Here is a 144,179-nt window from a genome sequence, read left to right as displayed (position 1 = left end):
TCTGAGTGGTTTTCTTATAAGCAGCTGCAAGGACCCAGTGGGTGGGGAGAGAAACTGGTCCAGTGGGACCAGACTACATGAAGAGTCTCCTTCTACACTCCATGATTTCATTTTAATTGTATTTGCACAAAGAAATCTCCCTGTGAAGGAAAACAGAGTAAATAAACCATGGATTACACTTTTCAAAGTGTCTATATATGTTACAGATCAGGGAGTAGCAATGGGAACAGTTTCAACAATCTGAAAAGAAAGCTAAGCTAAATATAAAAAATGAATAGTAATTCTAGCTATAATTTTCCACCATGCATATGCTTTTTTGTTCCCATGCACTAACAAAGAAACATGTGCAACTAATTCTCTATTTATTTGCTGCAATACAGAGTCCTCCCACCTACCATATTCATGGGCTGGCTTCTTCCTGTTACCCAGCTGAAACTGAAACCTGCCAATATGGGGACCAAGCTGGACTCAATTTGTAGCCAAGAACAGAAAGGGAATCATTGTGAGATTTTTCTGGGCTCAGTGGTTCTCGTCAGACTAAATGTATGTGTTTTATTCTGCATTACTACCAAATGCTTCCCAAAGCATTTTCCATTATTCTGCAAGTCACAATTTCTATTATAATAAAGTATCAGAACTGTGGGCAGAAAACCTGGATCTGAATCAGAACATCTGGATTTCAACCCTGGTGTGACCTTCTCTCAGTTTAGAGACCTCGGGGAGACATTGTGCACACATGGGACTGTAATGCACACTTGCAGAGGTATGTTAGCTGGCTAGGATGGCCATAGCAAAATACTGCAGAGTAGATGGTGTACATAGGAGAACTGTGCTTCCCCATAACTCTGGAAGCTAGATGTTATGGGGTTAGTATCTTCTGGCCTCTCTTGGTTGGCTGTCTTCACTGTCTTCACAGATGTCACTTCCACTTGTCTTTAAACTAGATTAGACTTGTCTTAACTTGTTTCTTTAAAGACCAAATAAGCCTCATGCTGATGTAGCAGGGATTGGAATTTTGACAGATAAACATGAATTTGGAAAGACACAGTTCAACCCACAAGAACAGAAGAACAGATTTACTGTTGTTTGTCTTGTCTTGTCTGTCTGTCTATCTGTCTGTCTGTCTGTCTGTCTGTCTGTCTGTCTGTGACTGAGTCACATACATCCCTGGGTGAACTTCCTATGTAACTGAGACTGGCCTTGAACTCCTAATCCTCCCAACCCTACCTCCCAAATGTAGGGATTATAGGCATGCAGACCACATCCGGCTGTTTAGCTGTCTTGAAAATCATATTAATTAAGACTACTTAGCTCTGAGTAGATGGTCAATAAATGCTATTTAAATCTAAACAAGTACATTTGTAGGATTATTATTATTTCAAATGTGATCTATATATCTCCACTTATTGGATAAATTGATGGTGGAGATGAATTTTAAATTTAAAAAAAAATCCTTACAGGAATACACAACTCCTATCTTGTTTTTAGAAGTAATTTCATGCTTGAAATAATTCCTTTACTTCTTTTGAGATTTAGCATAATCAAGGAGAAGTTATTTTGCTTCGATATTCATAAGCTCATATGCTCATTGGAGTCATAAGAATTTTTATCATCGTGGGAGTTCTGGGTATTTTCAAAATTTTAGTAATTAGAGCCTACATTCTACTCTAAATTACAAATTTTTAGTTTTTTGTTTATTAGCTAGTGTGTGTATGTGTGTGTGTAAGAGAGAGAGAGAAAGAGAGAGAGAGACAGAGAGACACAGAGACAGAGACAGAGACAGAGACAGAGACAGAGACAGAGACAGGGGTATTGGCTTATATGTGGTGGTCAGAGGACAACTTTCAGTATCAGTTCTCCTGGAGACTTGATGCAGATCCTCAGGCCCAGCAATCAGCACTCTTACCTATTAGGCCACATTGCTGGCCCCAAACTATAAACATCTAAGTTGAATGCTCGACTCCTAAGTTCAGATATATAAATGTATATGTATGTGTTCCTACTGCATATAGTAAAACTGTAAAAGAAGAGAAGTTGTATTAATAAGTACATTAAAACATATTAGTGAATGAATTCGTTTTTAATAATGATAAGGATAAAGAAACCTTCCAATGCTTTTGGGGAGCAAATTAAATTACTTTCCTTAAATTAGCACAGTCAGTGGAGACCTTACCCAGCATGCATGAAGGCCTGGGTTTGACCTGCAGCACTGCATATACCAGGAGTGCACATGCCTGTAATCCCAGCACCCCAGAGGTGTAGGCAGGAGGACTCTGAGTTTAAGGTCATCATCAGCTGCTATAGCAAGTCCAAAGCCTACATGATACTCTATCTAAACACAAAACAAAACTGTCAGCCTGTTTTTATAATGACATTCAGTAGCTATGAAGTTTCAGACATTTCCAAAGATAGAAATGCAAGTATTATGTGACCCTATAAATTTGACCTACTATTTTGTGTAAAGACAAAAATTAAGCCATGAATAGAGCCTTCAATCAAAAGCAAGCAAATCACTTTTTGTTTCTTAGTTGGAATATGCTGTTTTAGGTTAAAGAATCTACATACAAAGTAGCTCATTACAGACAATTTGGTAAAGGTCTATAAACACTCACAGTCTAGAAAAGGGTGTTAAGATTATGGTAAATGGGGAAACAGAAAAGTTCCAGGTTCTTGAGGGTAAGGGTTTTTGTTGTTATTGTTTTAAAAATTAATTTTATAAACTTTATTATATTAAAAAACAACTTTCAAATATAAGATCTCACACCAAAACTGACCAGATCCAAAGCCTACACAATTCAATGAACTTCTTTACCATTCTCTTTACCCTTTCAGTAAGGAAAGAAAGTAAAAAAAATTCAAATTGACAGGGTAAGTATGAGTTTGTTGAACTACTTATCTTTAAGTACCATGAAACAGATATTAAAAATACCTTTCACATAAAGTGAACCACCGGCAAGGAGGGATGCCAATAAAGCGTCCGATAAGATAAGTCTTATAAAATATATAGATTTATGATAATTAAGACTGAGCTAGCAGATGAGAATCCTAGTCATTGGCCAAGCAGCTTTGTACCTAATACAAGTTTCTGTGTATTCATTTGGGCCCTAACTCGGGCAGGCAGCTGGCGTAAAGCGCACATGTGGCGGTGGGGTTCGGCGGCTTTTGGCGGAAAGATTTATCGTAACAATTGGTTGCAGAAAGGAAGCCACTGGAGATGTGATTACAGGTCAACGATGGGGAGGTAAATATGACCAAAACACATAATATACATGTGTAAAAATAGGTGGCACATGCCTATAATCCCAGTACCTAAGATATAGTTTCAGGTGGGTCAGGAGTTCAAGGTCATCCTTAAATACTTAATGATTAAAGGCCAGACTGGGGTACAAGAGAACCTACCTTTTCAAACTCCTCATACCAATATCATACCATAGCACATACCAATATCTGGTACAATGAATAAATGCCCATAAAAAGAATTCTAATGATGAATATTAAATTAACAAGGTGGCATCATCTATCTTTTAAAGAACTTTTACAGAGTTGAGTACACAACCCAGACCAAGCTAAAGGTAAACAACAGCAAAGATGCAAATAGATTTACATACCTCAGGTGCAGGACAGACCATGGCTTTGGCTTAGGGGAAACAGGAATATATCATTTGTCTAAGGCTATATGTCAAAGTTAGGGTTTCTATTGCAAAGTCACCATGACCACCACAGCTCATATAAAGGAAAGCATTTAATTGGGGTTGGTTTACAGTTTCAGAGGTTTCTTGCCTTTATTGTCACATCAGGAAACATGGCGACATGCAGGCAGACAGAGTGTTGGAGGGGTAGCTGAGAGTCCTGCATCTGGATTAGCAGATAGCAGGAAAGTGACACTGGGCCTGGCTTGGGAGTGTGCCCACTCCCAGTGACACACTTCCTCCAACAAAGCCACACCTACTCCAGAAAGGCCACACCTCCTAATAGTGCCACTCCCTGTTGAGAGTCTATGGGTGGCATTCTTATTCAAACCACCACATTAGGCAAATGAGGTTTTAGAGACCTCTATGATTTTTGCTCCTCTTCACCTAGCATGGTGAAGTGGACGCCTGCAGCTGTCTGTTGTGGGCATTAGATAGGTGCTTTCTCATAAAGAAGCAAGAGCCAAAGGGTGATGAACATTTCATAGGTAATGGGAAACTTCGGGGATCAGAAACTCTACCAGCTGAGGGTGGGAATGCCTATTCAGAGAGGAAATTGGGTGGGGAGGATTCTAAAATTGAAATTGGGGTGAATGCTAAAAATCAAAGGAAAACTGCATTCCACACCTGAGCTTATGCCCTGGCATCTGTACACACATGAAAATAATCTAGAAATAAAGATTCATATCACAGAAACTGTTCTTTAGGGGCAACCTCTAGGATGCTGCTGTGCTGTGGATCAAGGTGTACTTCAAAAAGATACTGTGATGTAACAGTCACTTGCTTTCATGACATACTCTCAATGGGACCAGAAATCATGAGCGTTTTCAGCTAAGTAAGGCTATAGGGTGTGTAATTTAAAAGTTTATTAAGATCCCAGCACTTGGTAGGCACAGTCAGGTAGATCTCTATGAGTTCAAGGCTAGCTTCATCTACAGCCAAGGCTACTTAGTGAGACCTTGTCTCAAAATATATAAATAAAAATTTAAAAGTGTATTAAGTCTCTAAAACAACACAAAGAAACCCTGCCAAAAAAGTGTATTAAGCCAAACTATAAAAGCATAATCAAGGAAATATTTCTCCGTTTTCATTTTTTCTTAAGATGAGTTCTTGCTACATTGCTCAAAGTTACCTTGAACTCATGATTCTACCACCTCAACCCCCTGAGAGATGGAAATATAGGTATGCACAATCATGTGCAGTTTGGCATATAGTCTTAAACTCAGAGTTTCCCTTAATCCAATAAGTGGTACTAATTTTATCAGTCACCATGGGCTAGCTACAATAACAAAATACAGTTCTTAAACAATAAAAATGCATGTTCTCACAGTTCTAAAGACTGGAAGCCCCAGGGCTCAGTGCCAACAATCCATGACTAATAAGAACCCCACAGGGCTACCTTCTCCTGTCCTCACATGGCTGTCCCTCGCTGTTTGTTCTATTTCTCTTTCAAAATAAGGCAACCTCTCCTGTGTCTTTTCTTATAAGGACACTGACTCAGTCAGATTGGGGGCCCTTCCTAGGACTTCAGTTCATCTTATTTACCTCCATAAACCTTAAGTATTAGGTACAGTCATGTGGGCACTCATATCCTTTGAGCTCTAACTATGAGGTCTGTGTAGCCCAAGCTGGCTTTGAACTCCCGATCCTGCTGGTCAAAGCCTCCTGAGTGCTGGGATTGATTACTTTTGTGTTCCCATCTCTGGGTTCAGTCTTCAACATGAATTTTAAGAGGAACACAATTCCATTCATAGCATTTACATTTTAAAGGCCTTTGAGAAGTACCAATATTATAAGACCAAAGACACTCACTGCACTTTCCCTAATTCATTTAGCTTGCTTTTCGTTTTAATCCAAGAGGCAAAAATGACTTCATCCAAGACAAGAATCACAGTACTAATAAATGGAATGCTAAGGGTACACTTACCTAACAAAAAGGAAAAAAAAAAAAGAACAATTCCATTTAGTTTGGAAAGAAAAATGTATTTTTACATCTATCCCTGAAATTTATTTAAAATTGTAAATGACTGCTACATTTCTTGTTAAATGATTACAATTGGAGTACTATCATTCTGTAGAACAATTTGTGAAGTGCATCATTGATTGCTGGCAGTGCACCACTTTCTTTGTTAACTAAAATACCATTGTTTTGGACTTCTGATAAAGTCATAGGATTAGAGTTGATCCAGAATCAAAAATGAACATTTTCTTCTTTAATGATAGATGACAATGATGATAGTAGTGGTGAGGATGAAGAAAACATAATGGTCCAGTGTAGGTTATTGATTTAGACGTCATTATCTCTTGTGTACATTTCATTTTGGCAAATGATATCCTATGTTACTGACAGTGACTTGATTATAACTTTAATGTGCAGGAATTCTAGTCTCAAAATCAACTATGAGCTTATTTTTTGGTTATTTCCACATTCATAAATTTCTTACAGCCATATGAGCTTACAAAAAGATTAAACATCGAACTAGGTGGGTGACCCCCTGCTCTTACCCAACTCCTGTCCAAAGTGCCATTCACCCAGATCTCTCAGGCTTGTGCCTGCTTGGAGTAGACACTCCCAGGCAGGAAGGAGCTCCCTGAATCTGGGTACAGGCCACCCTTCCTTCCCTTTCCGACAACTGATCACAACAAAGTGGGTGACCCCCTGCTCTTACCCAATTCCTGTCCAAAACGCCATTCACTCAGATCTCCCCAGGCTTGTGCCTGCTTGAAGTAGACACGCCCAGGCAGGGAGAAGCTCCCTGAATCTGGGTACAGGCTACATTTCCTTCCCTTTCCACCGACCCATCCGCAATGAGGTGAGTGATCCACTGCTCTTACCCAACTCCCTTCCAAAGCCCCATGCACCCCAATCTCCCCCGGCCTGCTCCTGATTGGGGTAGACCTGCCCAGAGCCTGTAAACACCCCACTCTTACTTCCTGTCCCGCCCACACACACCTGACCCCTATGGAGGCCTAACTCCTTCAGAGTGAGGAGACTACCAGGAGAGGCAAGACCATCCAGAGCTGTGCACATTGAATTCCTGGCCCACACACACTACTGGGTAACAAGAGGAGATAGAGAGACCCCAACTGCACTCACTGGAAAAAGACATGGGAAGAAGACAGAATAAGAACTTGCTCAACAACAGAAAGACCAATATGACACCACCAGAATCTAGGGACTCCACAACAGCAAGATCTGAAAAGACCAACACAGTGCATGAAGAAGAGATGGACCTCAAAAATTATCTCAGCAAGATTATAGAGACCTTTAAAGAGGAAACAACAAAATCCCTTAAAGAAATGAAGAAAAAGCAAGTACCAAATTACACGAAATGGAGGAAAAGACAAACCAAAAAATTCAAGAAATAAACAAATCTCTTAAAGAATCTAAAGAAACCCAAGAAAAACAACCAAACAAGTGAAGGAAGCTCTTGAAACAGTTCAAAGCATGAAAGCTGAATTAGACACAATAAAGAAAACACAGAATGAGGCGATGCTGGAAATGGAAAGACTGGATAAATGATCAGGAACTAAAGAAGTGAGTATAACTAATAGAATCCAAGAGACGGAAGAGAGAATCTCAGCTATTGAAGACTCGCTAGAGGATATACATTCATCAACCAAAGAAAACCTCAAGTCCAACAAATCCCTAACACAAAATATCCAGGAAATATGGGACACCGTGAAAAGACCAAACCTAAGAATAATAGGTATAGAAGAAGGTGAAGAAACACTGCTCAAAGGTACAGAAAACATATTCAACAAAATCATAGAAGAAAACTTCCCCAACCTACAGAAGGATATGCCTATGAAAGTACAAGAAGCTTACAGGACACCAAACAGACTGGACCACAAAAAGAAGTCCCCCCGACACATAATAATAATCAAATCTACAGAATAAAGAGAAAATATTAAGAGCAGCAAAGGAAAAAGGCCAAGTAACATATAAAAGCAAACCAATCAGAATCACACCCGACTTCTCAATGGAAACTCTGAAAGCCAGAAGGTCTTGGATAGATATCATACAAGCACTAAGGGAGCATGGATGTCAACCCAGACTACTGTACCCAGCAAAACTTTCAATCACTATAGATGGAGAAAACAAGATATTCCATGACAAAAACAGATTTAAACAATACATATCCACAAATCCAGCACTACAGAAGGTTCTGGAAGGAAAACTCCAACCCAACAAACATAACTACACTCACAAAAACACAGGCAAAAGATAATCTAATTTTACCAAACACAAAAAGAAGTAGAGAGCGAAATCCACACACAATGACACCACCAACAATAAATCCAAAACAAAGAAGAGCCAATGAACAATGGACATTAATATCCCTAAATGTCAATGGTCTTAACTTACCCATAAAACCCTATAGGCTAACAGAATGGATATGAAGACAGAATCCATCCTTCTGCTGTTTACAAGAAACACACTTCAACTTCAAAGACAGGCGATACCTCAGAGTAAAAGGATAGGAAAAGATTTTCCAATCAAATGGGCTCAAGAAACAAGCTGGTGTAGCAATCCTAATATCTAACAAATTGGACTTTAAACTAAAATCAATCAAAAGAGAAGAAGAAGGGCATGTCATACTCATCACAGGAAAAGTCCATCAAGATGAAGTCTCAATCCTGAACATCTATGCCCCAAATACGAAGGCACCCACATTTGTGAAAGAAACATTACTAAAGCTCAAACAACACATAAAACCACACACATTTATAGTAGGAGACTTCAACACCCCCCTTATGCCACTAGACAGGACCACCAGACAGAAACTTAACAAAGAAACAAAGGATCTGAAAGAAGTTATGACCCAATTGGGGTTAACGGATATCTATAGAGCATTACATCCAAACTCAAAAGAATATACCTTCTTCTCAGTGCCACATGGCACCTTCTCTAAAATTGACCACATAGTGGGCAACAAAGCAAACCTCCATAGTTACAAAAGAATTGAAATAACCCCCTGTATCTTATCAGATCACCATGCATTAAAGCTAGAATTCAGCAACAATACGAATGGCAGAAAACCTGCATAGTTTTAGAAAATGAATAACACCCAATTGCAACATTCCTGGGTTGAGGAAGAAATAAAAAAAAAATTAAAGACTTCCTAGAATTTAATGACATTGCAGACACAATATACCCAAACTTATGGGACATTCTGAAAGCAGTGCTAAGAGAGAAGTTCATAGCTCACATGAAGAAACTGGAGAAAAGTCACATTAGAGAATTGACAGAACAGCTGAAAGCATTAGAGCAAAAAGAAGCAAACTCACCAAGGAGGAGTAGACGCCAGGAAATAATCAACCTGAGAGCTGAAATCAATGAAGTAGAAACTAGGAAAACATTACATAGAATCAATGAAACAAAGAGTTGGTTCTTTGAGAAGATCAACAAGATAGACAAACCTCTAGCCAAACTAACCAAAAGGCAGAGAGAGAGCATGCTAATTAACAAAATCAGAAATGAAAAGGGGGATATAACAACGGACACTGAGGAAATCCAGAGAATCTTCAGGTCATACTTTGAAAACCTGTACTCCACAAAATTCGAAAATCTAATGGAAATGGACAGTTTTCTGGATAAATATCACTTACCAAAATTAAACCAAGATCAGATAAACAGTTTAAATCGACCCATAACCCCTAATGAAATAGAAGCAGTCATCAAAAGCCTCCCAACCAAAAAAAGCCCAGGGCCAGATGGCTTCACTGCAGAATTCTACCAGAAATTCAAACAAGAGCTAATACCAGTACTCCTCAAACTGTTCCGCACAATAGAAGCAGATGGAATATTGCCAAACTCTTTCTACGATGCTACAATCACTTTGATACCCAAGCCACACAAAGATAAGACTAAGAAAGAAAACTACAGACCGATATCCCTCATGAACATCGATGCTAAAATACTCAATAAAATATTGGCAAACCGAATCCAAGAACATATCAGAAAAATCATCCACCAAGATCAAGTAGGCTTCATCCCAGGGATGCAAGGATGGTTCAACATACAAGAATCCATCAATGTAATCCACCATATAAACAAACTGAAAAAGAAAAACCACATGATCATCTCACTAGATGCTGAAAAAGACTTTGACAAAATCCACCATCCCTTCATGATAAAGATCTTGGAGAGAACAGGAATAACAGGAACATATCTAAACATGATAAACGCGATATACACCAAAACAATAGCCAACATCAAACTAAATGGAGAGAAACTCAATGCAATTCCTCTAAAATCAGGAACAAGACAAAGATGTCCACTGTCTCCATACCTCTTCAATATTGTACTTGAAGTTCTAGCTAGAGCAATAAGACAAGAAAAGGGGATCAAAGGGATACAAATTGGAAAGGAAGAAGTCAAACTTTCACTATTTGCAGATGACATGATAGTCTACATTAAGTGACCCGAAAAACTCTACCAGGAAACTCCTACAGCTGATAAACACCTTCAGCAAGGTAGCAGGATACAAAATTAACTCAAAAAAATCTGTAGCCCTACTGTATACAGATGATAAAACCAATGAGAAAGAAATCATGGAAACATCACCTTTCACAATATCCACAAGCAACATAAAATATCTGGGGGTAACACTAACCAAAAAAGTGAAAGACCTGTACAATAAGAACTTTGAGACTTTAAAGAAAGAAATTAAAGAAGATACCAGAAAATGGAAAGATCTCCCATGCTCTTGGATAGGTAGAATTAACATAGTAAAAATGGCAATCCTACCAAAAGCAATCTACAGATTCAATGCAATTCCGAGCAAAATCCCAACACACTTTTTCACAGACATTGAAAGAACAATACTCAACTTTATATGGAAAAATAAAAAACCCAAGATAGCCAAAACAACTCTTTACAATAAAAGATCTGGAGGCATCACCATCCCTGACTTCAAGCTCTACTATAGAGCCATAGTTCTGAAAACAGCTTGGTATTGGCACAAGAATAGACAGATAGACCAATGGAATCGCATTGAAGACCCAGATATTAACCCACCCACCTACGAACACCTTATTTTTGACAAAGGTGCTAAATCTATACAATGGAAAAAAGCATCTTCAACAAATGGTGCTGGCACAATTGGATCGGACATGCAGAAAATTGCAGAATGATCATACCTGTCACCATGCACAAAACTTAAGTGCAAATGGATCAAAGATCTCTCCATAAATCCAGCCACACTGAATCTTCTAGAAGAGAAAGTGGGAATTACCCTTGAACAAATTGGCACAGGAGACCGATTCCTGAACATCACTCCAGGAGCACAGACACTGAGGTCTGCAATTAATAAATGGGACCTCCTGAAACTGAGAAGCTTCTGTAAGGCAAAGGACACAGTCAGTAAGACAAAACGACCACCCACAGAATGGGAAAAGATCTTCACCAACCCCACATCTGACAGAGGGCTGATTTCCAAAATATACAAGGAGCTCAAGAAGCTAGCCACCAAAACACCAAACAATGAAATTAAAAAGTGGGGTGCAGAACTAAACAGAGAATTTTCAACAGAGAATCTGAAATGGCTGAAAGACACTTAAGAAAGTGCTCAAAATCTTGGCCATCAGAGAAATGCAACTCAAAACAACTCTGAGATACCACCTCACACCTGTCAGAATGGCTAAAATCAAAAATACCAATGACAACCTATGCTGGAGAGGAAGCGGAGAAGAAGGAACACTCCTCCATTGCTGGTGGGAGTGGGAACTTGTAAGACCGTTCTGGAAATCAGTAGGGCAGTTGCTCAGAAAAATGGGAATCAATCTACCTCAAGATCCAGCTATTCCAGTTCTTGGGTATATACCAAAATAGTGCATGTTCATATAACAAGGACATATGTTCAACCATATTCATAGCAGCATTGTTTGTAATAGCCAGAACCTGGAAGCAACCTAGATGCCCCTCAACTGAAGAATGAATAGAGAAAATGTGGTACATTTATACAATGGAGTACTACCCAGCAGAAAAAAGCAATGGAATCTTGAAATTCACAGGCAAATGGATGTAACTAGAAGAAACCATCCTGAGTGAGGTAACCCAGTCACAAAAAGACAAACATGGTATGTACTCACTCATATATATAGACATAGAGCTCACTCATATATGAATTTTAGACATAGAGCAAAGGTTTACCAGCCTATAATCCTCTTCACCAAAGAAACTAGGAATCATGAAGGACTCTAAGGGATAAATCAACCCCAGGAATGGAAGTGGCATGAACTCCTGAGCTAATTGGGAGCATGAGGGTAGGGGAGAGGGTGCTGCCACAATAAGAGCACAAGAGGAGGAGTAGAGGAGAGGAAATGGAGGAGCAGAGATATTGAGTAGGGGGAAGAATAGAGGAAAGAGAGCAGGATGAGAGAGATACCATACTAGGGGGAGCCACTATAGGTCCGAGAAGAGATCTGGAACTAGGGAGATCTCCAGAGACCTACAAGGATGACACGATCTGACAATCCAGGCAATGGAAGAGAGGATAACCTAAAAGCCCTTCCCCTAAAATGAGATTGATGACTACTCTTTATGCCATCCTAGAGCCCTCATCCAGTGGCTGATGGAAGCAGAGACAGACATCCACAGAAATACACTGAGCTGAAATCTGGAACCTAGTTGAAGAGAGGGAGGAATAAAGATCGAAGGGGTCTGTACCAGGTTGGAGAAACCCACAGAAACAGGTGGCCTGAATAAGGGAAAGCATATCCATCCCAGACGCTATCTGGGAGGCCAGTACAAGACTGATCCAACCCCCTGAAGATGAATGCCAATAAGGAGGCCCCTGCACTCCAGGGAGCCTCTGGAAATGGATTAGCACTTTTCCCTGGTGTAAGAAGGGACTTTGAGAGCCCATCCCATGTGAAGGGATACACTCTGGCTCTGGACACATGGGGAAGGGCCTAGACCCAGCACAGGAAGATTTGGTGGACTTTGCAGAGCCCCTGTTTAGGGCCCTACCCTGCCTGGGGAGTGGTGGGTGGATGGGGTGGGGGTAGTTTGGAGGTGGGGGAGGAGGGATGGGGTGAGGGGAGGGAGAGGGAGAAGGGACTTACATGTGAAACAAGCCTGTTCCCTAACTTGAATTAATATATATATATATATATATATATATATATATATAATATATATATATAAAGATTAAACATCAAATAATGGAATTTTGCTGGAAACATTGTTATATTAATAATCCTACAATTCAATCTATACTGCTCACAAAATAGCTATTAAAATATGATTGTGTGTTTTTAATATTATGTCTATTCAGGAAAAGGGCAGTTCTGTTTCACAGAAAATGATTTTTTTAGGCATTTTAAATTTATGCTTATCAACTAAATTTTATTTTGTGACTAGCAATCTTTTAAAGAAAACATGTTGGAATAATCCAATTAAAATGGGGTACAGATCTAAACAGGATTCTCAACAGAACAATCTCAAATGGCAGACAGACACTTAAGGAAATGCTCAGCAAACATCCTTAGTCATCAGGGAAATGCAAATCAAAACCACTCTGAGATTCTATCTTACACGGAACAGAATGGCTAAAATCAAAAACACCCAAGACAGCTTATCATGGAGAGGATGTGGAGAAAGGGGAACACTCCTCCATTGCTGGTGGGAGTGCAAACTTACACAGTCACTGTGGAAATCAGTATGGCAATTTCTCAGAATATTAGGGATCAACCTACCTCAAGACCCTGCATTACCACTTTTGGGCATATACCCAAAGGAGACACATTCACACCACAAGGACATTTGCTCAACTATGTTCATAGCAATATTATTCATAATACCCTGATCTTGGAAACAACTTAGATGCCCCTAGACTGAAGAATGGATAAAAACAGAAATGTGATACACTTACACAATGGAGTACTACTCAGCAGTAAGAAACAACTATATCCTAAAATTTACAGGCAAATGGACAGAACTAGAGAGAACCATCCTCAATGAGGTAACCCAGACACAGGAAGACAAATATAGTATGTATTCATTCATAAGTATACACCAGGTGTAAAGCAAAAGATACCCAGCCTACAAGCCACAACCCTCTTCCAGAGAAGAGAAGTTAGAACCCTCTTCCAGAAACAGATGGAAACAAATGCAGAATTCGACAACTATTAGGCCAAGCTCCAAAGTAAGGGAGGAGCGATAATATGAACAAAGGAGTCAAGACTATGATGAGGAAACCCACAGAATCAGCTTACCCGAGCTAGTGAGAGATCACTGACTCAGATCTGACAAATGGGGAACCTGCATAAGATCAAACTAGACTCCCTTAATATAGGTGACAATGGTGTAGCTTGGACAATATATGAGGCCACTGGCAGTGGGTCCAAGATCTAACACTAATGCACAATCTGAGTTAGTGGAGCCCATTCATTCTATATGGAGAGATACCTTGCTCAGCCTAGACACAGGGGTGTGAGAGGTGGGGAGGTGCCTTGGTCCTGCCTCAATGAGATGATGGGACAGATTTAGTAGACTTCCTAGGGGAGGCCTTATCCTCTCCCAGGAACGGATAGGAGATGGGGCAGGAGAGTGGGGGGAGCAGGAGGAGAGGAGGGAGGGGGAACTGGGATTGGAATGTAAAAAATAAATTAACTTTTAAAATGTTAAAAAAAATTCCAAAATTTTTTTTAAAAAAGAGAAAACATGTTGGGATTTTATATATAGTCCCTCAAAAGATTATTATAATATATATATATATATATATATATATATCATAGTTTATCTGTTTTAAGTGTAAAGCTGTATAATGTATAGAACTGTACAAATACCAAGAAGATTCAAGATTCAAGTTTTAGATAATCAGCCTTGTGCCCCTCTCGTGCCCCCTTCAGTCAAGCCATCTCTTACCTGTCACCTATAGCTGCAGGGCCAGCTGCTCCTGTCGTCCATACTTTCATATTCAGATTTCATCTCTATGACTGACTTCCTTGTCAATGAGCGAAGTGTGTTCTTGCTATGCTACAGTTAACTCCTAATATTATTTATCTTTCTTTTAAAATTTTGTTTGATTTTTGAGACAAGGTTTCTCTGTGTAGCCCTGGCTGTCCTGGAACTTGCTCTGTAGACCAGGCTGGCCTTGAACTCACAGAGATCCACCTGCCTCTGCTTCCTGAGTGCTGGGATTAAAGTCGTGCGCCACCATTGCCCAGCTAAATTTTTAAAATTTATTAATTTTCTGTGTGTGATTGTTCTGCCTACATGTATGTCTGTGCACCACATGCATGCCCCTGGGGACCAGAAGAGGACATTAGATGCCCTGGAATGGGAGTTGCAGATGGCTGTGAGCCACTACGTGGATGTTGGAAATCAAAACTACAAGTGCCCTTAACTGCTAAGTCCCTTCCTCATTTACCTTTCTTAAATGTGAAATGGGAACACTAAGATACAACAAATCAAACCAAACAATAATAAACCCAATCAGGACATTTGTACAGATGCTCAGCAGAAAGAAACTTAACTTCATTGGCCAGAGTTTAGATTAAATCCGAATGGCACTACCACACTCCTATTTGAATATCTTTGAACAACTGAACTTGCAAGTATTGATGAAGATGTGGTTCAATAGGAATGTCATGCATTGCTAGTGGCAATATAAAGTGCTACAAATACTATGAAATAGTTTGAGTGTGTCTTCAAAATGGAAACTATACTTAGCACATGACTGAGAAAGTCTACTCCTAGATCTCTGCCTAAGAAAAGTGAAAATACATCTCGACATAAAAACTTTGTGTAAATGCTCCTATGGCAGCCTAGTAGTAACTGTGTAGTCCAATAATGGCTATCTTCACCTGGTATCTGCCCTGTCCACAAAGCTGGAAGCTGGAGGCCTCAAGTCCTCAGTATGTGATGGAAGAAGCAGGAGGCTAGCAGCAGCAAAGGATGTTAGTAGCAGGCTCTACTCAGGAAGGAAACAAACAGACAGCCACTCTGCTTCCTCTCTCCATGTCTTTTGCATGTCTACTGTTGTCCTTGTCCAGTTCGTGTTTAGTCTGGTCATGCTGGTAAGCCCCTATGGGTATAACTTCTAACATTCAAAATAAACCCAACCTCACAGCAAATTCCCTGATTCTCTGGCTCTCACATCCTTTGACCCCCTCTTCCTCAGTGAACCTAAGCCTTGGGTGCAGGAGCTGTGTTATAGATGTGTACATTGGGACTGGACTCCACAACCCTAAGCCTTGGCTATGGGAGCTGTGTTGTAGATGTGTACATTGGGACTGGACTCCACATCTCTGCATTTTGCTTATTTTCTATAATGCTCTCTGTCTGCTGCAAAGAGAAGTTTCTTTAATGTGTGTGTGTGTTGGGGGGTGTTAAGGATTCCACTTATCTGTGGGTATAAGGACAAATATTTAGAATGTAGTTAGGGATTATTCTGGTTTACTAAAGTGGCAGTTGTAGTTTCTCTTCCAAGTTCTGTGAATTTGCCATCCCTGGGTAGTTGGCTAGGTTTCCAGTACTAGAATTACACTCCTCAAGTCAAGGGAAATCTGGGACTGCCAGAAGCTAGAAAAGGTGATGGGAAACTACCGTCAGAGAGCATGAGCCTGCTGACCATGCTATGTTGGTGAGGAAAGGATTTATTTCAATTTACAGTTGTAGTCCATCGTGAAAAGAAGTCAGAGAAGGAACTCAAGACAGAGTGGCCTGGAGGTAGGAACTGAAGCAGAGGCCATGGAGAAACGCTGTTTTTTTTTCTCCTGATTGCTTACTCAGTTGCCCTTCTTTTGCAACCCAGGACCACCTGTCAATGGGTGGCACTGCCCATAGTGGGCTAGGCCCTCCTCATCATTCACTAATCAAGAAAATGCCCTACAGACCTGCTCACAGGCCAATGAATGTGATGGAGGTCTTTTCTCAGTTGAGGTTTCCTCGTCCCAGATGACTAGGCTTGTGTCAAGTTTAAAAAAAAAAAAAGAAAAGAAAAAAAGAAAAAAAAAGGTCACTAGCCAACACACACACTCACTCCAATTTGATTTCTAGCTTCTAGACTTGTGAAGCAATAAATGTCTATCACCATCAGCCAGTTTGTGGAACTTTGCCATGACTATCCTTGGAAATTAATATATGAAATTAAATCTCTACATGATCAAATCATGATAGAAATTATTAAAAGTTCAAGTAAAACCATTCCCTGGCATAGACTGAATTCTCATGTTTTTCTGTTGCATTTGCATACAATAAAGCATCATTAAATCTGATTTTAAACTCCTCCTGTGTCGACACCTGCATAGTAACCCAGCTCTTTCCATGATGACACCTGCACAGTAACCCACCCTAGATGAAACAAATGCTTATACTGATTGGTTTCATTTAAAACACATGAGAAATTGCAGGCGGGAGTCTAATGCTATTTGGCAATCATATTGTATTTCTCCATTATTCTTCCATAAAAGCATTTCTTCTCTTTCTCAAAATTTCAGTACCTACTCCCTAATCCCTGTAACAACCTATCTCAAGAAGGACACAAACGTCATTCAAATTCTTCTACAAGCTCCTGTAACCACATCAGCCCACCAACAGTCATTAGTTCTCATGGTCTACCTTCTGCCTGTGCTCCTAGATAAAAGCAACCCTCTCAATTGTGCACTATATACTGTGTGACCTTCTCATGCCAACTTAAAGAAATTGTTCTCAAATTCCCCTTTGCTCCTCTAGCACAAAATGTCTCCTATTGAGTCGTTCCCATTATCCAATATTTGACATTTTAAAAGCCAGTCCATAAGAAAATAGTTAAGAATTTTTTAACCTACTTCCTTCCAGTCACACATACCCCTTTCTTCCATGGGGTGACATTTACTCCAGTTTATACTTAGTTAACTCATGGCTTAATTATTAATGGTGCCCTTTTCAAATGGGGTTTCAGTTGGGGTTGCAACCATGTGGTCCTTTTTAATGTAAAACATCTTGAAAGAGTTCGCTGATCACTCTCTCCCAATTTCTCTACTTTTATCCTCTAAGAACCCACTGCAGCCAGGAATTCCCCCACTGCTGCTCCACCACGACTGCTCTTTTCATGTCATCAACTGTGAAATGGAACTGGTACTTTTGGCTTTGGGCAGCATTCAACACAGTCTCTCATTCTCTCCCCCTCAATCCCAGCCGTTGGCTTTCATGGCTATCCCACTTTATCTGCTGTCCCTTGGGAAGGAACACGTGTGCCAGCGGGTAGAAAGGAAGAGGGAATGGGGAGTACAGGCCCCTCCCTTTAGGGGAAGTTCCCACAAGAAACATGTAACTCTTCTCCTTCCTAAACATGGCCACCACAACTGCACAAGAAGCCTGGAATTATAGTATTCAAATACACACACCCACACATATTTGCATGTATATACATGCAATATATATAATATATATATATATATATATATATATATATATATATGCTCCAGAAAACCACCTAAGTATTGGGGATTCTCTGTTATTATGGAAGAAGGGGAGAATATTAGAGACCAACTAGCATAATAATTTTCAAGCTTATTATAGGAATTTGATTTTAGTAATATGAAAAACAACCATACTTTAAAAATATGATGATGAGCTCCCCAGACTGATAGCTGGAATACCAGCATGGGACTGATCCAGACCCCAGGAAATGGGTTTCTGTAAGGAAACCTAAGAAATCTATGGGATATCCAGTAGAAGTTCAGTACTTATCCCTAGCATAGGTGTGGACTTGGGGAGCCCATTCCACATAGAGGGATACTCCCTGAGCCAAGACACACAGGGGTGGGCCTAGGCCCTATCCCAAAGGATATGATAGACTCTGATGACCCCCTATAGAAGGCCTCACCATCAAGGGGGAGCAGAAAGGATATGTGATAGGTAGGGTTTTAGTTGGAGGAGGCAGTAGGGGAGGACAGGTGGGAGAAGGGAACTGGGATTGTCATGTAAAACAATCCTGTTTCTAATTCAAATAAAAAAAAGTTGGAAAAAAATATGATGATGAGAAGAGGTGAGAAAGTTAATAACAAGAATACTTCTGTTCCAGCTAGTAAACAAGGAGGAACCTAAGAGAGACATACATGCTCCCCTGGAGAAGGGGAGAGGGTCAAGATCCCCTGAGCAAATTGAGAGCATGGGAAGAGGGGGGAGGGAGCTATATGAGAATGAGAAGGGAAGAAGAGGAAGGATGCAGAGGTTATGAGGGAGCAGAAAGGTTGAGTCAGAGGAAGAATAGAAGAAAGAATATGTGATAGGTAGGGTTTTAGTTGGGGTGGTGGTAGGGGAGGACAGGTGGGAGAATGGAACTGGGATTGTTATGTAAAACAATCATGTTTCTAATTCAAATAAAAAATCTGAAAAGGAAAAAAAAAAAGAATACTTCTGTTCCACATAGATCAATGAGATAGATTTGAAGACATAGATATAAGTTCATGTAACAGTAGCTACCTTCCTTTTTACAAAGATGCCTAAAATATACACTGGAGAAAAGACAGCATCTTCAACAAATGGTGCTGGGGAAACTGAATTTCAATGTGCAGAAAAATGAAACCAGATCCTTATCTATCACTGTGCACAAAACTCAATTCCAAATGGAACAAAGATGTTTAAATAAGACCCGGAACTTTGGAGGAAAAAGTAGTAAGTGTGCATCAGCTTTCAGGCACAGGTAGGAACGTTCCAAATAAAGTTTTTCATGGCAGTGAGATGTCTGCTCCTGGCAGTACCAATCTACTTCAGAAAAGGATGACAGGCTTTGAAGATGATCTGTATGGAGTTTGCTTTCTTTGTGACAAAAGTTAGCCATTTGGGCAAGAAACTGCCCTTTCCCAGACTGCTGACCGTACACTGTACAAACAGGACAAGCAGGACACAAAAGAAGGCAACTGCAGAACTTTGTCAAGACAAGTTCAAACTTCAAAACTCCTACTTCACAGAAAAATCCTGTAGGCAAAGATAGATACCCTAGCATAATAGAAGAACCATGGGTGACTGTCCAAGCAGCCGATGTCTATGTCATTTCTTATAGTTTGGAAGTTACTTGCTTTGCATTTCCTCTTTAGTAAGTTAATATTATATCCTTCTTGGGTCTTTTATGGGATTGAAGACTAGGTAGTTATAGTTACAGTTTTCATTAGTCATGATAGAAAATAAATTAGGTACAAAACTTTGGATTCATCATGAGAGGATAGTATTTTCTCTGAATTTGCCAAATACAAATGAACTGAATATTGTGAATGTAATTCTTACCTGAAAATTTTTCTTATTGTATATAGTTTTAGTGTTAGAGTTAAAACCTTTCTTTTTTACTAGATGAAAAGAGGGAAATGTGGCCCCCTCCTTTTGCTCTCTCCTTTTGCCCCCTCCTCTCTTGCCCTTCATCTTTCTCTCTCTCTTCACCCCCCTCATTCTCCCCCCTGTAATAAACTCTATGGTTAATGTATCTCCTGGTTTGTGTTTCATAGCGCATGTCTTTAACTTAAATAAAAGAACATTTGGTGCTGTGAAACCCGACAGGCTCTCTCCATAATTTCTCCTGTTGCCTGCTGGCAGCCACCAGAGACACGGAGACCCTGCTCTGGAACCGACAATCCCTTTTCATCTACCCGTTCGCTGAGACCCACTTTTTATAACAGAGAGACAGGCCTGCTGCTGGCCCCATCCCATTTCTTCCAAGAAGACTGGTGGGCACTGAAGAAACTCCACCCACAAAAGTGGCAATGATAGCCACTGAGAAAACCTGCCTTTCACCTGGTTGCTTGGGCCAATGGCAGGCAAGTCTTCCTACTACTCCTAATCCACAGGTCCCATACTATCAGCAGAAGGCAGATCTCCTTAAAGCCGCTGCCCTCAACAACTATGGAGGACCTTGAGGGTAGCTGTACATGCAACCAGCTAGTAAGTCTCTGTTATTCGTTAATCATTGACTCAGATAAAATTTTATCCTTCTCAAGAACTCTGATGCTTTTGACAACTGGTAGCTTTTCCAGCTTAAAGCAACAGCCAAAGCTCCAACTTGTCACAAAACAGATTTGGGAAACAGGTATTTTAGGGCTTATCTATGTGAAGATAGAAAAGTGTAAAGTGTATGAATTGAAGTTATGAAAGTCTGAGGATAAAAAGGCTTAAGTGACAACAAATAAAGTGAGATGAGACATTGAAAAGAATGAAACATATTCCAGGTTTCTCTCTTTCATTACGCTGCTGTTCATAGTCTTAGCATTCATCAATAAAGTTCTTATAAGCTACTAATCCAGCTCTAAGAAGAGTACAAAACACCATATTATACCACTATATGATAACTGCAAGGTCAAAATTAAGGTGCTTTTCATTGTCCGAAAAATATCTGCCAGTTTTAAAAATGTTAATGTTTTCAGCCAAGTCACTTCTAACATAAATATGCTGCTAATGTGTCTAATACTTATGTTTTCACCAATTCAAAGGATTCTTGTATGTTCCAGGGAGCTGAATTGGACCCACCCAAGCAGGTCTACAGAGGTGCCAGAGTTCCATACAGCCTGCACTTCGATGGAGCAACCAGCTACCCCAGGACTTGGCAGCACCCCAGTTTTCTCAGCCCCCCCAAAGATGGTCAACATCCCCCAGTTCAGCAGGAAGCAGTCTTGAGAACTCTACGCCCTTATTCCCTAACTTGCCATGCCCAACACCCCACCATTTTAATAATAAGAGATGAGATTGTTAGAACTCAGCACCATGCTGACCCTGCCCCCTGACAATGGGTGAGGCCACATCATCACTAAGTCACTCCTTACGGGGCTGCCTAAGGACTCAGTATGCATGTGCAAGTTTCCCCTTTTAAGCAAGCACCTCCACGTGCTCACCCCTTCCTTTTGCTCTCTCCTTTTGCCCCCCCTTTCGCCCTTTACTCTCCCTCTCTCTCTCTCTCCCTTCGTTTCTCCTTCTTCACTCCTCCTTTCTCTCCCCCTTTTAATAAACGTCATGGTTAATGTAAAAAAAATATTTTAATTAAAAAAAAGAAGAGGGAAATGTGGAATATTCCTTTCCAGTGTGAAGACAGCAGGAGGTATAGCAGGGATTTCTGGACAGAAAAAGTACTGGGAGGAGGAAAGGCAGAGACACCGGGAGATGCAGAACAAGCAGGATGGACACTACAGGGATGAGGTAATAAACCCATGAGGCAGAAACTAAATGAATAGAAATGGGTTAATTTAAGTTATAAGAGCTCATTAGAAACGAGCCTAAGCTAAGGCCCAAATAAAAATCCATCTACCGGAACAGGTGGGAAAGAAAGCAGAGGATGGAAGGAAGGGCTAACTCAAAGGAAGAATTATGAAACCAGCTATCTCAAAACCAAATTAAAAAATAACTGGACAGGCCATAAGAGACATATGAGAAGAAACAGAGGGTGTGGGGTGAGTGCTGGGACTCAAAAGATTCAATGGTAATTGTGGCAGGAGTATGTGGGAAACAAAAGGGAATTTAGTGTGATAACCAAAACTAAGGACATATGAAAAAGCTTTACAGAAACCCACTAGCTTGGGTAAGCTAATTTCAAAATACAATTTTTAAATGTAGAATTGGAATTACTCTACATGAGTAGACAATATACTTTTAGAAGATATGGGTTTAGAAGATATAGATTGTTAATAAAAAATCACAATGCAAGACATGGGATACTCCCTATGAGTTATTGGCGGGGGATCCCAGAGTTCTCCAAAAAAGGACACACACACTATTGTCATTGCCTTTAGTTACCCTCCATAAGTATATGGTAAGGCCCTGCTGCTGAATAAACCACACATTTTGGCTGCAGGTCATAGAAAAATCATTATCAAACCCATCAGGGACTTCCTCCCTGCTTGCTAGCATTCATAGTGCTGGAGGGTGTTACTCAAGCTGCTTGGAGAGAAAATATAGGACCTATTCCAACACCCTCTGCCCACTCCAGCTCAGGGAACACTGCAGGAGCAAGGATCATAAAAACTGGAGGATGGGGAGGAGTGCTGAAAAACGACGTTCTCTGGGAGTGGCCTGGGTATAGCACTCAAGAGCATATGGCAGTGTGGTTACCTGCATGAGATCAAGCCAGCCACAATCCTTTCATAAGCGGGATCCGTGATCTCCAAGTTCCATCCCTGACTGAGGAGCAACTAGTAGTTAAGTTGCTGGTTACTTGGGGGAGGGAAAGTCACTCTGTGTCACTGGTAGGTTTACCATGTTCCCATGGATGGTCCCACAGCCATGCACATATGGGAAGCACTAACTGGATTTACTGGGTTATAAAAAATATACTTCACCCTCATTATTTATTATTATTATTATCATTATCATTATTATTATTTTGCTAGATAGGGTTTGTGTAGCGTTGGCTGTCTTGAATCTTGCTTTGAAGACCAGGCTGGCCTTGAACTCAGATTGCCTTCCTCTGCTTTCCAAATCCTGAGATCAAAGGTGTGCAGCATGACTGCCTGGCTCTTTAATCTCATTATTTCACAGATTTCTTTTGCTTTTCCTTCAATGAAATTTAAAAGCATCAAGTGTGTATGGAATAAAATGTGCTGGGTAGTATTATATCTAGTACAAGTAATGGTATGTATACTGCATATGTAAAGAATTCATACAACTGAGAGGCAAAATACATAGGTCCCCAAAACAAGTCATTCACAAAATAGGTCTCAATCTTATTCTCAGTAGCAATGGTGGGAAATAAATGTAAAGAGCAACTTGAAGAGTTACCTAGTATTTTACAAACTCTATTTGCTTTTAATGCCACTTTCAGCCATCCTTCTCATTTCTGAAAACAACCTTCGTAAACCTTCTGGAAAGTCCTTTCTTAGGATAATAATATTGCTTGATGCAGTTATTATGCATTTGAGAATTGATCCGAAAAAAAATGAATGCAACATACACTCTTCTGATACAAATATGTTCATTAGAATTGTGGACAACAGTGTGCACAGAAGCACCAGGAACACCCACACAATTAATAGTAGTGATTGATAAATTTTATTCTACCCCATGAAGTATTATAATTGTAAAGAAATCAGTCATATAGAAAAATGTTCATAAGAAAAATATTTCATGGTTGAATAAATGCATGGTTGAATAAATGTTAAGTAATTAGTGTACTTAGTAAATAAGAAAATGAGAAGAAACATTAAAAAAATCCTTAATATGCTCAAAAATATATTAAAGTGCTACTTCTAATACAAGTGAAGAAACCACCACTCAGGACATTCTTAAGGGAGCACATGAGGCCAGAAGAGTCAAAGGTAACAGAATGTGTCTTGCTACTTACTGCCTCGAAGATGGAGGGACTGAGAGCTAAGGCATGCCTGGTCTCTAGAAGCCAGAAAGGAAACAGCCTCTGTCCTGAAGCTAAAAAGAACTGATTTGTAGCCAACAGCCTGAATGAGCTTGAAAGCAAGTTCACCTTGGGACCCCGGAAATAATGCAGCCTGCTGTCACCTTGATTTCAGCCTTTATAACTAGGAGATGGATCCAGCTGAGCCACACTGCACCAGAAAATTGTACCATGAAATAAATTTCCGGTAATTTATTATGGCAACAGCCGGGCGTTGGTGGCGCACGCCTTTAATCCCAGCACTCGGGAGGCAGAGGCAGGTGGATCTCTGTGAGTTGGACCGCCTGGTCTACAAGAGCTAGTTCCAGGACAGCCTCCAAAGCCACAGAGAAACCCTGTCTCGAAAAACAAAAAAAAAAAAAAAAAAAAAAAAAAAAAAAAAAAAAAAAAAAATTATTATGGCAACAATAGGAATTAATAGAATTAATAGAATGAAGTGTAGTCTATTTAATGGATGTCTGCAATGGGTATAAGGAATACTTTAGTATTGGGCTTATACATGGGCAGGACTGGAAAGGATGTGTCTAGAGCTCGGAATCACTGTTTTGTTATATAATGCAAAAGCTTCACCTGTTAAAATGTTTTACAAGATTGATTAACTGATCAGAACATACGTGATTGTAGACAGTTAAAATGTTGCAGGTCCAGAGCTGAATCATCTTGCACTGTTGTTTTAAAACTTAATCGTGTGTGCATGTACATGCATGTGTGCCTGCAATTGCCCATGAAAGCCAGAAAAGGGTGTCAGATCCCCTAGAGCTGGAGTTACAGGCAATTGTGAGCCACCATATGGGTGCTGGGAACCAAACTGACATTTCTACAAGAGCAGCAAGCACTCTTAATCTGAGCCATTTCTCCAACCTTGAGTTATTTCAGTCTCTTTAATAGGCGTGCATTGCCCATCTCCATTTGACCTGATGTAATTTTGACTATTATGTAAATCCTTTCGTACTAAGAAACCAGCAGTTTCCATCAACCCAAAGGCCAGCTAGTGACGCCATCAGATAGTGCCGGCTACTCAGCTGAGATCCAGCCACCTTCCTGTAACCTGCTTACCTCATGTCCCCACCAATGTATTTGGAGAGTGCCCTGATTTATGACATCTTGTTCTGTTACTATAAAAACTTCAATTCCCATGTTGGAACACAGGATTTGGGGCAACCCAAATTAGTGTTCCCAAGCCATAGTTGCTCATATTTGGCTCCAGAACAAACTCTTATTCCCTTTGAGGTGAGAGCTTTGTTTTCTGTTTACAATTATAACATCAAGGGAAGAAATTGTATGGTCGTCCAAGGTGCATCTGGGTAGATTTAAAAGATGAAACAAAAGAATAGGTCAAAAGTATCTGGAGACATAGGTCTGACCAACTAGATTAGTGGTTCCCAACCTATAGGTTGCAACCCCTTTGGAGTGGCATAGCAGATATTTATGATTCATATCAGTAGCAAAATTAGTTATGAAGTAGCAATGAAATAATTTTGTGGCTGGGCTCATCACGACATGAGGAACTGTATTAAAGGGTTGCAGCATTAGGAAGGTTGAGAACCATGGTTTTAGACCATATAGTTCCCTATTATACTTGACAATGCCAAGTATTTGATTTTTCCTAAGGCTTATCTTCTTCTGTCTTCCAGTTGAGGATCATGCTCAAGCTAAAGGAGATAAACAGATCACAAGAGACATTGGGCTGCTTTTTAAATGAGCAAATGTGGACCATTGACACAGTTGAGAACCCCTGGGCTAGGTCAATAAGGTTAACAAAACCATCTATTTACAGATCACTGCATCACCACCTTCTCTGGTGGATTGGTAGGGATGATGAGGAAAAATGACTTTCCTAGTTCTGGGTATAAGTCACCTTGGGACTAGAAAAACACAGTGGTCTTGATTTGTTTCTGGTGGTAGGTGACGCCTGCTACCTTTTTATAGATAGCTTGTTTCATGGAACACAATGCAACCACTGATTTACGTGTTGCTTATAGCTGACTTCACTATGTGGCAGAAAGACCACAAAATGCATACCTTTGTCCTTTGCAGGAAAAAACAATGTGCTGACTTCTGTCCTGATTGTTGCAATTACTAAGCACCCCTCCCCAAACTTAAAGTAAAAAAAGAAAAAAAAAAAACCAATCACAATTACAAATGTACACAAACACACACACACACACACACACACACACACACACACACGTGTGTGTGTGTTTAGGAAATGAGCAGAAATGAGCTTGAATGATTATAAATCATACAGATTATACACAGAGGACAAACAGTTAAAACCCAAGAAAACATAATCTTTGAAGACCCTTAAAGAAGTATCTGGTCCAGCAGCTGCAGCTCCTGGATCCAGACACATATCCACTGTCTCCACCTTGCTCTGCCTCACACCTTCTGGCCTACAGGTGGCGCTTTTCAGATTTCAGCTCCAGTGTCGTTTTCTGAGATGTCTTTAATCCCCCAAAACTGTGTTACAAGAATTTACCTTATCAAAGCATATTGAAATTGTCCATTTAGCCCCTCCTCTAGATGAATCCACATGGGAATGGAGGGCTGGTGCTCCTCAGACCACTGCCTGTCACATAGATGTTAGAAACATGTCTGTGGGGTCATGTGTCAAATGTCACATCCCACTATAACCCTCATCAGTAAGGCTGGTTTGAACACTGGGTGGTTAGCAGGCTGCATTTTCCTTCCATGTCTTTGTGGTAGACAGTCTACGGTTTTTGTTTATTTCTTTTGTTTGACACTTATTTGGAGGGAGTATGGGAAGAGCAGCCATGATGCCGCAGGCTTCTCAAGGGAAGCATTGTGGCAACTCCAGGCCTTTGTTCCCATCTGTTGTGCAGCAGCTTCCTTTGAGATTGAAACAGTCCATCCTGCAGATAAACAGGTCAAAATAGCTCCAGGAAGTCCCTGAAACAGACAAGATTCAGAAGGCCCCTCCCTCCCAACAGTAAGCAATGAAGACTGTTTAGTCACTCTTGAACAAACCAAGCACAAAGAAGACTGGGAGGCCAGACCAGCTTCCTGGAAGAAGCAGAAACCAGCCATGCTGCCTGGAAGATGATAGACCAACTGAGTTACTTGGAAAGGACACTCTCAACTGAGGTGGACGGATGCAGACCAGATAGACTCCCCTAGCAGCCCTAACAGACACCAGGCCCGAGTTTCAACTAGAATAGGACAATTGAGCAGGCAGTTGTCAGGAAACCACAACTTGGGGGCAACCAATCAGCAGGCACCCCACAGCCTCTTTGCTGGCTCAGCAGGCACCCCTCCCCAGCCTTCTGCTAGCTAAAGATAGCTTTCCCTATCTTGCCACTAGAAAGCCTCTAACCTACTAGTACCTCCCACCAATCAGCCCCCAAACAAATCTTTCCTCTACCAATCAGTCCCAGATTAACTCCTCCTCTCTAGAATTTTCCTATTGCTTAAAAGGAGCTGGTGACCTTCCTTGGAGGGGGGGAGCACCATTTGCCACTCCCCATGTTGGATTAAAAACACTCTTGTTTATTACATGCATGGCTGTTGGTCTTTTATTGGGGGCTCTTCTCGGACCCTAACATCAGCTTGTTGAGCTGCCTGCAGGCTGTGCAGTGTGCTCTAGGTTCCCAACTTTTGTGAGCTGTCATCCTTGCTGGGGTGGGCCTTGGTGATGCAGCTGTCTTTGAGTCATTTCTGCTCCTGTAAATAACCCCTCACCCACATTCCTGTAAGTAACCCTAATAAAACTCATGACTCACCAAGTTGGACTCTGATGGTTGAAAAAGCCAGGGAGCCAAACCAATACCATGACAGGTTCCTAATAGCACTCCAGGGACCAGGCCTCAGTTTTGGTTTGCTGAAGCTGAATGAGCAGTTCTTAGAAAGACCACAACTCAGGGGCAATCAGTAAGTGTCAGGCAGCCTTATGTAAGCTCCAGATAGCTAAAGGTAGCTTCTCCCACCCTGCTGCTGGAAAGTCTCTAACCACTAAGCAACCAATCAATCCAATAGCAGTCTACACACTTTGTGTTTAAAGCCACCAATCAGCCTCTAGCCCAACCTCCCCGCCCTGGAATCTGCCTAACCTTGCTTAAAATATCCTGTGAGCTTCTCTCAGGTTTGCCATTTTGCCACCCCTGCATGTAGGTATTTTCATTCTCAAATGCTCTTGTTGATTGCATACATGACTGGTAGTCTTTTTGTGGGACACCCCATGGACCCTAACAATGGTATCTATACTTTGGCCTGTTGTGGGCTCCCTATCTGGGGTGAAAAGATTTGCGTATTGTGTCTTCCCAGGAAAAGCCTTGTCACGCACCTTCCCCATGTGGGTTCTTAGGATATGACTCAGGTCATCAAGCTTGACAGAGACATCTTTACCTATGGAGACATCCCAGCAGCCCCAGTCTTAGTCTCTCCTGGTACATATGGCTATGTCATTGAAGGACAACCAGCACTCTAGACCTAGGCAATACATTTGAACCACTGATGGCTTGGGCAGATGTGTGACCCATTTACATTCATCAAGGTGTAATTAGTCTCAGGACAAATCCCTGGGAAAGAGTTTAAAAGGTACATGTTCACTTGACATCAACATTCACACACACACACACACACACACACACACACACACACACACACACACACAGAGAGAGAGAGAGAGAGAGAGAGAGAGAGAGAGAGAGAGAGAGAGAAACTAACTTTTTTTTAAATAAAAGATTTCAGAATTTAAAAAAATTAGCCCTAGTGATTTTTCCTAGGACTAAAAATGTATTTCATTCATTTCATGAGTTGTAAAAGACACGAATTTGTTTTCATATTTCTCAGAAATCATTAAATGTTTCAAAAATCTCAAATGTGCTGGCCAAGTATATGCTAATTCTAATATTTCAGCATTCACATGGATTGTCCAACATGCCATAGTAATGTAATTCATTAGATTATGTCTAATGGTTCATAAAAACCATGCTTATGTTTTGCATCATGTTAACTTTGAACTTCTCAAGAACCAAACAAAAATGTACCAAATATAAATAAATAAACTGATTGTATAAAACCATGATAGTATTTTTAAAACTTAAAATATTAAAAGAAACTAGCAAGATGGCTCAGCAGTTAAGAGCATGTATTGGTCTTCTAGAAGACCCCAGCTTGATTCCCAGCACTCACGATGGGTGGCTCACAAGCATCCTTAAGTTCGGCACATACAATAACATGCGACACCCATACATACACACAAACTACAAATGGTAAAAATGTATAAATTAATATTAACTTGCAGAGCTAAGGAGATGGCTCACTTGATAATGCACTCACCATGAAGGCATGAGAAACTGAGCTGGGATCCCTGGGATCCATGTCAAAAAAGCAAGGCATGATGACACATGTGTGCAATCCTAGCTCTAGGAAGACAGGTGCATCTCTGAAGTTCACTGGTCAGCCGGTCCAGCCAAATCAGTGAGCTCCAGATTTGGTGAGAGACCTTCTCTCAAAAAATAAGATGGCAAGTAATCTGAGAGAACAGCCAATATCAATCTACAGCCTCCACACACAGGAGCACATGTTACTCACTCTCTCTCTCTCTCTCTCTCTCTCTCTCTCTCTCTCTCTCTCTCTCTCTCTCTCTCCATAGTGCCTCTAGGTATGAACTACAATAGGATTATATGTGTGCTTTAAGGAACTAGGCACAACTGAAATTCAGAGGACCCATCGCTTTCCCAAGGAGAGAAGAGCATTTCAGCTGCAGCTCACTTGGCCTATTTCCACTCTGAGATCCACTACGGCAGATCTCAACAGCCGTAACACCATATGTCACAACAAAAGCCAGATGATGCTGTGAGCTGCAGTACCACGGTGATGTGCTTATTTTCCACCTTGAGACAAATCAACTAGAAATTCAGATATTTCAAATTCTGAGAACAGGAGGACTCATATTCCCACATTGCTATTTTACATTTCCTACTGTGGACATGGAGCCCCCATCTCCACTTGTAGTAACTCTCTTTCTCTCTCTGTCCATGTTCCATCCCCCTTAAATCCAACTAAGGAAAAAATCTAATACCTGAAAAACCTCTTAAATATCTTATTTTATTCTTTCAATAAATTTACTAAGCACCTATTATCAGTACTGTATAAGGCCCAAGAAATACAAAGTTTAATAATGATAATGAAAAACCTCCTGCCCTCATGGAGTTTACAATCTAGTAGATCAGACACTAATCAAACAAACACATCTAAAATTACAAAGGCATAAAGCAGTAGAGATTTGTGGTCAAGTGAGAAGGTACAACAGCTGGTCTTAATAAAAGAAAATAGAAAATGTTTCCCTTAAGAAATAGGGATAGGTAAAGATCCAAGAGACAAATAGAATTAGCTTGGCAATGAGAAAAGACACGTATTTTAAACCTCTGAAATGTGTGCACAAAGCATGTAGTTTTCATTCCAAATGCTTAGATCAGGGCAACAAGGCCAGAGTACAAAGTAAAACATGGTTTCAAAAATTGAGGCAAAGTGGTAATGAAAATATCAGCTAACCTCTACTTCAGTGTGCTTTAAGTGTACAGTTTAACCTTTTGAATGCTCAGAACTAACTCATTGGACAGCAATACTTATGCATGAGATCAAAGACTTTTATCATTTTAACAGTGATAAGCTACTAATGGGTTTGACTTAAATTGCTTAAAAATCAGCACATGGTATTTAGTTGGGTATTATCCCCCCACTATAAGGTAACTCCACTTAAACTCTTCTTTACATGAGAATATGTATATATTTTAGGAAGCTCCTATACTAGTAGGTTTCCATATGGCTTTTTCAAAAGGTTTTTACTGTAAGTTATCCCTCCCAATGATACCCATATGACCTCACAGTCAGTGACTGTGAGAGCATGCACTAGCCAGACAGAATTTGACCCTGGGAGAGGGAAGACCCGTCTCAAGCTGACAAGCTAGTGTCAGTCGACTGCTTATGAGAAAGTCAGTTTTGTTTAATGATGTGACCCTACTATACTGACCACACTTCAGGACAGGTCCCACATCCAGGAGTAGTTGGTCAACACAAATTGCATTTGATGGGTGGAGGACATAAAGTTGTGTGGGTAGGAAGGTGGGAAGAGATCTGAGAGGGGTTGGGGAGGGCATGAGTATTATCAAAGTACATTGTATCAAATTAGCAGATTTAAATCAAATGACAGAGAGGGTTCTGTTTAGAATAAAGATCAGGAGTCCAAGGAAAATCAGAAGGACTATAGCAAGGGCAGTAAGGAGACAACTGCAGCAATGCAGAATAAAGTTGGTGATGGTAAGCTCGGGTAAGAGGGGGCTTGAGAAATGAAGCAGACAAATCAGGCAAAACATAAAGATTGGTGATGAAATGTGGAAAGGTGTCTTAGTTTGAGATCAGGGTGATGATGTCTGGGACAGGACTGAACATACCCTGAAACACATACCTTGGGTGCTGTGGCAGTTTGAATGAGAATGTCCACTGGCTCATATGTTTGGATATTTGGTCTCCAGTTGGTGGTGCTGTTTGGCCAAATTTAGAAAATGTGGCCTTACAGGAGGAAGTAAGTCACTAGGGGCAAGCTCTGAGGTTTCAGAGCAAAGCACCATTTGTAGTTTGCTCTCTCAGCTTCTTGCTTACATTTCAGACTATTCCAGCCATCATGCCTGCTGCCTCTGCTCTGCCATCATGCGTCTGAACCTTCTGGAACCCTGAGCCCAAATAAAGCCTTCTCTCTATAAGGTGCTTTGCCGATAGTGTTTCATTACATTAATAGAAAAGTAATAGAGGGGTAGATGTTTGGGGGGGGAGGTTCAGTAAGGGAGTGGGGAATGAATATGATTAAAATCCATTGTATGTATGCATGAAATTCTCAAAGAATAAAATTTTATATTAAAAAAGAAATAAATACCTTGATTAGACTAAGTTAATAGAGTATTGTTAGACAAAGTATAACTTTCATGCTAACAATACTATTCTCCTATAACTAATATCAAATGGTGGTATTTTGAATTTCTAAGATATGAGAAAAGAGTAAATATAATATACAATAAAATGTTCTTGACATGGTAAATTAAAAAGCAAAGCATGTGCGCACAGACACAAAGATAGTGAGGTACTGGCAAAAGAAAAGACACAAATTCAAATATGACTGAAACAAATAGGAAGCCCAGAAATAAGCCTATGAGTTTATAACCAACTAATCTTTGATCAAAATACCAATAGAATACAATAGAAAAAAGACAGCCTCTTTAATAAATTATGCTGGGAAAATGGATATAGAAGAATGAAATCAGACCACCATCTTATACTAGATTCTAACATCAACTCAAAGTACATAAAACACTTAAACAAACAAACAAAAAAAAATCAAAAGCTAAAAATAAACCCCTGGGCCAGGGGTGGTGGCACACACCTTTGATCCCAGCACTCAGGAGACAGCGGCGGGCAGATCTTTAAGTTTGAGGCCAGCCTGGTCTACAGATTGAGTTCCAGGACAGTCAGGGCTACACAGAGAAACTCTGCGTAGTAAAGAAAAACAGGTAAGACAGTGATTCATCCCTGTACCCCTGCTTGGCAAAGTCTGCAAATGAAATACTATGTGAAATAAAAATATATAATAACTCGCCTTAAATCAAAACCACAGTACCAACTGTGCTTTAGTCAACTTATTCTAAGCATCACAGGTTCTTTTGCTTTCATATTTCCAGCAGCTCATTTCCTACCGACCCTCCATGTCTGCAGTAGAAACTATGAGAAACACTGTGGAGACTTTCCTGAATCTTAACCCACTATAAAAACAGTACTTTTTATTTAAAAAAAAAAAAAAATCAGACAAAGCATTTGGAATGCTCAGAATATTATTACCTCTGTTGTTTATATGATTTCTTGGAAGGTCAAATACATTTTAAAGGGATAGGGAAAACAACCAGTGTCTAGTAACATTAAACAATATAACATTATACTGTAGAAAAGTTTTATATTTATATAGAATAGGTCAATCCTGAGAAACAGTGTCAGCTCAGAAGTTCATGTCCCATCCATCTCCTGTTGATCTGCTTGTACTGAGTACATACCTAGACATCAAAAGGTTAGCAGGCTCTACATTCCAAAGCTTTCAGTAGACCTTTGCACTTACTAAGGTGACATACAGGTTAGAGTAACAGAGTTTAATGTGATGGTGTGAATACTCTGAGGTAAGATAGTGACAATTTAATTTGTTCTTGGCTCCATGTTGGCCCCGAAACAGGGCCCGTATTTTTAAATGATGCCAACTGAAAAGGATGATATGGGAAAGGGGGAAGGTAAATACTGTTCACAATAAAATTTAAATCAGTCCAACACACAACGTAATGAAGTATGTAGTTTCTGCCAAGTCCTCAGGTACAGGGATGGCTATAAGTGCCAACAACAAAGCACCGTAAGTATCACAGCAAGGGCCAGGGTTCCAAGTACCTTTAAGAAAGAACAGCCCAGCTGTCTTGTGGCTTATCTTAGATATATTTATACTTAGGAATGTGCAGTTTAAAATAGACACCACTTAACTTTAATTCTATCAGAAATATATTGTCTTCAAAAACCTGTTTCTTAAAATACTCATGTACTTTTATTTCATAATGCATAATTAAGATTCTCTCATGTTGTTTTCAACCTTAACCTCTAGAAAATAGAATTCTACCAATGACTCTTATAGAAGATTGTGTGTGTATGTGTGTGTGCACACAGGTAAACACACATAGACACACATCACAGAAATTTAATCAAAACTAGCTTTATATTTTCATATGAGCAAACACATGTGTAATATGATACTACAGGAATGGTATGAAATTGTTTTATGTGTGTGAAAAACAAATTCTGTGAAAACATTCTCCTTAAAGAGGAAAGATAAAGAAATACTAAAATAGTATTAATTAAAATTTTTATAGTTACAAATACTGCCAAATATAGCAAGATAAATTGTTTTTTTTTTACTTCTAATAATAAACATTTAATGGAATGTACAAGTAATGCTTTTAAGTCACTTGCCCACATACTCTAATAGTTGTGCTTTTTTATTTTACATTTGTACCTTATTGAAACGTTACCCATCATTTAAGGTGCCCTTCTTTTCACATTTTCACGTTACTTTATAAGCTCAGTAGGGCCAAGAGTTTTCTTTCAGTTTGTAAACTCAGTAATTATATAATTTATTAATCTGATTGGACTTTTTACAGCAATTAAATAATTAAGATTTAAGTACATAATTTTAATAACATTTAAAGTGTAAGCCGTCTTTTACATTAGCCCTAAAAGCATCTGATTTTCTTTTGTAAATAATAGTAAATTATTAACAAAGAGAGAAATAAATTCAGCAATCTGCATGAGCACAACAGGTCTTCATTTTTCTTTTTTAAATGTTTATGAGACACTGAAATTAGGAACCGAATGTTTTACAACGTCTGCTTCCTTCACCGTACCACACCAGCTGATTGTACCGCTCGCATCCAACGTTTTCTAAACGGGGTTTGGAATAGTCATCACTTCACCACACTCCGTTTCGCTTTATTTTCATGTAAAGGCAAATCTCCCACTAACTGGTTACAGCCATGTTTTTACCACCACCTTCCTCCGCCAGAGCTGCAGTCCGAGTCTTGCGGCCGCTCTAGCTACTCAAGGGCCACCTCTTCATTTGATGGAGAAGAGCATCTCTGGCCGAGTGCGCCTCTGCAAGAGCCATTTTAGCTTGAGCCAGCTCCCGCTTAAGAGATTCGTTTTCCTCCATGAGCTGAAACGACACATTTGGAAAACAAGAGACTGTAATCACTTCCAGAAAATGTAACTATTTCATGTGTGTCACTTGGGATAGTAAACCACCCAGTTGCTGGTGAGGGTTCACTTGGGCTGAAATTGCTTCCAGGCGCTATTTGAAAGCACTTACTATGCAATTAAAAGTGTTCCTAAATTTTGACCCAGTAATTCAAAGTGCTAATTACCTTCTCAATTCCAAGTGTAACAGTGATATTGTTTTGCTGTAATATCCTTGGGCCTCTGTGTCTTCAGTCACAGCCGACCTCCTTCCTCCTTCATAAGCCTCTCTCCTCTGGCTTTTATGCCAGTCCCTTCAACCTTACAGCTTCTACTCTGTTCCTCTTTTCATCTCTTACAGGAATCCTGAGTTTTCACAGTGGCTTAGATTATTGCACAGTTGGTCACTTCCACTTTCATGTAAGTCACTCTCTTTTCTATCCATATGGTTCAACTGGATCATAGACAAGAGCTAGCCTGGCCCAGAGTAACTCTCTCCTCATCTCCAGATTTACATTCTCAGTATTCCAATAGGCATTTTCTTCCAGTGGTCAAAACTTTCTAAAACTTATTCAAGATTTTTCCTTCTCAGAGCCACAACATATAAAAACAAAGGACGGAGCCGGGCGGTGGTGGCACACGCCTTTAATCCCAGGAGAGGCAGGTGGATCACTGTGAGTTTGAGACTAGCATGGTCTACAAGAGCTAGTTCCAGGACAGCCTCCAAAGCACAGGGAAACCCTGTCTCAAAAAACCAAAAAAAAAAAAAAAAAAAAAACTAAGGACGGTCTGTATGTACTGAGATCAATTACAGTGTTCAGTCTCTACACGTTCTACTCTCTAACAGTGTTCAACTCTACAGAGTTGTCATCCAGTGAATCCTTGAATAGGTCAATCAACTCCTTCTAACATCCTACTATAGAGAGGTAAAACTCTGTAGAATATTTTGTTTATTTATAATTGCAAACAATCAGAAGCAATTTGAATGTTAAGAAACGTCAAACAGAAGGTTCAGAGTGATAATACATCTACATCCAGACACTGAAATAGGCTTGAAGCAAATGTAATAATATGAGAAACATGTTCTACAATGCCAAGTGAAATACAGTATTCACACTTGAAAACTAATTTTTTTTAAGAATGAGTGAGGTTCTGAAAGAACAAAATACTGACAGTACTTCAAGAAGGCAGAAGGAATTGAGATGTTTCTTACCTTGCTCAATATCAATAACTCTAGCATCTCATGCTTATGTACAACAGTTCATCAATATGCTTTATTTAAATACTTCCAAAGTGTTTCATTATTAGTATTTCAGTAATTATCAAGTGCTAGAATTTCCTATTACCTGTTCCCTTGTAAAGTCTAAGGAGCGTTCAGGACAGCTGACGGACTGAGAAGGCCAAGGGACCTCTGGACTTGTCTGAGTGGCCTGGGTGACACTGTGTTGCTTCCTCACGTCACACTTTCCACTGGTCAGCACCACTGAATCATGGTTGGCATTGGTATCGTCTTGGAAATCAGTTCCAGTGTTAAACATGTGAGAATCTGATCAAACAAACAAATACTTAGATAACAATTCTAAGTCATTTGACAAATCATTAAGTTTTATTATGGAAAACTGATTTTAAAATGAGAATATATCTATTAGTATGAGGATAGTAATATGTGATAGAAAAATACGGAAAGAAAAAACACGGCAAAATAAAAATCTCACTCTTTCAAAAGATCCCAAAATAATAACAACATGCCAAGAAACTAAAAATAAGATCAAGATGTTTGTGACAGAAACATAAACAACTTGTACAAAATATTAGTAAAGTGACTACACCACATATAAAATATGATTAGACCCTCCCAATTGCACCATTCCTGGATTGAGGAAGAAATAAAAAAAGAAATTAAAGACTTCCTAGAATTTAATGAGAATGTGGACACAACATACCCGAACTTATGGGACACCCTGAAAGCAGTGCTAAGAGGGAAGTTCATAGCACTAAGTGCTCACATGAAGAAACTGGAGGAAAGTCACATTAGAGAATTGACAGAACAACTGAAAGCTTTAGAGCAAAAAGAAGCAAATACACTAAGGAGGAGTAGACGCCAAGAAATAATCAACCTGAGAGCCGAAATCAACAAAGTAGAAACTAGGAAAACAGTACAAAGAATCAATGAAACAAAGAGTTGGTTCTTTGAGAAGATCAACAAGATAGACAAACCTCTAGCCAAACTAATCAAAAGGCAGAGAGAGAGCATGCTAATTAACAAAATCAGAAATGAAAAGGGGGATATAACAACGGACACTGAGGAAATCCAGAGAATCTTTAGGTCATACTTTGAAAACCTGTATTCCACAAAATTGGAAAATCTAAAGGAAATGGACAGCTTTCTGGATAAATATCACTTACCAAAATTAAATCAAGATCAGATAAACAGTTTAAATCGACCTATAATCCTAATGAGATAGAAGCAGTAATCAAAAGCCTCCCAACCAAAAAAAGCCCAGGGCCAGATGGCTTCACTGCAGAATTCTACCAGAAATTCAAAGAAGAGCTAATTCCAGTACTCCTCAAACTGTTCCGCACAATAGAAGCAGATGGGATATTGCCAAACTCTTTCTACGAGGCTACAATCACTTTGATACCCAAGCCACACAAAGATAAGACTAAGAAAGAGAACTACAGACCGATATCCCTCAGAACATTGATGCTAAAATACTCAATAAAATATTGGCGAATCGAATCCAAGAACATATCAGAAAAATCATCCACCAAGATCAAGTAGGCTTCATCCCAGGAATGCAAGGATGGTTCAACATACGAAAAACCATTAATGTAATCCACCATATAAACAAACTGAAAAAGAAAAACCACATGATCATCTCACTAGATGCTGAAAAAGCCTTTGACAAAATCCAACATCCCTTCATGATAAAGATCTTGGAGAGAACAGGAATAACAGGAACATATCTAAACATGATAAACGCGATATACACCAAACCAATAGCCAACATCAAACTAAATGGAGAGAAACTCGAAGCTTTTCCTCTAAAATCAGGAACAAGACAAGGATGTCCACTCTCTCCATACCTCTTCAATATTGTACTTGAAGTTCTAACTAGAGCAATAAGACAAGAACAGGATATCAAAGGGATACAAATTGGAAAGGACGAAGTTAAACTTTCACTATTTGCAGATGACATGATAGTCTACATAAGTGACCCGAAAAACTCTACCAGGAAACTCATACAGCTGATAAACACCTTCAGCAAGGTAGCAGGATACAAAATTAACTCAAAAAAATCTGTAGCCCTACTGTATACAGATGATAAACTCAATGAGAAAGAAATCATGGAAACATCACCTTTCACAATATCCACAAGCAACATAAAATATCTGGGGGTAACACTAACCAAAAAAGTGAAAGACCTGTACAATAAGAACTTTGAGACTTTAAAGAAAGAAATTAAAGAAGATACCAGAAAGTGGAAAGATCTCCCATGCTCTTGGATAGGCAGAATTAACATAGTAAAAATGGCAATCCTACCAAAAGCAATCTACAGATTCAACGCAATCCCTATCAAAATCCCAACACAGTTTTTCACAGACATTGAAAGAACAATACTCAACTTTATATGGAAAAATAAAAAACCCAGGATAGCCAAAACAACTCTTTACAATAAAAGATCTTCTGGAGGCATCACCATCCCTGACTTCAAGCTCTACTATAGAGCCATAGTTCTGAAAACAGCTTGGTATTGGCACAAGAATAGACAGATAGACCAATGGAATCGCATTGAAGACCCAGATATTAACCCACTCACCTACAAACACCTTATTTTTGACAAAGGTGCTAAATCCATACAATGGAAAAAAGATAGCATCTTCAACAAATGGTGCTGGCACAATTGGATTCGGACATGCAGAAAATTGCAGATTGATCCATACCTGTCACCATGCACGAAACTTAAGTGCAAATGGATCAAAGATCTCTCCATAAATCCAGCCACACTGAATCTTCTAGAAGAGAAAGTGGGAATAACCCTTGAACAAATTGGCACAGGAGAACGATTCCTGAACATCACGCCAGAAGCACAGACACTGAGGTCTGCAATCAATAAATGGGACCTCCTGAAACTGAGAAGCTTCTGTAAGGCAAAGGACACAGTCAGTAAGACAAAACGACCACCCACAGAATGGGAAAAGATCTTCACCAGCCCCACATCTGACAGAGGACTGATTTCCAAAATATACAAGGAGCTCAAGAAGCTAGCCACCAAAACACCATACAATGAAATTAAAAAGTGGGGTGCAGAACTAAACAGAGATTTTTCAACAGAGGAATCTGAAATGGCTGAAAGACACTTAAGAAAGTGCTCAAAATCCTTGGCCATCAGAGAAATGCAACTCAAAACAACTCTGAGATACCACCTCACACCTGTCAGAATGGCTAAAATCAAAAATACCAATGACAACCTATGCTGGAGAGGTTGCGGAGAAGAAGGAACACTCCTCCATTGCTGGTGGGAGTGTGAACTTGTAAGACCACTTTGGAAATCAGTATGGCGGTTGCTCAGAAAAATGGGAATCAATCTACCTCAAGATCCAGCCATTCCTCTCTTGGGTATATACCCAAATACTGCATGTCCATACAACAAGGACATATGTTCAACCATGTTCATAGCAGCATTGTTTGTAATAGCCAGAACCTGGAAGCAACCTAGATGCCCCTCAACTGAAGAATGGAAAGAGAAAATGTGGTACATTTATACAATGGAGTACTACTCAGCAGAAAAATGCAATGGAATCTTGAAATTCGCAGGCAAATGGATGGAACTAGAAGAAACCATCCTGAGTGAGGTAACCCAATCACAAAAAGACAAACATGGTATGTACTCACTCATATATGATTTTTAGACATAGAGCAAAGGTTTACCAGCCTATAATCCTCTTCCCCAAAGAAACTAGAAATCATGAATGACTCTAAGGGATAAATGGACCCCAGGAATGGGAAGTGGCATAAACTCCCGAGCTAATTGAGAGCATGAGGGTAGGGGAGTGGGTGCTGCCACAATAAGAGTACAAGAAGAAGAGGAGAGGAGAAGAAATGGAGGAGCAGATATATTGAGTTGGGGGAAGAATAGAGGAGAGAGAGCAGGATGAGAGATACCATATCAGAGGGAGCCACTATAGGTCCGAGAAGAGATCTGGAACTAGAAAGATCTCCAGAGAGCTATAAGGATGACACGATCTGACAGTCCGGGCAGTGGAGGAGAGGATGGCCTAGCAGCTCCTCCCCTAGAATGAGAGTGATAACTACTCTCTATGCTATCCTAGAGTCCTCATCCAGTGGCTGATGGAAGCAGAGACAGACATACACAGAAACACACTGAGCTGAATTCTGGAACCTAGTTGAAGAGAGGGAGGAATGAAGAACGAAGGGGTCTGTACCAGGTTGGAGAAACCACATAAACAGTTGGCCTGAAAAAGGGAAAGCATATCGACCCCAGAAGCTCTTTGGGAGGCCAGTACGGGACTAATCCAGCCCCCTGATCATGGATGCCATCGGGGAGGCCCCTGCACTCCTGGGAGCCTCCGGAGGTGGACTGGCTTTTTGCCCTGGTGTATGTGGGGGACTTTGAGAGCCCATCCCACTTGAAGGGATGCACTCTGTCTCTGAACACATGGGGAGGGACCCAGGCCCAGCACAGGAAGATTTGGTGGACTTGGTGGAGCCCCGGTTGGGGGCCCTACCCTGCCTGGGGAGTGGTGGGTGGATGGGGTGGGGGGTAGGTTGGAGGTGGGGGAGAAGGAATGGGGGTAAGGGGAGGGAGAGGGAGAGGGGAATTACATGTGAAACAAGCCTGTTCCCTAACTTGAATTAATAATAATAAAAAGAGAGAAAAAAAAATATGATTAGACCCTAGGCAAGTAGTAAGGAATGCAAAACTGCCTTACGTTTTTTTAAATTTTTCAAATAATTCTATATATGTACAGAGTAACAGAGTTATGCGATCACTTCAGAGCCTATGAAAAAGGCTCCTGAGGGCTGGCATTACGGCACATGTCCTTAATACTGCACTTGGGAGGCAGAAGCAAGCAAATGGTTGTAAATGCTAGGGCAGTCTGCTCCAGAAGTGAGTACAAGGACAGCCAGGATTATGTAGAGAAGAAAACCAAAAAAAAGAAAAATGGCACTTAAAAAATCCCACACCTTACCATAATAAAAGTAGAGGCAAATTGGGAACATAAGGGAACTTACTCAATGTGATGGAGGGTATCGATAGACACCCCGCATCTGTATTCTCATTGTGATTGGAGGGTATTGATAGGTACCTCACATCTGTATTCTCATTGTGATTGAGGAGTATTGATGTATTCTCATTGTGATTGAGGAGTATTGATGTATTCTTATTGTGATTGAAGGGTACGGATAGGCATCCCACAGCTGTATTCTCATTGTAATGGAGGATATTGATATGCGCCCCACAGTTGTATCTCCAATGAAATGCAGAGCATCAACAGGCACCCCACAGCTGTGCTATTTTCCTCTTTGTCCAAATCAGGAACAGAACAAGGATGAGTGTTCTTACAACCTCAATACTGTCCAGGAGGTTTAGCCATCGCAATTGGCAGGGTAGGAAATAGAGATATCCAGACTAAAAACAAGACACTTATAGGTGATATGATCTTGTGTACATAAACACACACACACACACACACACACACACACACACACACACACACACACACACACACACAAATAAAGAACTGGCTACAAAAAAAAAAAAAAATGGAGGGCTAGAGAGATGGCTCAGTGGTTAAGAGCACTGGCTGCTCTTCCAGAGGTTCTTAGTTCAATTCCCAGCATCTACATGGAGGCTCAAAACTGTCTTTGGATCTGATGTTCTCTTCTGGTGTGGAGATAGATGTACATGCAAACAAAAAATTGCTATACATAAAATATATAGGTAAATAAATAACTAAACAATTGGAACTAATAATTCTGTACAGCAAGGCTGTAGGATTTTTTTTTAATCAGCAGCACAAAAATGAACTATATTTATGTACTGCTATATGGAATAATATTAAAATGAAATTAAGAAAATAATTCCAAGATGGGCATGGTGGCACACGCCTTTAATCCCAGCACTGGAAGGAAGAGGCAGACATATCTCTGTGAGTTCCAGGCCAGCCTGGTCTACAAACTGAGTTCCAGGACAACTAGAACTGTTACACAGAGAAACCCTGCCTCAATAAAGGAAAACATAATTCCATTTAAAATGTCTTAGAAAGAGGCATGAGCCCTGTGTTCAACCCCCAGAACCATCCAAAACAAAATATTTTTAGAGAAAAGGATACTTAAATTTAGAAAAAGTTGTAACATATCCTGCGAGCCGGATGCAGCTGTGCATATCTGTAACCCTAATCCTAGAGAGGCAGATGGAAGACTCTAAGCTCCAGGCTAGCTTGGACTACAAAGGAAGATTCTCTCTCAACACAAAAACCCCTATACAAAAACAAAACAAAAACAAACAAACAAAAAACAAAAACAAAAACACACCTATACTCTGGAAATTTAAATCATTGTTGCAAGAAATTAAAGATGAACAAAACTGACAGAAAACATTCCCAGATCCATGTACTAGAAAATTTAATATAGTTAAGATGGCAATATTGTCCAATAGTCTATTAGAATCTGAGCTAATGTCTTTGTAGTGTCTTTATCACATTTCTAAAATTCATATGGAACTGCAAGAGAATCCAAAGAGTCAAACGATATTGAAAAAATACAATAATGGATGACTTCCATTTTCCAAAATCAACATTTACTCTAAGACCACCTAGTAACCAAGAAAAAGTAAAGCTGCCCTAAGTATAAAAGAGAATGGAATATGGCTGAGAACCCAGAAGTAAATCATGTCTGTGATCCCTAACACACCAAATACCAGCTCTACCATATCATGTTGAGTTAAGAGCTATATTTAAGAACTAAGTCTATAAAACTCTTAAAGGAAGGCATAAGGGTATGTCTTCAGGTTTGGTGATAGACTCCAAGGAAATTAATCCAACATAAAATAGTAACAAAAGAAAACAGGCAAACTCGACTTCATTTAAATTAAATGTGGCTGTGCTTCAAATCTATTTAAGTTTTCAAGATTTTTTTTTATTTTATATATTTTAGAGTTCTGCCTGCATGTGCATCTGTGCATGTGTGTAAAGGGCCTGCGGCAGCCAGAAGAGGACATGAAATCCTCTAGAACTGGAGGAGGTTTTCCCCTAGGGTCCATGCTATCTCATCTCAGGTTCTTGGCCTCATTAACAGTGCCAGGTATAGACTCTACCTCATGGACCTGGCATTAAATCATTGAAAAATTGGTTGGTTACTGCCATAATATTCATACAACCACTGCAACAATGGGCAGATCTCACAAGAAAGTCATTATTGTAGCTCACAGGGTTTGGAGCTGGGTGGTATGGATGGCTACTTTTCTCCTCTGGTAGTGTGTCCAGCATTGTCCAGCACTACGGACACTAGTAGGGGTGAAGCTTCCAGTTGAGAACCAGCTCCAATTTTCCATCTTCTATACCACCAAAATGCAGTGTGGGACTCCACTGGCCAATAACTCAAAATGTAACCCATTCTTAGGGTTTTACGTGGTAGCACATTATGTCTAATTGGAGTATTGTCTTCCACATTATATGGTGACTATATTTAAATTCTTTTTATATATGTATATATTTTAGAAAGCTTCTACAGTAGGTCATATTGCTTTCAAAAGGCTTTTAGTCTCAGTTATCACCACCCCCATATTGCCTGCTCTATCCTGCCCTCCCCTTCCTACTAATCCTCCCATTCCAGTTTTCCTTTTATCTCTTTATATCCTCAAAGAACTCCTCCTTCCCTGATCCCTTACTAGCTATTATAACCTCTGTGGGTATTCTCCATGAAGCACTCATATCTATAGCACAATACTAACATCCATATATAAAACAAAACACGTGATGTTTGTCTGTCTGGGTCCTGGTTACCTCACATAGGATCTATGTTTCACACACAGGGGTGGGGGGTTGTGTGTCACACAAAACTACAAATCCTTTTTTGTTTTCATTCAAGACTCATCTGCAGAACAGGTATCAAGCTAACTACTGATGAGTTATTTCCAGGGTTTATACATAGATATTGTAGACTAATGTGCCAAAAGCGTTCCTCAGTTACCACTGCTGCCAATCCGTACAAAGTCAACAATGGGTGGGTGACAAAAACAATCAGCATGTAGATGATTCAGTGTCAGTGCATCAGGTGCTCCTGACAGCACTCTAGTGTACCTCTGATGTGGAAAGAGCCATCATCATTCCTTTCCACCACAAGATGATCAATATGCACAGTCACAGGACTTGGCTGCAGAGACACTGTGCTACTCCGGGGACTGTCATCCTGGAGGGAAGGGACAAAATATTGGCATGTTCTTATTAAAGTACTAAAATAGTTGGCACACACCTTTAACCCCAGCACTCAGGAGGCAGAAGCAGGCTGATGTCTCTGAGTTCAAGGCCAGTCTGGTATACAGAGAAAATTCCACAACAGCCAGGGCTACACAGTGAAACACTGTCTCAAAGAGAAAAAAGTTAAAATAGTCGACTAGAATAAAACATGAGTTTAGTTAATTCTACTTTTAGTGAGTTATAAATTTATCTATACAATTTTAGTTAGTATGTCAAAAACATTGCCTGCACAAATTTTCCCTTTCTAAAAAGGATCTCTAACATTCACTGTAAAGAGCACCATTCACTTTCATAAATTCTAACAGAGGACATAATTTAGAGAAGGCATCACTTTAGACATGAATCGAAGTCCAGAAAAGACAATGCAAACATTTATGAAAATGAACTCCTAGAGCCCAGTTAGGGGTCAAGACCATTCTGGGGAAACCCACAGAAACCGCTGACCTGAGCAAGTGGGAGCTCACAGACCCCAGTGTGACAGCTGGGGAACCAGCATAGGACTGAACCAAGCCCCCTGAACATGAGTGTCAGTTGGGAGGCCTGGGCAGTCTATGAGGCCTCTGGCACTGTAACCAGTATTTATCCCTAGTGCAAGAATGGCTTTGGGAATCCATTCCCTATGGAGGGATATTCTCTCAGCCTAGATACATGGGAGAGGACCTAGGCCCTTCACCAAATGATATGACAGACTTTGACGATCCCTCTTCGGAGGCTTCGCTCTCGATGGGGAGTGGTTGGGGGGAGGAATGGGGGGTTGGTGGGGGTCATGGGAGGATTGAAGGGAAAGGGAAAACTGGGACTGATATATAAAATAAGGTTGTTTTAATTTAAATAAAAATCAATAAAAAAAAAACCAGCTCTTAACATACTTTTAAATTTATCTTTGTATTGGAAACTTGTATCTTCATTGGCATTACAGTTGCAACAGTTTCATCTTCCAAAAAATTTTGAATATTCAAAAGAGAAGATGTTAGAAACTCCGTACTAAAGTTCTCTATGTGGCATTGGAGAAATCCATTTTTTTCTGCAAGCAAAGAGTGTATTACAGCACCGGGCCCACTTTCAAACCTCAGAGAAATCTCAGGAGAGGATTTGGGATGAATTACAGCTTTCTGGTCAGAACCTAAGAAACAAGCATAAAAACTGTAACTTTGTAACACTACTAAAAAGAACATTATACACCATTAAGATTATAGTAAAAATAACAAAGACACTACATATTAAAGGAATACATGAAACAGCTTTAACATTGACTAGTTTAAATGAGTCTATAGTATAAATAAGATATATCATAAGCACCATTATTTCACTTTTTCTGGGTAATTTTCAAATATAATACTGGCGGTTTTCTACATTTTCTACTTTTTAATAATAGGAGAAACTTCATGATAAACTCTGAAAGGCTACTCTCTCCAGTTTCAACAATTTGAGTACCCAGCTAAGTCTTTGCATTTGCACCATCCTCATTAAATTAGAGCCTCAAACAATGTAAAAGTATACATGTAAGATGTTATTGAAACATTCCTGAAAAACACTTAAACCTGAAATTATAGTAAAGAATATATGTAATTCATATATAACTACATTTATTTATGGATTGACCTTGTTCCAAGAAAGAATTTGAGTTGGTTTACCAAGATAAACATCAATGTTTAAAAACAAATTTTAAAACTTCAATAGAAATCTATAGAACATCATATTTAAAAGCTACTAGTAATGGAAAGATTGAGGTCAATTAGCTGTGAACAGAAATAGTGGGATATTTTGTTTATTTATTTTATGACAACTAATATCAGAATAAACATATGGCAACAAGCAACACCCACACGGCACACAAGGACAGGATTAGAAGAAGAGAAAAGCTGAAGATACACCCCAGCTGTTGGTGGTTCTAGTCAGTCAAAGACCAAAAGAGGCCAGGAGCCTTTTTTTTTTTTCCTAAGAAATGGTATGTTTACCTCCACCTCCCAGGATAGGAAATGACAGCGTACTTGCTGATATTATGCAAGATTGTATTAATTCCTATACACTTTGTACCATATAGAATTCCATATATATAGCAAAGACATTGTATTAGTATGATCCACCTTGAGCTGAGACATTGTAAAGCAGGATTATTAGTGAGTCATGCATGCAACACACACACACACACACAAAAATTTAAAACATATTTAAGTACTTTATGTGAAAAGTGGTTTAAGAAAACCCTTACCAACTGGACGGTTTCCAAGGTAATTCCGCAGACTAATGTTGCCTAACTGACTCGGTGTCACCTGGTTCACCTGAAGACAGATTTCTGTGTCTTCTCCCCTGATGTCAATTTCCCCATTAATGCCAGTGATTTTAAACACCACGACTGACATCTATCAATGGTTGTATAAACACTGTTAGTACACCATGTAATTCCAAACAAAACTAAACAAATAATGAAAGAAACAAATCTTAACCTCTACAAATACCATTCTGACTTATCAATCAAATTGCCCTTATGGCCCACACAGCCTAGCCATTGTATTTTATAGCTTAAGCATTTCTAGTTCAAAATCAGAAATCAACTACTTTTCAATTAACAATACAATGTCATGAGTAAAAACTTCCCTATCATTGAGCTGTTTCTTAAGACTATCAAAAAACTGTACAAAATTGTCTATAGGCTATGTATATAAGGAATCTATGAAACATAACCAACTTTGGGTTTAGAATTGGGTTCTGTATACAAGATATCTCATACTTATATGTAAAAATTCACAAATTTCTAGAGTACTTCTGCACTCAAGTACCTCTGTGCCCAATAATTTTAGACAAAGGATGTTGAATCTTTGTAGAAAAACCCTAGCTGTTTTTGTTTTCAATCCATAAAGAGAAAGTATTTTGGTTACAAAGACTAATAATATGACATATCCACATATGAGTGGATGTTCAGTAAAACTAGCATATGTCTAAATTCCTCCATAATATTTCACTGTGTCAAAAAAGGTTTAAAAGAAACTAGCAACCTATTTCCTTTGTAGAAGGACCTTCATTGTAAGGACTGGCTACTGTCTATGCCATCAAACTTGTAAAAAGTATATTCAAAGGGAACTAAAATATCGGTCAAACTATAAATGGGACAGAAGATGGAAAAAATGAAGAACAGATCTATTCCCCTCCCTTCTTCAATACAAAATAAAAAAAAAACAAAACAAAAAAAAAAAACATAAGACAGGAAAGCACAGGAACAGCCGGTTGAATGATTAGCAGAAAGAATTTTCAAGAGTAGAAGCATCGAAGTAAATTACCCAGCATTTAAGCTATCATCTTATAAATGAAGGTCTTAAGATGTGCACGTATCAAACATGAAGTACAGCTGGTATTTCTTCCCACAGAACTTTGAGATGATAAACATACCAGGTCATCACGGCTCTCCAGAGCACCATCTGAGTTAGTACTGATGGCATCAGGAGAGGCTTCCCCACAATTCTGCATATTTGCATTGGTGTTCACACTCTCTGCTGGGCTCTGGCAATTTGTATTTGAGTTCCTTTTAATTGCTGAAATAATATAAAAGTAAATTAATAAATTAAAATCTGTTGATATATATCCCAGCAACGTTTATATATATCAAAAGTGGACTATTCCCTTTAATGCTTTTAAGCAAAGCCTTATTCAATTAGTACTAAGCAAATACAGACAAATTATGGTCCGTTAGCACAACAGTAAAACATCAGAGATATTGTGCTGGCTAGATTTATGTCAACTTGATACAACTATAGCCATTTGAGAGAAACAAACCTCGATAGAGGAAAATGCCTCCATAAGATAAGGCTGTGGACTAGCCTATAGAGCACTTTCTTAATTAGTGATTTATTGTGGAGAGTCCAACCCATTGTGGATGGTGCCACCCCAGGGCTGATGGTCCTGGTTTCGATAAGAAAGCAGGCTGACCGAGTCAGAAGGAGCAAACCAGTAAGCAGCACCCCACTACAGCTTCTACATCAGCTCCTGCCTCCAGGTTCCTGCCCTGGCTCCCTTCAGTGATGGACTACAACGTGGAAGTATAAGCTAAATCAACCCTTTGCCCCACAACTTGCTTTGTGGTCATGGTGTTTCACTGCAGAAATAAAAACCCTAAGACAAGATGCTAAATCTGCTAAAATAGCAATGACAATGATAATAATAAGCATTAAATAAGCAAACTTGCTACTGCTGCGGCAGCACTGCTGCAATAGGAAGCCTTGTCAGCTTCACATCTCCCATCTACTCCCACGGCGTCGCTTCATTCTGAGTGCCTGTCCTCCTCTGTCCATCAGACAGCAACTCCTAGTCACTTCTCACATGAACTGAATACCATATGGCTGTTCTCCATTACTTTCTAACTGCTTAAACGTTTCAGTGTGTTGTACTTCGATATACCTCAAGCTGTCTATCACAGATTAATACTTTACCATAAAAGAACTATTACAAACCAGATGGTGGTGGCACACGCCTTTAATCCCAGCACTTGGGAGGCAAAAGTAGGTGGATCTCTGTGAATTCCAGTCCAGCCTAGTCTACAGAGCAAGTTCCAGGACAGCCAAGGTTGTTACACAGAGAAACCCGGTCTTGAAAAACAAAACAACAACAACAACAACAAAAAACCCAAACCAAAACAAAAAAAGGACTACTACAAAAATGTGATGTCACAAATCAAAGACTAAAACTATCAGCCCCAACTCAGCACTGTTATTAACTCCTATGTAACTATTTGGTTTCTACCTTGTTGCTGGTCAATGTGGAATGCTCAGTAACTTGTGCACCATACATGGCAACAGAAAGTGTTTGTGACAGTAGCTGTGGTATACGAAGTTAACAGAGCATTTCCCAGTCTTCCTCACAGTCCAGGGATTAAGGATTCTATGATGAAAACTTTTGCTAAACTGTACAAAAAGTAAAACAGCTTTATAGGCACAGCTCTAAGAAACTGAAGTGGAAAAACATTTGTCACAGTCAAGAAAATGAGACATGGGGCCAGCAAGATAGCTCAGTGGGTAAAGATGCTTGCCACCAAGACTGAAAACTTGAGTTTGATCCCTAGAATCCACATGGTGGAAGAGAGGAACAACTTGTGCAAGTTGTCCTCTGACCTCTACACATGTGTGCTTCCCTGTGCAACACACTCCAATAGATAGGTAAATTTCAAAAAGGATTAAGGGTTCTAAATTTCACAGTGTTGAAGCATGAGAAGCTTCTGAGATCAAACTGAAAATTAACAAGATCAGATTTATATTTGGGGGAATAGTCTGTTTATAGAGTGAAAAAATAAAAATAAAAACAAAAAACCAACCAACCTGCAAATGAACAAAGGCAGAAGTGACAAGACTCATTAGAACAGCCACTAGGGACTTCTACTCTAGGAATTCAAAGCTGGATGTACAGTCATGAAGTCCTTCTGCCTGCCTGCCTGATGAAATGAACAAGCACTCGGTATATAGAACTCTAAGTACCCACGGAGCACTTCTTGTAAGAATGTTCATCTCTAGTGAGGACTCTTGCACTACACTGCTTTACCTTTTCCCAACAACACATGACTATCACTTCCATCACTCTCCAACTGCTCTTCCAATACCATGCTGTCCAGTGAGATGGCATCCAGTGAGACCTGAGAGGTGCTCCTTTTCATGTTCTTGTAAGGAACACAGAGTGAAGCTGGGGTGGGTGGGCAACGCTCCTTAGGTTTTACGCTGTTGGCAAATAAAATTAATAGAAAATTACTGCAGGTATAGAGAAGTTCATCTTAAAATACTCTCGATAGCTGTGGGGAGAGGGAGTGCACCCTGTAATCCCAGTAAAGGCTAAAGGAGCACTGAACTCCTAGCCTGCCAGGCCACAGAGATGCTGGCCATCAAAGAAGACAACTGTAGTAAAGCTGGCATATCACACAGATCCAAAGGTATACCAAAAGGTAGGAGGAGCTCAGAGGCCTCCTCAGATTCGGTAAATAGACTCTTTTAGTCATAACAAAGCCACATCTTGAGGTTTTCTGCTCCCAAACAAAAGAAACAAACAAGCCAAAGAAATAACAAGAACAAAAGTAAAACCATTTACATCCCAACAGTACCATTACCTTAAGGACGGCTGAGATTTAAGTGATCTGGCTGTGGGGACCTCCTTACTGTCTTCAAGGTTCTCAGGAACTGAAGGTACTTCAGGAAGGAAATCTTCAGCTCTGAAGATTGACTCTATAGGTCCACTGCCTTTACCAGCTAAAGCATTTGAAGGTGCGTTTTGATTACCACTGTTATTCAGTGAGAGTCTATTTGAGTCATCTCTGTAGCTCAAGACACTATCCGAGTCTGTGCAAGACACATCCTCTCTGTGACTTACTTCTCCTGAGCCACTCTTGTAAACAAGCCCACTACTTTCATCTTCACTTATTTTCCCTAAATGTTTATCTGATAAATAGTCCAGAAAGGAAGTGCCTTTTTGCAGATTTGTGTCACTGGCTGACTTGAAAAGCAAAGGATCCTTTAAAGGGACATGGCTAAGGTCAACACTCATCGATCTGTTGTCTGACATGTGATTAAGAGTAGCATTTCTAATTCGATGTATACTACTCCCACCTTGTTTCCTCTTTGAAGACAAAAACCCCCCATTTTCTGAGGGTAGGTAGTCAGGAAGCAGCGGGCTCACACTTTCAGAAGCAGGAGAGCGCAGAGTGCTCGAGTGGTCCACAGGATGCAGCAGCAGGGCGAGCTCTGCACTCCTAAGTAAAACCCCAATGCAAATGGAAGTCTGAGAAGCAGGGCTGCCAGTCACAGCTTCCACATCCTTCCGCAGGGTGTCCGAAAGCAGAACGAGCGACTCGTGTATGAAAAGCAGCAGCAGATACTGGTAGTGATTGATCTGCATGCTGACATGTTTATGAACACGCACCAGGACATGAACATCTGCATCTGAAGACGAAGAGGAAAACTGTAGAAAGGTTTCTGATGCCGGTCTCTGACCACCATTTGTCAACGGCTCAGACTCTGTACTATAATACTCCTTCAAGAGTTTCTTCCGCTTCATTCGGCCAGCCAAATCACTGGACTCACTTTGTGAGGTATTAAGAGACACTTGATCACAAGTCTGGAGTTCTTTCTGTAACTCTGCATATCTTGTTGGTTGGCAAATCCAGATGGACAGAGGAAAGGAGTCTACAAAGCTTATTGGTCGTCCCTTTCCACTTTTCATCCCTTCATAGTCTATCCAAAACTGGGAGAAATACACCGCCCACACATCAGTGGCAGCAGACATCTTCAGAGTGTTTTTATTCAATTTGGGAATAATATTCCCTTTATAAACTTCATGCATTTTGGTATCTTGTTCATGAGCATGTCTCTGGAAGATTGGATGGAGAAGATTAAAACTGTCACAGGATTTGGGGAATCTAGTGTAAGTTTTGCTAAAAAAGTCACAGTCTTTGAAGTCTTGAAACAAAGCCTCTAGGTCAGAGTGCCGGCAGTTTGGACAGTGCCTTGTGTTGGTGGCGGTCATTTCGGAACTCTGGATAGATACCGTGTGGGGCTGATCTTGATGGCAGCCTTCTTTCATTTCAGAAGGAATGACAAACTGGAAAAGAAAACAATCTAGTTCAATTTACAAATCCCTAAATCTGGATACAATTACAAGGACTTGTAAAAAAAAATTTTTTTTTTTTTTTGTTTTTTCGAGACAGGGTTTCTCTGTGTAGCTTTGGAGTCTATCCTGGCACTAGCTCTGGAGGCCAGGCTGGCCTTAAACTCACAGAGATCTGTCTGCCTCTGCCTCTCGAGTGCTGGGATTAAAGGCGTGCGCCACTACCGCCCAGCCAACTTGTAATTATTTTTATTGATAACTTTCCCTCAAAATTCTTCTTTCCTCTCCTGATATAAATCACCTCTTCTCCCTCTGTTGAGTCTCCTAATAAATTCAGTTAACAAATTAACCACTGAAGACACACGTCTTGTGAGACATCATGTGTACTGACAATGCTCTTGATCATGTATTTTTAATCATGAAATAATCAGAGAAATACAGGTATGATGGATGTAGCTCACTGATTAAATTGCATGCTATTATATACAAGGCCTTAGTTAGATTTGATGTCCAGTACCATAGTAAGTAAATGAATAAATAGATAATAAATGCATTTTTCAAAACTTTAAGTGTTTATGAGTTCACAGAAAAAAAATTTAAGTCTGAAAAACAATACTGATATTTTGTTAAGATTTTTAAATCCAAGTGTTTTAGGAAATAAATGACAGTGACTAAACAGACAGATGTCATCATACTCAGTTGTCTGGGCACACATCTGTCATCCCAGCACCCCGGAGAAACTAGTAGGGGATCTGCTAAGAGAACACAGTAAGATGATGGGTCAAACTTTACTGGAATAATTCTCAAGGATGAACTGAATCTAGTCTTTAAGTGTTCATAGCAAAGAGTTTAGAGTGGTTTCTAGGTACTGTTCATACCCAGAAAATATAATGATCTTTATTTAGATCTGTTTCAAACAGCCATAAAGCATGTCCCTTTATGCCAAATTGAAAAGATTTTTATTTATGCCAGGAAATGTGGAGATTATTTGTATAATTTCTTGTTTTGTTTTTTGTTTGTTTCTTGAGACAAGGTTTCCCTGTGTAATATCTCCGGCTGTCCTGGAACTCACTTCACAGACCAGGCTGGCCTTGAACTCACAGAGATCCACCTGCCTCTGCCTCCTGAGTGCTGGGATTAAAGGTGTGAACCACCATCGCCCAGTTTTGTTAATTTCTTAAAAGAGGCTACAGTACATAATCCACCAATAACAGACCTTGCAATAAATTTTCAGCTATGTCCAGGGTTTACTCTATTTATTAAACTGTTTTTCTTTTAATCTTTTCCCTTTAAAAATCAAAGCATGTACACAGCTCAGATTAGTAGTTACAATAAAATGCCACTTTTTGGTTAACTTTGGATATGAATTATGGAATAATATGAACAAATACAACTCATACAATTTAAAAACTTTGTTGCATATTTAACCTTTTTGAGAAGAAAACTTGTACAAACCCTGTAAAGGGGGGGGGAACTAAAAATTTTTAAAGACCTTTGTTGTAATATTATTCATTTATTTGTTTGTTTATTTTGATGAAGTGTCAAGAGTAGTGTGTGGAAGTCAGGACAACTGGCAGGAGTCACTTTTCTACCCATATTGTGGGACCCAGAGATTGAACTCAGGTAATAAGGGTTAGCTTATAAGCACCTTTACCTGCTGAGTCACCCACTAAACATTTACATTTTACTGCTATAGCTTACTTCCAAATGAATAGAAGCTAGAGAAAAATTAAAATCATAAATACACAAATGGGGAAAATGCAGTCTCTTAACATTTTCTATAACTGTAAATCAAAATTCAATCTTAAATTTCAGCATAAAAATTAAGATAATAATTAAATTTATTCACATCTAAACACAGTGTTATATCCGGGAATACACTGTCAATCTTACTTCTATAAAACTGGTTTTGCTCTCAGCTGGGTGTAATGGCACATGCCTTTAATCCCAGCACTTGGGAGGCAAAGGCAGGTGGACAGATCTATGTGAGCTACATAGTGAGATCCTCCCCCCCTCTCTCTCACACACACACACACACACAAACACACAAAGAATAAAACAGCTATATTCTAGCAGTCACTTGTTTATACAATACCTTTAGCATTAAGCCATCAACTCGAATATCAACATGCTCATCAGATTTTGAATTGTCATTCAACTTGTACACAGCCATGAACTGATTAAGACTCTGTTTTAAATCTAGTAGGAACTGGTTTAGCCACAGAATGCTTCTTTCATCTACAGTAAATTGTAGAGCATTCAGCTGGCTATACAGGTTGGGAGATGGAACTGTGGAGAAAAAAATGTTAAACACCATTAATAAACAGATAGTTATGTTTCCCAAGAAAAGATATTCTTAACAAGCTGCATTCTTTCTTAATAAATAGCACATATGAAGTTAGATATGTGACTAACAGCAAATACAGACCTAAGACATTTTCCACTGCCTCGCTAACTGAAAAATATAGTTTAACGTAAAATTAAATGTATAGACAGAAAGTACTATCAGAGTCTACCAGAAGCAAACTTGTAAAACCATCACTTTGAAAAACTGTGTCACCGTCACAACCTGTGTGACCTGTCTATAAAGCCTTTCCTCCCTGCATCTCAGTCTGCATCCTCAAATAGCCGGCTTCCTAGGAAAGTGATGCACTGGACAGAAAGCCCAAGAGGAAGAAGTATAAGAAGCTCACTTCCTCTTTAGGAAAGGCTCAGGAACAGTGCTTTTGGGCAAAGCAGTAACTGAAGTGTCTCAAATAATCTGTTAATACACACTCATTTTCCTCCCACTCAGCTAATGCTGATGATTAGAGGATATATCACTTCTGAAACCACGGGTATATTAATCACAAAAGCTACACATTTCAGAACAGCTTGATAAGGTTTTTATAAAACTAAGAATCCTTAGAGAGGACCCCAATTTTCCCAGTAACACGTGACATATCAGGTGAGGCTCCCCACAGTTTCTGGTAACTATGGTTCACAGATATGATAACTATAACTAATAAAAGTTCAACAACAGATTGAACGCTTCTTTCAATTTATTGATACTACCTCCTACAGAACCAACTTGTGCTCTTAGTTGAATACATACAGATTTTTGTTGTTTCAAAGAAAAAGACCCTTTACTCTAGAGATGAAGTGAATGTCTCTCTACAGTGGTGCACCTTACTCCCATAGATCTAAGACCAATGGCATGGTCTGAGGATGGACTGGAACCTCTGATACTGCCCTTAACCCACTCATGGTAGGAGCTAAATAAAGTCCCTGTAATTGGAAGAACTTGAGATGGTTCACAGGGTCCTTGAAGATGATGAAGACATGACATTGATTATTGGTCCAAAGATAAACTATAGGACAGAATATATACCCTGAAAGTAAAATGAGGACCTAGATATCCAGACACTCCTTCATCAGTCCAATCTATCACAAAATATAGTATGAATGGAATAAGCAAATTTACCAGGATGGTGGATGCCCAGAGCACATCACTGTCAGCAAAATGGCAAAATTTGTTTATCATTAAAGTTATATTCTGGGGGACTGAAGAGATGGCTCAGAGGTTACGTGTATTGGCTTCTCTTCCAGAGGTCCTGAGTTCAATTCCCAGCAACCACATGGTGGCTTACAACCATCATAATGAGATCTAGTGCCCTCTTCTGACATGCAGGCATACATGCCAGTAAAACATTGCATGCATAATAAAAAAAAAAATCAAAAACAGTCATGTTCTGGGCTAAGACATCTTAATAATGTCCAAAGAAAATACAAAGCTTCCACAGGCATACAATTCATTATAATGATCTAAACTTGTCTAAAATCAACAGCCTCTTATGCATATAGATGTCTTGATTAAGTAAAGAAATCCTAGCAAGTAAAAATGACCTACTAGACTTTTGCAAAGATGTAATAACTATGCATACACCCATTATGTTTTCAGGTGATAGGAGGGAAAACATATTATAATGCTTCCTTCTGTTGTTAAGGCATTGTGATTTAAACACTAACCTTGAAGTACATGAAACTGAATTCAGGTCCACAAAGTGAAAACAAGGCAAAGAACATTAAGTGGCAAGAAACTGTGTTTCTGAAAAGTACAATCTTAAGGAAGAGAGGTAGGAATGGTGAGCTCTCTCTCCATCCTGGAGAAACAGGAATGGTATGCTCTCTCCATCCTGGAGAGACAGGAATGGTGGGTGTGCTCTCTCCATGCTGGAGAGCTACAGTGAACTGTTCACATTGCAGCAGGTACAGTGACTATTGTCATAGACTATGCTAGGTTTTCAAGTGTTGTGGATGCTGATAACTAGAAACATTAAAAATAGGTTGAAGATTGTTTTGATGTCAATATTAACAATATAGAGATATTGAGAAATCAATAAATTTTTGTTAAGTGTTTGTGATTATTATACATAATAGACATGATAAATACTTTGTTTAGAGTCTTGTTTAATAAAACATGAATTTAAGTTTTAAGTGAAGTGACCAGTGCAGTAGCACATGCTTTAATCCTAACACTAGAAGCAGAAGCAAGAGTTCAAGGCCAGCCTGGCCTCTTACAGAAGGCTCCAGGACAGCCAGAAATATACAGAGAAACCCTATCTTTTAAAGTAAAGAAATAAATGAAGCAGACAAATAGGTATATGGGTATATGGGTGATTTTGAGATTATACTGAGTCTTAAAAATGTTTTATAGAATTTCAGATCAAATTAAGAAAAAGAAATCCCAACATGTAGAAAGCCAAAAGAATATTCTACCAATGATCTGCATTTGATTGGGGGCTTGCATTCATCTCTTCACTCAATTCACAAAAGCAAAAAAGATTCACTGAAGGGCTATACTTTATGCATTATGCTAAGGACACAGAACAGAAGAGACATAAAGCATGATCCAATTCCATTAAAATTTGTATACATGACATAAATATGAAATGAAAAACATTCAAGCCTCTCAGAGACGAGTTGTGATGCCAAGGTGTTTTGTCTTTAGTAATGAAAGAATGTATAGAATGCAGAGGAAAATGCTTCATACTCTGGAAGAAGGGAATTTTTAATTTAAGAGGTGATGGCAGCAGCCATAAAGAAGACTAGAGAGCAAGTGTAGTCCCCAAGCTAGGCACACAGAGAAGGAACAACACTGAGCAGCAGAGGGCTCTATGTGCCATTTCCAATAGGGTATCCAGATGACTGTGTAGTTCAGAGATACTTCTGTGCTTATTTGCTGTTTTGGCAGACATTCATTTGTCTGGGGTTGGTGTGATGCTGAGGACTGAAAACAGGTATCACAGATGATGGGTGAGCATTCTACATCTCGGCCCCAAAAAACATATCAAATTAGCTAGTGGAACCCTATACTAGGCTCATAATAGTAAGGTAGGGGGCCAGTATACAAAGCAAACATAAAAAAGAGGCATATGCATTAAACACAAGATCGGGAATACTACACTTTTTTCTATGAACCAAACAGTACATTCCAGCCCACGCCTCCCAAGTCCTCTAATTAAAGTCTTTAGATTCAGCGCCTCAGTGACTATTTGGAGATGGAGCTCCTGAAGAGCAATGAAGGCAAAGTGAGTCCATGTGAGTGGGCCCTTGTCCAGTGTGGCTGACCCCGTGGTACACACCTTTAACTCCAGCACTTAGGAGGCAGAGACAGGATGCCCACCTGGTCAATATAGCAACTTTCAGGCCAGCCAACCAGGGCTACATAGTGAGATACTGTCTCAAAACAAAATTTTTTTAAAGAAGTCATATAACCTGGAAACTAGTCCCAGCCCTAAGGAGAGCGAGGCATGTAGAACTGAGTTCAAGCCCAGCCTGATCTACACAGTGAAAGTACCAGGCCAGCAAGTGCTACATAATGAGAACCTGTCTAGAAAAGCCAAAGCAAAAAACAACCAAACAAAATAAATCAAAGTGGACAGTGCATAAAAATTAACACTTGGCTGGGTGGTGGTAGTGCACACCTTTAATCCCAGCACTTGGGAGGCAGAGACAGGCAGATCTCTGTGAGTCTGAGGCTAGCCTGGTCTACAAAGTGAGATCCAGCACAGCCAGGGCTGTTATACAGAGAAATTCTGTCTTGAAAAACAAAAATTTAAAAAAAAAAAAAAAAATGACACCTGAAGTTAGTCTCCGACCTCCACACACATACCACACACATGCAAAGATCACAATACAAGGAAGACTTTAATTTGAAGAATTATGGTGAAATGAAACAAAAGCACATAATTTTAATATTCAAATAAACAAGTGTATAATCATTTTAATTTTAGGAAGCCAAAAAAGTTTAGAAAGCTATTTAACTTTAGGAAGCTAAAAAGAAACTTCAATTTTCCATTTTTAATAAAATAGTTTTATAATTCTGACTTGCCAATGAAATTTTACTAAATGAAAAAAAGACAATTTTCTCCAATAACATTCATTCATACTTCATTAAAAAAAAAAATAGCTAGTAAGCACAAAAGAACTGGATAAAAGCATATAAAATCAGTGACAAATGCTACAAGATTCCTGCCACCAAAGAGGCCACAATAGGGACAAAAAGAACTTATGTACAACTATTAACAATGTGTACAAATTTAGTATAAAAAGTATATCCTAAGCACAGTGATAAGAGTAAATTTTCCTGCATGAATTAATAAAACCCAAACTATTCATCCAAAAATTCATTAATGAACAAACAATAATAAAGTAAACTCTCTTACTTGGAAAATCTTTGCCATCTGGATAGTAATATTCTGTGAACTCTATGTAGATAGCTGACATTTCTTGTGGAAGATACAGGGATTTTTTGTTGCAGGAAATCATACTTTTGGGGGAAGAGCGACATTGTTCTGCTGTAGATACCTGGGGAAAAAAGTTTGCTTCGATTACACAGAATAAAGCCCCTTCCAAAGAATTTTACAATGTACATACACATCACTTTCAATCTTAGGAGCACTTCCAGGATCTGTGGGTGAAGGCACTTGCTGTCAAGCCTGATGGCCTTGGTTCGATCCCTGGAAGCTACATGGTGAGGAGAACTGAGTCCTACAAGTTGTCCTCTCACGTCTGCGCATATGCTATGCTGTGTGCAGGGGTCAAGGTGTGTGTGACATGCTACATATATAAATAAATGCTCAAAAATAACATACAAAATGAAATATCCACCAATCATTCAGAAAACTCTAATCAATTCAGATCTTTATCAATTAAAAACTTTATTACACAGCAAACGCTGTTCTGGAAAAAAAAGAAAAGAAAAAGAAAAGAAAAGCTTCACCTTGTATACTATCTTCAGTAAACTTACTGTTTTGAGCCTTTAAAAGGACAGGAAAATAGCAATAACCATATATTATTAGTTAATATAGATAAATAATTGGCAGATTCAAGACATGGAAGAATCCAGGCCAGAATAGTTCCCCAGTATGTTCTTTATAACTCATCGTAGATTGTCTATTATTATGAAAGCATTTTAGAGTTTGCAATACAGAAAAGAAAAAAAGAAACTGCAGCTAGATGATGGTGCAGTCACCCAATGTGAATGTATTTAATATCAGTGAATTGTAATTTTAAAATAATTATAATAAGAGCTGGAGAAATGGCTCAGAGGTTAAGAGCATTGACTGCTTCCTCTTCCAGAGGTCCTAAGTTCAATTCCCAGCAACTACACAGTGTCTCACAACCATCTATAATGAGAGCTGGTGCCCTCTTCTGGTGTTCAGGCAAACATGCAGACAGAATATACATAACAATTAAATAAATCTTAAAAAAATATTACTATAATGAGCTGGATGGTAGTAGGGCACGCCTTTAATCCCAGCACTAGAGAGGCAGAGGCAGGCGGATCTCTGAGTTCAAGACCAGCCTGTTTACAAAGTTAGTTCCAGGACAGCCAGGACTGTTACACAGAGAAACCTTGTCTCAATACACAAAATAATAATAATAATAATAATAATAATAATAATAATAATAATAGAAAAGTGTGTCAATTTTACATAAACAACTGATATAAAACACAATATAATAGTTCAGTCAAATAATTTGATTTCTTAATTATGTCCAAGAGAACTATTATTTTTAAGGCCCTGGATACACTGTTTTCACTCTCTCTGCTAATGGTTCATTTGTAATTACATCAAGGAAATGTACTCATTGGGCTGAGGGTATGTACAAATCCCTGAGTTCAATCTCCAGCACTGTACAATTCAGGCATTGTGGCACATACCAGTAATCTCAGGACTCTGAAAACAGAGTCATGAGAAAAAGAAGTTCATAGTCAACTTTGGCAACAAGGCTGGGACACAGGATAGCCACTATAATAAAGAGTGCACTCATTCTCAGTCAATGACGTTTTATCCATTTATTATTGAGGCTAAGTAGGTGGGCTTGGAAACTCTTCTGTTTCATTTGTTCAACAAATGCAAATGTTTCTTTTTCATGTATTACTACTGTTATATTATTGTTGTTGTTATTGGTGTGTGTGTGTGAGTGCACACATGCCATGGTACACATGTACACATTCTAAGAGGACTTTAGAAGTCAGTTCTCTCATCCTATCAGATGGGTCCCAGGAACCAAACCCAGGTCATCAGGCTTGGAGGGAAACACCTTCACCTGCTAAGCCATCCTGCCAGATCCACATGTGTCTATATCAAATATGAAGTGTTAAGAGAATGTATTTTCTTTTGACAATATTTCTTCTTGAAATAATCAAACTTTCTGGTTACTTGTAACATAGATTTGAGACAATTTACACTGTATAATTTAAAAGCTCTCCTGCACATATAGACACAAACACTTCTTTATTATGTCAACTTAAAAACAAAAGCATATTTTAACGATAAAAGTTACAAAACTTGAGAAGAAATATCACTATTTTCTGTCACTTTTATTTTTGTGGTTCTTATAATGTTTCTGGATACAGAGTCTCCTCACTACACTAAAAATGAACAATTTGAGATTATGAGTAATAATTCTCCCTCATTTATCTATGGATTTACTTAAATGTTAAGATTTAAAGTTTACTTTAATGCTGGGTGTGGTGGTGCATGACTATAACCCCAGCATTCAGGAGGTAGAGGCAGGAATAAAAACAGTTCAAGGCCAGCCTCAGCTACATAGGGAACTCAAGGCTAGCCTATGCTACATGAGAGCCTGTTGCAAAGGTTTTTAAGAAATCGATAACAAGTAAATAAGCTGCATTATAAATAGTTTGTAAAGAAAGGTATTGCGCAATGAGAAAATAATCAGGGCTTTAAGAATACTTAAATGAAAACTTTTCAGATAAAGCAATAGATTTAACCACAATAAATGAGAACTTACAAATAATTATATGAACCTAAATGTTTTTACTTTTAAAAATAAGTCAAATATATTTGGTACTCTTGAAGATTATGATACTAGGCTATATGATTACAGCTTGAGTAAAACAGTACATATGGAGCAGGAAATAAAAGTAAATTCACAAAAAAATTAAAAAAATAAACTCACAACACAGTTTATAAAGGTTGAGTACAGCAAAAAGGCATTTCAGGTTCTTCCACATAGACCACTGCGCTGTAAGAAATTTGGTCTCCATGAAGAGCTCTGGGCTTTGTTCATGCTCCCCAGAGATAACCACAAGCTATAATTTCCTACTCACAATGTCAACTGATGGATGTATGGAAACCAGAATACTGTAGGTTGGGCTGGTCACACTCCATAGTCCTATTAGTGGTTAGAGGTCAGGAAAGACGTTGGGTCATCTGCCTTCAGTCTACTCCAAGATGAATTCAACCACAAAAGCAATATGTGTCCACAGTACACATCTGCACTGTGGGACTAGGGAGAAACCCAGGGTCCTCAGAACGCTAAGGAAACTCTCTACCACTAAGCTACATCAACAGCCTGAATTTTACATCCAAAAGCCTTCCAGACTGTGCCTGGGCAGTACTTCTATGGCAGGTTCCACTTTGTATCCTTTTTCCTTACAAAGTGAATGTAACAGACTCCAGTGAGTTCTGTGAGTATTGTGAGTGCAGGACTGAACCCAGGTGTAACTAGAGAGCCCCAGAACTTGAAACAACCTGCAGTACTACTCCCTTGACTTCAGTTTGTCTGATTCAAGATAATTACATCAATAAAAATCAGTAAATTGATATTTTCTATCCCATATAATTTGCATCTTATAAAATTAGTCTAGAGCTTAAAAGATAAATGGTAGGATTAAACACCTGGGTAGCTAGAGATGAGAAGACCTAATACATACCTGGTATATATTGAAATCAGCAAGTCTAACAACAACAGAGCTGGACATCAGCTTTGCTTTGGATGGCTGAAGTAAGACTGAAGTTGCTTTAGGGGTCCCTTTCTCTGTGAAATACAAAAACACTCCTTTCAATTCACTATGAAATTACTTTTCATAGCACTCTTCTGCTGTAGAGAAAGCTACAACAGGTGAATGCTAAATTTCTCAAACAAGATAATACATATGGATGTAAGTATGCTTTTGTAATGATAATTTTTTAAAACAAGAATCATATTTTAATTATATTTTGTCACTCTCTTCTCATGATGTTAAAATTGAAAAATTAACAAGGTACTTGGGAATCTAAATATTCTAAGTGTATATTACCATTACTGGTTATACTAATGTGCAAAGTGTTGAGGACCAGGCAACTGACTCAGCAGTTAAGAGCTCATAGTCTCTTGCAGAGGAAATAAGTTTGGTTCCCAAGACCCATGTTATGCAGCTCACAACTACCTGTAACTTCAACTCCAGGGAATCCCGTGCCCTTTTCTGACTCCACAGGTATTGCACTCATGTGCATAAACCCATACACAAACATATACACATATACATTATTAAAAATAAAACCTCTTTGAAGTGTTTTATTCTATACAACTGTTAGTCTACAACTTTTGAATTTTAAATAATACTTAGAAATGCTTATAAAAATATATTCTCATGCTCCCCTTGTTCTCTTCCCCCATTTGAATATTAGGGGAATATCATTTGGTGAAATACCTGTTTGTGTGTGCTGGGGAGAGGCATGTGTTGGGGATTTAGGAGGTGAGCCTACATGTTGATTCTTCATAGCCTGTTTAAGCATTTCAACGTTGTATTCAAATTCATGTAACAACTCGTTAGCCCATCCATTCTTTGTTTTGGTTGCATCACTAAAATACATCCAATGATTACAACTATCTCCTGGAAAAATGAATAAGAGGAACTTCATTGCATGCATGACTTTTTTTTTATTCTGTTACAGCAAGGCTTTTTATAAAACTTAAGTCATTTTCTCAAGAGAGTCATTTTTGTTCTATTTTGAAAGAGGGTCTTAATTGCAGAAGGGCTTACCATACCAGGCTTAAATCTTTAATATAAAAAAAAAATCAATTTGCTTATGTAACAAAATAAGAGTGAGACAGAGGAAAGAGTCTCAAAAGCAACCTAGATGACTTCCTATCTAGAACCTATCCTTGGTGAACAACGCTCAATTCAAAGCTAAAGATTTGGGCAATTTTTAGTAGATGCTTAATTACCTGGCAAACAGCCACTGTAAAAAATCTTAGAAGCCAGGCGTTGGTGGTGCACGCCTTTAATCCCAGCACTGGGGAGGCAGAGACAGGTGGATCTCTGTGAGTTCGAGGCCAGCCTGGTCTACAGAGCGAGTGCCAGGAAAGGCTCCAAAACTACAGAGAAAAACCCTGTCTGGAAAAAAAAAAAAAAAAAAAAAAAGAATCTCAGAAAAATACCAAGGGAAAAAAACCTTTCATCAAGTCTTGTAAAGTGACCAACCATAATCTAATACATAAAGCTATCAAGATGATGGTTATCAAATATTTAAGGAAACAACAAAACTGCACAACACAGGTTCCAATCATAAACAGATACACGTTTTGAGAGGACAAAACAAAATCTAAATTAGGTTTCTTTGTAATGACTTAGAGAAGTTGCAGGTACATACAACAGAAAATAAAATCTACTCTATGACTGTCTTCCCTTCTGAAATAATAATCTCCACAGTTAGAAAGCTTTTCTATTCCTTTGAAACTAAAGCTGCATTGCTGGGCATCCTCCTGCATCCCCCTGGTGTTGAGCATCCTCCTGCATCCTCCTGGAGCTAGGCATCTTCCTACATCCCCCTGGGGCTGGGAAACCTCCTGCATTCCCCCTGGTGCTAGGTAGACATCCTCTTGCATCCCCCTGGTGCTGGGCTCATAGACCTGTGACAGCACAGCAGCCAGCTGAAAGTTTCTGTAAATCTTCCCAACTATGACAGGACCTGAGACACAGCCCTCCAAAAGACACTGGGACAAACAGCAGTTTCTAAATCTGCCTGTGCCTACAGAAAAGTAATAGGCACTGACAGAGGAGCCAGAACATAACAGTCTTACTACTTTTTAAAACTCCTGGAAATTTTATTACATTTTGTTTTTTGTTTTTCTCTTATTAGTGTAAATTACAAAATGAAAACAAATAAAGAAATGTGGAAAAAATTTCCAATATCATCTAAAATTCAAATTATTGAATAATGACTTGATTTGTCACAAATAAGAAAATAATACATGTTGCTATATTCTAAATTTTTATAAGTTTTAAAACATGTATTTAGTATTTATTTAGATAATTTTAATTCTCTCCTCTTCTCCATCCCCTTCCCTTTTTCTCCCTACTCCCTCTCTCTGTTATGGCTGTGGATAGAACCTACAGCAGCAAACATGCTATTCAAGTTCTCAACCATTAAGTGATACCTTAGCCCAAACTGATCAATTAGAAACTTTAACAGATACAGTTTCTAATCTGCATGAATCTTAATATATTTCTAAGACTATTCTATATTCTTGGTAAAATGCTGCCAGAGGAAAAATAATAACAATATCTTGGTCTCTCCTTAGTAAGTTAAAACAAATGAACAATTAAATTAAAAAATAACTGGCTATGTCATTTTAAAAGCAAGATTTCCATATTTTAAATACATTATTATACACACCTGCTTTATGATAAGGATAATAATCTATGGTCAGCTGTGTGAAAGAGAGCTGCATAGCACCTCCACTAATACGTCTATTTGACTCTGGGAAGAGAAAAAGAATTAAGGGAGGGAAGAAGAGGGAAACACTTAAGCAAATATTTAAAATACTGAATTTACCATTAAAAGCTTTACAAAACTCAGATTCCAAGTAGCAATAGCAAGACACCCAAGATAATTGGTTAACTCTGGTTTATATCAACTAATACAACTTTTAGAATAGCTCCACAGTCCTCATCTGAAGCTTTGAAGTCCACAAGACAGCTCAGCAGGTTAAAACATGTATCAGCAAGCCCATCCCATGACCTGAGTTCAATTCCCAGCTCTCATAGTAGAAAGCCTCCCAAATGCTGTTCTTTGACCTCCAGGTGTTTGGAGCTATTTGTTTTGATACTCAGAATAATGCCAATCTCTGACCTCCACGTGTTTGGAGCTATTTGTTTCGATACTCAGAATTTCTGCTTTTTTGTTTTTGTTATTTGAAAGTGATATGGTATGTACAAACATTATGAGTAGTTTCTGAGGTAGTACTCAGTAACAAAAATAGTATTCTGCAACAAAACCTACGAAATGGGTGACATAAACACAGAATAAAAAAGTGTCTTGGTTAGTGTTCACCATCTGATGAGGTTTTTGCAAACTGATGAATATTTCAGAGCCTTTAGGATTTCACAACAGAGATGTCACTACAGAACTATAGAGTGTGGGAGACATCATCCAGTGTGCTTATGACAGAGGTCACTGCAGAACTACAGTGTGGGAGACATCATCCAGTGTACTTATGAGAGAGAAGTCACTGCAGAACTATACTGAGTGGGAGACATCATCCAGTGTATTTATGAGAGAGAAGTCACTGCAGAACTGCAGTGTGGGAGACATCATCCTGTGTGCTTATAAGGGAGTAATAGCAAGAATGCCAGAGCTTAGAAAATTCTAAACAAAAACGCTTAGTTTTATCATCTCATTTTGTTACTATGCTTTAACATTTTTTTGGTTTTTCCTTTTCAATCACTAAAGCAGAAAATGACAACTATAAACCAAAAGACACAAAGTGGGCAAAGAAAATGACAACAAATTCCTTTACAAACCCCAAATCTTCTGCTCTACTCTTCAACCCTGTCCACTTCTAGGCAGTACTGGGGACTGACTGAACCTAGGGCCTCCCACATGCCATGTAAGTGTGCTTGCTATCACAGAGATATATACTCCCTCAAACTTAAAAGAAAGTTCAGAGAGGGTATAATTAACTTGCCCTATGCTGGCTCTGAATTCACTTTGTGGCCCACAAAGGCCTTGAATTTGTGACCCTCCTGCCTTAAGGTCCCAGTGGCTGTGATTATTAATCTGCTAGCCTTTTACCTGTTAGTCGACTCCTCCTGATTTCTCTGATGACTGTAGAAAAATTTCTTCTCCTAAGTACCTAGCATACTTTCTCAGCTTTAAAAACAATAAAATCCAAAGGATACTCTAAAGCAGGCCTGAAAACCACAGGTCAAATATCTCAGTTTTTAAGGGATCTTCGCTTCATTCTTACACTCACCAAAATGATATAAACACAGTCCCTGAGGTAAGCCTGCCTGCTGAACTCTCCCATCACTGTGGGCCATTGACACTATGAGAGAAGCAGAAACACTGGGCACTGAAAGTGTGGAACCCAGATTTTCAAAATGACCAAGAGCAGCTTCCTGCCTGCCCTATTACCCCAGTCTACTCAATAGGGATGAACACAGGGACAAAGCTTAAAACAGGAGTCAGGTTCCGTATGAAAAGCCGGGGAGACACAGCAGGAGATACAACATTACAGAGCTGCACAGTTGTCTTTATGGGCACAAAGAACATGGGTTCAGGGATGGAGAGATGGCTCACAGGGTAAGAGCACTCACTGTTCTTCCAGAGGACCTGTGTTCAATTCCCAGCACCCACACGGCAGCTCACAACCATGTGTAACTATAGCTCCAAGGGATTCACATTCTCTTCTGGCCTCCAGAGGGACTGGGCACAGACACACTTGCAGGCAAAATACTAATACAACACAGGTTTGTAGACAGGTGAATTAATTAAAATGCTCACTACAAGTAAATACTTAATGAATAGACTGTAGGATAAAATTAATAGATAATTTCAAAAGACAATTCTAAGTTATTTTATTCAAAGATGTCATTTATCCAGTCTTTGTTATTGTTGCTGTTTTCAGACAGGCTCTCATTATGTAGTACTAGGAGACTGGCCTCAAATTCACAGAGATCTGTTTGCCTCTGCCTCTCAAGAACTGGGAATAAAGGTGTGTACCACCACATTTGGCCAATTTTCAAACCTAATTTTACTGTTAGCACTGATATACAACAGTTAATTAAACAAGTATTAAGTACTAAAGCCATTTATTAAGTATAAAATAAATGTTTCATTTATACACCAATCTGAATGATATTTTAATAGATACTACATATAATAAACAATAGTTTTGTAGTCAATTTATACAAAAGCCAAAATAGTTTGATGTAAGATTACCTTTTTCTTTTGTGTGAATATCATCACAGATGTGTAGATCTAGATGAGAAATGACTAGGTGATGGGAGGTCTCCTTAACATCATAGTCATTGAAGCGTTTTACAATTGCATCATTTAGATCGGGAGCGTTGGCAGCCTGTGGGGTCTTCACATGCTGGGCAGATGAGGCTACAGTAGAGCTCTAAAGATTCCAAACCACATTATCACGGCCTGGTCACAGCCTCAGAATGTCACACACAAGCAAATCTGAATATTTCCAGCAACAAACTCATGAAAAATGAGCATAATCCAGTGTATTTTGTATCAGTAGCTCAGCTGCCTTAAAATACCTTCTGAATTATATAAAAATAAAATCTAGATTAAACACCTGGAGAACTATACACAATCTGACTGTAAGCCAAATAAATTTCAGTAAATATTTGTACACATTTACTCTGTTTTCCCCACCCTCGCCTCTTCAATCAAAGCTTCTTCCTCCTCTCTATTTCTCCTTATTGCTAAGAGAACTACGAGTTATCATTAAGGCCTCAGCTTCCTTAGCAGTAACTTCTGGAAGATGTACATAGGTATTGCTTTCCAATCTGGATTGATGTGTCTTTCAAGTCATTTTCAAAAACTCATATACACACGTCCTCTAGACTGGCCCCGTTCTCTAGCCTCCTCTCTAGCTCATCTTCTGGAATAAATGTGACTGAACTTTCCTACTAGAACCCAGATGCCAATATATATGAAGCCCGTCTTGTCCACCCACTCCACTTGTGCAGGAAACTGCCCTGCTGCAGCCCTGTAGGCTGTTCCTACATTTAAAATTAGGTGACACACACCTCCCAGCACCCAGGAGGCAGAGGCAGGTGAAGCTATGTGAGTTCAAGGCCAGCCTAATCTATAAAGTATGTCCCAAGCCAGCCAAGGCTACATAGTAAGATCTTGTCTCATAAATAAATAAATGAATGAATAAATAAATAAATAAAATAGTAAATATTAATAAATTAGACCACACACACACACCAAAGAACTCAGAAAGGGCCACATGGATAAGCATTACAAACGTGTCAGAATGGGACAAGATTTGTCATCAGTTCTGTAGATGCTTACTTGTTTTCCTGGCTATTAGCTCTGTAAAACTTTGTTAGCACCAAGAGGTAGAGTGGATGAGAAGAATTTATTTTAAAAATGGAATTCAGTGCTTGACACTCCAAGTTACATGTTACTATTTACAATGTGCTTCACAGTATGCTATTACTTCCAATAAGCCAATCCTATTACAGTTCATCCTAAGGTGCATTAGCACCCCTCCAGACTCATTCCAAACAAAATAATGGAGGTCACTTGTCACTTAGTCATGCGAATCACTGTTTCTGGCAGCAAGTAGTTTAAATTTCCTGTCTTGTTCCCAGAAGTATTTGTTCCTCCTGGACAAACCCATCACAGCCTGGAGAACTGTAAGAGGCTGCCTTCCATCTCTTAAGTAAGGTAAGTGCAATTCTGGCATGGGAGAACATGTGTAACATCCAAAGCAAGCATATTATCAGGCAGTCAGAAGAAATAAAAAGCACATTAAGGTAGAAGGTATGGAATTCAATTTCCTTAAAATACAAAGCTCAGGAACCGAGTGTAGCGTGCGTGTGTGCGTGCGTGCGTGCTGTGTGAACACAGGTCTCCGTGTGACAGTGTGTGTGCAGGAGAGAGGACAACCTCACCTTCCTCCTAATTTGTGCAAGATCTCCCTTTCATGGCTAAGCTAGCTGGCCCACAAGCTTCCGGATTCTTCTGTTTCCACTTCCATCTTGCCATAGGCACACTCCTGCCTGCACTTCCCAGCTTGCCATAGGAGCACTGGGACTAGAGATGCTTACATTACCTGTGGCCTTTTGTGGGTGCTGGGTATCCAAACTTGGATCCTAATGATGGTCAGCAAGCACTTATCTCACTGAGCCATCTCCATAACTTGGTTCTTCATTTTAAGACATAATCCCATTACATTATAAAACCTCTCCAAATTCTGCAAAAGCTCAGTTTGAAACTTCTGTGCTCCTATCATTCCTCCACCTCCTTCTCTTTTAGTTCTTCCCTTTGATATTTATGTAGAACTGAAGGGCTTATCTCTTACTCTTTGTAACATTCTGAGGTTCTTGAAGGCAGGACCACATAGTTGTTTTTTCCATTAAAACAGGTACCTATGTACTCTTGTAAACAAGTAGGCAGTAAACAATGTCAATATGAACAGCACTGAAAGCCGACAATGTATGCCACTTCCATGTACCAAGCTCCATCACCAATAGGCTGAGATTGCTGAGAGATATAACTGCATTAAAAAACTTCGTAGAAGTATGATTTTGTAAGATCTCATAAAATTTTACCACAGGAAGTTATACAATTTATTTCTAATTTTAATAAAATAATCCAATATACTACCCACCAGAATTTTCCATGTCCCTTCTACTAAGATGTTTATATACTAGCAATCAGAATTGAATACTGGTAAAGACTGAAAGAAAACGATGCTTTTTTATTCAGATAAATTGATGCTTCTGATTGCCTATCCCCAATCCACCACCGGCCATCAGAAAATTCTAACAGAAGTTTTGTTTTCAACTTTAGTGTGTCCAAACAGTTGTAGCTATCTATGCTGCCAGCTTCCAGTGCCCTCTCTTATAAAACCCAGGTTTTATTTCTATTCCCCTTTACCTCAAAAAATTAAAAATGGATTTTTTTTTTCCTCCTGAACAGGATTACTGGGCTAGGAGATAACTCCGTGCATGAGGGCACTTACCATATAAGCACAAAGACTTGAGTTCAAGTCTCCAGCACTCATGTGAAAAAGTGGGGCACTGCCAACTATAAGCACTGTGAGAGGAAGAGCTAGGATTACTGGGGCTAACTGCCATTCTAGCAGCAAGCTCAGTGAGAGACTATCACAAGGAAATAAGATGCAGGGAGATGAAGTGGGAGACACAATACACTCCTGTCTTCATGCTTGCATAGGCATGCACACACAAGCATTATACCATCAAATACTTCTACACTGGCAATCATTCTATGCCCTGTACAAAGAGCTCAAAACAAGCACTAGACACATAGTAATGTCATATTTAACATTATACTACAACCGATTTACATACAGAAAATACTTTGTTTCAGTGTTACAATATCATATAAAGGAAATACCAACTCACCAGTCTGTTTAAACTAAGCTACATATTGTCTTTTTTTCTGGGAATTTGTAGCATACCTGTGTAGGTTCAGGAGCCATACTCTTCCTTTGTTCTGTTGATTTTTCTATTGCTTCACTAAGAGACTTTGCATATTGCACCATAGCTTTCAATTGGGAATCCGTTAAAACCCATAACAAATCATCCAGTATTAGAACTAACTTTGTTGCAATGACATTGCAGTCTTTTAACTGTAATAAAAATGATTTAGAAAATTAATCCAAGAATAAAACATAACACACTTACATTTACTAAAAGCATAAAGTTTTTCTTTTCTTTTTTTTGACACAGGGTTTCTCTGTGTAGCTTTGGAGCCTATCATGGCACTCGCTCTGGAGACCAGGCTGGCCTCGAACTCACAGAGATCCGCCTGCCTCTGCCTCCCGAGTGCTGGGATTAAAGGCGTGTGCCACCAACGCCCGACTAAGCATAAAGTTTTTTAATAGGATTAAATGTGGATATGAATAATTACTTCATTCAATTAAGTATTTAGGCCTTCAAGATGACTCAGGAGGCAAAGTCACTTGCAACCAAGTCTAATGACCTGAGTTCAAACCTCAGGATCCTTATAGTAGAAGGAGAGAACCAACAACTGTAAATCATCCTCTGACCTCCACAAGTAACATGACATGTGTCTCCCTTCTCACGAGATAAATAATAATGAAAATGTAACAAATATTTATTGAGTTCCTATAAGATAGAAAGAATATTTCCCAAAGCTAGAGACAATAGTGCTAAAAAAGACTAGCAATTTTCTGAAGTTACATAACATGTGCTTAATTTTTATGTGTAGTTGACAGATCATAACCACTTCTAATAACTGAACTCATCCTGAAAGGTTCAGGCAGCTCAAACCTAGGCCTGTGTTGCGTGGCCACATGGTTACATCACTCGTTACAGGGCGTAGGGACTCTGCATTCGCGTGCTCCCCCTTTTAAGCCTGTGCCCACATCTCTCTGCACGCTCTCTCTGTTTCGGGTGGTCCCCCCCTCTTTCCTCTCTCTTCTCTGCCCTGTTCATGTCTCTTCTCCCACCTGTAATACATTTTATGTTTAATATGCCCTGACAGTTCATGTTCCATCTCCATCTCGTGACTTCTAATTTAAGCAAAATAACAACACATCCTCCTTGGAAAAGTGGAATTACAATCATCAAATACCAAAAGGCTAATTCACCCACATTTCACATTTCAGGCAGTCTCTGTTACGATCGGAGACAACTCCCTGCAGTGGACTTGCCTCGGTTATTGATGTTAATAAGCACTGACACAAAATACACAGCATGCTTCAGAATCTTTAATTAGGCCTGTTTTTAAAAGTATCTCCTCCTCGATGATATGGTAGACTTTGGGGAGCCCCTTTTGAGCGCCTTACCCTGCCTGGGGAGTGGAGGGGGGATGGCTAGGGGCAGGTGGGATGTTAGGGGAGAGGGGAAGGAGAGAGAGAAGGGATTGACTTCTGAAGCAAGCTTGTTTCTAATTTGAATAAAATAAAAATTAAAAAAAAAAAAGTATCTCCTCCTCATTCAATTTCATCACCATATCCAGTGGACTCTCAGGCTCCAATACTCTTATTGCTAGTTTCTTCATTTATCTAAGTTATCAGCAACATTTTTTATGTCTGTTTAAGATAGGATCTCTATGGAACTAGAACTGGAACTCTGCCTTCCAAGTGCTGGGCTAAAGGTGCGTGCCACCACGCCTGACCCTCCAGCAAAATTTTAAAAACTTACTGAAGATTAAAGGCTTGGCTACCAATTATAAAAACCATTGTTGAGCAAACCTCAGTAAGAGAAATTTCTTCTTCCTCCTTCTCAACTTTTTCATTTACCCCCCCCCCCCCGGTTGCATTTGAGGACTGAACTGAAAGTCTTATTCATGCTAAGTAAGCATTCTACCACAAGTTACACTCCGTCTGTGAAAGGAAACTGGAAGACAGTAAATATTCAACAAATATCTGAATCTTAAAAAAAAAAAAAAAAAAAAAAAAATCGGGCTATGGAGAGATGGCTCAGCAGTTAAGAGAAATGACTGCTCTTCCAGAGGACCCATGTTCAATTCCCAGTGCCCACATGGCAGCTCACAGCTGTCTGTAACTCCAAGATCATAGACATCTATGCAAGCAAAACACCAAGGCATATAAAATAAAAATAAATTATTAAAAAAATAAATAAAAACCAAACCTATGAGCACTTAAATACTCATCTATCGCCGGGCATTGGTGGTGCACGCCTTTAATCCCAGCACTCGGGAGGCAGAGGCAGGCGGATCTCTGTGAGTTTGAGACCAGCCTAGTCTACAAGAGCTAATTCCAGGACAGGCTCCAAAGCCACAGAGAAACCCTGTCTCAGAAAAAAAACAACTCATCTATCAGATGAGGAGTGCTATAACAACTATGCTAGCTTTCCATAAACTTGACGGGTGGCACCAGTCCCCCTCCATCTGCCAACACTGTCCAGATACACAACTCCTAGTGTCAGTGTTCCACCTGACCATCTCCTGCCTATTTAACACCACACAAAAAGGCAATCGGACTTACTCTTCTTTTAAGGGTGACTCTAATTTTTGACTGGTTAGTTATTAATCGAACAGGAGCACACATAATTTCAAGATGTGAACTTTGGGTAGCATCTGCTTCAATTCGAATCATCTGCCAATTTATTTCTTTAAATGTCAGAACCTAAGGAGAAAACAGAGATTAGGAGCACAAGTTCATGCAAAATGAGAAAGTGCACATTTATGAAAACAAATAAAAAATGGACCTTCCCAACTAATTTTTATGACATTCTAAAAATATTCATCATGATACTTTTATACTTCATCAGATTCAACAACATATAATTCAGAATTATACTCATAAGACAACTGGTACTTTCATTTAGGAAACAACATAAACAACAAATAGCACTAGAATCATGACTATAACAGTATCTGAATAAAATTCAAAAGTGGCTAATGGTGCTTACTGTGAAATGCTGGCCTGAACTTGACCCCTGGAACCCACATTAATATAGGAGAGATGTGACTCCACAAAGTTATGTGTACACACACACACACACACACACACACACACACACACACACACACAAAGACATACAGGCATAGACACACACATGCACACACAAATAGTCACACATGTATACACATGCACACACATATATACACACATATGTACACATGCTTGCAAAGACATACAAATGAGGCATAGACACACACGGACAAAAAAAATTTTAATTAAAAAGTAAGATTCAGAAAAAAAAAAAAAAAAAGAAAGAATAAAAAAGTAAGATTCAGACCGGGCAATGGTGGTGCAGCCTTTAATCCCAGCACTTGGGAGGCAGAGGCAAGCAGATCTCTGTGAGTTCGAGACCAGCCTGGCCTAAAAGAGCTAGTTCCAGGATAGGCTCCAAAGCCACAGAGAAACCCTGTCTCGAAAAACCAAAAAAAATAAATAAATAAAAAAAGTAAGATTCATTACTTCCATAAGGTGAAAGATGTATATAGTAAGACATTAAAATACCAATATTTTATAATTAAATTATCTATATTAATAGAAAAGCATACTTGTAAATCCAGAAGAGAAAATCCAGTACAATGTGATTCTGGACAACCATAAATGTAATTATTTTATTTTAGAGTGTGTGTGTGTGTGTACACACCTAAGTGTAAGCATGTATACCATATGTGCATGTACCTACAGAAGCCAGAAAAAAAGAGTCAGATTCCCCCTGGAACTAGTTACAGGTGGCTGTGAGTCTCCCAATACAGGTCCTAGGAACCAAACTCAGGTCTTCTGCAATACCATCAACAATTAGCTGCTAAGTCATCCAGTTGTATTTTAAATAGATTTTGTGTACATGTGTGTTTATGTATGCATGTGTGTTTATGTGTACATATGTGTTCTCTCCTTCCACCCTGTGGTTCCAGGAATGCAATCTAGGTCATAAGGCTCAGCAGCGAATACCCTTACACACTGAACCGACCACTGATGTGCTTATTTTCAATGTCTCTGTTTATTTATTCATTAAGAAGAATGACTGTTACCTCTCCTCTCTGTGGATCTTGAACACGAGTAAACTTCAAGTCTGCATGTTCCCAGTGTGCGTTGACACTATAGATTCGGAGCTGAGAAAGTTCAAAGGAAGCATTGAAAGCTTTTGCTCCAATTCTGATGACAATGGAATTGACAGAAACAGTAATTCCCTCAACAACTTTTTCAGCAAAGCCATATTCACTGGGAAAACAATACAAAGCAAAAACAAAATAAAGTCATTAAAAACGATGCTAATAGTCTCACAGAGGTCCACATATACAATTCCCTCATATCTAACTCACATTTCCAAAGTAAAGAATGCAAAAGAAATCATTCTTACTATACATTTTCTTACTTTTCTTTCCCTCTTTTTTTCTTTTCTTTTTTTTTTTTTTCTTTTTGGTTTTTTGAGACAGAGTTTCTCTGTGACTTTGGAGGGTGTCCTGGAACTAGCTCTTGTAGACCAGGCTGGTCTCGAACTCACAGAGATCCGTCTGCCTCTGCCTCCCAGAGTGCTGGGATTAAAGGCGTGTGCCACCAACGCCCGGCTTCTTTCCCGCTTTCAATAACTGTAAAAGTATTTCTAATCTTTCTCCAATTCTTTTGGACTCTAACCAATCTAAACAGTAACTAAAAACATAAAATTTAATCCATACTATAAAATCTCAACAGTTTCTATACAGAGGAGAAATTATAAAGTTACATGACAGCCTGCCACTGTCTCTTGTGATCCAAATCTAAGCTCTACACCCAATGAACACAGACAGCTCTCCATCATCTCAGCACAGGACAGATGACATCATACAGACACACGGGAAGCAACACATAAGCCTGAACTGGTTCACTCTTCCAGTGTACATCCCTGGTGCCCTCATCTGTTGAGCCAGCTCACCAGCTCCTAAACAAGTCATATTTTTAAGAAATATTTTTATTTTATGCTTATGAGTATTTTGCCTACATGTATGCAAGTACAGAGACCAGAAGAGGACGTTGGAGCAGGAATTTCAGAAGGTTATGCACAGCCATTTCAGTGCTGGCAATCAAAGCTGGATCCTCTGCAAGAGCAGCAAGTCAAGTACTCCTGACTCCTGGGCCGTCTCTCCATCCACATAAGCAAGTTATTCTTAAACAATTATTTCAACTTTTCAATGAAAAGTTATGAAATAGTCCACATGCTACTATGTTTTTTCTTTCTTTCTTTCTTTTTTTCTTCCTTCCTTCCTTCCTTTTATCATTCTTTCTTTTCTAGTTTTTTGAGACAGGGTTTCTCTGTGTAGCCATGGCTGTTCTGGAACTCACTCTATACACCAGGCTGGCCTAGAAGAACACATAGAGATCCATCTGCCTCTGCCTTCTGAGTGCTGGGATTTAAGGGTGCACCACCATGCCTGGATATGAATTTTATAGTATACCCAAAGGTCTATAATTTACAAAGATAAAGTTTAGTTTTGGGGGGTTTGTTTTTTTGTTGTTGTTGTTTGTTTTTTGGGGTTTTTTTTTCTTGTTTTTTTTCTTTTTTTTTTTTTTTTTTTTTTTGGTTTTTCAAGATGAGGTTTTTCTGTGTAGTCCTGGCTACCCTCACTCTGTAGACCAGGCTGGCCTCAAACGCATAGAGATCCACCTGCCTCTGCCTACCACATCATTTAACTTTTAGAAATAACAAAAGCTCATTGATGCATAGGAAATGAGGAACAGAGAAATATTAATACTCCAAGACCCCTAAAACGGTTGTCTGAATAACCAAAGAGCAAGTATAACAATACATGGTAGTAAAAGTTATGAGAGGCCAGGTACTGATGGCACACACCTTTAATACCAGCACTTGAGAGACAGGCAGATCTCTGAGCTCAAGGCGAGCCTGGTCTACAGAGCTAGTTCCATGACAGCTAGAGCTATTACACAAAGAAACCCTGTCTCGGAAAACCAAGAAAAAAAAAGTTATGAGAATATGGACATTCTTAAGATAAATTTTGTTTTTGAAACAGGATCTCAAATAGGTAGCCATGGATGACCTTGAACTCCTTATCCTTCTGCCTCTGCTTCCTGAGGGCTAGGATTCTAGTCATAGGCAACCACATTTGCTTATGTATTGCTGTATAAATCCAGAGCTTGGCGCATGCTAAGTAAATACTCCATCTACTGAGGTACATCCCCAATTCAAAATACCCTTTGCTAAACACACCCTTCTTGTGACAATGTAAAAATATGTAGGCCTATGCAGTAAGATTAGATAAAGCAAACAGCTTATATACTGTGATTTTTGTGAGCATTACTAAGTAAAAGTTACTTGAAAACAAAGCCCTGAAAACCTGACAGATGATCAGATAACCCAGGCAGCTGCTGAACACAGACAGTGCTGAAGGACATAACATGAACACAAACAGTGCTGAAGGACTAACTGCCTGTACATAAGATGAACACAGACAGTGCTGAAGGACTACCTGTATAGCATGAACACACTGGACAAAAGAATGTCCGTATCTACAGCTAAAATTCATTCTTTCATGACATTCATAATGGCATAGATTTTCAATCTTATGAATTATTGATTTCCAAAGTTTTCCATCTAGTATTTTTAGATTGTCACAGCTAACTGAATACATGGCAAGTGAAACCACAGTTAACTATAGGCATGAAAAATTAAAAGCATATCTAATTTATAGAGTACCTAAGCTCTTCTGCACTGCCCTTGGCTACTCATTACTATTTAACAATATGATAATGAAGAGAAGTGATGAATCTTAAAAATAATCTGCTACTAACTAAATGTGGAGACTGTAATAAAGAGGTGGCTTAAGCAAAGGTATCTGAGGTGAAAGGAATTTATATTCTTCCTGCCCTGCTGCTGCAGATAAGAGAGCCACTGCCATAGAAAGGAACACCTGGTGACAGCCACACAGAGCAGAGGACATGGCTTACCTCTGTCCTGACGCAGTTGCAATTGGTGATGGACCGTTAGGGGCTCGAGGCTCTTCACACGTGCTCATTTCCATTACGACTTTATCTAGAGACTAACAAAAATTAAATAATTAGACATTTATGTGCACTGTGAGAATATGAAGCATATTTTCCCTTTCATTTATTGAGGACCAAAGCAAACAATTATAAAAATGCAAAAGGGAAAAAAGCATTCAGTCCTTCCCTAAGGCACTGATCTCCTGGTGGAAAAGGTTACATACACATTCTAAGAGTCTGGGGGAGAAAATACAGAAGCAGCCATTAACTGATGAGGTCACTAGACTTAATGGAAGCATAATGTCTAATCCCACTTGTATCATCTCATTGCCGATATATTATATACTAATGAATGGGACTGAACTACATCTAAAAGTCTTATCTTGAGACCTGAAATACAAGACATAAACTAAACAAAATATGAAATGAGCAGGGAAAACACTCCCATAAGAGGAAAATTATCTTTTCCAGATAGTTATTTTCTTGAGATATATCTAATGCTTTTAATAGTGACTATCTACAAATCCAGAATTTCATTCTATATTTTAAATACGGCATGTATCACTATCTGAAATCATCTTATTTTATTGTTTATTTGTTCAGTCAACCTCTGTTAAAATATACATTTCTTCAGCTCAAAAAACATGTGATTTCAGCCAGGCAGTGGTGGTGTGCACCTTTAATCCCAGCACTCGAGAGGCAGAAGTAAGTGTAGGGGATGCTGTAGCCACACCAGCTTAGGGGCTGGCTTCAGGTGTGTCTGACCATGCCTGTGAGGGCGTGATCAGGTGACGTAGAGTGAGGGGCATTCAGGTAGCTGGTTTTGTTTTGTTTCACTTTCAGCTTGCTGTACAGACTGCTGCCCGCAGGCTGACTAGGTCGCTCTGTAACTAAGGCTTTTTCCCTATTAAAATCCCTTGTATTTCTACCTGGCTTTGTATGGTAATTTCCCATATTATCTGGTGTCAGGATCGGGATCTTGGAAACCTAAGTCCATTTGGGACAGCCTGCGGGTCCTACCGGGACTGCCACCTAGGCCAGGAAAGCGCCCTCTCTCCACAGGTGCTCCCGGCTTGCAGCCCACCCGCTGCACCACCAAAGCGCATTCCAGCTGCCTTTGAGCTGCTCAGAACAGTCTGCCCAGCAGGGAGATTTCCACAGACCTCCCCACTGTTACTGTTGCAGTTTCTAGCTGCAGGCACCATACCGGCTCAGACTGCGGCCTACCGGTGCCGGGAGGCCTCCTGCCCTTAGCCGAGAGGCCTCGGAAGTAGGCCTTGCCTTTCAGCAGGGTCCCTTTCCCTTGGCTGCGGTGGTAAAGCCGCATCTCTTTCAGTGGTTGAGGCCACAAGGCCGTATACTCTCTAAGATAAGCGCAGCTGCCTTTGTGACCTCTCTCCACCGCTGCTACTATCTTGCCTGACCAACCACTGCCAAATGCCCCGCGGAGTAGCTGAATGCCTGCACCACCTGCTGGTCAAAGATAGTTACTGCATCTGGAGTAGAAATCAGGTAAAATTATGGTGGAATATTTATCATTTGCTAAAATTGGTAATATTTTTGCTTATTATGTGAATTCAATGTTTGAGGAGGATGCTAATCTGCCAATTACCAGCCTATATGCCATAATGGCAGTTAGCTTGCTGGTACAAATAATATTGCTAGCCAGAAGCCTCAGGAACAGGGACAAGGATAACCTCACCACCTGCTTACAGGAAATAACAGCTTTTACGCAATGAGGTTTTGGAGAACAGATTAGGTCAGGCCACAATTGTGCAGCAAGTGGAACAGAAATTGGATGATAAGCTTGGCTCTGTGTTCAATATGCTAAAGACAGAGCTGTCTGTTACCCAAGATGAAATGCAGCATATTTATGATAAGATAAACACAGAGAGATCCTCCATGTCTGAGGCGTTAGAGGCTAGGCTGTCAGAGGGCCATGATGAACTAAAGAATATCTGTAGCCAGCTAGAAACTCAGATAGGCGCTGTTACCCAGAAACTAGATGCAAAAGTGCAAAATACCCAGGATAGGGTTGAAGAATTGAACAATGCCATACATCTGTACAGAAGGCAGAATTATATGCAATTCTCATGGCACTTATGGATTTTACAGAACCTCTTAATATAGTTACTGATTCTCAATATGCAGAGAGTCATCTTACACATTGAGACTGCAGAATTCTTTCCTGATAATACAGAATTAACCTCATTGTTTTTACAATTACAGGAAACTATCAGAAACAGAAGTAATCCTATATACATTACACATATCAGATCCCATACAGGTCTGCCAGGCCCACTAGCACAAGGCAATGATGAGATTGATCATTTAATTGGAAGTGTGCTAGAAGCCTCAGAATTTCACAAGAAACATCATGTAAATAGTAAAGGTTTGAAAAAGGACTTCTCCATCACTTGGCAACAGGCCAAGGAGATAGTGAGAAACTGTCCTACTTGTTCCTTTTATAACCAAACTCCATTGCCAGCAGGTAATCCTAAGGGTATTCGGAGAAATGAGGTTTGGCAGATGGATGTCTTTCACTTTGCAGAATTTGGAAATTTGAAATATATGTATCATACTATAGACACATTCTCAGGGCTCCAATGGGCTACTGCTCTTAACTCTGAAAAAGCTGATTCTGTTATTACCTGCTAGAGGTGATGACAGTTATGGGTATACCTGCACAAAAAAAAAAAAAAAAAAAAAAAAAAAGGCAATTCTCCAGCATATGTCTCCACAAAATTAAAACAATTTTTCAAATATTATAACATAAAGCATGTTACCGGTATACCACACAATCCTACAGGACAAGCAGTGGTTGAGAGATCTAATAGGACACTAAAGGAGATACTCAATAGACAGGCTTGGAAGACAAAAACCCCCAAACATAGATTGCATAATGCTTTATTAACACTAAACTTTCTTAATGCCAATGAGAAAGGCTGCAGAAAGACACTGGACTATGGAGAAAACTGCTGAATTGTATCAGCTGGTATACTTCAAAGATGTACTAACCTCTGTATGGAAACCAGGACATGTGTTACATTGGGGTAGGGGTTTTGCATTAGTTTCCACAGGAGAAGAAAAACTTTGGATACCATTAAAAGTTGATCAAGATTTGAGTTGGAAAGGAAAAACCTCTCGATGAGGAGAAATGACAGGTATTCTACTAAGGCATATCTCATAAACTAAATAGAAACCTCCCAAAGGAAAGGCAAATGTTTTGCTTTTATCTCCACAGGAAAACTCATCTCCAGAAGGCAAAGGACACTGCATGGGTAGATACTTAAGAAGAGAAGGTAGCTATAACCATCAAACAAAGGAACATTCCATACGGTAAACTTTACAGCTGTCTCTCAGAGAACTCTATTTCTCTTTATTTCCTAGTCCCTATTCAATTAAACCAATGCTGGATTTAGAGGTGGATTTGGTTTTCCTCCTCTAAAATCAAAGCACATTGTTAGCTAAACTTTAAGAGTTTCTGTATTGTATCAAGAAGCCAATTGATGTAATACAGAATAAGAGAAGAATTTGGGGACTGTCTTTGTCTTTTCTTGGCTCTTTCCTTCAAGGTATACACCCTGTCGTAATCGTTATTCTCCCATGGTTGCCTTTTCTACTATACACACTTACACAAGCAAACATTTCTCCACTAACTGTTTATGTTTAAATCCCACACAGCCAATGAAGACATGCCTGTCAGCAATCCCTGGGTGCCCCAGAAAGAAAATGGGCCACACCTCCTTTTCTGCACTGGATCCATCTTGCTCCATTTCAAAGGACACTCCAGCCAGAGCTTCGGGTACTGACTTCAATCAAGTTAAAGATTTCAATCAAGATCTTCAATCAAGCGAATCCCATCTAACATGGACTGGATAAAATCCACTGAAGACTTTCACTACACTAAATTTTCTTCCTACAGGACCCCACAAGGCTATCGTCGTCCCATTTCAGCAGGAAGTAACTTGGAGAATGCTACATCCCCTTTCCCCCATTGTTGTCACTTAGGATATTGTATATACCTAGTTAGGGATAGCTTCCTATTGTTTATGGTTCGGATTGGAAGGAGGTGTTCAGGCTTGGACACCTCTTTCAGATGACTTTAGGGTTTAGTTAAAATAGATAGTTAGGATGTGACATAAGCAGATAGTTGTGTCTTCTTATATTTCACCTTTATGATTGTTAATTTTGGATACTTTACACTGTTAAGTTTTAATCATCTTTTAGACTAAAAGGGGAATTGTAGGGGATGCTGTAGCCACACCTGCTTAGGGGCTGGCTTCAGGTGTGCCTGACCATGCCTTCGAGTGTGTGGTCAGGTGACAAAGAGTGAGGGGCATTCAGGTGGCTGGTTTTGTTTTGTTTCACTTTCAGCTTGCTGTACAGACTGCTGCCCGCCGGCTGGCTAGGTCGCTCTGTAACTAAGGCTTTTTCCCTATTAAAATCCCTTGTATTTCTACCTGGCTCTGTATTGGTAATTTCCCACATTATCTGGTAAGTAGATCTATTGAGTTCCAGGCCAGCCAGAACTACACAGAGAAACCCTGTCTCGAAAAAACAAAAACAAACAAACAAAAAACAAAAAACAAAAAACAAAAAACAAAAAAAAACAGAAGAACAGAAAAAAAAAAAGAGAGAGAAAACAGGTGATTTTATAAAAAATATTTATGGAATGAGGGAGGCTAGGCTAGGAGTGGGAATTAACATGTTCAAATACACCAATTCAGTCTATAACAACACCCCAAAATTATGGAATGAATGACTGAATCAGTAAAGAATCCAGGGCTGGTAAGAAGGTGCAGTTAGAAACACATGCTGCAAACCTAGCTGAAACACATGGTGGAAGAAGAGAACCAACTCCTGCAAGCTGCCCTTAACTTTCACATGCCCGCCATGGCATGCATGCATGCACATGTGCGCATGCACGCACACAAATAATAAAATGAAACTTAAATGATTCACTGCAATGAAAATTTGCTCGTAAGGCTGATTGCACAAAAGGGTATATACTATGTGGCAAACCAATGCCATCAGGGCAAATGTGTTGGAGAGTTGAGAAAGATGTAGAAGCAAAGGTTTGTTTTGTTTTGTTTGTTTGCTTGCTTTGTTTTATTTTTATTTGATTTTTTTTTTTACTTTCTTTTGGGGGGCCTGCAGGGCTGAGAGGAAGATATGGGGGTATTGGGAGTGAGCAGAATTAGGGAGCATGATGTGAAATTCCCAAAGAATCAATAAATAAATTATGTTTAAAAAGGATTAATACTTAATTTTCTTTAAGAAGTGAAGTACATTACAGAACATATGACTAAACTTACCAGACAAAGGAGAGCAAGAGCACAGAAAATCTGGGTCAAAAGTTATTGAAGTAATGCTATAATATGTCAGTGAAAAATTTAAAAATGCAATATGCCAACTGGATACAATGTCCTAAAATAAAAACTATAAAATTCCCCTTAATTTAAAGTTCAAGGTTCTTGAGCCTGGGCAGTGGTGGTGCACGCCTTTAATCCCAACATTCGGGAGGCAGAGGCAGGCAGATCTCTGTGAGTTCAAGACCAACCTGTTCTACAAGAGCTAGTTCCAGGACAGCCTCCAAAGCCACAGAAAAACCCTACCTCGTAAAACCAAAATAAATAAGTAAATAAAGTTCAATGTTCTCATATAACAGTTGAAAAAAACTAGGCCCAATAAAAATAAAGCAAAAACTAATAGATGGAAAGTCCAAGAAACAAAATATTAATATTTATAGAACAGTTAATTTACACATGTAAATGTTTATTTTTATTTCAGTACTCACCAAACAGATGGGATGTGTTTTCAGTTTTGTCCATGGAATCTACAAATAAAATATTTTCTTTAAAATGAATAATTAAAAACTAATATGAACTACTAATCAAAAGACATCTCTATATATAGAAGATAGGCAGCAACATCTTTCTTAGACTACAAATTATTCATACTATTGAAATCAGGGTATCTACTTTATATAAGAAAATCATTGAAACATTTTTAACAGTCCTTAAAATACATTTTAATTACATAATTTAAGAATTTTCAGCAAAGCATAATCACTGTTCTGTTTATTAATTTTTTAACTTTAGAATTCCAACCACTATTTTTGCAGCTATTCAAAATAAATCCAAATATCTGATAGAAAATGCCAACTACAACAAAGAGGCAATGTTCAAATATTCCCAGTCACATCTTTGTTAATATTTGTGTCATATACCCAAATTAACAAATGAATGCCAAAGGATACAGAACCCATTTCCAAAGGAAACGCAAATTTTATTTTTATTAAAAAAAAAAAAAGCACACATTAGCATGCAATGTCTCTCCTGAGCAACCTCTCAATCTAAGCTTGGTCTCTAACAGCAAGAAGTTATATGAACTGATATAAGATTAGAGACAAATATTAGTACAACAATAAGAACAATGTTAACAATAATAAAGTAAATAGAAATCCTTAAATTTCTCAAAATTACAAAGAAACATATGAAAGGGAATAAATGATATCTACATGTAATAAATGACAATTCTTACCTTTAAAATCAAGTATTATAAATTTAAATCATTGCAATTGACAATGAATCCTAAGCAGGGAGGACTATCATCGAATATATGCCAAAGTAAAGGAGTTAATTTGTAACAAATTAATTGTATTAAGCTATCAATAAAATTGTTTTAAACAAAACATAAATACAAGTTATTAATATATTACCTCAATTGCACTCATAAGGGATGAATGATCATTTATGCAGCTATTTTCTGTATAAATTGTAGGAATAAAATGCTTCTTTATGGAAAGATCTGAAGTTGAATGTTTAAAGGTCAGAGAGGAAACAAGAACGGACAACATGAGAAGTCTCCTCAGACAGCCAAGCCTTACCCTGATGGATGCTTTATTACAAAACACTTTGTTGATAGCAAGCCACGTGGGCAAATCCAGCATGTTCTGGAGCACCTCCTCATCCAGCTCCAGGTTCTTCAGTTCACCTTCTCCTTTCAGGGTGCTTAGATTGATTTTGTCAGGAGACAAGTTTTTGGTAAATCTGAAAGAGAACGTAAGTTACATTTATTTTTGCGGTCAGTTAATGTACCCCCACATCTTAGCAACTATAGAATATTAAAAATGGAATAGCAACACTAAACACCAGAAGACCTCAAAGACAGGATTTATTTTATCCATGTCCACTGTTTTTCATTGTTGTTTTTATCTCTCATAGCCATAGCTCCCTGATATTAAGTCTACAACTTAGGGGCATATTCCTATAAACAGCTGGTTCTTACTACCTGTCAAACTGGATGAAATGTAGTTAAGTATATACCACCGTTTTCCAGGCACTATGTAAGACCCTACCACATTTTGTTCACTGTAGACTCCATCACAGAGGAGAGGCAATACTATGCTATTAATCCAGATACAAGGTAAGGGAATTGAGGGGACCCTCTAACAGCAGCTCCCATGGCAGCAGATGTCAGTCATCATCCTAAGAGCAATGGTCAAAGATCCCAATATTCCTCTTAAGGTCACCTGGCTACTCCCAGCATTAGAAACCAACCCAAACTACTTCAGAAATAAATTCTGGCACATACACAGTGTGGTTTCTGAGGAGGAAATTACACAGTTCCACTTAGAAGTCCATTTTGGTGTCCTCTGGGGAGCTTTTTAAAAATCGAGTATTTTAAACTCTGAGTTAACTCTAAAAGCACCCACTACTTGTTCTTTCTAGGTTTAGCTACAGGAATTTGGATAACTTAATGAAAATGCTACAAGTCATAAAGGACAATAAACCTTGACCTGTAATTAAGACTCTCTATAATCTTTTTCTTAGAAGGGTTCTTTAAAAGTTTGAAGTATTAAGGGCTGGGGATGGAGCTCAATGGTTAAGTGCTTGCCTACCATGTGTTTCATTTGTCCACATGGCTTTGCAATCAACAGTTTCTGCAATGAAGCATCTACTAGGGGATATCTGTGGAAGACCTTTCCTATTTTCATTTTTAATTTCATCTCTCCTTTCTAACATATTAAGATAACTCAACAATGCATTTTATTGGTATTTTTTATTAGAAACAAGTTATAAGAGTTTACACAGGAGAGAGAAAGGAGTGATAGCTCAGTGACTAAGAACACTTGCTGCTCTATCAGGATGAGTGGGGTTCAGATCCCAGCACCTACAACAGGCAACTCACAAACAGCTGTGGCTCAGACTCCAAGAAATCCTCCACCCTCTCCTGGCCTCCATAAGCACACACACCCATGTGTCCATGCATTCACACAAACACAGTTCACATATATACATGTACAATCATAAATAGTCTTTTTTAAAAGTGTGTGTGTGTGTGTGTGTGTGTGTGTGTGTGTGTGTGTGTGTGTGTGTAACTGAGGAGCTACGAAAAGGGTATCAGATCCCTTCTAGCTGGAGTTACAGACAGTTGTGAGTCGTCTGATGTGGGTGCTAGAAACTGAACCAGTATCCTTATGAACAACAGCAAATACTCTTTATAGTTAGGCCATCTCTCTAGATCAGTAGTTCTCAAACTTCATAATGCTGTGACCCTTTAATATACAGTTCCTCATGTGGTGAGCCCCAACCATAAAATTGTTTTCATTACTGCTACCACCATTATGAATCATAATGTAAATATCTGATATACAGGATATCTGATATGCAACCTCCAAAGGAGTCATAACCCACAGGTTGAGAACCACTACTAAAATAAAGTTCTTTTATGTGGTGATATTTTGTTTATGATCTAACAAACAAACTTGCCTGAAGATCAGAGTACAAAGCTAGTCACACTAGATAGCCACAGAGGCCAGGCAGTGGTGGCACACACCTTTAATCCCAGCACTTGGGAGACAGAGGCAGACGGATCTCTGTGAGTTAAAAGCCACCCTGAGCTACATGAAATTGATCCAGTCTAAAAGAGAAACAGAGCTCACACAGAGGTGATCCCAGCACTTGGGATCCCACGCCTTTATTCACAGCACTAGAGAGGAATCTAAGGCGGGAGGAGACAGGAACTTAGTGCAGTCTAAGGGTTGGTGGATCGCCCCTTGGGTCTGAGCATTGGTAGAGGTGAGAACACTCTGCCTTTTAAAATGATTTTCCTCTGTGTGCCAGACAGAATGAGAAACTTGAACTTACATGCTTGATATCACAAACAATAATAACAGTAAACTACAAAATGTATTTTCCAATACTTTCAGGTACATTACTGAAACTTGGAAACTGTTCCCTCTCCCAAATGATAATTTCTAATTTTACCCGGCTACTCTTTAAAAGTGAGTTACTAGGCCTGTAGGATGGCTTAGTAGCTAAGGGCACTTACCACAAAGCTGATGACTCTTGAGTTCAGTCACTAGAACCCAGGGCTCCTTTGACTTTCATATATGCACAGTGGCACCAGTGTGCCTCTCCCCCATGCACACACATCATACACAATAATAATGAATGAATATTTCTAAAGCCCTGTGACTGTGGAGAACTGGAAAGTTACAAGAAGGAGCAGAATTATCTTGGGCTCGCTAAGCCTCCCAAATATTCATTTGCTGTCCTCACTTGTATTTCACTTAACACCCTATTACTATTGGGTAAATCCATGGGAATTACAAAAAGACTACTCAATCCCACCAACCCAAAGAATAAGCATGTCATCACACATCATGTGGATCCTACAGGAGAGATCTCCTCTACCTTCCTGTTCTCTGCCTACCTCGTGTCTCCATCAATGTTTTTATGTGCCTTGAGATTTTCTTTGCTTTCTTTACTACAAACGCTTCATGAAACTGCACCATGCTGGCTGGAACATGGTATTTGGGGTACCCTAAGTCTGTGACCTGGGCCATGGTCCTGACAGCTATGATTTGTTTGTCAGCACTAGGAAGGTCAATGTTCATGGAGTCCAAAATCACTAATCAATGTCATAAAAGTATTGCATTCCACATTCAAAATTTAGTACTTAATCTCAAGGACAACCAAAACCTAGCAGATCTCCGTGAGCTTGAGGCTAGCCTGGTCTACAGAGCGAGTTCCAGGACAGTCGGGACTACACAGAGAAACCCTGCCTCAAACAAAAGCAAAACAAAAAAACCCACAAAAAAAAACAAGAACAGCAAAAGAGGTCACAATGACTTAAGAGATACTTTATTACACACACACACACACACACACACACACACAGAGAGAGAGAGAGAGAGAGAGAGAGAGAGAGAGAGAGAGAGCTACAAATGTCACAATAAATAGCTTAAAACAGGATAAACCTGACAACTGGGCCCTCATTTTGCCTGTCTCTTTGTCTCCCAATTTGAGATGAGATTCCTGCTGAAATCTGCACACAGGCAAATTAATCATTTAAGGAGTAGCTGCATGAAACTGGTAATACAAGCTTGATTAGCCCTAAATATACTTATTCTATCTCAACTCCTTCCAGATTAAGGACACCAAGATAAAAGTAAAGTATTTTCAAGATTTGCAAGGACATTCAAAGGTTAGTTTTCTATCTCAGGTTCTACCTGTCCTGGAGCAGCATCTAGAAGCTTCTGGTCTTTGCTCGTAACTTGAAATCATCTTAGAACTCAGGGACAGATTTTTAGGCAGCTCACTTCATGGTGATTCTGCTTTTCTCCCCCTACCCTCATTTCTCACTCCACCCCCACCAAATGGGGGAAACTATTCTCTATTGACTTCTCTAAAACCTAGAAAATCCAGAACCTAGATAAGGAACAGTCAGACCACCATGTGACAGACTCCGTAATTCATGCTTCCCTCTCATCCCTGAGCTAATTCTTCCTGCTGAATGCTTGGCCTCTTGTCTTTAGCTTATGGCCACACTGATCCCATTCCTGTCCCACCTTTCCACCCCTGCTTTTTTCCCCTTTAATTCCTGGGGTGTTGGTTGAGTCGGGTCTCTGTGACTGGTTCTTAGGTCCTTAGGGATATTAGGACTCTGGTCTGTCTTGTTCTCACTCCCACTCTTACTCCTAGTTCAAGACATAATCATTTGTTTGTTCCCAATATATTCTCTTGCTATTGCTATCTGCCATTTGCACCTGGTGATGCAGCCAGGGATCAACCTGAGCCACTTGGACCCTGAGTCTTCAAAACGGGGAGCTAAGTACTTCTCACATAGGCTGTGTCATGTTTTCTGATACAGTGACAGACTGCCAGCTAAATGGAACTCAGCAACACTCCCTGACTTCAAGTGTATAGCTTTTCTTTTCTGCATACTTCCGGATTGTTTGCACTGTAACAACAGCAGGCTGCTATCAGAGGTTGACACTTCTGTCAAGGACTGTTTTGAAGAGTTTCATAGGTTTTATCTCAGCTAATAACTCTGAATTGTGTATAATTACAGCCGGCATCCTAAAAGTGGAGAAACTGGGCTGGCAAGATGGCTCAGCAGGTGAAGGCATTTAGCACCAAACCTGAGAACCTGGGTTCAATTTCTGGAACCATGCAGTGGAAGATGAGAAGCCAATTCTGCACATTGTCCTCTCCCCTCCACGAGCACCCTATAGCCCATGCACATGCATGCACACAGTAAGTAAATCAGTCAATAAATGTAAGCTTAAAAATTGAAGTGCAGAAACTGAGTCATTAGATGTTAAATAATGGGCTGGAGAGATGGCTTGGTGTTACTCTTCCAGAGAACCCTGGTTCAATTCCCAACATCTACCTGGTAATTCACAACCACCTGTACCTCCAGTTCCAGGACATCCAATGACCTCTTCTGGCCTTACTGGGCACTAGGCATGCACATGGCATGTACACAGGCACAGATGAAGGCAAAAATCCATACATATAAAATAATGAGGTATTTTTAAGTATTTTTTTATTTTAAAAATGTTAAATAACACCAGGTGGTGGTGGTGCACGCCTTTAATCCCAGCACTCGGGAGGCAGAGGCAGGCGGATCTCTGTGAGTTCGAGACCAGCCTGGTCTACAAGAGCTAGTTCCAGGACGGCCTCTAAAGCCACAGAGAAACCCTGTCTCGAAAAACCAAAAAAAAAAAAAAGAAAGAAAGAAAGAAAGAAAGAAAAGTTAAATAACATGCTCACAGACATAAAAGGGGCTAGGGCCAGGAACTGAATAGAGGCACTCTGGTTTCTGAGCTTTAACAATGATGACAAGAAGCCAGAAATCTACACTGGACAAAAAGACATCATCTTCCAGAACGGTGCTGGTCAAACTGGATGTCTACATGCAGAAGAATGCAAATATAGAACCATACTTATTGCCCTGCGAAAGACTCAACCCCAAATGGATCAAAGATCTCCACATAAGATCAGATACCCTGAGCCTGTTATTAGTTCTCCTGCTTGTGTTTGCATAGTTGAGGAAGGAAATGCCAGCTCTTTAAGGGGACCACAAAGTCCTACAGTAGGACTTCACAGTAGGAAATGGCACTTCCGCCTCCACACTTGAAGAGGTCTGTTTTTACACATTGAAACACAAAAAGGTTTCCCCTTATACATTAAGAGCAAATACTTCTAAGAAATAGTTTCCTATCACTTATTTTATGGTGCACTGTTCTGGACTATAGCAGATTCTCAATCTATAAAACTTCCAAACTTAATTTCTTTGAGACTGTCTCATGTAGCACAGTCTGGTCTCAAACCTCAATTTCTGATCCTCCTGAATGCTAGGATTACAGGCAAACATCAATATATCCAGTTCATGTGGCATGGATACAGGCTTCACACATGCTAAGCAAGCACTAAACCAACAGACCAACTGAGCTACACACTCAGGCCAATGTTATTACATGTTTCCTGTGCTTAGCTTTCAGAGTTGATCATCAACTGGTCTATGGCATACTTGATGTAAGAGAAATATTATGCGTAGGGTTACCAGGCACATTTAGGTATTTACTCTCTATTCATGTTTTTCTTTTTTTTTTTAAATCAGACAAAACTGTTTATCTCTGGAAATCATTTTAAGTGTAGTTTTCTGGGGCTTGGAGGTTTTTTGGTTTTTGTTTTTTTACATGGGTATTTTATCTGCATGTATGGGCGCCATGTATTTGCCTGGTGTTCAAGGAGACCTGAAGGAGTTATCAGGTTTCCTAAAACTGGAGTTACAGATGGTTGTGAGTCACCATGTGGGCGTTGGAAATCAAACCCAGGTCCTCTGGAAGAGCAGCCAGTGATCCTAACTACTGAGCCATCTTGCTAACCCAGAAAAATCATTTTGTGCATGTGCATGCATGAGTCTATATGTATCATGTATATGCAGGTGCCTAGAAGAGTTATAGATGGGTGAGAGCCTCCTGATGTGGGTGCTGAGTACTGGACCTGGGTCCTCTATCAGACTAGTAAGCCCCACCCCCTCTTTATTGAGACACCATACAGTTCTGACTGGCCTGGAACTCACTATGTAAACCAGAACCTGAACAACTCATGAGCACACATCAAAACTAAAACCTAGACTTGGGAGGGAATGCATTAGGCTTAGGTCTTCCTTTTTATACTTCTCAGTATGTTTAAGTGTTCTGGAAGGAGGATTTACAACTTTCATAAACACAAAACTTCAACAGAACACAAAAAGAAGAGCCTGGGAAAAGGTGAAAAATGGAAAGAATCAAATATATGGCATTCACAGCAAATTCTGTTTTCACGTTGGTTCATAATAAAGGTAAAGTTCTGCCAGAAAAATGGGCCTGCAACGAGACACAAACAGGTCTGACTCCCAGTTCAGCCACAACTGTGTCACCTCTCTGATGCTCCATTTGCTCATCTGTAGAATGGAAAATAAACTAAAGCCGATCTTAAGAATGGCTTAAAGGTAGGTACTGTATAAATCACCTGGTACTAGGTAGATACCCAGTTAGAAAGTCCTTGTCTTCCCATCAGCCTTTCTGCTGAATTAGGACTGCTATCATTGCAGTCTGAATGGGAGAATGTCAAAAGTTCCCACTTTCCCAAAAGAACTTTTAAATTGTTGAGCACTGAAGCTAAGCTTGAAGACATTAATATTGCTTGTTCTTTAAATTATTGTGAATAGATGGAGACTTGCAGGCAGCTGTCACATTCAGTTATACAGCAGCTGGGTTTCCTATACTAAGTAACCATTGTACAGTCTAAGCTATATATTTTCTATTTGGCTTATTTTACATACATCTCATTTACACACAAATGCTTCAGGAAAATGGCTTTTCAGCATGTTTAAGTGAGAGTGAAAGAGGAAATGCAGACTTTCATTAAGTGTGTATTGTGTGTATTCCCCGTGTGCACAAGAGGGAAACACTACAATAAAGTATGACTGTATGGAAGAGTGGCGTGTCAACCTATGCTTTCCCCAGTGTTGCTGCAGAGTCTCTTTCCTAAGTTCCATTTGAGGTTCCCAGACAGTGCAGTAATTCTCATGAGCATTATCAATGAAAGGGGCATAGACGTGACTCAACATAGAATACAGTAAAGTCAAGTAAATTACTTTAGCTTACTGAATAATCACTAAAATATTTGAAAAAGTACATAAATATTTTAAAGCTGAAGTATAGAGGGGAGGGCAAGAAACCCAGCCCAATGACTTAAACTTGTGAATATTTATTTGGAAGATGGAAAGACAGAGAAAAGTGGAACTGTGAAAACCTAAGTAGGTATGTTAACAGGAACTCAAATGATAATAAGGAGGGAAAACTGCCTGGCCCAAATATGTCAAAGCTGGAATGGCCACACGGAAGGGAGTCACACCATAAAATAAAGATAAAATCGGCAAAACTCTTACTCATTTCCTTTTTTTTTTCTTTCTTTTTTTCCAGGGTTGGGGATATAAGCCAGCGCCTCACCTAAGCTAGATGAGTGCTCTAGCCACTATCTCCAGCCCCCAAAACTACTTAGAAAAACTCACAATAGAGACTAAAATTTCAATAGTGTGTCAACATGATAGCATGCACAGTGGCTTGTCTGAAAACTATCTGGCCAGGCTGGAGCGATGGCTCCATAGTTAAGAGCACTAACTGCTGCAAACAACCCAGGTTCAATTCCCACTTGACAGTTCAAACTGTATCTAACTCCAGCTCTGGGAGGTCTAACTTCCTCTTCTGGCTTCCACAGGTACCAGGCACACTTGTGGGTATGTGGTACACAGACACACACGGGCAAAACAGCCATGTGTGTGTAAAATAAAAATTAGAAAAAACAAAAAACAAAAAAAGAAGTTTATGGTCAGTAAGACAGTTAGTTCAGCAGGTGACAGTGCTGAGTTCAGCACCTGAGACTCACTTGTGGAGAGAGAACCAACTCCACCACATTGTCCTCTAACTTACACACACTCCACACACACAAATAAGTAACTGTTAAAGTGTACACAAGTCAGGTATTCTGCCACTATAACAGACAAATGTTAGTATGGATGTCTATCATGTTTTTTTTAAGATTTTTTTTTTTTTATGTGCTTGAGTGTTCTGCCAGCATGAATGTCTGTGTACCACACAAATGCCTGGTGCATGTTACGACAGAAGATGGTGTTGGGTCCCCTGCAACTCTGTAGTTGCAGATGGCTGTGAGCCACCACGTGGGTGCTGGGAAATGAACCTGAGTTCCCGGCAAGAGCAGGGAGTGCTTTTAACTTCTGAGCCATCTCTCCAGCCTTCTATCACATTTTTAAGTAGTAAACTTTAAAAAATACTTAAAAACAAAAACAGCTTCTATTTTAACAAGTATCTTCTTTAATCACACAGAATACATGAAAACAAATTTACTAACTGCTTAGTATAAAAAATATGCAGTCTTCAATAAAATGTACAAGCAAGTAAATTTTATTTAAATTACATTTTATAATCAGTACATAATTATTATAGTCTAAATTATGTCTCAAATGCTGCATTAAGTAATGATTCAGGGAAAACACAGGCAAGTTTCATGTACTTGAAGATTAGCCATTGCTTAAGAAAGCAAACACATCATAAACACATGGCAGGTAAGATGCCACTCACTAGCTAGCATATACCTCAGTTTCCTTATACGTAAACAGCATCTCCTCCAAAGAGTAATTCTGAGGACTTGCCAAGTTAGAAAATGTAAGATGGTAGAATAACTCAGAGTTCCAGCGCTATTAATACTATGATATGGCTTGAGTAAAAACATGAACATTACACAAATTACATTTCTTTACAAATGATTTAGGCTTCATGAAACTTCACACAAACACTGTAACTTAACAAATGCATATTTTATATTTGATATCACACACTATAAATTTTAAACATAATTATACCCATTTCCATCAAATTGGTTTTAGAGTTTCATCACAAAAACAAAGCTCTCCAGGGTGGTACATGCCAGTAAGCCCAGCACTTGAAAGGCTTAGGGGCAAGATAAAGAATTCAAACACGGCCTAGACAGGAAGACTTCGTCTCAAAACAGGAAAATGGGCTGGTGAGAGGGCTCCTGCCACTACTCTTGACAACTTGAGTTTGATCCCTGGGACCCACATGGTAAAAGAAAAGAACTGACTCCCACAAGTTGTCTCTGGCCTCCAGGAGCACACATACACCAACATAAAAATGAATAGAACTAAATAAAGATGTAATAAAAATTAAAAATAAGAACAAACACAAAACAAACTTCCAACATCATATAGTTGTTTATTTGCCAAAGTAACATGAAATTGTTATTTGCGAAACAAACCATTTTTAGTTAAATATATGTGTAAATTTTTAGAGCTAAAAAGAATATTAGAAGGTGGCAGTGCCACATGCCTTTAATTCCAGAACTGGAGAGACAGAGGCAGGTGGATCTCTATAAGTTCAAGTCCGACCTGGTCTACAGATTGAGTTCCAGGACAACCAAGGCTACACAGGAAAACCCTGTCACAGAAGAAAAAAAAAAAAAAAAAAAAAAAAAAAGAGTTGAATCTAGTAGCTTATGCCTGAATTCTTAGGAGATGGAAGCAGAAATGAAAGGCTAGCCTGGGCTACATAATTTAAGGCCAGCCTCTCAAAAAAAGAAAAGAAAAAAAAAAAAGACAAAGCAAAGAATCCTAGAACATACGCTTACGTTCCCTCCCTCTTCTGACAACTCACCTCCCTTCTTTTGTGCCAATCTTCTCCCAGCTCTACAACTCACGCCCAAGACACTGTTCTAAGAAGACATTGGTAAACATGCATTTCTTGACTACTCTAAAAGCTCATACAGCATACTTCTGACTGTTGTGTGTGTTCTAGAGTCGAACACCTGCACTATTCTTCTAGAGAGCTTGTTCCGTATCTTCAAAATGGTATCTAACAACAGCTGGAATTTTAACATTTATGTGAGAGTATTTCATAGAATAGCATGAAAGTCTGGGTTTTACAGAGAATTTAACAACACACATTCAACTGCTTAATTAAACTTTTTTCCAAATGGCAGTTCTTAGATGGGGTCCATATTTTTGCAAACTGTTAAGGGCTTTACATGGAAAAGGCAAGTAACTGCGGCATTGAAAAATGATTTAGCCACACAGAAAATAAAACTGGGCCAGACGTTGGTGTCCCACACCTTTAATCCCAGCACTCGGGAGGCAGAGGCAGGCGGATCTCTGAGAGTTTGAGGCCAGCCTGGTCTCCAGAGTAAGTACCAGAACAGGCTCCAAAGCTACAGAGAGGCCCTGTCTCGAAAAACCAAAAGAGAGAGAGGAGAGAGAGAGAAGAGAGAGAGAGAAGAGAGAGAGAGAGAAAGAAGAAGAAGAAGAAGAAGAAGAAGAAGAAGAAGAAGAAGAAGAAGAGAAGAGAAGAGAAGAGAAGAGAAGAGAAGAGAAGAGAAGAGAAGAGAAGAGAAGAGAAAAGGAAACTGGACAGGTGCAGTGGCACACACCTGTTATCCCAGCACTTGGTAGGCAAAGACAGGCAGCATATACTAACTAAGCATAACGGGTTTCAGGAAGACATTTTCTTTTTTTTTTTTTAAGATTTATTTATTTATTATGTATACAGTGTTCTGCCTACATGTATCCCTGCAGGTCAGAGAGGGCACCAGATTTCATTACAGATGGTTGTCAACCACCATGTGGTTGCTGGGAATTGAACTCAGGACCTCTGGAAGAGCAGGCAGTGCTCTTATCCTCTGCCAGCCCCTCATGAAGACATTTTCATACGTGCATGTAACATACTTTGACCCTATTTACCCCACATCTCCTGCTTGCTTCCCTCCTACTCCCACTCCTCCCTGCCTTTTCCCAGCCAGTCTTTCTTATACTTTCATGTCTTCTTTGGTTTTGCTGACTCAGGGAGTTTAATAAAGGTTGCTTACAGGAGCATGGGCGGGATGCTAAAAGAGGGGCATGGGTGGGATGCTATCACAGGAGCCTTGGGTGGGAGTCTATCACAGGGGCCCAGATGAGAGGCTATCACAGGGGCCTGGGTAGGATGCTATCACAGGAGCATGGCACCTTACCAGTGGCTACACCACAGAAGAAAATGTCTCTCCACTTGGTTTTTCAATCTCAATTCACAGTGTCTACTCAGCATGGCTATTTTTGGAAATGAAACAATTTTTGAATTGCCAGGTTTTCAGCATACACATTTAAAGCACTGAAGATGTTGGGGCCATAAATCATGAGCTGTGTTCTATGCACATAAACCATGAGCTGTATTCTATGCACATAAACCATAAGCTGTGTTCTATGCACAGATACATCCTGTTCTGCTTGTGTGATTTAAAAAAAAATGTTTCTAACATTAAAAATAGAGACCATTTAATAAAATCTGGTTATGTAGACTGTTGAAATGCCAGGCATGGCAAAACCCCAGCACTCAGGAGGCAGAGGAAGATGGATCTCTGTAAGTTTGAGAACAGCTTCGCCTGCAAAATAAGTTCCATGATACGATATTCAGGACTGTGTAGAGAGACCCTGTTTCAAAAAAAAATTCTCTTGGGGGAAAAAAATCTGTTATAAAACAAGATTTTCTTTAAAACTTCAACATGAACACCGTCAAAAGATTTGGCAAGAAATTAAGTAAGATTTGTAAGTATTTGAAACAGCTCTGGTAATAGTGTTAAGGACAGAATAAAGAACTGTAAGACCAGAAGGAAATGAAAACATTTGGGGGAAAAAAAAAAGAAAAACTGATACAAGAACTAATGATTAAATCTAGATAGTGAGAGAGCAGATATTCAAACGTGTCCCAAATAGTGTGCTATGTTCTAACCTCAGAACCAGAAGACAAGTTCCAGAGTCAGGCTGGAGAGATGCTCAGTGGCTAAGAGCACTTGCTGCTCCTGCAGAGGACCCGGGTCCAGTTCTCTACCTAAATGACAGCTCAAACTGTCTCAACTCTGTTCCAGGGATTTACTGCCTCTTTAGGGACCACAGTCACTAGGCACATAGTGTACATACATCCATACACACAGGAAAAACACTCAGATAAATACAATAAGTAAATACTTATAAACGTAAGGACCATTTAATAAAAAGGAATCATGACTGACTCAAAGGGGAGCTATCCTGGGTCTGGTGGCCCAAGCCTGTAATCCAGCTATGCAAGAGTCTAAGCAAGTTCAAGACCTGCCTAGGATGCAGAGTCAGTTCAAGGCCTGCCAGTCTGGAAAACTTAGTGAGACCTTGTCTCCCAAACAACAGCAAACTGAGGATAGGGCTGAGGGTGCAGCTCACTGGTAAAGCTTAGCAGGTACTTGGTCCTGGGATCCATCCCCAGGATGGGAAGAAAAGAAAAACATAGGAAGCTAAATAAACAAGAATTAAACCCAGAAATAACCTGAGTAATGATGCACAAAAATGGCTTACACTTAGAATATAGCTGTGGAGTCAAGAGCAGTCAAGAGCACTGCTTACTCTTACAGAAGTTGCTGGTTCATTCCCAGCACCCATGTGGCTGCTCAGAACCATCTGTAAGTCCAGTTCCAGGAGATCTGACATTCTCTTCTGGCTTCCATGGGCACCAGGCTCACACATGGTTCACAGACAAACATGCAAACAAAACACCCATACACATAAAATAAATACATCTTAACAACAACAACAAAAAAGAAATAGGATGCAATCATAATGCCTCATCTCCAATAAGATAAGCACCGAGCAGAGCAAATATACGTTAGAGAGGTACAATGGAGAAAATGGATTGTGACTGTGACTATATTTCATGAGGCCCTGTCCCAGATCATTATATATATATATATATATATATATATATATATATATCAGAATCATCTTTGAATGCCAACAAAAACCTTAATTACCAAGACTCTTAACTGAATTTCAAAAGTGTCTAAAAGTCTGACAATTTTGCAGTAAGATCCAGATTCCTAAATGCCTATATGGAGTCAATATGGGCAAGAATAGCAAAAGGGCCAGGCCATCTTGCCAAAGTAACTGCTGAATAGCAGCAAATGGAAACAAGCTTACTAACTGTTCCATTACCCCTATGGCAACTATGTAATGAGCCGCACAATTTCACTAAAGTTACTTTTTTGTCATTTGTTTAGACCTGATGTGTCTCTGTGTGCATACACTACTCAGGCTAGCCTTCAACTCCTGATTCTGCAATCCTTTTATCTGAGTGTCCCAATTAGCTGGAACTAGGTACAAGTGGCACAGCTCAACACTGATAGTCAATCTTCAAAAGAGACACAGAAGACAAGAACAGAATGGTGAAAAGGCTGCAAAACTGCAAACCGGCTCCATTTCTACAATTATCATTTTTTATTATAATTAATATAATTATAATTAATATTAAATGCAAAATAAACTCTTAAGGTCTTCAATGAAGAATGAGAAGTTATCAAAACATTTTTATGATAAAAAATCTTCAGACCTCAGTAATCACATTAGACTATGAAGCCATACCCATTAAAAACATCAAATACTAATTACTATTACAAAATAGCTGGCTGTAAATTATAAAACTCCCATTTGCAACATCAGAAAAGGATGGTTACAACTTTCTGAGTTGCCAAACCTTGTTTTAAACAAAAAGAAAAAAAGAAAAAGAAAAAAGACATTCTAAAAAAGAGGAATTAACGAAACTTGTAGCTACCTAGTTTCAAAAAATGAAATTATCTTTATGCCGGGCACAATCCGTGCTAATAGAAAGGAAAACAGAACTGGGGAACAGAAGTATTACCTGGGCAGGATATTCAGACAAAGGGTCCCTATTCCTGGTGAGAGCAAGCAGCCAGCTGCCAGGGTTTCTTAGCCTCTTCTGGTACTCACTTAGGTGATTGTGCAATTCACAGCGCACCAATCTCCACCACAGCCAGCAGGGGACGCTGTAGGGAATGGGGACACAGGGGACACAGAAGGGGGCAGTTTAAGGGAAGGAAGAGGAGAGGAGTGAAATATTCAGCTGTGATGTGCTTACAAAAACACAGTTGTATCTCACACCAGATTACTTACAGGCAGACACTGCTGACATTTGAAAACAAATTAACCACTTAGGAATTCCTTAGTCTCTCAACCACCCTGTTTTTTGTATTGTTTGGGGTTTTTTTATTTGTTTGTTTGTTTTGCTTTTTTAGGGTTTCTCTGTTTAACAGCCCTGGCTGTCCTGGAACTCATTTGTGGACCAGGCTGGCCTTGAGCTCACAGAGATCTGCTGGCCTCTGCCTCCCAATTGCTGGGATTAGAGGCGTACACCACCACCAGGACAGGATACATCCATTTTTATTTATTTATTTGGTTGGTTAGTTTTTGAGACAGGGTTTCTCTGTGTAGCTTTGGAGCCTGTCCTGGAACTCACTCTATAGGCCAGGCTGACCTCTAGTGTATATAAAAACACTAAAAAAATGAGATAGCTATGTCATATAAAGGTTATATAAAGGCTAAACAACTTAACATAAAATAAATTTAGACACTCTACAAAACAAGCAGCCTACAAATACAAATTACCACATCACTTTAACTGCCCAAATCAGTGAAAACTGTAGTTTTCTTTCTTTCTTTCTTTCTTTTTTTTTTTTCTTTTTTTTTTTTTTTTTTTTTCCCGAGACAGGGTTTCTCTGTATAACTTTGGAGCCTATCCTGGCACTCGCTCTGGAGACCAGGCTGGCCTCGAACTCACAGAGATCCGCCTGCCTCTGCCTCCCGAGTGCATGTACCAACAACGCCCGGCTGAAAACTGTAGTTTTCATTTCAGAGAATACTATAGTATAATGTTACCTGTGAAAAATAATCCAGTCTAGTGTGGTGGCTCATATCCGTACTGTCAGTACTTAGGAGGCAGAGGCAGGTGAATTGCTGTTTGTACTGAAAATCAGTCTGGGCTACAAAGTGAGTTCCAGGCCAGCCTAAGGTATGGTACTGGAAGTGAAAAAGAAAGAAGAAAGGGAGAGAGAAGGAAGAGAGGAAAAAGAAGAAATAACTCATAAACCAGACAGTGTTCCAGTAATAGACTGTATATACATGGATATTACAGAGTCTGGAGAAACTCATTGGCAGTTAAAAGACCAGCTGCTCTTCCAGAGAACCCAGGTTTGATTCCCACTACCTATATAGTGATTCCCAAGTATCTGTAACTTCAGTTTCAGGGAATCTGACACCCTCTTCTGACCTCCAGGAACTTCAGGTATGTGGTCCACAGACATACATAGAGGCAAAACACTCATAAACATAAAAAGAAATAGAATTTTGGGGCTGGAGAGATGGCTCAGAGGTTAACAGCCCTGGCTGCTCTCCCAGAGGTCAGGAGTTCAATTCCCAGGAACAACATGGTGACTCACAAACCATCTATAATGAGATCTGCAGGCTTGCAGGAGGAACACTGTATATATAATAAATCTTTAAAAAAATTTAAAAAATAGAATTTCAAAAAGTTAAAAAAGTGTGTTAGAAAACCAATGTATCATCCAAAAAAATTTTAATCTAAATTCTCTGAATGTTAGTCAATTTTTTAAAACTACCAAAAAGATATTGAGAACAAGCAATTTATATCCTATGTGCTTTACGAAAGTCAAAGTAGTCTAATTTTTATCTATTTATTTATTTATTTATGGGGGGGTCTTTTTTTTTTTTTTTTGGTTTTTCGATACAGGGTTTCTCTGTGTAGCTTTGGAGCCTATCCTGGCACTCGCTCTGGAGACCAGGCTGGCCTCAAACTCACAGAGATCCGCCTGCCTCTGTCTCCTGAGTGCTGGGATTAAAGATGTGTGCCACCAACACCTGGCATATTCTAATTTTTAAATGTAACTAGTTTAACTTTATGTGTGTGTGTTGCCTGCATATATGGGCCCCACATAATTAACTGGTACCTACAAAGGCCCACTATGGGTGCTAGAGTTCTCTGGATAAACAGCAGGTGCTCTTAACTGCTGAGCCATCTCCATCCCCTTATATAAAGGCATTTCTCCGGGCTATTAAATGTGTTTCTGGACAACTTTTACATACACTTCTACCACAGAAGCTAAAGAGGCAGTGAGGAACAACACAATCACAGTCACTGGCTTTGAACATCAGGGTATTCTGCCCATAAAGAGAATGCAAACCACAGAACTAACAACAACAAAAGAAGCTGTATGTATGTGTGTGTGCGCATGCAAACCAGTCTGGAAATGAACATCAGTAAAGACTAGCTAGCTTCATTCAAACTGCCCACAGAAAATGTCCTTGTAAAATGAAGTTTGAGCAAAGATGATCTTTCCTTAAGGGATGTAGACAATCTAGTTTCAGGAAGCAGGAACAAAGTGAAGTACTTGGGGGGGGGGGAGTGAAGTATTTGGTGAAGGGAGAGTGAAGTATTTGGGTGGGGGAATCACAAGTCAATTGGATGTCCTCAACGAACTTCAACTCACAATTCATCCCGTAATAATCATCTATGCATACCCCAAAAGATAACCACACAAAAACACTTCCACTGTTACTGTCAGACTAAATGGTTGCAGTCTAAATCAGCCATAAATAAATAAAAAAAGGGCATGGGGGCATCTCCATTTCATAATGAACATTGATCCAAACTAACATATTCAAAACCAATCGCTGATGGCCACTCCCCCAGCAGTCATCTACAATGTAGTTAATGACAATTCTATCTTGTCACTAGCATCCTTAACTGTTCTCTCTTAATCCCTATCTTATCTGCCGGTCAATAGTGGCTCTACCTTCAAAGTACATCCAGAAACTGACTCTCAACAACTCCAAAGCATCTATCTACCTTGCTAATATTTTTTTAACCTGGATTGCTAACTCTTTTCATTGGCTTTTTGTTTCTTCTCTTGCCCTATTTCTCACATGACAGCCAAGGTAACCCTAGGCTGCAAACCTGCCACTGGTTTCCAACCTCACTTCATTGTAAAATTCAGTCCTTACCAGTTCCCACACTGATACTGGATATAAGGAAACTTACAGAAATAAAACCTGAAACTAGGGGCTGGAGAGATGGCTCAGTGGTTAAGAGCACTGCTTGTTCTTCCAAAGGTCCTGAGTTCAATTCCCAGCAACCACATGGTGGCTCATAACCATCTGTAATGAGATCTGGTGCCATCCTCTGGCCTGTAGGCAATATGCAGGCAGAACACTGTGCACATAATAAATAAATAAATCTTTAAAACCTGAAACTAGCTGAAGATGGCTCGGTGGTGAAGAGCACTGGCTGCTCTTCAGAGGACTCCGGTTCAGTTCCCAGGACCCACAAGAAACTAAAGAAAAATCCTGGTGGATAACCAGCTTTAGAGATGAAGGGTGTAAGAGCCTACAACTTGTACCTAGCCAATGCTGGCCTCTAACCCACAATGTAGCAAATGATCTTGACCTTCCTGAGCTTCCTTCTCCACATCACACATATAAGGATTACAGTCATGTAATGCCATGCCTTCCCATTTCAAACATGGAACCTAGATAGAACTCTGGGCTCTGTGTACACTAGCCAAGCTTTCTGCATCCGAATCTGGGGGTCCTACATCTTTTGTATTTGTACTTCAACATGATCTGGACTGGGTTGTTGTCAAGTGGGGATCAAATCCAGGGCTTGAAGCATGCCTAACAAGCTCGACACTGAGGTATGCTCTCCCCAGCCTTGGCCTGTGTTTTCTTTCCTGCTCCACTCTAGTTCAACTCACTGGATGCCTCAATATATTTCAAAAGGAAGCAAACTACCACCTTCGGGGCTGTTTGCATTTGCTGCTCCCACCTCTTCCAGGTGTCTGATCAAGTGCAATCCAGCTGAGCATGGCTGATTAGCGCACCCAAGACTAGAAGCCCATCCTTATCCTCCATCCCTTTCTGTTACTTTTTACAACAGCACCTAACACACACTGTTACGTGTTACTGTTTACTAAAATATAAACACCACAAGTGTGGGATTTTTATCTGTTTTTCTCATTTCAATATTTCAGTACTACAGAGAAGTATGTCATATAAAGCAGACACTCAGTAATTAGTTTGTTAAAAAACTAGTATAGTTTATATCAATACACATATCACTAGGGATTACATTAAAAGGAATACTATGCAAAAATTGCTTTTAGCCAGGCGGTGGTGGCACATGCCTTTAATCCCAGCACTAAGGAGGCAGAGGCAAGCAGATCTCTGTGAGTTCAAGGCCAGCCTGATCTACAAAGCAAGTTCCAGGACAGGCTCCAAAGCTACACAGATAAACCCTGTCTCGAAAAGCCAATCCTTCCCCCCAAAAAATTATCTCAAATCTTATAAAAGTAGATTCATTTGTCCAAAGAGTAACTTAGTTTTCTCTCAGTTGCCCAATCTAAGAAAACCAACTCCCACTAATTTCATACAGCAGCATAATTTAGAAATAGGCTAAAAACCCTATTTATTCTTCCTAGACCAGAATACAATCAATTAAAATCATCCTTGATTTGTTGTAATGTTCAACATGTGGTATATGTAAGTACTCAGGACCTGGGATACATATAGGCCCACAAATTATCAAGCTTTACCACAAAAAGTGAAGCATGTATGGCAGCGGTCAAGGCTCACGCCTGAATTCACAGCATTTAAACCTGGAGGCAAGGGCTGATCAGATGGCTCAGTGAGTAAAGATGCAAGTCACCAAACCAAAGACCTGAGTTCCCATCCCAGAACCAACAAGGAAGAGATCTGACTCCCACAAGTGTCCTCTAACTTTCCGTATGTGCACCATGGCATGCATGCACCACACACACACAATAAACAAATACAAGTGTCCTTTAACTTTCCATATATACACCATGGCATGCACGCGCACACGCGCGAGCGCGCACACACACACACACACACACACATACAATATGTACACCATGGCATCTATGAACCCCATACACAATAAACAAATACAAGTGTCCTTTAACTTTCCACACCATGGCATGCATGCACCTCACACACTAAACAAGTACTTAAAAGTGGCTAACAGTTCTCAGCAAGGCTGTGGGAAAGACCTTGTCTGAAAATAAAACAAAATAAGGAAAAAAAAAATGTTAAAACTTAGTCTTTGAATAGTGATATAATTCCTTGGGAAACTGTGTATGTATTTGTATGTGAACACACATATGTGCACACAGATGTGGAGGCCAAAGGTTAATACATAATGTCTTCCTCAATCACTCTCCACCTCCTTTTTTGTTTTAAGCTTTTGAGATAGACTAACTCACTGAACCTGGAGCTCACCAATTCAGCTAGATTCGATGGCCAGCAAGCTCTAGGGAACCTCCTGTCTTGACCCTCCCAGCCCTGCTGCTCCATCAAGTGTTTAGGGGGGGTGTTAGGGATCTGAACTCAGGTCCTCATGGTTGTGAAGCAAGCACTTTACTCACAAGCCATCTCCCCAGCCTGCAATCACCCCTTTAAACTGTCCTTCCCCTTAGTTTACAAAACAACTCATAATGAGACATAGAAGGCTCTCCTCCTCTTCCTCCTCCACCTCCTCCTCCTATCCTAACAGCTGGCCTGCACCCAGAACCTTCCCAAACCTGGTTCTCCAAACACAGAGCAACAGACAGATTCTGGGTTCTAAAGGATATTAACATCCTTTCAACACATCAGTGTGCAACATAAGTTACTCCAAGTCCATTTATGTTTGCTGTATTTCCACTTTAGATATTCTTTCTGGACCTAGACTCCACAAACAAGACTTCTTTATTAACTGCATCCTTCTATTAGCTGGAATAACTTATTAGCAGTGATCCAGCCCCAGGTATGAAGTTCAATTTCCTTAATATAGCAAATGAGGCCCTCGAAAATCTAATTTAGTTAAGCCTATTACTAACATCAAAATGAGCAGCAATCTTGATGCACAATAATTCTCTCCACAACCAGACCTTTGCTGTCAGTGGTGGTTTGAATGAGAAAACCCCCTCTTGGCCCTGCTTGGGGAGGATTAGGAGGTGTGGCCTTATTGGAGGAGGTGATTCACTGGGGATGGGCTTTGGGCTTTCAAAAGCCCTTGTTATTTCCAGCTAGCTTTCTCTCGGCCTCCTCCTTAACGGTAAGGATATAAGATCTCAACTAACGTCTAGTGGTATGTCTGAGTGCCTGCTGCCATGCTCCCCACCCATGCTCACGGGCACCCCCTCTGGAAATGTGAGCCCCCAGTTCAATATTTTCTTTGATAAGTTGCCTTGGTCATGGTGTCTCCTCACAACAACAGAAAGGTAACTAAGACACTGTCCAAATCTTTGTCACCACAAACTGATCTATGAATAGCTAGAACTGAGTCATAAAGATTTTCTCTCCCAAGAATTTAAAATTTGGCAGGAAAGATCAGAGAGTAAGAGTCCTAAGAAATAGGTCCGTACTCCAAAATTGCAATTTTCAACCAGGAGCAATTTTATCCCTCTGGAACTTTTGGAAATTCCTAGAAGTATTAAATGCCTTACACCCACACTTCATGGAATAGTCCTCCACAGCCAAGAAGTGTCTGATCTGAGATGGGAAGTTGACAGACCTTGCTCTAGGATAAAGGCCCAGGGCATGTGTCTTCCATATTCAAGGAGCCAAACTGGCTTTGGCCTGTCTCAGCATTTGTGGTCAGATCTTCCAATGAATCTGTGACCCACCCAACAGCTTCAACTACATTTCCCTTTTTACATAAATAGCCACGCTTCTGTTGTTTGCAGACAGAACAGCCTTAGCTAGCTAAGTTATCTAGCTCGATCATTTGATACACGTCTACATATTTTAAACCAGTTTCTCAGCTTTTCTGCTGCTGGCATTTGGGGCAGATGAATGTTTATTTTACAGGTCTGCACTATGCATGGTAGTGTCTAGCTTCTCCACCTACCAGGTGCCAGCAGAACACCTTCCAAGTCATAATAATCAAGCACATTGCCAAAGGTCCCCTGAGGAACAAAGTGTCAGTGATTGGCAATCCCTGCTTCAAACAAGATAAAGGCCCTACCCAGATGAGGTGCCATCTACCAGGCGAACTCGTCTTCAGAAAAGACTGTGCATAACAGACTATGTCCTGAGGCTAAGGGACAGAAAGAAAGCATTTGTACTTGGATCTTTCTTATTACTTTCAGGTCCCAGCTTAATTGAATGTATATCTTTTGTCCCTGCACATATACCTACAGACCTGTAACAGAGAGAGAGACACACAGTAACAAATAAAAAGGTCTAAAGGTAAATGAACGGTAGTTCCTTTCTTATATTTGTGTGAACATTTTAAAGAACTTCATATTCGGGGGGGGGGGGGGGATTCCCCTGTAACAACCTTCAACACATACCCTTTCTAGTCTATAATTTCTCCCTGAAAGGCATTTCCTATTTCATTTCTCTTTTAAAAAAAAATACAGCACTTCTAACCTCTTCCTTTCTCTCATCACACTCCCCATAGTTGGGGTTCAGATTATCATTCAGATCAGTCAACTACGTAAACTTCATTAACATAAGAGGCACTCAGAAAACAAACATTAGGCAAGAAACAGAAATATGAACTTATAATACTTAAATCATTCAGTATTAAGGAATGTGTCAGTCTCTTATAAAACAATTCCTCAACCACACTTTTCCAATATGCCAACTTCAAAAGTATTGCCCAGCCTCCAATATTGCTAGTTTCAATCTTAAAATCTTAAGGTTCATTCAGAGTGAGCATTCTATTTTTCTAAACCAATGCTTCTCAAGCGATGGGTCACAACCCCCTTGGGGTCAAATGATCTTTTCATAGGTATAGCATAGCTGATATCCTGCATATCATATATTTACATTACAATTAATAACAATAGCAAAATTACAGTTATGAAGTAGCAAGGAAAATAATTTTATGCTTGGGGGTCACCAAATCCCTTCAGAAGAGTCTCTAAGGACTTGGACATTTTCCTAATTCTTCTTTTCTATGACAGGACTGGAACCAACCTCCCTCCCCCAGTGTATTTCAGTATTCCAGGGTAGCCTCAAACTCAGTATGTTACTAAGGATGGCCTTGAACTTCTGAGAATGACCTTGAATTGATCACCCCAGCTCCTGAGTGCTGAGATTACAGAAATTTGTCATCACACACAGTTCAAAAAATGTTGGGGACTGAACCTAGAGCTTCTTGCATGACACACTCTACTAGCCTGATAAACTGAGTCCCATCTCCAAAACACACATGGTGGCAGGTGAGAACCAACTTCTGCAAGCTGTCCTCAGACTCCTATACATTGGCTGGATCGGGCACATCTGTGCACACCAGGAAATATACTGCAAGTAAATGTAAAGATACAATAATAATCTTAAAAAATAAACTGCAAATGATTTCTTCATAAAAAGAAAAAAAACATTAGTTATGGAAACTTTCTGATTTGAAATGTTCATTACTATTTACCACACAGGTGTAAGAAACTATGAAGATCATAGGTAATCCTAAGTACTTAATTCTAAGTATGTGGATATTAGCTATGTGATAAAGGAAGCCATTACACTCCCACCCTTTGGGAGTCATAAGAGTTCTTCCCAAATGGACTTGTACAAGAGAATTAAAGGATAATGCCCTAAGGCACTTAGCGATTGAATTAAATTTTCTTCTAGGCACATAGTGGTAAAGTACCATTATCCTTGGGAAAGAAATAGGCAATCAAACTATTGTCTATGGATCTGAATTTTCTTATAGAACTAGAGCTAAGAAAGGGTAAAGTGTATCGAATATAAGTCAAACTTACCTAAGTAATAAACATTATTTTAAAGAAATAAAACTTTCTTCCAAAATAAGGTGGCTCAGTATTACATTACCTATTCAGTTTTAAAGGAAAATTTCCAACAAGACGGGGGCACAGACCTCAGGAAGTACTCAGGAAGCCAAGGCAGGACGACAATGACACTGACTTGAAGGTAGCCTAGGATGTGGCATGAGTTACAGGACAGCCTGAACTACATAACCTGTTTCAAACAGACACAGACACACACAGACACACACAGACACACACACACACACACACACACACACACACACACACAGACACACACACACTTTCTAATTAGTGATATTAAGAACCAAATACATGGTCACAAACTTTGTTATAGTTCAATACTTTATGCATATATACTATGCATTAAATTTTATTCAATCTAATGTCAGGGAAATATCTGCTGAATCATAGTATTATTTTTTGTTCAGTATGTTCTCAATGTATCACCTGTAAAATAAATAAATCGGGAGAATGAAGACATACTTACTATACAAGTCTATCATTATACCCAAGTACCTTCCTTTAATCAGTTAAAAGTATTCATTAACTTACAAATAACAGAGAGAAAGACATCCTAACCAAGAGCCCTGAATTCCCTGTCACCAACTTGGAACAGGATCCTACATTTAGCCTGTGTCTTGAGACAAATATGGAGAAGCGCAGAGCAGTAACAAACTGCCAATTTACTGAGTCATGTTCCTGACTAAAACTGTGTTATGAAATGGAAAGAATGAATCGTCTTAGGTTCAAACACCAGAGTCGTTCACTCCCTGAATTAAAGGGTCTTGGAAGCAAAATCAGGAAAGTCTTCAGCAAGAACCACGCGGGAACTGAAATGACTCCATAAAGAACTTGCCCGAGCGGAGAACTCTGCTTATTTACCTAAAACAAATCCCAACTGTGCAAACAAGCACACCCTCCCGTGCATTCGAGCGGGAGCGTCGGGTAGGGGACACCGAAAACGATTGCAAGGTTAACGTTTCACTGGGAAGCAGCCTCAGCCCCAAGAGTCCACAAACATACACACACTAGCAGTTCTCGGTTCACTGAACCGACCCGGTTCCAGCACGCCCCATCCACCCAGCACCTGGGTGACGCCAGGGACGTCATTCCGGCGGAGACCCCGGCCCGCTGAGCCCCGCCACCCTCCGCGTGACTCGTGAGGCAGGTCGGTCGGGGGCGCCACTAGCGACGGGAGAGCCGGGACCCGCGACCTGTGCCCCAGACCCGGCGGCCAGCGGACGGAGGCCACCGGCTCGCACGCTCGCTGACCTGGAGAGGTGCTTCAGGATCTGTTTCTTGATGATCCCAGCCATGGTGCCTGCCGGGCTTGAGCGCCGCTCTCTCGCTGTTCCTCACAGCTTTCTCTCTTCACGGCGGTCTCCTCTCGGTCCCGCCTCACAGGGCCAGAGGAGAGGCGCCGGAGCGCTCGCTCTCGGGAGAGACTCGAGGCCCTGGCCGAGGCCACAGCCGCCGCAGCCGCCGCCGAGAGCACGGAGCATGACGCTCAGGCCGCCGCGGCCGCCACCAGCGCCATCTTGGCTGCAGCATCACCTAAGAGACCGGGGGCGGGGAGAGGAGCCGGGGGCGGAGCGAGCTCGAGGTGGGCGGGACCTGTAGGAGTTGGGGGGGTCTAGCCGCGCCCCCTTGGGCCTCATACCAGGGTCCTCAGCTGCCCTACTTCAGCAGGATCCCTTAACTCCTACTCCCAGGAGCTACTGGGGCTTTCACCATTTCTTCACCTCTCCCTAATCGTGTCTTTGCCTCCATCACTGACTTTCTCTTTCACGTCTTACTTCCTTTCCTCCGAACTCAACTCTCTGCTCCACAAATAGCTGTGTTGGCGTTGCCCTTTGAACCATCTCAGCTAGGTTTCTTTTCTTTTGCTAAGATCTTTCCCTTAGCTAACAGCTTTAATTTAATGTTTCCCTTAGTTATTCTAACCTTAAAGCATGTCCTATTTAATAAAATGTATCTAAAGACCTAGAAATGACAAGGTCTGGGGTTAGGGAAATGGCTTTAGCAAGTAAAAAGCACTTGTCATGCAAACCTGATGACTTGAGCTTGATGCCCAAACCACCTTGAAGGAGAGAACTGATTGCCGAAAATTGTCCTCTGGTCTCCACTTGTGCATCCCTAAACACACACGCAGGCACTCACTAGAAGTTTTTAAATGGAATGCCCAAATTGAAGTCCTGGTTCTAATATTTTTCTAGCTGTGTTAACCTGGAAAGATTGTTTTCACTTTTAGCTTTACTTTGTGTATGTGTGTGAATATGTGTGTAACTTTGGGCACACAAGTGGAGGTCAGGGAACAGTCCTGGGCATCAGTCCTTACCTTCTGTCTCTTTGTTAACAGCTGCTTGCAGACTCCAGGTGAACTGTCTCTCCTAGGATTCTCTTGTTGGTCTCTTGTTGCCTCTCCCATCTTTCCTAAAGAGTGCTGGGAATAGACACCTGGCTTTATGTGGCTTCTGCAGATTGAAATTCTAGTCCTCATGCTTGGGTGACAAATGTATTGCCTGCCAAGCCAGCTCCCCCAGCCACTTAGCCTCACTTTTAATCATCTCTTGTATATGCCTGAGCAAGAGCCTAAGTAGGCACTTGTTGGTGTGTCTGGGCCATTTTGCTGGTCACCTGTTACAGAAACAGGTTTTGGGAAAAGATATAAATCACTAAAATGCTTCATATATACTTGGCAGATAGACAATGCAGCCATTTGAGGGGGGGGACGGTATTATAGTTAGCAAAGCATGAAGTATGCCAAGTTGGCAAACAAGAATTTGCCACAAATATTTTGTTTGGATGAAAGCAATCTGAGATACTTGGAAGTAATCAAGCTGGGTATAGTGACAAAGGTCATCTCAGCACTTTGGGGACGGGGCAGAAGGATTGTTATAAGTTTGAAGCCATCATGATCTGCATAGCAGCACTCAAAAGAAATTAACTACAAAGCGAATATTGTACTACTTGGACAGAGGATCCTTAACAACTCATTATAAAAATTCCTGTTATGAGACCAACTCCTACTCAGGAGCTGACATGACAGTCATATATGCCTTACTTCGGAGCCTTCCGAGACAAGAAAAGGCCGCCTAGTACTGGCCACGTCCTGTCCCTGGCCAGCTGTCTCCACAGTCTCCACCCAGACACTGCTTTTCTCAGACCCTGAGCTTCAGTAAGATAAAGTTCCTTATCCCCAGGCTCAACCCGTTTCTTTAGCTGACACAGTGTCTATCTTATCTTCAAAGTAATTGGAGGTGGAAATCAGCTGTATTTACAGAAGAATAAATGTTAAAGGCAACTTTTGATTGGATTTTACAGGGTACAAAAGCTTTTTTTTTTTTTTTTGAGTAGCTTAACCTCTTGCTTTGTCCTGATTATGAACTATTAGAAGAAACAAATATAGGACAACAAAACAAAATACAAGGAAGTTAAAATATTCTTAAGGCCCAAGTCAGACTTGGAGTACAGAACCAACTGGATGGTCTAATGTAATTCAGACTACCAATACTCACAGGTCCCTTTTCTCTGCCTAGGGCTTCTTGCAGAGTCATAACAGCTCTGACTGTGGCAATGTTAGTCTACATTAGAAGTTTTAGTTTATATGCACTCGGTGCACAGGTGTATAGGTAAAAGTTAGGAAAAGATGGGTGGGATTAATCTTTAGCCTCTTTAACATTTTTCAGACTTTTTAAAGACAAGCCTAAAAGGAAACATATACCATTTATCTTCTGGTTACTTGAGAGACATAGCTGTTTTATGTGGACATAAAACTCAAATGTTACATATAAGTTGGCTATAGTTTGAAAAGTTAATTTTAAAAGTTGAAAATGCATGATGCCTGTAACTTTAGCTAGTAAAAAGGCAAGTTCAAGGCCAGAACTTCGCAACTTAGTGAGATCTTGGCTCAACAAAACAAAGCCTGGGGGTGTAGTTCATCCCCAGAATGTTATCCTCCATACATAGTAACTATTCATTTTTGATCAGCATTTTTAAAAGTTATAGGCAGATATAGGTAATATAAGTAATCACTGCACCTTCTGCTAACTCAGATATGGATACATATCAGAAAGGATTATTTTCAAAATAAGCTAGGGAAAAATGAAAATAAACTAGGGAGTTATAAAAATACTGAGATATAAAAGCTGTAAAAGGATAGAGAGTAATCATATCAGCTTGTCTACTTGGCTAAATTTTAGTATCTAAATAAATGAGTATGCAAAAGTCATTTGAAATTTTCTCTAAAAAAAAAAAGGAAATTGTTGAAATAGGAAAAACTGTTACATTCTATGCCTCCATGTCACCCAGCCACAACTCAAGTGTTTTTCAGAGACCACAGAGTTATGTCTAAAAAAGGAAAAGAAATTGCACTACCTCCTGAAGGTATATTAGGACACTATTTGGGTTTGGGGGGATAGTTTATGCATAATCTAACAACCTGACCTGTCTTGAAGAACTCATGAGGATGTGGAAATACGAAGCCTCCACATGCCTATAGTAATAGCTAATCAGGAGGTTGGACCAGAAGGACCATATGAGGCCTAGAGTTTGAGGACAATTAGAGAGAGAGAGAGAGAGAGAGAGAGAGAGAGAGAGAGAGAGAGGAATAAGAAAGAGAAGGAAGAGAGCAAGAATGAGAGAGAGAGAGAGAGAGAGAGAGAGAGAGAGAGAGAGAGCCAGAAAGGCACACACTTGAGAATGGAAGATAGCATGTTGGTTGACTTTAGCATTTAATCATATACTATAAAACAAGCCTTTAAAAATATCTGGGGCTTTCTGGTGGTGACATCTCCCTATAAGAATACACCTCTTCAAAGGGACACCTCCATCCCTTTCCAGAAAGGGGAGAGGAAACAAGAGCAGGGGCCTAACTCCTAGGTCATGCATGGCTCTAAGATTCCCAGACTGCTGGGGAGTCACCACAGCCCTTAGCTGTAAGTATGGACATTTTCTATTTTGGCTCCTCTGTTTTCTGCCTGCCTCTAAGGGGAGGAGCAAGGCAGACAGAAGGATGTTCCTTCTGGAGGAAGCAAAATAAAAAAAGCACCCTGAGATCAGTGAAAAAAAACATCCCAAAAAGCACGTTTTGGATATTAAAAACAAAAACAGAGCTTGGGTTGCCTAAATGAAATGGTAAAAACTGTTGTTGTTGTAGGATGAGTAAACATTCTGGTGTGAATGTAAGGTCTGTGGGGTCCAGTGTGACTGAAGCCCAAATGTTGCCTCAGGCACTTTTGTTGTGTAAACTTGGGCAAGGTTTTTTGTTTGTTTTGAAAGGCTTTTCCAGGCTGTTATTTCACTTGTTAGGAGATAATAGCATCTAATTTAGGTTATTTATGAGACCTAATTGAGATTATGCACATAGTTTTTTAACACACACTGGTGTTGTGATTTGTTATTGTTATTAGAAGAGAGCAAAGCATTGCAAGACCAGATTCAGGAAGGTTTACAGGAGAGATTGCTGGGTCTCAGTGAAACCCAGAACCAGTCTCACCCACTACCAGAGATCCTCCCTGCATTTTCCATCCTGCCCCTCCCCTAAACCCCTCCATTTTAGGGGCTGGGCTTGGCTTCCATTCCCCAGTTGCTCAACCATTTTGGCTACATAGTCTGCTTGTGCTGCTCTCCTTCTCTAGTCCCCTTCCACTGCCCCCCTCCCCCATCCCCATCCATGTCTCCTCTCATGGCCTGGTTCAGTCTACTGGCCCCGTCTGGTCTGAACCCTCTTGCTGTATTTTTCCTCCTCAACAACACCTAGAACAGTCATGTCCTCATTCCTCATTTTTTTCACGCTCATCAAAAGATGAACGTGTCACTTTAATTTGCATGAAAAAAATAACTGACTTTGAAATCAAAGACTTGGGTTTGAAAGACAGATTGTCAAAGCCACTCAGAAAAGTGCCCTACCCAACAGAACGGCAGCTATTGGTGACTCACTAGGCAGAAGAGAGTGATTTAAGCAGATGGGACATAAGTGTGACAAAACACTGAAGTGTGAAAGTCACAGCTATAAATGGTTGGCGATCTAATGTTGTGGTTAGAACAACATAAAAGTTTCTTTTCAAAATAGCAACTGTTATAGAACCCATGTCATTAATTACAGTCACAGTTTCATTGTGGAAAATAAGTGATAACAGTTTCACACTTGTTCTTCCTTGATGGAGAGAATGCATACTACCTCAAACTAGTACAAATATAGTAGTGCTTTAAAATTTATTAACATGTTTAGTAATTGGCATTCAATTTGCAAACTGTAAATTTTAAATTCAGTGGCAGAACACTTTGCCTAGAATGCATAAGGCTCTGGGTTTGATCCATAGGACCAGAAAAGAATAAAAGTATATTTTTAAAATGTTGGAAGCAGGGGGCTGAAGAGATGGCTCAGTGGTTAAGAGCACTGACTGCTCTTCCAGAGGTTCTGAGTTCAATTCCCAGCAACCACATGGTGGCTCACAACCATCTGTAATGAGATCTGGTGCCCATAATAAATAAAATTTTTTAAAAAAATAAACCTTTAAAAAATGTTGGAATTTATTACTAAATGTTGTTTGAAGCTGAAGTTATCAAAAGAGTTCAGTGATCAAAAATTGGACTTGATACCAAGAAAGATATAACTGCTCCTAACACTTGTGCAAGATGCCAAAACAGACAAGATTTGCATCACTATCTTAAACATGTGCTTGTGATATGTACAGAAATTATGCATATATGATACAGATATATACAAAAGCTACATGGTTATGTAAGTAATTCTAATGCTTACTTGAGTGACTTCTTGGTCAGATGGTATCATTTCCCATATAAAAAATAAAGTGTAAACAAAAGAAATCAGTGAAACAAAAAAAATGTTGGAAGCATGCTTGCCTTAACAAATTCCCAGTGAACATTCTCTTCATTTGCCTCTTTGTTGTTACAATAAAACACTGACCACAAACAACTTGTGAGAAAGAAGGGTTTATTTGGGTTACAGGTTACAATCCATCATTGATAAAGCCTGAGCTGGACATGGCTTCTAATCCCAGCACTCAGGAGGCAGAGGTAGGTGGATCTCTGTGAGTTCAAGGCCAGCCTGGTCTTCAAAGAGAGTTCCAGGACAGCCTCCGAATCCACAGAGAAACCCTGTCTCAAAAAAACAAAACAAAAATAAACAAACAAACAAAGCCTGAGCTGTAGCTCCATGAAGAAACCTGAAGGCAAGATCTGAAGCAGAGACCTCAGAGGAACACTGCTTACAGGCTTGCTTCCTTCCTCTGGCTTGCTCAACTACTTTTCTTATACAACTTGGGCCTACCTGCCCAGGAATGGCACAACCCACAGTGGACTGGGCCACCCAACATAATCAGCAACTAAGCAAATGCCCCACAGAGAGGCTCATCAAACCCTCTTATAGAAGCAATTCCTAAATTGAGATTCCCTCTTCTCAGGTTTGTGCAGAGTAGACAAAAACTCAACTGGCACATAGATCAACCATTTGTTAAATATTAATACAAGAACCTAAGTCTTTTGTTTGTTTCTTTTTTTCTGGACAGGGTTTTTCTGTGGCTTTGGAGGCTGTCCTGGAACTAGCTCTTGTAGTAACCTGTAGCCTGTCTCTGCCTCCCAAGTGCTGGGATTAAGGGTGTGCACCACCCCCCCCAGCTGAACTTAAGTCTTATATGTATTCATTATAGACTTATATGATGCTTATGCTTAAATATGCTTAAAAAGTGGATTTACATGCTTTTAATCAAAGACAGTATGATCTCTATGAGTTCAAGACCAGCCTCATCTACAAAGCAAGTTTCAGGACAGTCAGGACATAAAGAAACCCTGTCTTGAAAAATCAGAAAAATAAAAAGAAAGAAAAAGAAAAAAGTCAGTTTATAACACTGACTGCTGTTCCACAGGACCTGAGTTTAATCCTCAACACCACACAGCTGTTTATAACTAACTCCAGTTCCAGGGGATCTGGCACCACCACACAGACATACATGCAAGGAAAACATTAATGCACATAAAAATATTTTAAGAATGTAAAAAACAGCCGGGCGTTGGTGGCGCACGCCTTTAATCCCAGCACTCGGGAGGCAGAACCAGGCGGATCTCTGTGGGTTTGAGGCCAGCCTGGTCTCCAGAGCGAGTGCCAGGATAGGCTCCAAAGCTACACAGAGAAACCCTGTCTCAAAAAACAAACAAACAAAAAAGAATGTAAAAAACAACAAAAAAGAAAAGTTGGGTTTATAGACTTTAAAGTATTTGTGCTAAAGGGTGGGGAAGAAGTGTGCAAAGTGTGAAGGTGAAGAGAGACGGAGATTTTATTAGACAATTTATGCTGAAGCTGGTTCAGCTTGCTCACAAGAATCAATAGTTGGACTGGAGAGATGGCTCAGAAGCTAAGAACACTGGCTGCTCTTCCAGAGGACCCAGATTGCAATTTCCACAACCTAGATGCATAAGCAACAGGTACCCTCCTCTGGCACTGTATTACTTACCTTTATCATTGCTGTCTGCAATAACTGACAAAACTCAAATTTCAAGGCCAGGCAGTGGTGGCGCATGCCTTTGATACCAGCACTCGGAAGCAGAGGCAGGCAGATTTCTGTGAACTCAAGGCCAGCCTCGTCTACAGAGTGAGTTCCAGGACAGGCTCCAAAGCTACACAGAGAAACCCTGTCACGGTTAAAAAAAAAATGAAAAATCAGTTACAGAAGAGAGTGTTCATATTTGGCTCACAGTTGGAGGGCACAGCCATGGCAGAAAAGTCATAGTGGCAGGTGATGGAGGCAACTATGATATCCTTCCACATGATATCCACAGTCAGGAACCAGAAAGAAACTAATCACTTCAGTCTGGAAGTTAGGATGGGTCTTCTCATCACTATGAGCTGAACTAGAATCATCCCTCACATATATGCCCAGAAATTTGTCTCCAAGATAACTGTCAAGTTGGCAGCCAGTATAAACCACCACAAGGTGTTGATGAGATCTCTGATTTATAAAAATGCTTTTATTTCAAAAGAGAAAAAGAGTGGAGGCTGGAAAGGCATTGAGGAGATGGTGGCATACTTATTTCAGGTGATAGATAAGGAAGTGCCAGTAAAGATGAAGCAAGATCAATTATAGATTTCAGAGATTTAGTCAAAGATGAGTTGACAGTAATTGAGGTTTCAATGGTGAAGCACTGGGTGGAGTTTGAAGGAACACCAAGAACTGAGAGGATAATATTGAGGGTTATTTTCTGTCTTTAAGGTTGTCTCGGGATTTTGAGGTGGAAGCATTTAAGACAGAGAATTCTGGTTTTGGAAGCATCTGTTTTCGATGATAACTAAAGCCAAGAACAAGAAGGACCTTGATCAAGAAGCATGTAAATGGTGAGGAAAGCCAGAACAAAGTTTAAATGAGAAAGGGCTGAAGCACAGTAGAAATAGGATTGGAAGAGCATAGTGAAGGATAAAAAACATAGAAATGATGACTGCTGTATGATATAAGATTTAAAAGATATGTTACTTGATTGGAGTAAATGAGTTTATTCCTTTTTTGTTTGGTGGGAGTTTTTATTTTGTTGATTTTGAGACCAGAACTCTACTCATAGTGCCATTCTTGAACTTGCTATGTAGCTCAGGTTGGGCTTGGAAGAGGTGATCGTCCTCCCTCAGCCTGAGATCTTATCACTTTATCACTTCAGTGTTGAGTTGGATAAAATAGAATGATGATGTTGGACAAAATTAACTTTAGACTTTCAGTGAAAATTTCCTTTTTTATGACCCTGAGCTTCATTCCCACACCCTAAGTAACTCTCTCTCTCTCTTTCTCTCTCTCTCTCTCTCTCTCTCTCTCTCTCTCTCTCTCTCTCTGTCTCTGTCTCTCTCTGTCTCTCTGTCTCTCTCTCTCTGTCTCTCTCTGTCTCTGTCTCTGTCTCTGTCTCTCTCTGTCTCTCTGTCTCTCTCTGTCTCTCTGTCTCTCTCTCTCTGTCTCTCTCTGTCTCTCTCTCTGTCTCTGTCTCTGTCTCTGGGACAGGGTTTCCTTTTTGTGTAGTCTTGTCTGTCCTGGAACTTGCTCGTGCTCTGTAGACCAGGCTGACCTCAAACTCAGGGATCCGCCTGCCTCTGCCTCCCAGGTGAGTGCTGGGATTAAAGGAGTGTGCTACTACCCTTCCCTAATTAACTTTTTAATATAAATCAATATAGATGTCAACAGGCAGATTGCTTGATTTGAAGGAGTTTGACAGTTAAGCAGGTTGACAGAGGGTGATCATATATAAAAGAAAATGATGATTGCTCAATTGAGAGAGGGCGAAAATGATGGCAGCTCAGTTGATAGGATGCTTGCCCAGCATGCATGAAGCCCTATTTTTTCCTAAGGAAGCACACAATCCAGGCAAGGTGGCACAAGCCTGTAATTCCAGAACTCCTGCAGGTGGACACAGGAAGATCCCAGGTTCAAGAGCACCCTTCTATATAGTAAAATTGAAGCCAGCCAGGGCTACATTAAACCCTACCTCAAAATAAGTATTAAATGGAAAAGATGGTAACAGCATCTCTTGACAGGTACTTGACTAACACTAACATCAAACAATTATGTAATATAGAGGGACTCATATTGCTTTATTTTATACTTGAGATAACCCAAGACTTGATTAAGTTGCTTAAACATTTAATGTCATAGTCACAGTTTGAATTTATTGGCTATACTCTTAGCTATTTATCTCCTGAAGACTAGTTAATATGTGTAAATAAACTGGAACAGTAGGTTGTGCTTTCCTTTTATCAGTCATTACCCAAAATTATTTAGCCATTTTGTACCAGAGTCTGAATTCCAATCCAACTTTCTTTTCTTTTCTTTTTTTTTCTTCCTTCCTTCCTTCCTCCCCCCCCCCTTTTTTTGAGACAGGGTCTCTCTCTCTGTTATGCATCTCTGGCTGCCCTGGAAATCTCTATGTAGTCGAGGCTGGTTTTGAGCTCTCAGAGATCCACTAGCCTCTGCCTCCAGTGTTGGGATTAAAGGCGTGTGCCACCATGCCCGGCTCCAAAATTCTCTTAAAATTATGAAACACCAGCCCTCCGTTTTACAGAAACACGCAGGAAGGACATCTAATTCCAGGAATCAGAACTGAGAGGGAGCATGTCAGATGTCTTTTGCAGATAGGACACATAAAGGGATTAGTTGGGGAACGCGAATGTGAGTAGAAAAAGAAAAAAAAGGCCGATAACTAAACAGCAAATACATTATTTATTGTGATCAAATCCTACAACCTGATGACAAACGCCAAGAAATAAAGGTGAGACTGGAGAGACCCCACGCTGCGTATGGTTTTGTACTCTTCAAGAATAGAAGTGTCTCAACAAAACACGCACAGGCACGCACACGCAGTCAACCACAGAGGTTACAAAAAGCTTTCATTCGCCAATGTGCGCAATAAGGAAAGATAACTAAAGGGAGAAAAGGTATTTAGTAGTTTCTAGTACTGAAAGTCCTCGCTCCCTAAAAAGAGTAAGTTAGAGAACTGGATGCTCCGGGGGACAAGAAACGCCGCTTCGCTGCCTGACTTCCGGCGTACTCCGTTGCCAGAGTAACCGGAAGTTACGCTCGGCTCCGCCTCTACAAACCATAGAGTACCGGAAGAAGCCTGAGCAGAGGAGACCCAAGTGGGTAGTACCCGCACGACCGTGGCGTTGGTGGCTGCTGAAATGACGACCTTAGTTCTGGATAACGGAGCCTACAACGCCAAAATCGGTTACAGCCATGACAATGTCTCGTAAGTGCCCGTCGTCCCCGAGGGACAGGACCTGAAAGCCTCGTGTCTTCACAGGCTGCGCTTTCCGACTTGAGTGATCCGCAGACGCCCTCGCGCTGCCCCAGCCCGAGCCGAGGGGTGCCCCATTTGGAGCTGGGTTGGTGGGTTTGATATTCTGAACTGAAAGTGATTTTGACTTTCGTTTGGGACTCCGGAAGTGGAATGTATGTTTTGTTTGGTAACAGGAAATAGGTTTCTCGAGATTGAGGGAGCCAAAGATCTCAGAGTTCATGACATTTCAGAAATAGTGGATAGCGTTTTGGGCATACTCGCCTTTGGATAAGCGTAATTGTAGGGTTTCCATCGGATCCCCAAAAGGTTCAGTGCCACCCAACCGCCAAAATTGTAAAACCAACAGCATTAGAATCCAGGGAGTTTGAAGGCTTTGGGGCAATCAATTTGAATGACTTGGTTGGTAAAATCAGGAACACTACAGTGGCATCTCAGCATGTGTTGCATAAAATGTATGTTTGCATAAATAATAGACGTTTCTCGATGCTAGAACTCAAACCCGTGCCTCGCATACTGTACCACAGAGCCACAACCTCAGCTGCGCTGTAGCACTAGGTGTAATTCAGGATGACCTTAAACTTCAGATCCTCCTGCCTCCACCTCCTGGGTGCTAGGATTACAGCTGAGGGCCACCACTTCAGGCCTTAGTGGGCATTTGACTGAATTCTTTTTTTCTTTCTTTTTTTCTAAAGCTAGGTGTTGAACCCTCGTATGGTGAGCAAACACTGATGAAGACATTTATTAAAATAAGGCTTCTATATATGTTGGGTTTTTGTTGGATTGTTTTGGGGGGTTTGTTTTGTTTACAGTGAGAACCAGATACATGGGGCTGGAGAAATGATGGCTCAGTGGTTAAGAGCCCTTTCTGCTCTTCTACAGGACCTACGTTCAGTTCCCAGCACCTACATGGACTCTAACAATTATCTGTAACTCCAGTAGTAGGGGATCCACATCCAGGAAAAATAGCCATACACATAAACAAACAGATGCATGTAAATAGTACACGCATAGAAAGGGATTCTTTTTGTTTTGTTGTGTTTTTAATATGCTAGAGAATGAACCAAGAGCCTAGCAAATTTGAGGCAAGTGCTGTCCTGCTGAACTACAGCTTCCTCCCCGGTGTATTTCTTTAGTGAGACAAGGTCTCACACGGTAGCCTAGGCTAGCTTCAAACTCATGACAATCCTCCTGTCTCACCCTCCTGGGTGCTGGAGTTATAGGCATGACTCCTGGCTACCTAATACCTTGTTAAGGTAGAAATCAAGACCCACAGCCAGACATTACACAGAGAGTGAGAGAGACCTTGCAACACTCAGCCCTCAATGGGATGTTGCCATCATATCCCTCCCCTTAGAACCCTGTGGAAGAGGAGGTGGAAAAAGTTTAAGAGCCAGAGGGGATGAAGAGAACCAAGAAAACAAGGCCCACTAAATCAGCATGAGCAAAACTCATGAACTCATAGAGACCAAGGCAGCATGCCCAGTGACTGCACAGGTCTGTGCCAGGTCCTCTGTATTCATATTATGGCTTCCAGTTTAGGGTTTTTATGGGACTTGTGAGTGTATGAATAAATTAGTCTCTGATTCTTGTGTCTTCTCGTAGGCTCTTTTCCTTCTGTTGGTTTGTCTTCTTGTCCAATTCAATGTGATAGTTTTTGTTTTTATCTTACTGTATAATAAAGAAATTGAGATATGGCTATAAATTGTGACTTTCTTCCTGAAAATGTTCATCAGTGTATATCATTGTGCATATACTTTGACAATAATTTTCTTAGCATTTCAGGAATTATTTAGAGATACTAAAGAAGAGTAAGTACAGCAATGTTAAGCTTTATTTATAGACACTTGTACAGTTAGCAAAATAAAGTGTACACAAGGAAGCAAGCTAAATAGTCAAGTATAGCAAATTGGCTAAGAATATTAGAATGCAACCATGAAGTTGGCAGCAGAGCAGCTTCTTTTAGTTGTGGGTTAGGGTCAAACCTAGGTCTTCAAACATGTGCTTAACAACTGAGTCACAGGGGTTTCTTCTAAGAGACAGTATCTCACTGTGTTGTACAGGACAGTTTACAGCTCCTGGTTCCAGTGATGGTCTTGCCTCTGGTGCCTCTGGGATGACAGGCAATATAACCCTGAACCCAACCCATGCTGATCTTAAAAGTATGCCTTCCAAGAACATTTAAACAGGGAGAAAAACGTTGATAATAATAAGGGTGTGTATGAGTGTGTGCATAGCTATATGATACTGGGCTGGGATTTGTCTTCCTATCTAGAGTATGGGCTCATGGAGGTTGTGTGTATCTGGCAGCATGGAGAATGCCTTTAATCCTAGCACTGGGGTGGCAGCTTGAGGCTGGTTTGGTCTACGTATCAAGTTCCAGGCAGCATAGAGTTCTAGTTGGGAGACTGTGAGACTCTGCCATACAAAAGAAAACAAAAGCAAACAATTTTAAGTAGTTCTTAATTTTTTTTTGTGGTTTTCCAGGACAGGGTTTCTCTGTGTTGCCCTGGCTGTACTGGAACTCGCTCTGTAGATCAGGCTGGTCTCAAACTCACAGAGATCCACCTGCCTCTGCCTCCCGAGTGCTGGGATTAAAGGCGTGCACCACCACCATCACACCACCACCACCACCACCACCACCACCACCACCACCACACCACCACCACCACCACCACCACCACCACCAAAACCACCACACCACCACCACCTCCTCCTCCTCCTCCTGGCTGAATCTGGTAGTCTTTTAACACATAGGTGATGACTAAGAACTAGTGCTTAGTAAATATTTGCAAGATAATTCTTTATTTCTTTGCTTCTAGGGTTATTCCCAATTGTCAGTTCAGATCAAAAACAGCACGTCTTAAAACATTTACTGCTAACCAGATTGATGAAATAAAAGACCCTTCAGGACTCTTTTACATTCTTCCTTTTCAAAAGGTAATGCAATCATGTTTGATTTCTGATGTTATAAACCTATAACTGTGTGTGGGTGGATAGGGTCAGAGTACAGCTTTATGAAGTTCTCACTTTCTACCATGTTGAAGCAGGTCCCATTGCTGCTGTTGTGCTGTGTACTCTAGGCTAGCTGACCCTGAAGCTTCCGAGGGACTCTCCTGTTTACCCCTCCCATCTCTGCAGTAGGGATGCTAGGAATAAACCTGTGTGAGCCATTGCAGGTTCTGGGGATCAGACTTGCTATTTTTAATCTTGCGTATGTATGTGCAAGTAAGGCAGTTGCTGTCTGCAGTCAGAGGTGTCAGTGTCCCTGGGGCTGGAGCTACAGGCTCTAAAAAAGTTTGTTTCAATTTTAATTAAGATCTAATTAAAATGACAAATTGAAATTAAATTGTTTTAGTAAAGATAACCATAACTTAGTTATTCATTACAAGACTTTTTATTTATATTAAATTTTACTTGTATTAAAACAGATGGTATTCACACCTATATATTGGTGTGCTGTTTGAACCATTGACATCTTAGTTATTGTTCATCATAAGCTTTTGAATATTTACAAGGAGAGCACCGCCTTTGAAACTGATTGACACTCACATGGCATTAGGTAGGAAAAGATGACCACTCAGAGCTAGAGCTCAGAGATTTAGAGCATGTTAATCTGATTCCTTTTTAAGTTTATGTGGGGGGGTATGTGTTATGAGCAGGACGTCATGCCATCCCAGAGCTTGCATGTGGCAGTCAGAGGACAGACAGCCTTCTAGAGTTGGTTCTCCTCTTTTGTATCTGTGTCAGTTCTGGAGATGGAACTTGGGTCCCCTGGCTTGTGAGGCAATCTCGTTTACTCCCTGAGCCATTGCCTTTAACCTTATGTTTAAAAAAATCATTAAAATATTCTTGATAATTTAATGGTTTTGTTGTGTTTATTTTTAATTTTAGGGCTACTTGGTGAATTGGGATGTTCAACGACAAGTTTGGGATTATCTTTTTGGAAAAGAGATGTATCAGGTAACAAGTTAGAGTATGTATTAAAATTCTATTTCTGTATCTTAATTCAGATGAAAAATCAGTATTTACATTTATAAACTTCTATGTTAACATTTATAAACTTATAATTATATGCATTTAAGGCACCTGGATATAGATTTTATTTATTTATTTAATTTTGGAGGCAGGGTCTTACTATGTAGCCCTGACTGGGCTGGAACTTGCTATGGAGAACTGACTAGTCTCAAACTCTTTCTTCTGAGTGCTGATTTTTTGTTTTTTGTTTTTTTCAAGACAGGGTTTCTCTGTAGCTTTGGAGCCTGTCCTGGAACTTGCTCAGTAGACCATGCTGACCTCAAACTCAAGGAGATCTGCCTGCCTCTGCCTCCCAAGTGTTGGCTTGAGTACTGTTTTTTTTTTTTTTCAAGGCATGTACCACCACATCTAGTATGATGTTCTAAATATTTAGAAAATATAAATAACTAAAACCTACAGGTTGAAGAGTAAGTGGACTGCAGATAACCTATGAGAAGCTCAATAATGAATTTTTACTGTTTCTACTCTCCTCTCCCTAAGCTGGGAATCCATCCTGTGACATTTTTTTATGTTAAGTGATCCCTTGCCTGATATCTCAACTATGTCAGACATACACCATACCTTTTTTTTTTTCTCAAAAAGATAGTGATTGCCTACACATATGAATATATGGCAGTTACAAGAATTTTTATGTTTTTATTTATTTGTGTTGTGTGTGTGTGAGCATATGCCACATGTGTGCATGTGCCCACAGAGGCCATGGAAAGTACTGGATCCTTTGGAGCTGGATGGTTGTGAGCTGTGATGCTGAGAACTGAACTCCAGTCCTTTGGAAGAGCAACAAGAGCTCTTAATCACTGCTCCATCTCTCCAGTCCCTGAGAATGTCATGATTCTTTTCTTTAGATTTCTTTATCTAACTTTGCATATATGGGCGTTTCAACTACATATATGTCTATGCACCATAGGCCTGTACTACCCATAGAGAATAAAGAGAACATCAGATCCCCTGGCTGGGATTCGAACCTGAGTTCTCTGGAAGAGCAGTCACTGCTCTTAACTACTGAGTCATCTTTCTAGCCCTGGTTTTATGTTTTTAACAATATAACAATAGACCAGCCAAGAGGATACTCAAGTTTTAATCTACCCTAAGAATATGATGTTGGGAGGCAGAGGCAGGTGGATCTCTGTGAGTTCGAGACCAGCCAGGTCTACAAGAGCTAGTTCCGGGTCAGCCTCCAAAGCCACAGAGAACTACCCTGTCTCAGGAAAAAGAAAGAAAGAAAGAAAGAAAGAAAGAAAGAAAGAAAGAAAGAAAAAGAATATGATGTTGAAAGGATAAAAAGCCCAAGGGAAAAAATCAAACTGAAATGCCTAGTTGCCAGGAAGCTGCACCACAGTCTCCATTACTCAGGCTTGCACTGAAGACAAAGGAGCCCTAGCTAAGCTTGTGGACATTTATAAGAGCAGCATCATTGGGGAGGCTGTATCCTGGGTCCAGAACCTGAGCTTTGAATTGCCAGTATGGAAAAGGCAAAGGATAAGAGACCAAACATGGCTTCATGAATCCTGTCGAGTTTTCTGCAGAAGGTCTCTGGAAACTTGTTGCTTTTTTCTGTGACTAACAAAGTAGCAGTATTTCCACTACTTGGATTACATCAGCCTTTACTTTTGTCTTTAAGAGTTTGACACTTTGACAGTCCTGTGTTAGTTTTTTATTTTATTGAGGTAAGATTGCAACTAGACTCTTCAGTTCAAATATTAGCTCTAGCCCTAAGTGGCTATATGAACCTGGGTAACATATTCAGTTTTTCTGTGACTCAGTTCATGTATTAAATGAGGATTATAGTCAATATTATTATTATGAGGACTTTATAATTTTGTTTATTATATACTCACACATACACACACACATATATACACACATACTATATAGATATAAGACAAATTTTATGATGATCATGTAGGTTATAAAACTTTTGGAACTTTTTTTTCTCCCATAGGTTGATTTTTTAGATACTAATATTATTATAACAGAGCCATATTTTAACTTCACTTCAATTCAAGAGTCAATGAATGAAATTCTATTTGAAGAATACCAGTTCCAAGCAGTGTTAAGAGTAAATGGTAAGTTAAGAAGTTCTATTGAAATTAAGTTATGAGTGTGGTTATGAATGGGATAAAGCTGTAGGTGACAGCTTTTATTTCTGAAGGAAATAAAACAGAATTTTTATTTTAAGCAAAGAACTTTAGTTTGGCCTAGTGGCACAGGCCTATAATTCTGGCAGTTTGGGAGGGTGGGGCAGGAGGACTAAGAATTCACAGTTTGCCTGAACTACAGACTGAGTTTAAGGCCAAACTAAGCAACTGAGTGATAGTCTACCATAAAGTAAAAGAGGCCAAGTAGTGGGTTCCAGGTCTACCTAAACTATAGTTAGATTTCCCTTGTTTCCCTCCTTCAGAACAAAGCCAGCAGTGACAAAATAAAAGGTGGCATTCTTTTCTATTTACCATATAAGTGTGACTTTTAAAAGTTTAAACAGTGACATTTTAAGATAGTTATAAAGGGACTAGAGAGAGGGCTCAGTGGTTAAGAGTGCCTGCAGCTCTTACCAAAGACCCAGTTTGCTTCACAGGACCTAAGTTAGGCAACTACCACCGCTTGTAACTCCAGTGCTTTAGCCTCTGCAGACACCTGCACTCACATACACTCAGACACAATCACATACAAGTAATTAAAAATACAATCCAAGCCCAGTGGTGGTGGTGGTGGTGGTGGTAGTGGTGGTGCACAACTTTAATCCCAGCACTGGGGAGGCAGAGGGAGGTGGCTCTACACATGCGAGTTCCAGGACAGCCAGGGATCCACAGAGAAACCCTGCTACAAAAAATCTAAATAAGTAAATACACAAAACCAACCAACAAAATAAATAAATCCTAGAAAGACAGACTTATAAGTACTATTATGAGTTAACAATTTTCTTAAAAATTAGAGACTTTTTTGTTGTTTATTTGTGTGGTTTTGTTGTTGTGTTTTGTTTTGAGACAAGGTCTCTCTATATGGTCCTTTCTGCCCTAGAACTCTGCATCCTGTTTGCTGGGACTAAAGACTTTCACCACTACTTGGCTTAAAGGCAGCTTTTTGTTGCTGTTTGTGTTTGCCTTAGTTTGCTGCTTTTCTTTATTATTTTAAAGTAATAGTATATTTTAACGTGTTCACTTTTTTCTTCGCCCTTTTAATAGCCGGTGCTCTCAGTGCACACAGATATTTCCGAGATAATCCTTCTGAGTTATGCTGCATCATTGTAGATAGTGGCTATTCCTTCACACACATAGTTCCTTACTGTAGGAGTAAAAAGAAAAAAGAAGCGATTATTCGGTGAGCTACGTGTAGTTTTTATTTTATATCTCATCTTATGTCAATTTCATATTCATAGGATGAAACCTGTGATAACTGAGTAAAGTTTAATTCTGTCCTTTTAGGATAAATGTGGGTGGAAAACTCTTAACGAACCATCTAAAAGAGATCATATCCTACAGGTAATCATTGGCTTTGAACTTGGGGAGGAAGTGGTACCAGACACCCAGCTAGAGGTCGGCTTCTCTTTTCTTTTTTCTTGTCTCTGTCTCTGTCTCTGTCTCTGTCTCTCTCTCTGTCTCTCTCTCTCTCTCTCTCTCTCTCTCTCTCTCTCTCAGTTTTGGTTTTGCTTTTTTCGAGACAGGGTTTCTCTGTGTAGCTTTGGAGGTTGCCTGTAACTCGCTCTATAATCAGGCTGGCCTTGAACTCACAGAGATCTGCCTGCCTCTGCCTCCCAAGTGCTGGGATTAAAGGCGTGTGCCACCACCCTGCTGCTATAATTTTTCTTAATTATCCAGTTTATGTTACTTTTGTTCTGGTTAAACCTGTCTTCCCTTACTTAAATATAAGTCCAAAAGCTCAAAGGTCATGAACAGCATTCACAATATTTTGATTATGTAAATGTTATGTACTACTGAACCAAGTCAGCTGAGCTTGATTTCAGAATGTTGTGATATTTAATCCCCTTCCCCAGTCAGATGAGGAGAAGCAATTGGAAAGGAGGAAAAGGTTAAGACAAAGGAAGATTTAAGATGACAAGGGTGGGCACTGCTGCACATACCTATAATCCCAGCACTTGGCCAGCAGGAGAATCAAGAGTTCAGTATTAGCCTGGGCAACATAGTGAGTTTATTGGCTCTCCTTGGGCTACATCTTGAGACCCTGTCTCAACTCCATCCTCCACAAAAGACTTTAAAAATGCACACACAGGAAAATATTTGAAACAAAAGTAACAAAGTATGTATTTTCCTTACTGTATTTGCATAAGTGAGGTATGCAAATCATTAGTATGATGCAGTACATGTAAAAGTGACCAGAAAGTGGTTGAACCAGAACAGGGTAAGGTTCTTTTGAAATCTATTTTGGGCTGGCAGGATAAGATGGCTCGAGTGGTAAAGGTGCTTGCCTGAAAGTCTGAGAACCTGAGTTTGGTCACCAGGACCAAATGATGGAAGAAGAAAACTGACTTCACAGAGTTGGCCTCTGACACCCAAGCCCTGGCACACCTGGGTGTGTCTGCTGGTATACACACATAATTAATAAATAGAAATAAATTTTAAAGCTAATGTTATTAAGTTTTTAAATACATATAGAGTACTTATACATAATTAATGGGCAGACTGTTATTTTGATATGTGTATATGACACACATATACACATGCACACACATACATAAAATTAGGATAGTTAGGACATCTCCTCAGACATTGTTTCACTGGACAGGGAATTTTTTAAATTCTACCATTTTGAATAATGGAAATATTTGAACCATAGTTATCCTATTGTTCTAGAGCATTAGAAATTATTCCCCCTGCCCAGGCACTCTACCATTAACTGTCTTTACTCCACCTCCTACATACCCTTCCCAGGCTCTAATAGCCACTCTCAGAATAGGTGTTTTGTTTCTAATTTATTATTTGTGTGTGTGTGTGTGTGTGTGTGTGTGTGTGTGTGTGTGTGTGTGAGACAGAGAGAGAGAGAGAGAGAGAGAGAGAGAGAGAGAGAGAGAGAGAGGTGTCAAGGGACAGTTTGCCTCTCCTAGCGTTATGTGTGCTCTCAAATTGATCTCAGGCTCTCTAGGGTTTGCACAGCAAGCCTCTTTATTCACTCACAGAGCCATCTCATTAGTCCTCAGGATAGTTGATGGCTTTTAAGTATAGAAAAGGTTTAATCCTCATATATAGGCAAAGGCTTTAGAAATACAAGGACTGAGCTAGCCATGAATCTTATAAAACAAATTGAAACATATGCACTACATTGTATTGGTCAGCTTTGAGTTGGTGTAACAAAATATGCAAGATAATCAGGGGAGGTTCATTTTGTCTTCAGTTCCCAGAGGTTGGCTCCTTGGTAGCTTGGCCAGTGGCAACAGAATAATGTAGCTGGGCATGGTGGCACATGCACCCTGGAGGCAGGAGCAGGTAGAACTCTGTGAATTCAAGCCAGCCTGTTCTGCACAGTCATTTCTAGGACAGTAAGAGCTATGTAATGAGACTCTGTCTGAAAACAAACAAAAATGAATAACAGGAAAACGTTTGTGAGAATATATTTATTTGAAAATATAAAATAAACACATAGCATATAATAAAATCTGTACAAAGACAAATATTCACAGGAAATTATCTCATTAAAAAAAATTCGAAGCCAGTCAGTGGTGGCACACATCTTTAATCCCAGCATGTGGGAGGCAGAGGCAGGCATCTCTGTGAGTTCAAGTCCAGCCTGGTCTACAGAGTGAGTTCCAGGACAGCCAGAGCTACACAGAGAAACCCTTTTTCAAAAACAAACAAAATCCCATTTTCTGTGTTTTCTTTGATTTACTCATCAGATCATCTATATTGTGTACTGTACTGATTCATAATACTTCATAATCAGAAAAGATGATGTTAAGAGTGAGGACATTCTAGTGAGAGTCAGTTCAGAGTGACTGAGGAACAGTTCACTCTGTGGTCAGATAAGACCACCTAACACCCATTCTGAGTTTCCTTCTCTGTAGCTGAACTAACACTTGCCCTTTAAAGAAAGATTTACAGATGGAATATCATAATCAAATTGAGATTTTTTTTGTAAGGTTAAGATTTGTTTTATACATTCAAGAGTTTAATATTTCAAATGGGGCTTGGTAGCCTACTTCTGTAATGCTAACACTCAAAAGTCTGAGGCAGGGTGATTTCCATGAGTTCATGGCCAGCCTGGGCCAAATAGTTAGTTCTGTATTGTACTGGCTGTTTTTTGTGTCAACTTGACACAAGTTAGAGAGGAAGGAGCCTCAGTTAAGAAATACCTCCATGAGGTCCAGCTGTAAGGCATTTTCTCATTTAGTGATCAGTTGGGGAGAGCCTAGCCCATAGAAGATGGTGCCATCTGGGCTGCTGGTCCTCAGTTCTATAAAAAGATGGGTTCAGTAAGTCAGGGGTAGCAAGCTAATAAGCAGCACCCCTCCATGGCCTCTGCATCAGCTCCTGTCATCAGGTTCCTGTCATGTTTGAGTTTCTGTCCTGACTTCCTTGAGTGATAAACAGCAATGCTGAAGTGCAAACCAAATAAACTGTTTCCTTCCCAACTTGCTTTCTGGTCATGGTGTTTTCATCACAGCAATAGAAACCGAAACTAAAACTGTTTGGACACCTACACACATACACCAAAAAAAGTAGTACTTTAATGTTTCTTAAAAACACCATTAAATATTAATTCTAGACGTGGGTCTCTCTCTGTGTGTTTTATGGGTGTGTGTGTGTGTGTGTGTGTGTGTGTGTGTTTATTGGCCTTAGAAAGATAAGGTGGGTGCTGGAGAGGTGGCTCAGTGGTTAAGAGCACTGGCTGCTCTTCCAAGGGCCCCTGGTTTGGTTCCCAGCACCCACATGTAGGCTAAAAACTGTTCATTACTATAGTTGCAGCACCCTTCTCTAGCCTCTATGGACACTGCACATGAGTTTACAAACATACACACCAGCAAAATGCATAATGAATAGAATAAAAAAATAAAGCTTTAAAAGGAATTTAAATGGTATATTTAAGTAATGTTCAGTTGCTTCTCATTTCAAATTCTGTCTATTTATAAATTGCATTTATTTTGTTTGGGGCCATGGTTGGTATATATGCATGTGCATGCCTGCATAAAGACCAGTTGACAGCTTGTGGGAGTCCATTCTCTCCTTCCACCTTGTGGGTCCCAGGGATCAAACTCCTCAAGCTTGGAGTTGGGTGTCCTAACATGTGGAAACCCCTTGCCAGACCTCACATTGTACACATTTTTGTCTGTTAGGCAGCTGCATGTTATGGATGAAACTCATGTGATGAATCAAGTGAAAGAAGATGTGTGCTATGTGTCTCAGGACTTCTACAGGGACATGGAGATAGCAAAGTATGTATGATGGTCATTGGCATTTGGCAAGTGGATTTTCAGGTGCTATTCTCAGTTGCAAATTTTGTAAATATCCTTTTTCAGATTAAAAGGAGAAGATAATACAGTGATGATTGACTACGTTTTGCCTGACTTCAGTACAATTAAAAAGGGCTTTTGTAAGGTAACTTTTAAATTTCTTTTTTGTTTCATATTTTTATTTGATGCATATGGCTATTTTGCTTGAGTGTATGTCTGCATTGCACTCATGAGCAGTGCTCACAGAGGCCAAAAGGTGGTCACATTATCTGGAACTATAGTTATAGACGGTTGTGAGCCACTATGTGGATAGGTGCTGGGAATTGAACCTGGGTCCTCTGAAAGAGCAGCCAGTTCTCTTCACTGCTAAGCTATCTTTCCAGCCCCTAAAAGGTAAGTGAAAACAAAATCCTCTACAATATCTTATCAAGTGACAACCTTAGCCATATTTGGTAAGTATTAACATCTGGCTGGGTTGACAGGGTCTTACAGTGACTGCCTTAAAGGCAGTCCTTTTGTAGCCATTTCTTTAGGCACACGTAGGTGAATTTAATTAATGAGTCTCTTACTGAATTTATTTAGGAAAAATATTAGTCAAATGATAGCATATGTGGTGATATTTTGTTTATGATCTAACAAAGCTTTCCTGAAGATCAGAGTGCAGAGCTAGCCACACTAGTCAGTCGTAGAGGCCAGGCTGTGGTGGCACACACCTTTAGTCCCAGCAGCCACACTAGTCAGCCATACAGGCCAGGCTGTGGTGGTACATACCTTTAGTCCCACAAAGTCGTCATTTGGAGCAGGGCCTAGACCCTCCCCTATGTGTCTAGGCTGAGAGAGTATCCCTTTATGTGGAATAGGTTCCCAAAGTCCATTCATGTATTAGGGATAAATGCTGATCCACTACCAGAGGCCCCATAGATTAACCAGACCTCCAAACTGACATCCTCGTTCAGGGGGTCTGGAACAGTCTTATGCTGGTTTTCCAGCTATCACTGTGGGGTCCACAAGCAACCCCTTCCTTGTTCAGGTCAGCTGTTTCCCTGGGTTTCTCCAGCCTGGTCTTGACCCCTTTGCTCATCACTCCTCCCTCTCTGCAACTGGATTGCAGAGTTCAGCTCAGTGTTTAGCTGTGGGTGACAAGCTCCCCTTTCAGTCTGAGCATTGGTAGAGGTGAGAACGCTCTAGTGGCTGGCCACTTTGCTTCCCTGATCTTCAGCTTTAACCTCAATGTCTGTCTCTGGGTTTTTATTATTAATACCATTGAGAATTTGTGCTACATCCATATGTGACAAATGTTATTTTAAGTAATATTGTTTAAGAATTGTTTTGAGCCTGGTCGTGGCGCATACCTTTAATCCCAGTACTGTGAGGTAGAGGCAGGTGGATCTCTGAGTTAGAAGCCAGCCTGGTCTACAGAACTAGTTCAGGGCTATACCGAGAGACCCTGTCTTGAAAAACAAAACAACAACAACAACAACAGCAAAATACTTGAAAACCAGTTAGAGATTACTTATTTTCCTGTTATGAAAAGATTTGATGTGGATGATCCCAAACTGAATTTACTCATGTCTGTTCCAGTATAATCAGATTGTTGTGAAGGGAAATCTCCATTGCACATTCCAAGTGTTAAGAAGCAGTTTATCTTCATTTTCAAGATTATTTCCCCTTGTCTTTGATCAGCTCAGAAAAAGACAGTTCTGTGTTTGACGACTGTAAAGTCTGACCTAGTTAATGGCTTGATAAAGACTCTTGGGAAGTTAAAAACTTCTACTAAGAAATGTACAGAGACATGATAATATTCATTTAGAATAGTGGGAAATTGGCAACAGCCTAAGTAATATAAGGAAGATAATTTTTAATATACTTTTGTAATAAATAATGATGAAAACAAAGTAGAACTACATGATTACCATGGATTCGCCCAAACTGTAATATTTAATAAGAAGCAGTCTATAGACGGGTATGCATACCTTCAGTCTATGTAGAATGCAACAAAACTAACCTAGTTTTGCATAGTTTCAAAAGACTGTGAATGTTGAACATCAGGTTTAAAAAGGAATGATAATGTATTTGTAAACTTGCATCAAGCTACTTAATGGGTATTTGTAGCTTATGTAAGTACTTGTACTTAGCATGCCTGAAATTTTTCTTTCCATAACACAGAAGTGAAATACAGATTAAAATTCACGAAGGAAAATTGTCCCAAACATTTAGACTATGGCAGCTCTCTCATTAGACACACTTGATCATCTACATGTTTTTATGTCTAATTATAATCACAATCCAATGATGAAAGAGATGCTTTGGAGAACATAAGACACAGTGGCAAAGTTGTCTGTTCTTGCAGAGATGGGCCTGCGTAAGGTCACAGTGATTTCTAGTTTCTCCCAACCTGACAGATCACTGGAATCATGAGGGCATTAAAAATCTCTATGGTCGGGGCTGGAGAGATGGCTCAACGGTTAAGAGCACCGACTGATCTTCTAGAGGTCCTGAGTTCAATTCCCAGCAACCACATGCTGGATCTGGTGCCCTTTTCTGGTGTGCAGATATACATGGAAGCAGAATGTCGTATAGAAATAAACAAATAAAATCTTAAAAAAAAAATCTCTATGGTCTTGGCTGGCCAAGTTGGTTCAGTGATTGAGAGCATACACTGCTCTTCCAGAGGACCTGAGTTTGATTCCCAGCATATGTTAGGTGATTCACAACCACCTGTAACTCCAGCTTCAGGGAATCTGAGGCCTCTGGCCTCCTTAAACACCTGTAACTATGTGCATAGTCCCCCAACACACATATACATATAATTAAGAAGTAAATAAATATAAGATCTGTTTGGTTTCTCTTCATCCTAGGAGCTTTTAGTTCTTAAGTCAGAGAACTTTTCTGGATAATGGACAACTAGGAAAAAATCTTTCTCTTTTTTAGAACTTTTCTCAGGGCTGGAGAGATGGCTTGGTGCTTCAGAACACTAGCTGGTCTTCCAGAGAGAGGGCCTGCAGTTAACCACATGAGGGCTCACAACCATCTGTAATGAGATCTGGTGCCCTCTGCTGGCCTGCAGGGATACATGCAGACAGAATACTGTATACATAATAAATAAATGAATCTTAATTTAAAAAATATTATCTCCTGCCCTGTGAGTGACATGCCAGTAGATTATCAGATATCATCTCAGCTCTGTCAGTTTCTTCCTGAACCAGCACCTGATTGGTGGGCCTGTACTGTTGAGGTTGCTCTTACAGTTTTGTATAGTATTTTGCGATTGTTTGCAGGTTTTTGTTGACCCATGCATGACCTTGTGAACAGAGTCTTGCACTTTTTTAACTCTGTATCGACTTCTTTGCTGTGACCTGTATGGCTTGGTGCCTTGACCTGAGTGGGGGTGGCAAAGGAGTGAAGAATGTACAGATATCTAGCCAGGGTCAGTTGGGCTGTGTACATTCTAATGGAGTGGCACCAACTCCAACAGCAATCTGGAACCTCAGTCTGTTTATTACTGCACAGCCAGGAGGAGATAGTGTCGGTGGGAGGTGTCAGTTACAGTGGTCTCTGGCTGTAAACATTGGTGGGGAGGAAGGTGTAGTTGCTAGTTTTTGCACACTGGTCAGCCGATAGAAAGATAGAAACATTCCTCTGAGACCAGAGGAAGGCTTTGCCATTCCAACCCTGACCCCTGTGTTGGAGGCTTTGCCACTCCATCCCTGACCCTTATGGGGTAAGGCTTTGCCACTCCAACTCTGACCCTTATGGGGGAAGACTTTGCCAGTTCCCATGTGTTGAGGCATTGATACTTGATTGACTGTGTCATGTTCACAGTATACACTCACTCAAGCCTTTTTACATTCTAGGGGTTCCTAGGCCCCCATACTAATTGTTGATTTTCTTATGTAATGTACACATTATCAGATGAGAACATAAAGTTAGTTGACTTGGGCTCCTGCTATACAATAGTATTTTTTACAATAGTATTTTTTTAATGAATGGTTTACTCAGCCGGGCAGTGGTAGTGCACGCCTTTAATCTCAGCACTCGGGAGGCAGAGGCAGGCGAATCTCTGTGAGTTTGAGACCAGCCTGGTCTACAAGAGTTCCAGGACAGCCTCCAAAGCCACAGAGAAACCCTGTCTCAGAAAAAAAGAAAAAAAAAAAGAATGGTTTACTCTTTGTTGATTAATGTTAAAGTTTATACCCTATATACAGCCATGTTTAGTCATTTATATAAAAGTTATTGTGTATAAGTAAGTTCAATTATAAAATTTGAGTTTCTTTAGTACTTTATTGTTTGTTTCATGCTAGGAAAACAAAATTCTGACATTAGAGAAACATTGTTGCATGAAATTCGGAAAATGGTTTTGAGCCTTCATACTTAGTGTCTTTTTGTTGTTGTTTTGTTTTGTTTTGTTCCAGACAGGGTTTCTCTGTGTAGCTTTGGAGCCTATCCTGGCACTTGCTCTGGAGACCAGGCTGGCCTTGAACTCACAGAGATCTGCCTGCCTCTGCCTCCGGAGTGACCACAGCAGCTCTTATAAAGAAAACATTTCATTGGGACTGGCTTACAGTTCAGAGGTTTAGTCTATTATCATGGCAGTAAGCATTGAGTCATGCAAGCAGACATGGTGCTGGAAAAGGTGCTGAGAGTTCTCCATCTGTATCTGCAGGCACCTGCAAGAGAGAGAGAGAGAGAGAGACTGGTCCTGACATGAGCATTTGAAACCTCAAAGTCCACCCCCAGTGACCAACTTCTTTCAACAAGGCTACACCTCCCAATAGTGCCACTCTCTGGTGACAAAGCATTCAAATCTATGAATCTATGGGGGCTGTTCCTATTTAAACCATCAAAGTTAGGATATTGTCAATTAGAACTGGGATGTAGTCAAGAATGTTTGGGAAACCTGAAGCTTTGATTTTTCTCCTGCTTGATAGAAGGAAGGATAACAACATATTGACCTATAACGTCAATAATATCAATGACAAACAACAGAAATTCTAATTTCATCTCTTCTCAGAAATAGGATGCCTGCTAAAGTGTAAACTGTCAGACCTACATTGAGAACATCCCTTTAGCATTAGTGATTACCACTTTCTGCTTTAATGGTACTAGAAATAAATGTATGAGCACCATCTAGTAAATCATGAGTTTTGCTGACCAGTTCTCCACAGCCTTCATTTGTCTGTGTCAGAAAAAAATGTTTTGAATTGTATTCTTAAACAGAAACTACTTGTATTTCCAGAAAACACATGAATGACTAGTGGCCTTGGTGCCGACATTCAGCAAGGACACTGAGTACTGGCTCTTTTCCCAGGTTAGCTGTTTGGTCCAGTCGGCCTGATCCTCTTCTGAGATCAGGGCTTTAAACAAGCTAAACACCTTTCATGTCCTCCAGTCTATGTTGGTCTCGGGTAGTTTTCCAGTGTTGACAAAATGAGTTTTCCTTAAACTGAATCTACTGTGTGTATATGTTCCCCTGCTTCAACCTCCCAAGTACTGGGATTGCAGGTGTATGCACCATACCAGACTTAATGTTACCTGTGAGTTAATTTGTAAATTCATAAAGAGTATTTTCCATTCTACTTAAGACAAAATGATGATTCTTCTATGGAGAGTGATACTATTTTTCTTTTTTTCTTTTTAAAGATTTTATTTATTTATTATGTATACACTCTTCTGCCTGCATGCCAGCAGAGGGCACCAGATCTCATTCAAAGGTGGTTGTGGGCCACCATGTGGTTGCCGGGAATTGAACACAGAACCTCTGGAAGAGCAGTCAATGCTCTTAACCTCTGAGCCATCTCTCCAGCCCGATACTATTTTTCTTACTACACCAATTATTTAATTGGGTTAGAAGTGGTTTATATTTATAGTTTCCTAGAAATGTTGTGTAATCTGGAAAGTTTTGTCTAAAATTTATGTTATGAGCAGAGTGTTCCCAGATGTTTGCAAGGTGACTCATTCATATGCAGGTTATGATGTAAGGGAATATTTCTGGTATGCTTTGGGCTGGTATGTCAGAATGTGAAGAAGTCACATGATGTTCCTGAGCCTAATTATATCATGAATGTAATGACAGTGTGAAACTTGTAGAACAATACACATAAAATGTCTAATACAGTTAATGGCATGTGTTATGTTGCATGTCATTGTCGAGGAATTTATTGAATAGCCATCATATACTAGGTAATGTATGCTATACTAGGTAGTGGCTATTTGATGAGCACTATAGGTTGGGAGTACCACATATGTACATATGTAGTAAGGAAATATGTATGTACACACATACACATATGTCTATATGCACACAAATATTTGTTAAAATGTTTATATATTACTCATTAATAATACATAATTATCATGTTAAATATGTTTATACTTATATAATATACTGTTGTGGTGGAAAACTGGATCTGTCACCTGGATGAAGTGAGTGACTATAGCTGAATCTATGAAAGAATGGATGACTCTAAAGTTGAACAGGACTGCCATTTTAATGACAAGGATGTTGAGGACGGAGACCCTTTCTTCTAGCCCCTTCATGATCACAGCTCACTGAGGGGTAGACTAGAACATGAAGAAGAGAATGGACCTAGTTCATGTAAAGCTTGCATTTGCTGTGTAGACCCAATACAAGTTGTCATTATAGGGAACATTTCAGTGATGAAAGGAGGGTCTGCCTAGTTATTTGGAAATGGATTGATCTGTTACTAGTTGAGAATTTCATACATGCATATAATGCATTTTCAAATCTCCCCCCTTTCTTTCCTCTCCTATTCCTCACTGTCCTCACTGCCACTTTTCCTTCCCAACAAAGTATGTTCTTTATTTTTTTAGCCCACTGAGTCTCCTCTGTGCTGTCCATGTGTGCACAGGCATAGGATCATCTATGGGAGCACGGTTAGCCACATGTCCAACAAACATGTAAAGAAAGAATGAACTACATAGGGGCAGGAACACAGCAGAGTGACTGCTGTTCTGCATGGGACTCACACACTGTTATGGGTCAACTATAGCTTCCACGCCTATGTTCTCCTTTCCTTTCTTTTAAAAACATATGGAGTAAAGCTGGTAGATTGTCTGCAGGATTGGATGGCCACAGTAGCATTGATTTTTTTTTTTTGAGGCAGCCCCCCACCCCCCCACCCTTGCATCACTATCTTGGAACTCATTATGTAGCCCAGGCTGGCCTCAAACTCACAGAGATCCTCCTGTCGCTCTGCCTCTTGAGCTAATTTTATTTGTATACTATGGCAACAGGACAGAAAACATTTTACTAACTTTTGAGACTTCTAATAAGAACATGGCTACTCTATTATATTTACATATTTCTAATTACCATTTGTCATGTGAACAGGATGCTGTGTAGTTCATACTCTTCATCTTCCTTTGCTTTAAGCCGAGAGAAGAGATGGTGCTGAGCGGGAAGTATAAGTCTGGGGAACAGATTCTTCGCCTTGCCAATGAGAGGTTTGCTGTTCCAGAGATCCTCTTTAACCCTTCTGACATTGGAATTCAGGAGATGGGGATCCCGGAAGCTATCGTCTATTCAATTCAAAACCTACCTGAAGGTACATTAATGATTAGAGTTAAATGCTGAAAAGAAATAGTTTTGAAAAATCATAATTATAGTACTGTTTCTTAGGTAATTTCGAACAATGACACCTGTATTATTGGTAGAAATTTCCAGATACTATAATTCACTTAAATAATTCTTGGTTGATTTGTTCTGGGTCATAAATTGTATTTTGCAAAAGTCATTATGATCTTTTTAAGCATGAATATATCTTTCCTTAAGTATTAAATTGCTCTATTCATTTTAGAAAAGTATGTTGTTTTTATTATTGAGGCATAGTCATCTTATGTAGTTCAGACTGGCCTAGAACTCATGACCTCCCTGGTTCAGGATTCTGAATGTTAAATTTATAGTCATGAACTTCAAGGCTCAACTGAAAGTTTTAATCCATATTTTCACAGAATTGAAATGTAGAGTGATGTGGGGTGTTTTCTGTATGCTGCAAATATGTGTTGCTTTTAGTGGTTGATGAATAAAGCTGATTTGGCCAATGGCCAAGCAGAATAGAGCCAGGCAGAAAATCCAAGCAGAGATAGAGTGAAAGAAGACGGAGTCAGAGCTACACCATATACCTGTGTATATGTTCTCGCCGGCAAGAAACATACACACAGGACACTCGGATCCTTCTGCAGGAAAGCTTTAATGCATCTTGAGAGTAGGAGAGCATAAGCTTACCAGAGCGGAGACCCCGGCCCAAGAATCCCTTCCCTTAATAAAGGCTGGCTGGCCGCCTGGGACGTGTCACCCTATGAATGGCTTCAGCTCCTCAGGCCAAATGAGCCACGGGATAGGCAGAGATCAAAGGAATGGAAATTACCCAGCGCCTGCGAAATAATTTACATTCGGAGTCTGCAGGCACCATCATTGTAATGGAGAATGCAGGAACGGCTCCCTACATACCTGGGCAAGCAAGATGTAAGGTAACAATTCACGAACCTCGTGGTAAAATATAGAATAATAGAAATGGGTTAATTTAATTGTGAGAGCTAGTTAGTAATATGTCTGAGTCATTGGTCAAATCTGCTTCACTCATCAACCAATAAAAGTAACACATATCCGGAGCATACAGAATTACATCCCACATCTGTAAGGGTTTTTTTTTGTTTGTTTTTGTTTTTGTTTTTGTTTTTGTTTCTCAAGTTAGGGTTTCTCTGTGTAACAGCCCTTGCTGTCCTGCAACTGGCTCTGTAAACAGGGCTGTCCTTGAATTCACAGGCATCCACCTTCCTCTGCCTCCCTAGTGCTGGGATTAAAGGTATGTACCACAGCTCAGCTAAAATTTAAAGATTTTATTTGGTGTTTTTGTTTGTTTGTTTTTTTATTTATTATTTTTGTTTGTTTTGGTTTTTTTTTTTTGAGACATGGTTTCTCTGTGTAGGTTTGGAGCCTATCCTGGCACTCACTCTGGAGACCAGGCTAGCCTCAAACTCACAGAGATCCACCTGCCTCTGCCTCCCGAGAGCTGGGATTAAAGGTGTGTGCCACCAACGCCCAGCAAAAATTAAAATCTTACCAATAGACCCCAAGATGTTTCGAAGCCATAGCCATGATTGCCGCCTGCCGTTGTGCCCAGCTGAGTCTTTCCAGAGACAACTAGGTTTCCTAACACTGTTTTTCTTCTTTTTCTACTTTAAAGAAATGCAGCCACATTTTTTTAAGAACATCGTTTTGACTGGAGGAAATTCCCTCTTCCCAGGATTCAGAGATCGCGTTTACTCAGAAGTCCGATGTCTGACGCCAACAGATTATGATGTTTCTGTCGTGCTGCCTGAAAAGTAAGTGTCTGTTTATAAAAAAGCAGAGCCATCTTCTGGGAAGGTGGCTAGGGGATGGGGGTGGGGTGGGGTGAGTGACAAGCTTGGCTCTGTATAGACACTGGCTCATTTATTCCCCAGGGGGGTCCTGGCTTTCTTTCTCCAGAAAATAAAAGTTTAAATATTAAGTGAGTTGGAAGAGATGGCATGTAATGTGCCAACCACGTGTGATGAGCAGTAACTCCCGCTGCTCTTTCCATGTGTGTGTCAGTCCTGGCTCCAAGGATTTTTACAGACAAAGAAGCCAAATTATTGGATTTATCTTAGCCAACCATTATCTACTGAGTTCTATCAAGAATAGAAGTTTAAGGATTGAATTATTAAGATCATCTATATCAATTCATATCTTATGGGAGTTTTAAGTTGTAAATGTTTTGTGAGAACTTTAGAGTTGACTAGAATGTATTTTTATTAAAAATTGTTGTGAAGTCATTTGTGGTGGTCCTTGCCCATAATCCCATTTTTAGGAATTTAGAGACAGAAAAATCAGGAGTTTAATGCCAGGCTCAACTACATAGCAGTTTTGAAGCTGCTGATCCATGTGAGACTCTTTAAAAAAAAAAAAAAAAAAAAACTTAGAGAAATCTGTTTTAATGTCTACTACTGTTTTTATGAAAAAGGGGCAGATAGTATCATTTCACCATAAGCAGTTAAGGTAGAACTCTGGAGCTGTGGATGTGGGTTTACCTATCATTCTCCCCAGAGCTTTGCATTGGCCATTGGAGAGAGAAGGCCTTGTGAGCCAGAATCATTATGGTTAGTTCATAGCAGCTACCAGAGCAAAGCCTAGTTATACTGCCTGAATTAGAAGGGCTTTTTTTTTTTTTTATTGTTTTTTGTTGTTGTTGTTGTTGTTGTTGTTTGAGACAGGGTTTCTCTGTGGCTTTGGAGGCTATTTTATTGTTTTAACTGTGTGTGGCGGGAGTTGTGGAAGGGGTGTGCTGCAGGCATGTGTGCAGAGGTCAGAGGACAGCTCTGTGGACTTGGTTTTCTCCTCCTACCTTTATATGGGTCCCAGGGATTCAACTCTGTTTTCAGGCTGAGGTAGAAAGAACTTGTGTGGTGAGCCAGCTACATCACCTGCCCGAAACAATAGTTGTTTGCTTGCTTGTTTGTTTGAGATCATCTCACTGGCTGGTCTGGGACTCACTGTGTAGACCAGGATGGCCTCAAAAGCATATCAATTACTCTGACTTTCTCTGCCCCCTGTGTGCCAGGATTCAAAGCCTGCACCATCAGACCATGGCTAACTCAAAGCTTGCCTAGTGGTAGTGGCAGAGTTACAAATAAGATCCTATTCTAATTAAATTGAAAGGTTTGGGGTTTTTTGTTTTTACACTAAAATAGTATTTTTCAAAGTTTGTAGTAGTAAAAAGAAGGCCCTCATCTACATCACTTTATTTTCCTTTGTTTTTGTTTTTTTGAGACCCAATGTGGCTTGTTATATAGTCCCAATAGACCCTAAACTGGCAATCATTATGCCCATGCTTCCAAGTGCTGGGATTACAGATACGCATCACCTGTAACACTTTCATTTCTAGCTATTGGGTAAAAGGATTAAAGAATGGTAACTGCTGGAATAATTTTTGGTCAGCAGTAACATTTATATACTTCTTAACACTGGGTTTTTGTCCTGCATATACACATCTGAGGCCAAGGAATTGACACAAATAGCTTTTGTTCTATAATTCTATGAGTCATTGTGCATTTTTCCTTTCAAAGGAAAATCACAGGCACAAATATAAGGACATAAATAAACCTGTTAATAAAAGGTTGCAGACACAGTAGCTAAGGCAGTTCTCCCCACCTCCTCTGATCTCAGCTGGGGAAGAGGAGGAATAGAGCTGAGTCAGCACAGAGCCCTTAGGGTCTGCAGTCAGCAGAGCCAAAGAGTGCCTGACTTGGTCAGATTTTACCTCCTGTCCAGCTTACCGAGAGACAATCAGCAGTGTCTTATAGCAGCAACAGCACAGACTGAGTGGTGCTGAGACAGTTTCTAGGTCCACACTATAGCACAGCTGCAGGGTAACCTTAGAACCTCCTGTTCCCAGCTCCAAAGTGGGACTGACCCATAGTTGTTGATGGCTTCCTATGAGAATCATCAGGTTCACACATCTTCACTTGGGTTTAGGTCCAAAGTTAGCACATTTTTCCCCCTTACCCATCTCCAGCTTTTGTTTATGTTCAGGGGTTTTCACAAAAGTAGAGGGACCATAAAAGAGGGGACATGGGGGAAATTATCCCACTGCTTTAGTCTGATGAGGAAGAGCTTATCTCTACACTGTAAATGGGATTCCACTAAGTTGAGCAGAAGGAGTCTGCAATTGACATTTGTTCTATAAATGTGTTCATTTGCATCATCTCTATTTCAGCCCTATTACTTACTCCTGGGAAGGTGGAAAATTGATATCTGAAAATGATGACTTTGAAGATATGGTGGTTACAAGAGAAGATTATGAAGAAAATGGACATAGTGTCTGTGAAGAGAAATTTGATATTTAAGAAACATTTTGGAATGAAAGTCTTGGGAAGCTTGATTTCAAAGTTTCCTTGAAAGGAGGTTAAGGACCTTTTCATTGTTAAGAGAAAATCTTCAACTAACATAAATAGTCTGAGTCATGGCTGATGTTCACAGGCTTCTAACGTGGGTTTTACTGTCAAGTGTAATTAAGCCCATGTTTCATTTAGTAGTTAGACTACTATACCAATACTTACACTGTTTCTGAGAATACATTGTCTGTCATGAGAAAGTGAGAGTAAATGTTTAATTTTTCATGCTTGAAAACTCACCATTCAGTTGTTCCTAAAAGACCTTTGTGTAGTTTTGACTGTGATAGGCTGTGTTTGTAGACTGATAAGATTCTGATCTCTTGGAACTAAGTATTTTATTTAAAGTTTGTTATTCTTATTTGCACATTATAAAGTTGGAAAGATCAATACTAAATATGTATGTATGATGTTTCCTTTTTATTTAGTAAAAGTTTGAGAGTGTAAAGATTTTCATAGTGTCTGTGGTCACCACTGTTCTGAAAAAATGTGCTTTGTTTTAGAAGTCCTTTTATGTAGCCACTGTAAACATAGTAGGATAGGAAGCTTAGTGACAGTACACTTGCCTACCATGCTTAAGGCCCTGGGTGTGAGCTCTGCACTGCCAAAGCAATTGCTTTCCAATTTGAGGAAAGAGCTGTCACTTTCCTGGAGTTAAAACATGCCATCCTGGAGGCAAGTTCCTTAAAACTCAAGAAGAACTAGAGAGGCTCATTAAGACTCAAAAAGCAAACAACTCAAAAATCTCAAAAAGTCCCTAAAACTTAGCAGATTCACAAGGCCTCATCCATCCTAGGATGTATAAATAGTAATGCCTTCTGGGAAGATACTTTCTGACCTGCAAGTCATGTAGAGCACTCCAAAGTATCAGCTTTTTCTGAGTTGTTAGTCATGCTAGAGTGGGCGTTAAGTGACACAGCTACCTTTGAGATATCTATGCTGCTGTATGTATCCCTCACCCATATTCCTGTAATTAATTAACACCAATAAATTCATTGGTTCACTAATTAGACTTTGGCAATGTTGTTACTTTGATATGTTGTCAGTTCCCTATCTGGGTGACTAGACGTGTGTGTATGTGCAAATACTGTCATACAACACAGTGACATTAGCAAATGAGTCAGATAGGTTGCTTGGACTACATGTGTGACAGCCAAGAACACATGGGGTCTTGTATCTGTCGAGGTCAGAAAGTCAAAAACAGAAAAAACAGGTGCCCTAACACAAGGATGGATAGCTACATGAAGAGTGAAACTAGATGCTTATCTCTTACCCTGGACAATACTCAACTACAAATGGATCAAGGACCTCAGCATAAGACAGGATCTTGGAATCTGTTACAGGACAAAGTAGGGAATATAGAGGCACAGAAGAGAACTTTCAACCAACCACTGACAAATGGGACCTTGTGTGATTAAAAAGCTTCTGT

The 144,179-nt window shown here is 39.9% G+C and overlaps 2 protein-coding genes across 6 annotated transcripts; one reads left to right on the top strand and one right to left on the bottom strand.

The window, feature by feature from the left end:
• Nucleotides 1-32,767: 32,767 nt before the first annotated feature.
• On the bottom strand, nt 32,768-109,151 carry Uhrf1bp1l (UHRF1 binding protein 1 like). Of its 2 annotated transcripts, XM_027392600.2 has the most exons (22): nt 108,871-109,151; nt 98,631-98,775; nt 84,453-84,615; nt 83,361-83,399; nt 77,525-77,616; nt 74,617-74,806; nt 73,112-73,252; nt 70,595-70,765; nt 67,363-67,543; nt 64,816-64,899; nt 62,847-63,029; nt 62,088-62,191; nt 58,564-58,705; nt 53,952-54,145; nt 50,364-51,850; nt 49,808-49,980; nt 47,669-47,811; nt 46,494-46,644; nt 45,151-45,404; nt 44,105-44,213; nt 36,124-36,323; nt 32,768-34,757 (listed from the first exon to the last, which is right to left on the bottom strand). In XM_027392600.2, the coding sequence occupies exons 3-22, from the start codon at nt 84,513-84,515 to the stop codon at nt 34,635-34,637; spliced, it is 4,224 nt and encodes a 1,407-aa protein (XP_027248401.1). In that variant the 5' UTR covers nt 84,516-84,615; nt 98,631-98,775; nt 108,871-109,151; the 3' UTR covers nt 32,768-34,634. The 2 variants fall into 2 exon arrangements, with proteins under 2 accessions (XP_027248401.1, XP_027248400.1); XM_027392599.2 differs by lacking the exon at nt 98,631-98,775.
• A 10,049-nt stretch (nt 109,152-119,200) lies between these two features.
• Nucleotides 119,201-143,760, top strand: Actr6 (actin related protein 6). 4 transcript variants are annotated; one of them, XM_035451205.1, is made up of 11 exons: nt 119,201-119,334; nt 122,205-122,322; nt 123,277-123,345; nt 125,363-125,486; nt 126,603-126,738; nt 126,843-126,899; nt 130,703-130,801; nt 130,886-130,964; nt 138,213-138,384; nt 140,086-140,164; nt 142,576-143,760. In XM_035451205.1, exons 1-11 carry the CDS (start codon nt 119,267-119,269, stop codon nt 142,703-142,705), a joined length of 1,131 nt encoding a protein of 376 aa, XP_035307096.1. In that variant the 5' UTR covers nt 119,201-119,266; the 3' UTR covers nt 142,706-143,760. The 4 variants fall into 4 exon arrangements, with proteins under 4 accessions (XP_035307096.1, XP_027248397.1, XP_027248399.1 ...); XM_027392596.2 differs by having other exon boundaries at nt 140,026-140,164; nt 142,576-143,757; XM_027392597.2 differs by lacking the exon at nt 119,201-119,334 and having other exon boundaries at nt 122,285-122,322; nt 123,277-123,358; nt 140,026-140,164; nt 142,576-143,757.
• The last annotated feature ends 419 nt before the right edge of the window (nt 143,761-144,179 follow it).

Source organism: Cricetulus griseus, assembly GCF_003668045.3.
Source record: "Cricetulus griseus strain 17A/GY chromosome 1 unlocalized genomic scaffold, alternate assembly CriGri-PICRH-1.0 chr1_0, whole genome shotgun sequence".
Lineage (NCBI taxonomy): Eukaryota > Metazoa > Chordata > Mammalia > Rodentia > Cricetidae > Cricetulus > Cricetulus griseus.
The sequence above is the reverse complement of the archived record's forward strand: the minus strand, read 5'-3'. Positions and strand labels throughout refer to the sequence as shown.

Coding starts and splice junctions, on each gene's coding strand:
- Uhrf1bp1l (XM_027392599.2), bottom strand. CDS start 108,914: ATGGCTGGGATCATCAAGAAACAGATCCTGAAGCACCTCTCCAG. Junction 77,617..83,360: donor AAACACATCCCATCTGTTTG/GTGAGTACTGAA, acceptor AATTTTTGTTAG/TCTCTAGATAAAGTCGTAAT. Junction 34,758..36,123: donor TAGACTTTACAAGGGAACAG/GTAATAGGAAAT, acceptor GTGTCGTTTCAG/CTCATGGAGGAAAACGAATC.
- Actr6 (XM_027392596.2), top strand. CDS start 119,267: ATGACGACCTTAGTTCTGGATAACGGAGCCTACAACGCCAAAATCGGT. Junction 130,965..138,212: donor TTAAAAAGGGCTTTTGTAAG/GTAACTTTTAAA, acceptor CTTTGCTTTAAG/CCGAGAGAAGAGATGGTGCT. Junction 138,385..140,025: donor AATTCAAAACCTACCTGAAG/GTACATTAATGA, acceptor TCTACTTTAAAG/AAATGCAGCCACATTTTTTT.